The sequence below is a fragment of the Carassius carassius genome, chromosome 45 (genome assembly GCF_963082965.1).
Source record: "Carassius carassius chromosome 45, fCarCar2.1, whole genome shotgun sequence".
Classification (NCBI taxonomy): Eukaryota; Metazoa; Chordata; class Actinopteri; order Cypriniformes; family Cyprinidae; genus Carassius; species Carassius carassius.
The window spans coordinates 8,338,415-8,470,197 of record NC_081799.1 but is presented as its reverse complement, the minus strand read 5'-3'; the positions used below and the strand labels follow the sequence as shown (position 1 = coordinate 8,470,197).

The window sequence follows — 131,783 nt, the reverse complement described above, 5'->3', positions numbered from 1 at the left end:
AATGTAAGGCTTCACTGAACACGTGTCATAAATTACATGGATGATATTTCATTTTGGCCTTCGCTCTGAACCCATAGACTACATATATCTTTGTCAATGTAAAATTAATCTCTTTTAGATGAGCCATTTTATATTCATCATCCACGAGTGCAACGAAATTAAGCAAACTCTGTTGCGGACACTAGAAGGCACATTTTCACTTAACAATAGTATGGTATTCTTCTTTTCTTTGCAGACGAAGGTTTGCTAATTGCAGCAAATTTAATTTTTTTAGAACAACTTGCCTGACTTTCAAAGTTAATGAAAATGGCAATCCAAAATATAGATGTGTTTGGAGAAATTTAGCGTTACACAGAGTCCAAACAGCTGATAAAAACATCACAATAATTCATAAGAAATGTTAGTTATATGAGTTCTTATTCATAATATTGTTTTCTCCTGTGAAAAAAAAGGTATATTCTAAATCATGAGAGAAATGTGTACAGATCATGAGTTTTCAAGTGAAAACAGTCCAAACAGTTCTAAACAAATATATTGATGGATTTTGATGTGAGAGCACAACCGGGGATGGACTCTTTTAGTCGAGGAGGTGTTATTATGGATTATGGACTTATTTTGGCCAGCAGTGATGATTTTATATATATACACACTAAAAAATGTTGGGTTAAAAATAACCCAACTATGGGTTGGTATAGCACCTTCCCATATGGGTTATTTCAACCAACCCATTGGGTTAAAATCCTGTGGGGTTAAAAGTTACCCAACAGTTGAGTTAATTATTTATATTAATTAACATCAGTATTTTTATAAAAAATTGCTTAATACAACCATATTTTGAAACTACTTTGTTGTAAATTACAGATTTTATTTTAATATGCAAGTAACACATTTACAAATATATTTTAAAACATTTTGTTTAAATGTAGCCTACAAGAATGTGTAAAAATACAACTGACATTTTCAAGATGTACAAATGTGTCAATTCATATTTGTCATGATCCTGGCTCTTTTCTTTCTTCCTCCCTTTTCACTCAGATTCATTCCCTCTTCCCCTCCTATTTCGCACTCACCTTTCCTCTGCTCTGTTAATCTCTTTCAGCTGCTCCTCATTGCGCTACTCTTTGCGCTTGGCTTCCCGCACCTGTTTCCCCTTCTCCTTTGATTAGCACTCCTACTTCTTTTTCCCTCTCCTCCCTACCTGCCTTGCCAGATTATTCCTCTATGCTCGCTAACATTGTATGTCTTATCCCCTGTCGTATCTTAGTCCAAATCCTAGTCCTGTCTGGTTGGGGATTGCTGCATCGCTGGTTGTCTGTCCTGGATTTACCATTGTGTCTGCCTGTGTCCAGTGCGCTTACCTCTTGAGGCTGTCTGTGCCCGTGTCCCTTCGGCATGGTCAAGAGAGGAGTGAGAGCCTAGAAGTATTGCCGCTGCTCGTCAACAGATCTGTCAGTCTCTCTCTACAGTGCTGCTGCGGAGCTGTCCACCGTACTGATACCGCCTGGGCGGTCGGTGGTTTTTTGCTTTTCCATTTTTGAACAAGTGAAAGTTTTTGGTTCCAGTTTTTTCCCTTTAGGAGGTTTTTTTTTGTTTCTACTAGAACTGTCAAGCTCCTGTGTTTTTTTATTAAAGATTGTATCTGCTCCGCGAATTGCTCTCTCTGGTCCTCTTTCCGCACAACAGAATAATCTGGCCAACTATGGACCCAGCAAGAGAGAATCCGATCCAGATGGCCGTCGAGATCCAGGGGGCTATGCTGGGCAAGCACGAGGAGGAATTATCGGCCGCGAGACAGGCCGTGGAGTCCCTGGCCGCACAGGTGACGGATCTTGCCAAGCAGCTACACCAGTGTTGTCTCAATCCGCCAGCCTTGTCTGGATCTATTCACTCCACGGAGCCTCGAATTAATAACCCGCCGTGCTATTCTGGTGAGCCCATCCAGTGCCATTCCTTTTTAACCCAATGCGAGGTTGTGTTTTCCCTCCAGCCGTCAACCTATTCAGGAGACCGGGCAAGGATCGCCTAAATTATCTCTCTTCTCTCCGGACGAGCTCGCCAGTGAGGGACGGCAGTCTGGGAGGCCAAGGCCGTGTGCACCGAGAACTTTTCCCTCTTCAAGGAGGAGACGATCTGTGTCTTCAATCGGTCTGTCTACGGGGAGGAGGCCTCCCGCCTCTTGTCTTCTCTTCGTCAGGGTAAGCGCTCTGTTACAGACTTTTCTATCGAGTCCCGCACATTGGCAACCTCCTGTGGCTGGAATGAGCCGGCGCTGCTCACTCGCTTTCTGGAGGGGCTCAACAGCGAAGTAAGGGATGAGATATTGTCCAGGGAGGTCCCTACTCTGGATTCACTGATTGACCTTGCATTACGCATCGAGAAGCGTTTCGACCTCCGCCGCCGCGCTCGAAGTCTGGAGTCTGCTCTACTGGCTTCACCACCCGCTGATCCCCTTCCACTCTCCTCCTCAGAACCCGAGGCCATGTGTGATATGGTGATTTTTATGTTTATTAATTTCTTCAAATGCATTATAAAATTGTTCATTGCTATTTTCTTGATATTGCTAAAATTTTTTGAATGGTTATTTGTGCTTTAAGTAAACGAAACGAGTAAGAGCGTTATGTGCATTAATCCATTTAATTATTTTCATTTGGCATACCAGCGTGATGACGTCATCGCACACTTCGGTATGTGGCGCGCGCCCGTGATACGCTCCATTCAGATTCAATAAGCTGTTAAAGAAGCAATCACTGCAGCACTCTCTTTTATTTTATTCTTTATTCTTCTTTAACCTTTTTGTACTTCTTCTTCAGGTAACTTAAACACTTCGATCTTGAGTAGTAACACTGTTTAATGCAATACTAATGAGTTGTACGGATTGAAAGCAGGTTATTTTAGTGTAGTGATAGAGTGTCATGTGTTAGCATTTCTGAGCACATGGTTATCATGGATGCCCTGCGATTAGCACGTTAGCCCGCTATATACGAGAGAGAGAGAGTCATTTATGTCAACATTGTTTGAATATAAGAGTTTATTAAGTTGTTTGTTTTATGAGTTATCTGAAACTTGCATTTGGGTAATTAACTCCATGTCTGTGAATTAAGTTAGGCTATGCATTTCAATAGTTTTTTCATCAATCTTGTAAGTGACGTTATTGTAGAAAATACATTGGACAATGGAGTGAACATTGGTCAGACATGAGCATGTAATATATCTCAGCTGCATTATTGTCATCAATTTCATACTGTCATTTCTGAAAATGTGTTTTCTCTTTCTCTTTATAACAAGTGTCACTATGTCAGTTGTGTCTCTAGTGTGATGAGACATGCAGTTACTTATGTTTACAGCTAGTCATTACTTTGTAAGAAAAGTGTTAATATGCACTGATAATGTAATGTACTGAGCATCTGTTATACATGTATGTTTTATTATTTGCCATTCAGATTCAATAAACTGTTAAAGAAGCAATCACTGCAGCGCTCTCTTTTATTTTATTCTTTATTCTTCTTTAACCTTTTTGTACTTCTTCTTTAGAGGTACTACAATTTTGGAGGCACCGCTGGGATAGATGTCAGAAAGTTTATCCACCTTGATCGGCAGGGAACCGCCTAGTGACATTCATCCCTTAACTACCCAGATGTTTATCAGTTGAGTAAAGTGACAAGGCAGAACTGATTGAACAGAGTGTGCACTTGAGGTACAGAGGCAGCTGAGTTAAATCAGATAAGTCAAAGTTCACATACAACACTGAAACACTGCGAAAAACTGCAGCAATGGATGACTTGCAAAGTATCCAGGAAGAAATCGGTGAGAGACTGTGTACATTGCCCAGAGGAAAATTAATTGAACTGAGTTCCTTGAGATTCATTTAGAAGCAAATGTCACACGCCTTTCTCTAGTTAGTCGTCTCAGTAATCATCTGTTACGAAGTGAGTTGGAGGAACTTGAGGATGGAGGTATGGCTGAACTATTAAGCATAAATGATAAATTGAGTGAAATAATGCTAACTGATGTAAACGTGAGTGAACCAAGCCCAGAGCCGGGACAGGTAGAGGAAAGAGAAAATGTAGTACAAAGACAACCAGGAGAAATTACACATACAACTGATCTGCTTCCTGCTGTGCAAACACATCCAACCGTTTCACAGAGCACGAGGCTGAGGCCAGCATCAGCAGACAGTGTAGCAGTTAACTCTTCGCTGCCTCCACAGGGACAAATGATACCGACTGTATGGCACAGGGAGTTTAAAATCTCAGGTTTTATTGGAGAACCTGGCCAAAGAGACAGATTAACCTTTTCGAGTCTGGCACGCCAAATTGAAAGTGGACTGAACAAAGGTTACCCAGAACAAGAGATAGTTGATTCAGTGATTCGAGCCATTACACCAGGCCTTCAATTACGTAGCTACTTAGAAGGGAAAACTGACTTGAACTTACCAATGTTGAGACGAATTCTTCGGTCCCATTACCAAGAGAAAAATGCCACCGAATTGTACAAGCAACTTACTGCAGAATCACAACGTGCAAAAGAAACACCCCAAAGTTTCCTCATACGTGTGCTTGACTTGAGGCAGAAAATTCTCTTTGCGTCACAAGAAGACGAGTCGGGGTTGAAATATGACCCAGCACTCGTGCAGAATATGTTTCTTCACACTGTGTTAACAGGTCTACAAAACGACCGTATCCAGAGTGATCTCCAACCGTACCTGACAGACACCACAGTCACAGATGAGACACTGCTGGAAAAGTTGAATGTGGCATGCTCCCACGAGGCTGAGAGACAGAGTAAACGGAAAAGTGAACGCAGCGCCACTGTGAATGTTACTCAGTTAAGTGAACCAACTCTGCATTTAAAAAGCAAACAAAAACAGCCAAAATCTGATTTGATGTCACAGTTGAAAAGTTTAAGTGAAGAAGTTAAGCAGATCAAGGAATCGATGCAGCAACCCTCACCTCTGCCGCAACAGTGCTGCACTGTCAACAATGATGTCTCAACTTTAAGAACAGCCCATCAATCCATCGCAGAGGAGAATCAGGTGCCGCAGAGCCAGGCCTGGAGGCAGAGTCAAAATGGAGGTGAGCAACAATAACAGTACCCATTTCAAGTTTCTCATTTCACACCACAACCATATCAACGGCGGATGAGTCCGATGCCAGTGCAGTATTTCCAGCCAACTCATTCATCTCAGTATGCAGCTCAAGGGTTCAATCCGCAGCAGTTTCACGCAGAGTCACAGTCATATGTCGCAACGCCACAATCACAGTCTTTCCAGCCATACCGACAGTCACACCCCCCGAGGCCAAGGCAGTGTTTTCATTGTCAGCAAGCGAGATCGATGGAACTGTGCACCCATTGTTACCGCTGTGGCAGCAATGAACATTTCCTGGTGGGTTGCAAAGAGAGAGGTACCCGAACACAGCGTAGGGTTCAGTTAAACGAGGACGGGTTACCACCGCGGGACAGGGAGTGACCCATCAAGTGAAATTGTCCCCTTCGTATCCAAAGCAGCAAGTGGAAAGAGTGGGATTGGAGCCAAACATCATCCCTTATGAGTGCAATCTAATTTCTGAGTGTCAAGTCAACAAACATTCGCCTGTGACTTCCCTGGTTGCTAAACAATGCTTAGTGACATGTTGGACACAAAACAGAGGCATTGTGGGACACAGGATCCCAAGTGTGCATTGTGGATCGACAGTGGAAGGATCAGTACATACCTGGAGTAAAGATACGAGAAGTTTCCGAAGCGACAGAGGCCACAGACAACTTGCATCTTGTCGCAGCCAATGGTTCCATCATGCCCTATGAAGGATGGGTAGAAATTACGTTCAACTTGGCTCCCCCTGCAAACAAAATGAAAGAATTAGTCATTCCTGTACTTGTCTTAAGAGGCCAGCAGTTGTCCAAGCCAATCATTGGTTACAATGTAATTGAGCAGGTCATGAAACAGAGTGAAGCGAGTGGGCAATGTGATGTGAGCAAAGGACTGTTGAATAAGACTGTTAGATGTGCCTTTCCAAGTTTGAGGAGAAGTAAAGTCCAAACATTCAGTTTGAACCATCTGTCAATCTACAGTACCCCGATGGACTGGAACCCATTGAAACACTCTTGACTCTGAAAAAGGGGAGCCGACCTGTGATCCAAATCAGTGTCCAGAATGTGACGGAACACGATATCCTTCTGGTAGGAAAGACTGAACTTGGGACGGTACAAACAATAAAGTCAGTGTTACCAGCGACAGCGTCATCTGGTGTAACAACAGCCAGTGTTAATGAAAGTGCGAAGCCAACACACAAGTGAGTGTGAGACTAATGGTGAAGGTGTGTGGGACCCACCTGTGGACCTCAGTTATTTGTCTCTGGAGCAGCAACAGAAAGTCAGGCAAATGCTGCGAGAGGAGTGTCATTCCTTCTCAAAATCAGATGAGGACATCGGGTGTGTCAAAGACCTACAATTGAGCATCAGTGTAACAGATCAGACACCTGTTGTGCGAATGTATACATCTGTTCCAAAACCACTGTACCAAGAAATGAAAGACTATCTTCATGATTTGATCGCCCAGGGCGATCGCCCAGGATCGCCCAGGATTGAAAAATCTCATTGCTTTATTCATCTCCAATTGTATGTGTCAGGAAAAAAGATGGCAGCCTGAGGTTGTGTATTGATTACAGGGACCTCAACCGGAAAACAGTGCCTGACCGACAACCGATTCCCAGAGTACAGGACATACTGGATGGCTTGGGAGGAAATAGGTGTTTCTCTTTACTGGACCAAGGAAAGGCGTACCATCAAGGTTTTATGACACCAGCAAGTAGACCGTTGACGGCCTTTTGTACACCGTGGGGGTTATATGAATGGGTCCGTATTCCCTTCGGGCTCATGAATGCTCAGGCTGCATTCCAGCAGTTCATGGAAGGATGTCTGGAAGGGCTACAAGATGACATTTGTGTACCTTACCTCGACGACATCTTAGTCTTCACTAAATCCTTTGACGAGCACGTTGAGGCGGTAAGAAAAGTCTTACAGCGGCTGCGGTTGTTCAAAGATGAGGTCCGCTACTTGGGAAGGATAGTTTCAAAAGAAGGGAGCAGGATGGATCCAGCAGATACTGTAGCAGTGACAGCCCTGAAGGAAAAGAGACCCACCACAGTTGGAGAATTGAGGAAGGTTTTAGGCTTGTTAAGTTACTACCGGCCTTACATTAAAGACTTCTCGAGGATTGCTTGCCCCCTGTATGGCCTGCTGAAAAGTGATAATAACAAGGTACAAACGAAAGGTAAAGGGAAAAGAGGGACTTACCTCAAAAGTCATGTGTTTCCATCAAGTCAGTTGGTTGAATGGATGGAGGAACATCAGGAAACACTCGAAAAACTGATTGATTGTCTAGTTAAGCCGCCTGTGCTGGGGTTCCCAGACTTTACAAAGCCGTTTGTACTGCACACCTATGCGTCAAATCAGGGACTGGGAGCTGTCCTGTATCAACACCAGGAAGAGAAATTAAGAGTGATTGCCTATGGATCGAGGACATTAACGACAGCAGAACAGAATTACCATTTGCACAGTGGTAAATTGGAGTTCTTGGCTCTCAAATGGGCCATCACTGAAAAATTCAGAGATTATCTTTACTATGCGCCCACATTTACAGCGTACAGTGACAATAATCCCCTCACCTACGTTTTGACATCTGCCAAGTTGAACGCAACGGGATGCCGATGGGTCGCAGAGCTTGCTGATTTCCACTTCACTATCCGGTATCGGCCTGGAAAGGAAAACATTGATGCTGATGCATTATCCAGGTTGACAACACTCTCAGAAAAAAATGTCCCAGAATACACAGAGGAGCTTTCATCTGATTCAATAGGAGCCATGATACAGGCGGTGGAAGTCCAGTCTGAATCAGGGATACCATGGTCCTTTGCTATAGCTTGCCAGAGTTCACCAACATCTGCAGAGACCAGTACAACATCAGCAGGACCCCTATCAAAAGAAGAGATCAGAAGAGCTCAGAGGGAAGACAACGACATAGAGTTGGTAAATCATCACTTACAATCAAGAGTAAAGCCTTCTTCTAAGCAGTGGATGTCTGCGGGTTCAGCAGCGAAAAGTTTGATGAGAGGGTGGGATAAGTTGATGCTGGATGATGATGGCATTCTGCAAAGAAAAACAGCACAGAGAACTCAGCTTGTATTGCCAACGGGATTCAGGAAAATTGCACTGGAGGAATTGCATGACAAAATGGGACACCAAGGCGTCGATCGGACCACAAGTTTAATAAGAGACCGCTTCTTTTGGCCCCACATGCAGCGTGACATTGAGCATTATGTGTTGAGGACCTGCTCCTGCATTAAGCAAAAGAAACCGTGCAGAGAAATAAGAGCACCCCTGAAACCCATCACGACGACTTGCCCATTCGAACTTGTGTCAGTGGACTTCCTTCACTTAGAAAAATGCAGAGGAGGATATGAATATATACTTGTCATCGTCGATCATTTCACACGATTCGCACAGGCATATGCGACAACGTCAAAATCTGGCAAGACTGTGGCAGACAGACTCTTTAACGATTTCGCCCTCAAGTTTGGATTTCCGTTGAGAATACACCATGATCAGCGGGGAGAATTTGAAAATCAGCTGTTTGGACAATTGCAAAAGTATAGTGGGATCACTGGTTCAAGAACTACTCCCTATCACCCCCAAGGAAACGGGCAAGTTGAGAGATTTAATCGGACATTGTTGCAAATGTTGAAAACTCTCACTGAAAAACAGAAATCAAGTTTGAAAGACTCATTGAACAAGTTGATCTATGCCTACAATTGCACAAAAAGTGAAGTGACTGGTTTCTCCCCGTTTCACCTCTTGTTTGGTCGTTCCCCAAAACTGCCCATTGATGTTCTCTTCGGGCTTAATGCAGACAGCCTGCCCACAAACAAAAGTGAGTACCTGGAGAGTTGGAAACAAGGGATGCAAGAAGCACAAGAGATCGCTAGAAAACATGCAAAAAAGGCAAGCGAGCGTAATGAAAAAAATTATGATCTAAAAGTGAGATACACAGACCTTGACTCAGGAAGTCGAGTCCTTGTAAGAAATCTGACTCCGAGGGGAGGACCAGGAAAACTTTGGAACTATTGGGAAGAGCAAGTTCATGTTGTTGTACGCCGAGTTGCTGAGGATGTGCCGATTTATGAGATAAAGCCTGAGCGAGGAAAGGGGAGGTCACGAGTATTACACCGAAACTTGTTGATGCCATGCGATTACTTACCTCTTGAAAACGATCCAACGCCGAAACCCAAATCACAGCGGAGACTGCCACTGGGAAACTCCAGCATACCTGTAAACCGAATGGAAGAAAGTGTGTTGGAAAGTGAAAGTGACTCTGAGTATTATATACCAGTTGAGCCTTGCCAAGTGAGAAAGCAACCTAGTGGTTATGATCAGAGACGAGAGGAAGCACTAATACAGTTTTCACCTCCTGAGTTACCTGCTCATCAGAGTGCATCACATAGTTCTCCACTGAATCGGCTTGAACTAGAACCGTTACCTACAGTTGAAGTGGAACAAGATGTTCCCACACCTGTTCATGTACCTGTGAAAGAGAACAGATTTGAACTGCTTGGAAGACAAATAAAAAAAAAATGAGTCAGCGAGTGCACATGAAAACTTACCTGCGAAAGAACCAGAGGAAATTGATTCAAGTGACAGACCTGTTGAGGTGCAAAGAGAATACCAGTACTTAGGGAGGCAACGACGTCCACCAAAGAAGTTTACCTATGATAGTTTAGGGTCTCTTACCTGTTACAAAGTGCAAGTAACTGGTTCTGGACATGATCCACACTTTCCTAACATGTGGACACCTACATTTACGCCTTGGGTGCCAACAGTGTTTCCCTACCCAAGACCACCATCTGTGTATTAAACGTGGACTGAAACTGAAACAGAGATTGAGAGCACACACTAATTGTTCTTATCAACTAGTACACACACTAATTGTTCATATGGACTGTGAAAGAACTTCTAAAAAAAACAAAGAACTGTTGCACACATATGCACGTACACATAAACAGGACTGTTTCTAGGCCAAAGGGACATGGACTGTTTTGCAAGGCCTATATAAACAGTGAGTGAACACTTTGGAAAAAAAATGTTGAAACATTTTTGCACAGACTTTGAATCATTATTTTTGCAATTTTCTACAGGGCATTCGGCCTGGGACTTCAAAGTATTTTTGTGCACTGAAATGGACTTTTGTGTTTTGTTTTCCTTTTGGACACTGGATGAAATCCCTGAACTTGAAATTATTTTGAGATGGGGTACGATCTATTACATTTGAGTACAAAAAGACTTAATCGGTTGACAAGGATTATTTACAAATGTGAACTAAAAGTGTCATTATAGAGGAAACGTGATGTGAAAAAAAAAAAGATGTTATATGTGATGGGTATGAATAGAAATAGGAATTTATTAGGGCATTGGTAGATGTCGGGACGACATCTTATCCTGTGGGAGAGTGTGTGATATGGTGATTTTTATGTTTATTAATTTCTTCAAATGCATTATAAAATTGTTCATTGTTATTTTCTTGATATTGCTAATATTTTTTGAATGGTTATTTGTGCTTTAGGTAAACGAAACGAGTAAGAGCGTTATGTGCATTAATCCATTTAATTATTTTCATTTGGCATACCAGCGTGATGACGTCATCGCACACTTCGGTATGTGGCGCGCGCCCGTGATACGCTCCATTCAGATTCAATAAACTGTTAAAGAAGCAATCACTGCAGCGCTCTCTTTTATTTTATTCTTTATTCTTATTTAACCTTTTTGTACTTCTTCTTCAGGTAACTTAAACACTTCGATCTTGAGTAGTAACACTGTTTAATGCAATACTGATGAGTTGTACGGATTGAAAGCAGGTTATTTTAGTGTAGTGATAGTGTGTCATGTGTTAGCATTTCTGAGCACATGGTTATCATGGATGCCCTGCGATTAGCGCGTTAGCCCGCTATATACGAGAGAGAGAGAGTCATTTATGTCAACATTGTTTGAATATAAGAGTTTATTAAGTTGTTTGTTTTATGAGTTATCTGAAACTTGCATTTGGGTAATTAACTCCTTCATGTCTGTGAATTGAGTTAGGCTATGCATTTCAATAGTTTTTTCATCAATCTTGTAAGTGACGTTATTGTAGAAAATACATTGGACAATGGAGTGAACATTGGTCAGACATGAGCATGTAATATATCTCAGCTGCATTATTGTAAATTGAGTTAGGCTATGCATTTCAATAGTTTTTTCATCAATCTTGTAAGTGACGTTATTGTAGAAAATACATTGGACAATGGAGTGAACATTGGTCAGACATGAGCATGTAATCTCAGCTGCATTATTGTCATCAATTTCATACTGTCATTTCTGAAAATGTGTTTTCTCTTTCTCTTTATAACAAGTGTCACTATGTCAGTTGTGTCTCTAGTGTGAGGAGACATGCAGTTACTTATGTTTACAGCTAGTCATTACTTTGTAAGAAAAGTGTTAATATGCAATGATAATGTAATGTACTGAGCATCTGTTATACATGTATGTTTTATTATTTGCCATTCAGATTCAATAAACTGTTAAAGAAGCAATCACTGTAGCGCTCTCTTTTATTTTATTCTTTATTCTTCTTTAACCTTTTTGTAATTCTTCTTCAGAGGTACTACACATGCAGCTGGGTGGCGTCCGCATATCCACGACAGAGCGAGAGCGGAGAGTTGTCAATCGTCTCTGCATGTATTGCGCTTTACCTGTGCATTATGTCTCCGCATGTCCGTTAAAAGCCAGAGCTCGTCAGTAAGGGGAGGGCTACTGGCGAGCTCAACCACTCTGGTCTCTCTCTCCTCCTTCACTATACATCTTCACTGGCCTGGTTCCTCTACCTCCTGCAGGGCCCTGATTGACTCTGGGGCCGAGGGCAATTTCATAGATGAGTCTTGGGCTCGCGCACAAGGTATTCCCCTGAAGGAGTTAGATGCACCCTCTCCCCTCTTTGCTCTAGACGGAAGCTCTCTCCCGAGGGTTAGCCGTGAGACTCCACCCTTAACTCTCATAATCTCCGGTAACCACCTTGAGATCATTTCATTTTTAATTTTTCATTGCCAATATTTCCCGGTAGTTTTAGGGCATCCCTGGCTAATACAGCACAACCCTCAGATAAACTGGATTAAGGGTACCATTCTGTCTTGGAACGTTTCTTGTCATGTTGACTGTTTAACCTCTGCTATCCCTCCTGTATCCTCTGTCTCTGTTTTTCAGGAGGAACCAGGTGATTTGTCTGGGGTGCCGGAGGAGTAACACGATCTGCGGATGGTGTTCAGCCAATCTCGGGCCGCTTCTCTCCCTCCTCACCGTCCCTATGACTGTAGCATCGACCTTCTCCCGGGCACTACGCCACCTTGTGGTAGACTGTATTCCCTGTCGAGTCCCAAACACGAAGCTCTTCAGAGATATCTGTCTGTGTCCCAGAACGCAGGTACCATAGTTCCTTCATCCTCTCCAGCGAGCGCTGGGTTCTTCTTCGTGATGAAGAAGGATGGTTCTTTGCGTCCCTGCATAGACTATCGGAGCCTTAATGACATAACTATTAAGAACCGTTATCCATTACCCCTCATGTCATCAGCCTTTGAGGTCTTGCAGGGAGCAAAATTCTTCATGAAATTGGACCTTCGCAACGCCTATCATTTGATTCGCATAAGGGAGGGTGATGAATGGAAGACCGCGATTAACATGCCCCTTGGGCACTTTGAGTATCGCGTTCTTCCGTTCGGTCTTTTAAACGCCCCCGCCGTCTTTCAGGCGTTGGTCAATGATGTCCTTAGAGACATGCTCAATATTTGTGTTTTCGTTTACCTCGATGATATTCTTATTTTCTCACCCTCCCTCCAGGTGCACGTCCAGCATGTTCGCCGTGTTCTTCAAAGGCTTCTCGAGAATAGACTGTTCGTCAAGGCTGAGAAATGCTCCTTCCACGTGCGTTCGGTCACTTTTTTGGGTTCTGTCATTTCAAGGGAGGGCATTAGCATGGACCCCGCTAAGGTTAAGGCGGTTATTAATTGGCCAGTCCTGACTCTCGTGTCGCCTTGCAGTGTTTCTTGGGGTTCGCTAATTTTTACCGACGCTTTATTTGTAACTTCAGTCAGGTCGCCGCGCCTCTAACCGCCCTTACTTCTGTCAAGTCCAGTTTTGAGTGGACCGAGTCTGCCCAGAGGGCTTTCGGTCGTCTTAAGACCCTTTTCACGTCCACTCTCATCCTTATGACCCCCGACCTCTCCAGACAGTTCATCGTCGAGGTTGACGCATCCGAGGTAGGCGTTGGGGCCATACTCTCCCAGCGATCTTCCTCCGATGGTCAGATCCATCCCTGCGCTTATTTCTCACATCGGTTATCTCCCTCTGAGCGTAATTACAACGTGGGCAATCGTGAACTACTCGCCATTCGCCTGGCGCTGGGCGAATGGCGTCAGTGGTTGGAAGGTTCCTGTGTTCCTTTCATAGTGTGGACGGATCACAGGAATCTCGAATGTATTCGTTCCGCCAGGAGGATGAGTGCCCGTCAGGCTCGTTGGGCATTGTTTTTTACCCATTTCGACTTTTCAATTTCCTACCGACCCGGCTCAAGGAACGTCAAGCCTGATGCTTTGTCTCGCCTCTTTGATTCCTCAGAGGGCTCCGAGTCACACGTTCCCATTATCCCTAAGGGGCGCATGATTGGTGCGGCTATCTGGGGAATCGAGAGGCTAGTCAAACGAGCTCTCTCTCATTCCGTCACTCCGCGTCGATGTCCCACTGATCTTCTTTTCGTCGCCGCATCCGTCCATCCGGCAGTACTCCAGTGGGCTCACTTGTCTAAATTAGCTGCCCATCCCAGCGTTAGGGGCACCCTGGCATCCATAGGCCAACGGTTCTGGTGGCCCTCCCGCGAACGGGATACTCGTCGTTTTGTAGCCGCCTGCGCGGTGTGCGCACAGTCCAAGTCCGGGAACTCCCCTCCGGCCGGTCTCCTCAGACCCCTTCCCATTCCCTCATGCCCTTGGTCCCATATCACTCTAGATTTCATTTCGGGTCTCCCCCCGTCAGCCGGTAACACCGTTATCCTCACTGTTTCTCTAAGGCGGCCCATTGTATTCCGTTATCCAAACCCACCTCCGCCAAAGAGAACGCCCAGATTGTCGTTGAAAATGTTTTGAGTTCATTGTATTCAATTTTCATTGATACACTCACTTTATAAATGAGTGAATTTAAATGAGTTAAAAGCTATAGCGAATTTAAATTGGTTAAAGTGATAATTCACCCCAAAAAATTTTTTTTCAAAATATCTTGGAACGATTTGTATTGTACAAGGTGTGTCTTATACAAAAGAAATAAAGGTGACTTGATTACACAGGGCACTGTAATTTTAAGTTTTGCTTTTACTTACAGGTTGAATGTCAATGAAGGACCACTTCATTTCCGTGTATGATGTGCACACCATTTTTCCATTTGTGTGGTATGCTGCAGATGGCAGGAAGGGTTTTAAAGACAATTTCTGCATGAAGGCCTTTAAATGGCAAAAGTACAGAGATTTTACAGACAAGTAAAAAAAAAGCTAAGCTTACAGTTTACATTTTTACAGTCTTTTTGGGGATACTATCATTTGCACTTAGAGACAGACTAAACCAGTTTTCACTCCCTCCAGGAAATTTGGCTATATTTGCGGCTAATGTGAGTAAATTTTACCAGCCTTTACCCTTTGACTGATTTGGACTTGTAGGGAGGAACAAAAGTACACTGTAAATGAAAGGAAGCTTTTTTGGATGGAATGCGGCAATACACTTATTTCACCTCATTTGTCCTTTTTCATAATTTTTGGAAGTCATAGGCCTAAGTAAAATTTAAAACGTATGTATCATTAATTTAAATAGGTTACTTACCTTGAAATGTTTCAGTTAACAGACAGAAATTCAATTGTTGCAATTTTTCCTTCACATAAAGTCCATTGTCTAAAACATAAGTATGAACACATTTAGTACAACACATTTAAAAAACATGTCAATCAATCTAGCTTCATAAGAGAAATTGCTGTAATTATAGGGTATTCTAACAGATGCATAATAACAATATTCAATATGAATAAACCATAAAAACACTTTTACTGTACAATTAATTAGTGCTGGTGCACTGAGACGAATATGGCTTCTGTTTTACGCTCCCCTCTTAAAGGTTTGTTGTAGGAGTAACGTTAACGTTATGTAAATGTCGGGCACTGGTATAAATTTCCGCTGAAAGAGCGGATTGCCTCACAACTGCGCGCTTTTCTTTCGTCTGGGTTTTGAACTTTTATAACAGAAAACTGCAGGTTCATTCAAACGATTCTCACGGAGTCTGTTGTCTGTCGCATGACTGATGTGTGAGCTCAGCTCGAGGAGCTTCTTTCACTGGTCCGATCCGATAGGTCCATGCGGCTTTTCTAACATTTTTATTAACTTTAAGTAATACTTGTCTAAACATTTTTGCAGCTAATCTTTTAATGTATTAATGCTGGCGAACAAACAGGAATAGCATTCATTTACAATCAATCTGATTATCTGGGCGAAACAAACGGACTAAAGGGAATTAAAACTGTTTTAACTTATAAAAAAACAATAACGTATCAGACACATTACTTAATGTTATGACAGTTATATACATCATACGATTATATTAACAGTTACTTACCTTCATAATCAGGCAGACTGCCACTGATGTCCGCGCTGAGTCGCTGACTGGACCGTTAAAATTTAAACGGAGTGAAGCGGGAAACATATTTAACCCAACAGTTGGGTCTATGGTTATAACTAAAAATAACCCAACGACGAAAAAAAAATGACCCAACAAATTTTAAGATAACCCAACACACTGACCCAATATGTGTAACCCAACGGTTGGGTTAAAAAAACAACCTAACGTGTTTTACTGTGTGTGTATATATATATATATATATATATATATATATATATATATATATATATATAAATCCATTAAAATCCCAAAAAAATTATCAGAACTCTCATTCTGACGGCACCCATTCACTGAACAGCATCCATGGTGAACAAGTGATGTAATGCTACATTTCTCAAAATTCGTTCCGATTAAGAAACAAACTCATCTGAGCAAGGGTAATTTTTCAATAAACAACAACAAAAACAAAGACAAAAAAGAATTGTAAGAATTAAGTCCATGCCTTGAGTGCCTTATTGCTTTTATAATTACACTATAAAAATAAAGAATCATAATATTTTTAAACATTCAAATGTTTAATTTATTACAATATGTATTAATTTAAATATATATATTTTGCACAAACTGATTTCTGCTATAAAATATAGCGACTGACATGCAAGTTGAACAGTTATGTACTAGTTGAACAGGTGATTCATGTCACAGCTGGAATGTTGCATCAACCAATCAGCATCCGGTAAATCTGTTTTTTAGTCTGCAGCACGTTGTGCTAAAGTCATGCCATGCAATATGTTCTCCAGTTGTATCATCAAAGTACCCATCAATCAGTGAAGTGTTAAGAACTGTATCAGTTAAAGCTTTGATTTATTCTACTGATCAGAGATCAGTAACACTCACACAAGACTTAACTCAAAATGGGCCATACGAACATTACATGACCTCTGAACCGCCTTCGTAATGCTGAAGCATGCCAGTGGGGCTAATTTTGCACAAAAATGGACGTCAGCCCAAACTTTCTTGGAGGTATGCGGGTCTTAGATTTTTTTTAACAATGTGAAAACATTGCAGTTGGCTCAGGCGATGTCAATAATTAAATGAATGTAAAGTAAGCTAGGCTACATTGCAACAACACTTTGAAATGGCAACACATTATAAAATATAAATCCATAAATCCCTATCCTCCTCCACGTTCTGCTGGCGCATTCAAAGAGATAAATAAAAGTGTTTTTCTTCACAAGGACTCCGATATTCAGAGAATGAAGCGCATATCTGCTCATATTGCACAAGGCCAGATTCAAACGTTTTAATAAAGTCTTGCATTCCATTGTAGCTGTCTGACATTTTAACTGAAGTCGGTCTGCGTGAAAGAAAAAAACGAAAACAGTCTGTGCTCGTCGTCTGAGAGCCACCTGAAAAGAACCAGCTGTAACGGGTCGCTGTTGTTTTTCTTACATCACTCAGTTCAGCGCCGGGCTTCCCTCTTCTCTGGCAGGTTTCCTCAGGCACTAGAAACACATGTGAAAGTAATTAACCTAGTTCCTTTGTCCACGTTGCTTGCTTCCCTTACGAAAAATAACTATGGTTTTATTATAGTAAAACTATGGTTTTTTTGGCGTGTTGACTACCATTTGTATAACCACAGATTTACTACAAATACCATGGTTAAACTATGGTTAATTTAGCAAAACCATGGTTAATTTGTGGTTACCATGGTTTAACTATAGTAACCATGGTTTTTTGGTTTTATTTGTAGTAAAACCATGGTTAATTTTCATAAGGGTTTCTCTTCAGTTGATAGGCAATGCAGTAAAAGTCGTCTGCTGAAAACACAGACGGCCTAAAAGTGGAAGTGAAAATGAGGTAAAGCTGCGAGGAATCATCAGTCAGACACATAATTGGAACGCGTTGTGTTTCACAGAAAAAATATATCAAATTGCCAATTATCATTATTATAGCGACGCATAATGCACCGCTCATTCTTAGGCCTAAGTCACTTTCTATTGGTCAACACAGCGAATTCGCGCGTCCAACTGGAACAGGAGCGAAATCTGTGCGGGGAGCGTTTTTCATGCTCGAGTGAAACTCCAAATGCAGCTTCCGATTGAAACTGACTGGATTTTGCTTGCGAAATTTTTACTTTTAAAACTTACACAGGCAACATAAAAACATGAATGCTCTCCTGAACTTCAGAGGAAAGGGAAGACCTAAATGTTGACAATGTTGCTTTTTGTTCCCAGAATGTTCTAAGAATGTTATTTTACTATATAGGCTACTGAACGCCATTAGTTGGTTCCCAAAAATAACCAAATGAGAACCAAATACTAACGTTAATGGAATGTTCTGTATTTGGGAAATAGCACTGGACTTCATGAACTTAACTTAAGAAAAAAATACAAATACAGCTTTCATATTTTATTTTATGATTTACTTTTTAAATGTCCTATCTAACACTCACTGCCCATCAATTCATAATAAAACATTTTTAAGCAACTTAAATTGGAAATTAACTTAGGCTTAGTATCAAAATAAACTAGTAGCCTAACTCGGCACAGCTTGTTTCGGATGATTTGCTCTGAAAATACAGCAGGTTTCCATTACTCAGAGGCAAGGAGCGAAGCCTTAACTGGTATTGTGCACATCCACACAGGCCTACGTGGCACTCGGCACGTGTAGGCTGGACTGGGAGAGTATTCACAGAGAGTGAACAAGGGGAGGAGTCCCTCTCTTTTCACAGAACACCAAGCAGTAACGTCTTTCCATATTCCCTTCTAAACATTTCTGTCATTCCCTTTAGGTCATTTCATTTCCCTCATTATAAATCCCATGGAATAGGGGCTGTTTATAGGTAGGACTAAACCTCAGTGTTATCATTGGTGGTGACAAAAGAAGAATTCAAAGTTAACTCAGACTTTTGGCTAAACATTAGATTTCCAGAGAAATTCTACTGAACATCAGTGGCTTTGTAGTTTGGCCTTTTTTGTTTTCTCTGTCTCTCTCTCTCTCATAATAGGGTGATATTGTAAGCTGTTATTTAAAAGTAGCAGAAGTAAATAGGTTTAGTCTGAATGGCTGGTAAAAATACAAATATATACAACAGGGACAAAAATAAGAATATTGTGAAAGAAGAATTAGCTAAATAATATAGACAACATATATACAATTATTTCCAAAGCAAAATTAAACTGTATTGTCTAGATAAGGACCACATACAGGCCCAATATAAATATAACATTTTTTCTGAAATGGACTCATACCTTTTATTGGGTATAGAAATATTAATTAATATATATGTTCTTGTCAGATGACCTCATCATGATGCATGTGCAATTTAGCAAATGTTGAGTTGGAAATATTTTTAATGCAATTTTATATAAGAATGTTGTAATTTATGAGTATAATGCAAAAAAATGCTGTTTTTTTTTTACATTTCTCTTCCATCACACTATAAAAGACACTGTTTGCAGTATACATGCTATAGTGAAAGTAATATTCTATAAGGAATATGCTATTCCAAACACTCCCAGTTTCTTTTCTCTATGGTAAAGTACTAGCGCCAACTGTTGTAACTATCAGCATCTAGCATCTGGTTCATGTTCACTTTTCAAATCACTGACTTTTAAAAACATTTTATATTTGAAAAAATCTTAAATCCCCTACTTTGTTCTTTACTTCTGTGAACTAAAACGAATTTCAACAGATTTAGTCTCCTTACGTTATTTGAAGGATCCTGAATTTGGACAGGAGCATTCAGAAACACAAACTACAAAACAGACCAATTGTATGGCAGGTAAAATAAGGGATACAACAATGGCAAAAAGTATATATTTTTGATACAGTAGTGTACCTTTTTAGTACAACTGGGCCACTTAAGTAATTTTTATGGAGGTGGAATAAATTATATTTGGAGATAGGCTACTCCTAAAAATGCAGCATTTACCCTAAATCTGCAGTTAATTTATTCCAACTTGCTCTTAGGATAGCTTGTTAGATTAGTTATACTGACCTATTCACCGTAATAATGATATAACACTAAAATAAAGAGAAGAACATGCGGCCAGACCAGCAGCCACAGAAGAGGTTAAAACACTGGACAGTAATATTGCCAATGAGATAAAAATATAGTGGTTGTTGTAGAGCTTACTTTTGCTGGAAATGCCTGAAAAACTGATTTGTGATCGAAGTGTGCTTTAATCTAATTATTTTAAATCTTACTTAGCACTGGAGATCTTTGGTTGACATTAAAACACCCATATGCGAATAAGCCTTCCCATTTCAAAACGTTTATTTCCAACAATATAAAAGTTAAAAATTCTTGCTCAAGAAGGATTGCACAGACCCTAAAGACAAAATATATCTATCAATAAGTGCAGAAAAGCAGAGCGTTGAGACCATGTCAAGTAAAACACTGAAGCAGGAAGAACTGCACGGTGTGTTTGTATGACAAAAAAAAAAAAAAAAAACAGGGCTGAAGATGTAATAAATGTTCGTGCATCATTCAGTCCGAGGTTAACAAAAGTGCAGTGAACTACATAGCTACGCCGACCTCATCTTCTTCTTCTTTAGAGAGCTCCAACAACTTCGCATATCTCTTTTTGTCCTGGAGTCCAGGAAGATGATGTAATGTGATCTTATTTGACTGATTAAGTAAAGCATCATGCCCTGCCAAAGTCAGGACCTCTGCCACGAGGAACTCCAGCACACCTGTGAGAAACACCGCCGCTTTCTTGTCGACTGTCCGAGGGAGCTTTCCGACGGTGACAGTCTGCCGAAAGTGCTTGACGGGAAACACGAGACCAGCTCTTGAAGATAGATCCGCGACAGGCTTCGTCTTCTTCTTCTTCTTCTTCTTCTTCATAGTCAGCGAAAAACATTCTCTAACCAAAACACGAGTTGTGTAAGTCATTTGGGCCTTTTTGCACACTTTTGCTTCTACAAAAAAAACAATGTTCGCTCTCGAAGGGATGTGTTGCCCTCCACTGGAGCGGAATATGAAGTGCTTTTAAGTCTTGTAATTGCCATAATTAGTAGCCTTCTACTAATTACTAGGCTACTCATTCCCTGCATCCCAATGTGCATACTATGCTCCCTATCTGCACTAAATAGTATTGAAAATTACTAATAGAATTTAGGTAGGGATGGCTGACGAGAAACTGACGTTTCGAGCAGTGTTAAAGGGTTAGTTCACCCAAAAAGGAAAATTATGTAATTAATAACTCACCCTCATGTCGTTCCAAACCCGTAAGACCTCCGTTTATCTTTGGAACACAGTTTAAGATATTTTAGATTTAATCCGAGAGCTCTCAGTCCCTCCATTGAAACGGTGTGTACGGTATACTGTCCATGTCCAGAAATGTAAGAAAAACATCATCAAAGTAGTCCATGTGACATCAGAGGGTCAGTTCGAATATTTTGAAGCATCGAAAATACATTTTGGTCCAAAAATAGCAAAAACTGACTTTATTCAGCATTGTCTTCTCTTCCGGGTCTGTTGTGAGCGCGTTCACTGCAGTGTAGTGATACTGTATCTGGTTCTCGAATGAATTACTCAATGTAATTCAAATATGACTAAGACTATTAAGCATTTTCGTCTCAAGATAAAGACTAAGACTAAATCAAAAATGCCTACCAAAATTAACACTGGAATTAATGCACATTCACATTTAGTCTAGAACTACATCATGTTCACACAGCACACACAATGCCTCTGTACTTCCAAAATCTCCCAATATGGGGACAGAAGACTTGTCAGTCAATAAATGGAAAAACAAAGTAACTGGCGTTACTTTTTTGAAAAAGTAAGTCAGATATTTTCTTTTAAAATAAAAAGTAATGCATTACTTATCTAGTTACTTGAAAGAATTAAACTGATTACGTAACTCTCGTTACTTTAATGCTTTACTCCCAAAACTGCTCATCACTGAAGAAGTAGAACGAGTCTAATAATGAATTGATGATACAGAAAGTTCATTTATTTTTTTGTTTTTCACTTTGCTAAAAGCATACACAAAAAAATAACTGTCACACCATGGACTACAGAATATTTTTGTTGCAATCTACAACAAAACCAAAACCAAAAACAACAAATACCACCATACAGTACATGAAAAAAAGAATTGTCATTGCATGAGCACTGCTTTGTGCTTTAAACAATGCATAATTCAAAGACTAAAGTATAAATGCTCTCTTAATTTTGCATAGCTAACAGTCAGTCATCTTATTAATAAAACAAAACACCACCAAGAACAGGAAAGGACAACGGCTTAAGATACAGTAAGAATTTTTTTTTTTAAAGAAAATGGAAAAATAGCAAATTTACAGTTTGCATTTCATAGGCTTTTTTAGCTGTCATATTATATATGCATTTGTATGCAACTGCATTCATAATTAAAAACAACAGCTTTATGAAAGGGGAAAAAATAATACATCATAAGCAATAGTCTCAAACAGGGAAAAGAATATGTCCAGAGAAATAGCTTGATCTGCCTATACCATTAGCACCTCGAGAAGCCTCTATCCACACACTGTCGCCTCTCTGCAGGTTTAGAACCACACTCCTTTCCGCTAATGATCGTGTAGTAAGGTTGATAGTTTCAGCAGTTACCTGTACAACATTATTTTTCTTTAAAGTAACAATACCCAAAGTCCGAGTTCCTAGGCAAGAGAACTGGAATTCATATACACCGGGTATATGGCAGATGAATTGACCTGATTTTTGGTTATAATGGTTCTGTCCATTGTAAAGGACCTGATTAAACACAACAACCTTAGCAGTGACCGGGAGGATGGTACCAACAGAAGCAAAGAAGGCAGACTGTTGTCCTGTGGTATTAATTGGAGGTCCTGGAGGTCCAGGGGGGCCTGCTACACCTCGTGGACCTGAGACAATTAAAAATTAGAATTAAAGATAAATTATCTTTAAGTGATATTTAAGTAATATTTAGAGGGCATGTTTGAGGTATAACTGGCTTACCAGGTTCTCCTGGGGGTCCTCTGGGTCCGGGAGGCCCTCGGACGGAATCTGTATCTGAAGGGTAATAAATAGATGTTTTATATTTAAACTATAAGCCTAACTGTTTGCAATCACAGTTTTAAATGTAAAATATCCCCCAAACCCATGCAAAACCACTTGAAGCAAGCTAAAGGCTGAAGTAAGGTCTGAACAGCTTGCAAAGATTTGGTGCCGTTTGAATGCTGTCATGAAACAATGCATGATATTTGTGACATATAAATGAATATATGTCAGTGTATCAAGCTAGTGTACAGCAAAACAGATCAAATAAGATATACAAGCTGTGTCAAGTTAAGAGATTTTGCAATGAAATCTTCAGGAGAAAACAAACACTTGTCTAACCTCATTTCCAAAGTCAATGCCACCATCACCTGAAAGGTCAAACACTGAATTACCAAATTGTGGTGTGGACAGACTGTAATTTTTCTTCAATACATGATGTATGATTATAGTAACAAAATACAAAATTAAGTACAATTAAGTCCAATCACATGTAAAACTAGTAAGAAGCTTAAACAGAAATGTGCAGTCAGAAGAAGTTTTATGAATGATTATATCACATATACACATTTAAGAGCTCTTTTGCACTGGCACCTTACCAGTTTCAAACCAAGGGGTGAGGTCAAAGGCTGACATATCCCTACAGTTAATAAAACTAGTAGAACTGGTGAAGCGGAAAGGATCATAGGGAACTCTGAGGATTCCAGTGTTGTCACAGATGATGCGGGCTAGTGACACAGAGGCCAGTGATGATTTTTGTCTTGTGGTGAACACTCCATCGTTCTCAAACCATAACCTGAACACACCGTTACACTTGACGTTAATACCTCTCAAACACATACTAGACTCAGATTAAATCAGAGGTGTCCTGTCCTGCTTCTGGACCATTGTCCTGCAGAGTTTAGTTCCAACCTGCCCCAACACATCTGCCTGGAAGTTTCCTGAAGACTTGATTAGCTGGTTCAGATGTGGTTAATTAGGGTAGTGGGGTTGGAGCTGAACTCTGCAGGGTAGTGGCCCTCCAGGGGAAGGATTGGACTAAATACACAGAGATATTTACCTATCCCCCTGGCGGATGCGCTGGAACTGTGTAGAGATGAGGCAGGCAAAAAGAGGACCAACACGAGCACCAGGAGCAAAAGGCTCAGCAACGCCTCCCAACCAAATGTCAATGTTCTCAGGGGTGCCATAAAGCTCAAGCAACCTGCGAGCCAATTCAGTGTTGTTCATCACCACAGCCAATTCTTGCTCATTCCGAGGGGCAGACAGTCCACAGAACCGACGCCATGAATTATAGCCTTTTAAGGAAGAACAACAGATGGATACTCAGTAAGTCTTCTTCCAAAATAACATGGAGTGATAATGCAGCATTAAGTTGGGTTGGCTTCACAATGTTGGGTTTAAAACAGGGGTGTCCAAACTTGGTCCTGGAGAACCAGATTTAAGCTCCAACTTGCCATAACACACCTGCATAGAAGTTTCTAGTATGCCTAGCAAGAACTTTATAGCTGGTTTAGGTGTGTTTAATTGGGGTTGGAGCTAAACACTACATGACAGTGGCCCTCCAGGAACAAGATTGGACACCCCTGGTCTAAAGAGTTCTGAAAGTCCAGAATCAGGAGTCCAGAATATTTACCTGGTATACCATGGTCACGGCTTCTTTGCATGTTAAGGGCAGCCAAATCCAAAGCAATGTGTGATGTAAAGGCAAACAGCCTCTCCCTAAGAGCATCCACCAACATGTGGTCCTGTGTATTCAGTTTTGCTGGTCGACCAATCAGTCCACGAAGCAGAGGATCGATACCACCTATGCAAGATGAAAAGCAAAAGTAAAATAAGATTGAAAAAGAACAATTGTAGCAGATGCAAGACTCCTTAGTTATTCTGAAGCATCACAAACTTACCCTCAAAGATCACCCTCCAAGGAGAAAAGAAGGCCTCGTAAAGGGGCACGCTTGGAAATTGTGGATGGTTCTGGTAATTTTCATCAAGACGAAATATCATGGGTTGGATGGCCAGGTGGGCAAAACGGAAAGCTGCAGTGGCAAAGACATTTGCAATGGTTGGGTCCACATTCTCATCATAACCTGGATATTGTCCGAGGTATCTATTGTAAGCATCAGGTCCCACAATATGTGGCAAGTATTCCTTAAACACCAAGATCTAAAAGAGAAAGGAGAGGTTGATCATAAATATATATGTTGTACTCCAAATGTTACTGCTTATGTTTGATGCAGTTTCCACTAGGTGTCTTTACCTGGTTGTAGGCACCCACAATTTTTCTTGCCTCTTGATAGAGGGTTTCACTACTCCAGGTAGGGTTAAGCACATGGAGAGCACGAGCCAATCTATTGTGCTCCCTCACAAAAAGTGTGTGTATTGAGGTGAGTGCAGTGTTTTCATCAACACGGACATCCCCTACACACATTGAGAGTTCATTAGCATTTGCCACACGGAGTTGTGCAAATAATAGGCATATACCATACATATTAGATCCGCAATCTCTAACACTGCTTCTGAAGGGTACCATCCTGCAGACTTCAGTTCAACCCTGGTTGATAAGCTGGTTCAGATGTGTTTGATTGGGATTGGAGCTGAAATCGGCAGAACGGTGGCTCTCCAGGAGAAGGGTTGGAGACCCCAGTTCTAGACTAGGAATATGCCTGATAATTGCATTATAAAGGCACAAGTTACTGACCTGCAATGAAACAAGGCACCTCTGTAAGGGTGGTGTCATTGAGGGTTTTCCTGCGCGTGGCACACATGTTGCTTTCTACACTGGTAAAAGGCAAAAGCTCTCGACCATTGTCAATGAACTGATCATTGACACGTAGAAGACCACCATCATTGGTCAGGTCTCGAAGTTCCTTTGCTAGCCCATCCTCGGACCCATAAACCTGTCCACCATCTAGGAAAGCTGTGAGAGCATTGATCTGTTCCCGAACTTTGGGATTCCCACCAAACATATAGGCAGTGCTCCCGGAGCCACAGGCAGGTGAAGAACGGAAGACAGGGAGACAGGTGCCAGGCCTCAGGCGTTGATCTCCTGGAGGGGCCTGTGTTCAGACATTAAATATAGCATGAAAGACTGCTATTATACAAGAACAAGAGTGGGACAATCATTGACAGAAGGACAATCCTCGACTGACCGGAATTGGGAAGCAAGGTTCAGAGCGCTCACAACTCTCATCGCAGTTAAGGCCATTGCTGAAGGATCTGATGCTTGGTGAGAAGGGCGTTAAAGTCAGATCATGGTCAACCCATTGCCCAAAGATGGTGAGCATGAAGGTAAACTCGCGATCACTCTCTATGTCAGCATCAGCAGTGCTTAGAATACGATTTGAAACCAATCTGACCTGGAATCAATGAGGAAGACAGAATTCAGACATTGTTAATCAATTGATGGCCTCACTGATTGCCAAGTAAACTATTCATAATTATCTCCATCATACCAGGGGCAGCACTGCACCATTGTGCAATCTGTTGGGATCCCACCCATTGGGCTGGGAGATGCCATCTTCATAGTGAGCAGGCAACCAGCGGGTAAAAGCGGTATTGGATGCACCAAGGAGTGGATTCCTCCTGGGAATTGTTAAGTTCGATGTTTAACACCGCAAACAAAAAAGTATTTGAAAAAAGACTGCCATGAATATGGAAGGATAGACTGACCGGTTGTTGCAGACACTGGTGATAGTTCGATATTTGTTTATGAGGGGTGTGGTCCTACAAGATGGGGGCCGGGTTTGAGCTGTACAGCCGGTCAGACGTTCAATGGTGTTCAACTCATCTGGAGTCAGCAGGTCTAGGAGAAAACACATATTGACAGTCTTGAGCATGGAACATCAGACAGTGATAGATCTGATCTGAGTTTGGCCAGATTTTCAACATGCTGTCTTTATACCTGTAGCATTGATGGACCTCTTGTGTACATGATGGGCTTTCTCACTGATCAGCCTTAGTGTCTGCACCATGTAGTCTGCAGCTCTCACGGCTTCTCGTGTCTTTCGAGCTGGCTGTTTCAGTAGACGTAGCTTGTCGGACGGCTTGATGACATCTCTGCGCACCCTTGCTAAACTCCTAGAAGTTATGAGATTTATAAAAATAAGTAGATCAATAACTGGGATGAAAGAACAGGAATATTGAGCAACATTCTTATAAACGTTACTCACTCATCACGAGAATACTTGTAAGCAGCATCCACGATTTTCTTTGCTTCCTCAATCGAATCTAGAATGAAACGTCTCCCAGGACTTTCTCCTTCTGCTAAAAAAGAAAGAGAAAACCGTATATCTAATTATCTAAGTACATCTAATAATGACTAATTTAGTAAAGCCTGTAATCCCCCTCTTCCTTTTTGAAATATAAATTAATGAAATTCCTCCATTCTAATATATTTATGCCTTTTCTTGATTAACAAAATGCAGCAAAGCTCTAATGTAATAAGTGATATGTAGCAATGAAATTGTATCAAGAAAGATGTTACACCAGATGAACAGCTTAAATGATTGAAAGAACAAATATCTTGCACCAGATTTTTTTTCCATGTTTTTATGTAATAGATCAGCAGTTTAATTTATGATTGCACATTTACTGGTAAACTTACCACCAAATGAAAGAGCAAAACAACATCCCACCACAAAAACAAAAGTGTGAAGATTCATCTCTGAAAAACATATTGAGACATTTAGAGAATGAGCACATAAAATACATTATGTTCATGACAAATGTCACTGTTATATACATTTCAACAATTTTATAGGCAAATAGTAAAAAAAAATATATGATGAAATAATTGTGTAAAATAAATTTGATTTAATTAAAATAATTACAAATAATGAACATTTTAAATAAAATGCAGCAGTATAAAATAGCATTTAACCTAACGTAGCAGTTTTTAAACAAGGCTATTTTACATTTTAAAGGGCACAGAAAAAAATAATACCAATAGAATTTATTCTAAAATGACCTGAAAAAAATATGTTGAGTAAAAATTGTCAAATAAATATAAGAATGAATTACTCTAAATACAATATTTGCATTAGCAATCAGATTCACAGAGTTTAACAATAAGTGCAATTAAACTTAGAGAAAAACACATAATTTAAAGAGAAGATTCAGATATTGCATTTCTCACCAGGTCTCTAATAGGTCTCTCTGTCTCTCTGGTTCTGGAGTCAAGGCTCTGAGTGTGTTGTAGTGAGTGGATGGAGTGGCTGTGCTTTTAAACCATCCCTCATCCTCACTCCACTAAGCATCACTGGTGGAGTCTCAGGCGGAGCAACATATTTACTTCCTTCTTCCTTTTCACAAGTGCATTTACTATATGTTGTATTTGTTTTATTGATTTATTTGAGGTGACAATCTGACACTGATTTACTCTTCATTAATCTACATTACAGGAATGCAAGGACAAAAGTTGAATGTCATTCCAAAACTTTTTGTTTTTCTTTACTTCATGGAACATTAAAGAAGATATTTAGGGACATGTCTCAGTGTTCAATTTCTCAAGTGAAGACAATGGGCACCCATATGTAGTTTGGTTCCCAATGATCTTTAAAATATCTTCTTTTTTTAATCAGCAGAAGAAAGAAATACAGGTTTGGACTGATATGTAAATGATGACCGAATTATTTTATTATTTGGTGAACTGGTTAATACTTATAGCACTGCATATTTACTGCAGTATATTTTATAAGCTAAATAATTAATATTATATTAATTAAACATTTGAAAAAAAAATGAATGCATTATGGTGTTGGTATAATAGCTGACAATGCATGATATAAAAAAAAATAGAAATGGTTTATAAATATATATATGTAATATTCAAGTTCATAAAATTCACCATGAGATAAAATGTTTGAAAACAAGTGTCCTGCGTAAAAAAGTGTAGACACACTGACTCATTCTTTATTACAACTATTTTCTATATTTTAAAATAAAGGTCTTTCACGAAAAATGGAAGATGGAAATATGGGAATTATGTAGTGACCAAAAGTGCTAAACATATCAAAACTTCAGATTTCAGCTCTCAACATTCTCTCAAACAATAAAACAAAATGAAATAATATGTTGTGTTAAAGTTGTATTTAAAAACTCATATTCATACATACAGTACACACACAATCATTTCCACAAAGCTAGTTCAAAATATTTAAATGAGACTTTTACAGAAAAGTTTTTAAGATCATGAGTAACGAGTTTAGTTGCATGGCTAACTTTTGTAAGTTAACTTCTGACATATCAGAAATCATTAAATGTCTTCTGGGAGACAGCCAAACAATAGATGAAAAAGTTGAACAGCCTAGTGACCTATAATCTCTGACTAAGATACCAGTAAACGCTCATGGAAACATTTCCTCCTCTAACTCTATTTATCAGCATTGGGACTGTAGGTTTTTTTTTTTTTTTACCAGCTCTGCACCCTTCATAGAGTTTATGGCATCACATCATGACGAGTTCATTCTGATTATGATTCTGTTTCAAACCATATCTAAATTTTTCCCTGTTAGCAAAGAAAACATGCTTGCGCACAAACACAAGGGCTCTACTAGTAACAAGATATTTAATGTATCTAATATTCTTCATTAATCAAAATGATTACTATCAATTGTATAGTATTGTCTGTGTTATCATGGGGTTTGTTTTTCAGTCCCGTGCCTCACTTTTTATTGGGCACAAAGTCTGGGTGATTTTTTAAAAATCTTTTTGTTTATGTTTTTTGAAAATTCTACTTCCATAATACTCTTTCACGATTCAGGTCATATCAAATTCAGTTTCAAGTTGTTTTAATTGAATTTTAACCACAAAAAAATAAATAAAAAATAAAATAAAATAATAATAATAATATATATATATAGAGAGAGAGAGAGAGGAAGTTTCTTCATTTTGTTGGCAAGTGAAGGCAAACCTCAATTTTCTTAACATTATAATTAGAAAAACTTATAAATGTCATGTAATCGCTCTAATCTGAGGCTAGGTGTTGTGATTTACAAGAGCTTTTTTTATTGCTCAAGGTATATGAAAGTATACGAACAAGGATCATATTTTACTAATAGAAATTTGTTCACTAGTGATCACATATGTTGTATATCACATTGCAGAACTAAGATGAACGTGACTGAACACTTATGGCTGAAATTCTGTCAGCATTTTCTCACTTAGTATGACTTACTTTCGTGGAACACCACTGGAGTTATTTTAAGCAGAATGTGCAAGCTGCTCTTTGCCATGACGCGAGTAAATGATGACCACAGCTTGCCAGTAAAGATCATGTTCCATGAAAATATTTTGTAAATTTCCTACCATAAATATATCAAAACTTAATTTTTGATTAGTAATATGCATGGCATTTGGACAACTTTTTTGCACCCTCGGAATCCAGATTTTCAAAGACTTAGTTGTGTCTCGGCCAAATATTGTCCGATCCTATCAATGGAAAGCTTATTTATTCAGCTTTCAGATGATGTATAAACCTCAATTTCAAAAAAATGTACACTTTAGACTGGTTTTGTGGTCCAGTGTCACATAAGGTTTAACTGGCTGCCATCACAAAATGAGCTTTTAGCAAATTCTTAAGCATTGACAGATTTAGCAGACGTAATATATATCGGCAGCTCATTCTTGGCACCATAAACGCAAAAACTTGATCTACACACATAGTCCATGCTTATATTGCAATATACTGAAAAATAATCACTAGTTTACCAAATATGGAAATGTATTATTTAATATATTGCATTATCAGTATCTAGTATATTCCCATATGTTTCTGTTTCATTTCAACCTTGCATGACATGATAAAGTCTCTATAGGGAAATGCCAGTGTTTGTCAGAATGCTCTCTTCTCACAAATAAGGCTATTTTGGCATTATGTGGGTGTTTGTGGGCTGTTTGTCAGTTATTGAACGAATCCATTAGACATCAGGTGACAACCCAAAACAGACTGTAGAAAAAAAGATTTATTGTAAAATGGAAGACCGTGACCAAGCATTTGAGCTTGAGAGATGTACTGGGTTCACAGAACGAACCGGGTAATTTATTGAAGTCGTAGCATTGGATTGCATCAGTCCAGCCAGTGATGAATGTGGTTATATAGTTTGCTGTCTCAAGCACTTCTCTTTCTGTGATTTTTCTATTTTGGTAGCAGGGGAAAGTGTGGTAAGATGATCGGATGGGTGTCAAACCAAATTTTCCCAGGCTTCCATTAAAAATATAACCAGCATTGCTTCTTTTTTAATGCTTAACAGATTATAATTTAGTTGAAAATGACTTGAAAATACAAAAATGAACTGTTAGTGACCTAACGCAGGAAATACCATTACAATAGGATTGAGAAATTTTGACGACAAAGTACAGGCTGGATTTCTATGAAAAGTCAAGGAACAAACCATTGTACACCATAAAACAAACAATTCAGGATTTGACCTTGAACTTCTGGGTTTTAGAATTGAAGATTACACAGCCTTCGCGCTGGGAAACACAAGGAAGGAGGAACACTACATATTACTCAACAACCTCATGTTGAAATGTTGGATGTTCATATGTTTTACTAAGAAAATCATTGTCTTGGTTTAATGTAAGACCAGGAATAGATCCGGTTAGGTTTTAAAATGAATCTAGATTAGTGGTCACTTATCAATTTAAATGATTATCTTCATTTAACTGAAGCAACAAACTTTCTTCAAAATCTTTCAAATATATGGCTTATGGATATCTTTTAGTCTGGCATTAATGTGTCAAATTGTGCAGATGGGATTATAAATAAATAAATTCAATGCAGTACTGTCTCAGATTGCTGCTAAAATTTCAAAAATACATTTATAATCTCAGATTAGATTATGTTTTTCTTTCATTTTTATTCATTTAATTTTCTTTCTTTCTTTCTTTTTTGTTGAAGTTTTACTCAAATCAGCCATTTCAAGTTTATTTGTATAGTGCTTTTAACAATACATATTGTTTCAAAGAAGCTTTACAGAAAATAGTTGTTTGAATGTTACAACCAGGAAGTGTTCAGTTATTGGTAAGAGATGAATGTGTCATCCATTTAAGTTTTATTCAAATCCATCAATCAAAATGTATTTGTATAGTGCTTTTAATAATAGATATTGTTTCAAAGAAGCTTTACAGAAAATAGTTGTTTGAATGTTACAACCAGGAAGTATTCAGTTATCGGTCAGAGATGAATGTGTCCCTGTCATGCATTAAAGTGCTCCTATTATTGGTAATGAAAGGTTCATATTTTGGTTTGGGAGTCCCCAACAACAGGTTGACATGCATGCAGTGTCAAAAAAACTCTTTTATTGTCTTATAATATGCATTTATTTTTACCTTACTTGCTCAACACCTACTAAACGATTTGGTCAACCAGTAATTTTTCCAAACCCCTCCATTGCGTGATGCAAATCTGCGGTGATTGGTCGGATTGGATCATGTCTGTAATGCCTGATAAAGCTGTTTGTGAGTGCAGTGCTGCTTTGTTTACAGCGTTACCGGGGAAACAGATATTTTTAGCGCTCCAAAAGCTGCACCTAGTGGAAAAAAAATCTATATATTTTTGCATTTTCATTCAGACCAACTCGAAAAGTCCAACGAGTGGGTGGGCAATATACTAATGTTTCGTGTTGACGCCAACATGAAATGGATTCATTTTAAAAACTACTATTTTCAATGATTCAGAATCAACCCTTTTTATTTTGAGAGACCATAGGCCTATAACTTTATACACGGTACGCTTTCAGATTTAAAACTTTGCAGGATGTTTTCATTCACTTAGAGCTGTATTACGTTACAACATTTGAGAGATTTGTGTGTTCATCCAAAGAATACTTTTTTATCTCCTTTAGTTAGTGATTTTAAATGTTCTTAAATAATAATTCAATAATAATATATAATCAATAATAATATCCTTCATCTTAAAATAAAAAAAAACACTATTTAGCTGCAGCCTGTTATTATTAGTTCTTGTAGCAGTTATGTAAAGACACATCTGGAGTCCCTATTTGAAAGCTTTAATAGCAAAAGAAAAAAATTCACCTCAGCATGTCTTTGACTTTCTGAAAGAGGAAAAAGAAAACCGAGACTGATTACATTGGTAAGTAGACTATAGTGTTATATTCAGTCTCCAGGACTGAACACCTGCTTCAGGTGACAGTAACTCATAATAGTAAAATAAAACTATGACCATTTTATTTCAGAATCAGAAACAGAAAGAGCTTTATTGCCAACTATGCTTGCGCACACAAGGAATTTGTTTTAGTGACATAAGCTTCAAGTACACAGAGACAAGACAGAGAGACACAGACACAGAGACTGTGTACTTCAAGTACACACAGACCAAAAAAAAAAATTATAATAATATTTGCAAATAAGTAAGTTGTATATACAATTGTGCTATAAATGATAAGAATAGAGTGAGATGCAGGGATGTACTAGGATGGAGGGGTAACAAATAAATATAAGGATATTACAAATTTTTATTGCATAAGTGGGGAACATTTAACTGTTCCTGAGGTAGATTGCGTGTGGGAAGAAACTGTTCTTGTGCCTTGCTGTTCTGGTATTTGCGGCTCTGAGGCGCCGGCCAGATGGCAAAAGTTCAAAGATGGGGTGACTTGGATGTGAGGGATCCAGAGTGATTTTCTGAGCCCTTTTCCTGACTCTGGATGTATACAGTCCTTGAAGGGTGGGCAGGGGAGCACCAATAATCCTTTCAGCAGTCCGAACAGTTCTCTGTAGTCTTCTGATGTCTGATTTTGTTGCTGAACCAATGACAGCTGAGTAGAACTGTTTCACCAGGTCCTGGGGCAGGTTAAACTTCCTCAGCTGGCGAAGGAAGTACAACCTTTGTTGGGCCTTTATAACCATTAATAACTAACCACTAATTAGGTGACTGGAAATGTTTACTGCAGGACACTTAATTATTCCGGGCAGTACTGCAAAAGGTGTAGCATGTTTTCTCACTTTCCTTTAGCCATAAACCGTCTATTGTGCAAAACATCCATAAAAGATGTAAGAAGAAAGCTTCTCATGTAGGCCAGTGCTGCCACGGTCAAAGTGTGATTTTACTCAGCTTATCGTTTCATGTGTGTAAATACAAATGACTCAATAGAGGGCAAAAGAAACATTTACAGCCTGTTGTATTTATGAGCAGCTTAACTCTGTACTGTGCCACATGCTTTATCTATAAAGGCTGTATGTAGTAAAAAAAAAAAATACTATGCCATAATTTATTTAAAATACATATATTTCATAATATATTTATTGAGATATTACTGATATAAAATAATAAATCACATTGATTTAGAGTATTTCTTTGTTGCACAATGCACATTTATTAATATTATGCCTAAAATGTGTAGTAATATCAGTATTGATGAGGATTGTATATTCTCTATAATATCAGTCTTTAAATGCAAAATATTTCAAGTGTACCTGAAGTGTACTTGCAGCAATAGTTTCACTTTAGCAAAATCACATGTTTCATTATAGCTTTAGTTGTACCTCAGCACTACTTCCACACAAAGTGCATTAAATACAGAATTAGTTGCTCCAATTTAGCAGACTTTATGTATGCCAGTTTAGTATACTAAACGTACAATGGCAGGGGATTTTAGTCAAGCACATCGATATGTAAACAGAATACTAGGAGTTCAGATTTTACTGCTTTGAGAATAAACGTGCACCAAGTTCAATAAGGAAATATAATCTCAGCCACGTTTTATATTGCTATGTTTAATGATGTAAGCACTGTGAAAGTTGGCCAACAGCATACACAAACAATGCATTTTATATATGTCCAATATGACACAATGTGTTTCTTAAGAAATGCAGTTCATTCAGTATTCAGTGCAGTGTACACAACCGTAACTGTGCTGTTATAAACGTGATACAGTATAATGCAGCAATCTGATATATGGCCAACAAATCTGTGTAACTACACTGAAACTATTACTATCACATTTTAAAAACAATTACAAAGAAAAAGCAAGAACACATTGAATTAAATTAAATTAAATTTAGGCAATAAAACTGACATGGTAATTTTTAATAAAGTAATTTAAAATAAAGTGGGCTGTTTAAGCTTGATTGTACTGTGTTTAATGCGTTTACACTTTTAGAGGATAACAACAGTCTTAATTAATGGGACATTCATTTAATTTCTTTCAATTATGCTATAGTTTTGGCTCATGCAGTGTGACCACGGTGATTGTGGCCACACCACAAAAGAGGACTTTCTCATCATGAAAAATAAGGGCTTTTACATTCAGATTTTCATTACTAACTTTAATTCCTAACAGATTTTGATTACAGCACTTGTATTATTTGTTGCTGCTGTTGCAGCTGCAAAAACTACTGAAGTTTTTCTTGCAAGGTGTTTAAATGTTTCTGGCCTACTTCGGTTGAATGTGATAAAGTGAGACACCTTGAACCTACTCACATTCCTAATTCAACTTTTATCATTTACATATATGATTGTCTTTTTAGAAAACAGACATTCAGGTCAGAGATAGAGGAAGGGAAAGAGAAAGCAGAAATGAAGATGAGGCATGAGGTTAAATCTGGAGTGAAAAAAGAATGAGAGAAGCATGCATACAGCTTTAAACATGTTTAGAGAAAACAGACAGAAATAAGGTATTACAATATTACATTGTATATGTTTCTCTTATTGAGTTTTTTTGTTAGCATTATTTTAAATGTCACATTTCAATTTTTTTATGTTGTAGTGTTAATTCAAATTAATATTCTGTATTTAATGTGAATACAACATGTTCTATCAAGTTATATATATATATATATATATATATATATACAGTACAGACCAAAAGTTTGGAAACATTCCTATTTTTAATGTTTTTAAAAGTTTCTTCTGCTCATCATGCATGCATTTATTTGATCAAAAATACAGAAAAAAAATGTAATAGTGTGATATATTATTACAATTTAAAATAATTGTTTTTAAATGTATTATACTTTAAATTATCATTTATTTCTGTGATGCAAAGCTGAATTTTTAGGATCATTATCACATGATCCTTTAGAAATTATTCTAATATGATGATTCATTATCAAAGTTGGAAACAGTTCTGCTGCTTAATATTTTTTCAGAACATGTGATACTTTTTTAGGATACTTTGATGAATAAAAAGTAAAAAAAAAAAAAATGAAGCTATGTTTTTAAAATATAAATATTTTGTAATAACAATATACACTATTGGTCAGTAATTTGGGGTCAGTAAATTTTTTTTTTTTTTTTTTTAATAAAATCAATACTTTTATTCAGCAAGGATGTGTTAAATTGATAAAAAGTGATAGTAAAGAAAATATATTATTAGAATATATATTATTAGAATTATTTTTTTATTTTGAATAAATGCAGTTCTTTTTAACTTTTTATTCATCAAATATATGAGACAGCAGAACTGTTTCCAACACTCATAATAAATCAGAATATTAGACTGATTTCTAAATGATCATGTAATAGACTGATGTTACATGTGACACTGAAGGCTGGAGTAATGATGCTGAAAATTCAGCTTTGCATCACAGGAATACATTTTTTTTAAGTATATTCAAATAGAAAACTATTATTTTAAGTTGTAATAATATTTCACAATATTTCTGTTTTTTTCTGTATTTTTTATCAAATACATGCAGGCTTGATGAGCAGAAGAAACTTCTTTCAAAAACATTAAAAATAGTAATGTTTCCAAATTTTTGGTCTGTACTCTATATATATATATATATATATATATATATATATATATATATATATATATATATATATATATATCTTACACATGAATTGAGTAAACTTATGAATATTATTCATAGTCTCGGCTATGATTTTGGGGGTTGTAATATATGTTGCCATACAAGTTTGTTTGATCAAATTTGTAAATAAACGTTATAAACGTGTTTTCAGAATTTCTCATAAAATATCATTTTTAAATAAGTCTGAATCTAAGTATTTTTATATTTATTGGTATACCTTCCAAAAAACATGAACTGAACTGAATTTAAATGATATAAATGCAGCTGGACCTTAAAGTAAATAATAATAATAATAAAAGAAATAACAAAGTATTTATAAACTAAATTCCAAGTTTAACAAAAAATTGCTCCAATTTTTAGAGCTCATAATCTTTGTTTTATTTACAAAATATATATTTTACTGTGTACCCCTCAAAATACATGACAAGATCTTTGATCATCTATACTGTACACTAATAAGTTGGTGGCTGTCCAAATTTCCTATTTCCTATATACATCACAGGCATCCAATCCTGCTCCTGAAAGGCCATCGTCCTGCAGCTTCAGCCAGCTCCAACACACTTGCCTGGAAATTTCTAGTGAGTCTGAAGACCTTCATTAGCTGGTTCAGGGGTGCTTTATTAGGGTTGGAGCTAAACGACAGGACAGTGGCTCTCCAGGAGCAGGTTTGGGCATCCTGCTGTATGTGCATGTGAGGATTGACATTAAGATCATGTCAGGATCCGCTAGGTGGTGTTTTGCAGTAACTTTCAAGCTTGCATTTTTCTTAGAAACATATAGTGAGCCTGTTACTCCCCCTGTTGGTCACATGAGTTCCCTCCTGGAGTCTGAGGCACTGAGGGGAAGTAGAGAGGTGCAGTTTACAAAAAGTACAAAAATAATACAAATTCTGCCATCACTTACTCATCCTCAGGTTGTTCCAAACCTGTGTGTTTATTTCTTCTATTGAACACAAAAGAAGATATTTTGAAGAATTTAATCTAACAGTTGATGGTCGCCATTAACTTCTATACTATTTTCTCCATAATAAGTCAATGCCTCCCATCAACTGCTTGGTTCAATATTTTATTTTGTGATAGTATCATTATCAAAAACTGATGTGCCAACATTTAATGTAATATTAAAATGAGTATGATAAAAATCCTTCAATCAGTGACAATATGCCCTGAGAACATCCCATTGTTCTCATAATGGGATCAATTTATGTACTTAATTAATTAAACATAAAATATTTAAACCCATCAGCCATGCGGAAGAGTATTTTTTTTAAGTTCCTTATTCACTTTATTACAAAAGCTGTTTTGTTATAAGGTATTTTGTTTAGCAAGAAAATGTGTGTGGTGCTTGTGCAAGATTTAACATCATGTTACTAGGGAGTTGTGGGTAGTTGCCAAGGCAAATCTATAGTTTCTAATATATTCTGAATAGTTTTAATATGTTGGTGTGCATTTGCTAAGCTGTCTTTGGGTGGTTGCTAGTTAGATGCTCAGGGCAAAGAGCAGATCCAGGTCTAATGACTCCGGTCCCTCCAAGTCTGAGATATTTTCACCTGTTTTATTGTCAACCGTGTTTGAATGAATCTCTAACCCGACTATAAGCTTTTCAACTGGAGTTGCATGCCTAAGATAGACTTACAAATCTGGAAACATGACAAATATTGGTTTTACTTGGCTTTATTGGTCGAATAATGTGATTAAGCAACATTATTTGTTCAGTAGGCCTACAGCTTTCTCATCTGCACTGTAAAGGCTCTATGTTATCATGCCTGGCTTGTGTTTTTGGGGCGTCATATATAAAGGGTAGTTCCTCTTTGAGCTGCACCTTCCTGTCGCTGTATACAGGGGCAAATTAGAGAATTTTACATTGGTTCTGCAACCTTCAGTGATTGAAGACATGACTGCCTTTAGACTGGAGTTTCTGTTTTTCACTGCTCTTCTGGGCTCAGGTAAATGAAATGTTCTGTCTGAATATATATATATATATGTGTGTGTGTGTGTGTGTGTTTTAATGTAGAATGATAGTTTGATACTGAATTATCAATATAGATGTTATGTGATCAGATATTATTGCTACACTAAGAAGTTTTACCCAAACAGGCAATTTACAAATCATTTTACATTTTTTCTACAAATATTTCAAAAAAAATTAATCTATACAAATTTCTCTTTTTTTTCAACTTTCTTGTAAGTTCAGTGAGTTTCTTTAAAACATGATTTTATTTTTAACAGTCAAAACACGAACTGTTGATACAGCTGGCTTGACGAATGTCCTGATGGGTGCGGATGACAACCTGGTGAGTTTTAGGAATGTTAAATGCTTGGTATGTTGTTTGGTTTTGTATGTTACATACACCTGTCTAGGAAACCCATCCTGCAAGTCTGCATTTCAAACAAACATTTAGTTTTGTTTCTTAAAAAATGACCTCCTGGGTGAGCAAAATGAGAATGCTAAAATGTCACTTACACATATTTGCAAATTGAGAATTATTCTTAATTCTAAACAGATGCAGTAGATAGTTAAAGAAACCAGAAGTTGTAATTTTCATATCCTCAAAGCACTTCCCACAACACCTGAAATACACCATCCGCAAACGTATCAGTTTCACTTCTCTTTATTTCCACTTCTTTAAGATTCGACTTTTGATAAGACAAAATTTACACATAAACTAATGGAAACTGGCTATTCTATAATATACAATATTCTGTAGACAGGTGACATGTGTCAGGACTGCACTCAGATTTTTGAGCTTCTGAAGGAACTCTTTTCCAATGGGGACTTTCAGGTATGATCTCTCTCTCCCTCTTTCTCACACACTCACACACACACACACACACACACACACACACACACACACACACACACACACACACACACACACACAGATGGTATAGTGAATAATATTGCATGATTCATGACGACAGTGTTTCACCTTTAACTAAGCAGATTGAGGTGAAAGTGCTGGTTTTTAACAATGCACTGAAAAGCACCATTCATTAGTGAATTTACACCACCAGAGCTTTTGAGGAACTTGATTTGCATGATTTGTAGCATGTCTTAAAGAAGATTTCAAAGATGTAAGGAAGTTGTGTTGAAAAGCAGAAGTGTGTTGTTTCGAATCTCTTCATGGTGACACTTTTTGAACTTCTCACTCATGAACCTGATGAATTTGGTGTGTGTTTCTCACCTGTCCACTTTATACCATTCACAGATATGGTCCTGCACAGACTCTGTACTAACACATCTACCTTAACTACAGTGAGACTTATGTGCAGTGTACAATCACTAAACATGATGCTTTATCTTCTTAAAGGAATATTCTGTTTTAAACTCTAGGACAACAGTGGAATAATGTTGATTACCACAATATACTGACTTAAAATTTTTTTTTTTTTTTAATTTAACTTAAACTTAAAATTTAATTAAAAATAAAGTGAATGGAAGTGTTTAAATACAGTTTATTATATATATATATATATATATATATATATTGTAAAATACATTTTTAAAATAAAAAACCACTAATTCCTCTGTTAAACTTCTGTGTCTTAAACTTAAGTTGTCCTCGTCATTTTTATGGTCATTGTGTTATCAGTTCATGGCCTGAAGTTGTAAAATTAGATATAACCACTCCAATCTCAAGAGGAAACTGTTTTACTGATATGTGATTTTATAAGAGTAAGAGTCATTTTTTCAACATTTATTTTTTAAAACATTTATTTTGTATCATATGCATGTGAAAACTGCATATCATATGCACGCCAACAAATTGTGTATTATATGCACGCCAAACACGTGCATATCATATGCATGCCAAAGTCCATTTTTGCATATGAAGACCACAAATTTCTGTTTTTATTTGGCATACTATTTATATGCATTTTCATGAGACCAGCCTCCACATAATCTGTTTATGTTAAACAACTAGACTCTGTTTAAATTATTCGTTTTATGTTTTTTATTAAATGTTTTGCATGAAAATTGCTCTTGTACAAACTTTCAGTAATAGCATACATACTCAAGAACATGTCCAAATCATTTTTGGAGCCACTTTAAATCAATTGTGTTATGTGATACCAATGCACTCTTTTTAGGCCAAATTAACTTCCTCTCTTGAGAAAGTGTGTGATCAGCTGCCTGCCCAGATCAGTAAAATCTGCCACACTGAGGTGGAAAAGATGCTTCCTTTGGCCATCACCTTCATTACCAGCATGATGGTACAGTATATACAGTTAGATTAAAACATGCACATGATTTATAAGACATTGTATTATTTTGATTCGTATTTGGTTGAGAACCACTGCTGTTTATTTAGCTGCTAATCCTTTCGATCTTTCACTTCAGAAGCCCAGTGAGATCTGTACAACTCTTGGATTGTGTGGAGGACGTGACAGTGCCAAGATGAGAGAGCTGTTCCTTAATCACATGTCAAAAACTCTACCAGTGCCAACTATGAAGGTAACATTTGAGGAAGTGATTTTGAATTTTTTATTTGCATGTTTTGCACAGCTGACTAGGTTTCTCTGCTCTCTAATACAGATGGAGACGTCCATTCAGTGCTCTGTTTGCACATACATTGTGAGCACACTTGAGTATCTGTTTCCCAGAGAAAGGACTCAGGTGAAAAACCACAATACATGCAGGCTGAGTTCAGAAAAACAAGTCTACTTAACTGTATTGATTGTGTACTTAATTGATTGTGTCCTACTTAAAATCTAAAAGTTAATATAGTACCAATAAAATAAAAGGCAACTTAAGTGTACTTAGAGTACACTTTCATGACACACTTAAGTACATTTTTTACAAAAGTGCACTTTTTAGTAATACCAGATTAAATGTTTAACTTTAAAGTAAATTTTAAACCATTATTTTAACAATCTTTTGTCATACTTTGAAGTACACTTATTTTTATGTTTTATTTTGATATTACATTTAAAGTTTACATATGTGTATGTGTGTGTGTGTGTGTGTGTGTGTGTGTGTGTGTGTGTGTGTGTGTGTGTGTGTGTGTGTAATTGCAACTTAATCATGATGAATGTGAAATTACAATAAATTTAAAAACTGTACATGACATACAAGTTTGTAGCAAAGACAGTTAGTATATTTTAGTTTACTGTGCTTGTCAGTACATTCAGCAATACATTTTAACCATATTTCAATGCAATAGAAGTAATTATGCAATTACATATAGGCCTGGTTTCATAGACAGGGTTTAGCCTAAACCAGGATTAGGCCATAGTTCAATTAGGACATTTAAGTAATTTTTATAAACATGCCTTAGAAAAAAACATTACTGGTGTGCATCTTGAGACAAAACAAAGGCACTGATATATTTTAAGATCAATCAGTACAAGTTTCTTTCATTTGAAACAACTCAGACTTGCATTTTAGTCTAGGACTAGGCTTAAGCCTTGTCTGTGAAACCGGGGGCTAAAGATATACTTAAGTCCTACTTAAGTGGATCAAAAAAGCATTTTATAGTTCAGCTAATTGCATTTAATATGAATTTAAACTATAGGCTAATACATTTTCCTGTAATTGCAATTAACATTCAGTTAAGTGCCCAAAATCATTACATTCAGCTCACACACTTAAAAAAATACAAAAATATGATCAATAAGTCATGCACATGTTTTTACATGAACTCATCAAAACTCATAACTCAACACTTTTGAATAAGATTCGGATCAATTTTTTGAAGTTGAAATGACTCATACAACCAAGTTTAATCATACTTGATTTAAGGCAGCAACTGCACTTAAGTTGAAATAGGTGAACATTTTCAACACTGCACTTAAGTATATTCTTTCAAAGGATATTATTTCCATAATAACTACTCTTTTTAAAAGTATGTTAAAGTGTAATTTTTCACCAAGGATTTCATTTAACTATTAACCTAAAAGTGTTAATAAATGTTTCAAAGTATGCTGTTGTCACACAAATCATCTTCTAAATAAATTAAATTATTTTTTATTAATTCAATTCTGTTTAAAAATCTTATATATTTTGGTAGTCTGATCAAATGATGAGTCAAAACAGATGCTATAATTAGGTCCAGTTTTCTCCAGAATGGAAATAAAAGGTCAAATAAAGCACACTGTATTGTGGGATACTGTACTTTGCATCCCCCCACACTGTGCTTCTTATACACTACTACACTTTTCATCATCATACTGTAAACAATCATACTGTATTGCAAGAAGAGTATGTTAGTATGCTATTCAAAACATACACAGAGTTCGAGTCCTAAACATCTCATATTTAATTAGACAATGTTGGCATTTTTGTACTTGACAGAGCATCATAACTGTCCTGCTGGAGAGTTTGTGCAGAGAGTTTCCTCCTCTGGTTCAGCCACAGTGCAATAAGATAGTTGAAAAATATGTCCAGCTGTTGGTTGACATGCTACTGAACAATACTTCACCGAACTTCATATGCACTCTGCTTCGTATTTGTGAAATACGGGAGCTTCCCGTCAACGGTAAGAGTCCAGACTTAACACTAATTAACACTACTGTTATATTTTTGTTTTGTCAGTGTACACAATTTACCTCCCATCCTGTTTCTTCATCCCTTTCTCTTTATTTAACAGCGGCCGAGGTGCTTTCTGACTGTGATTCCTGCCTTACATTGGCAGTTTTGACTCATATGCATCTGGGCTCCAATGCCACCGAGCTCCAGGCTGCTTTATTCCTGGACACCGTCTGCCAGCTGCACCCCAGTGCCATGCCGAAGGTTAGACATCAGTCTACTCCTTTAGATCAAGGACTTTTAAATGCACTTCATTTGTAAGTTTACTGTCATTTCTTCTTTATCTCATAGTGTGAGACTTTTGTGCAGCGTCATGGGAACAGGCTCAGTGTGTTTCTGAGCAAACAGCAGGGGGCGCTGGACATTTGTAAGGTACAAACCACTCGATTTTTACTGTGCGGTCACATTTACCAGTGTTCAGTGATGTTTTTGCAGGTGAATAGATACGTAAAAAAAGGTCTGTTTTTCATTTTCAATTGTGTAGCAGTTTATGAAGCACATCTCAACCTGAAGCCACTTTCAAACCGAGCAGGTTTTCAGGCATTGAACAGCTAGCCATGTAGCACATCAACCCGGAGAGAGCTGGAGAAAGCTTTATAATGTTGGTCGAGATTTTGAAGCCCATAAAAGCGCATCCATCCATCATAAGAAAAGTACTTCACAAGGCTCCGGGGGGTTCTGAAGTGAATCGATGTGTTTGTAGGTTGCAGACGTAGCGTGTAAGCTCCAGTGAGAAGTGATAAACGTGGAGGTGCAGAGTAAAGAGCCACGACTACTTCATCCGCTGGAACGCCACTCTCGTATGACAGTTAGCGGAAGCTTGAGATTACACCTGACAAAGGTTTAAATATCTATATTTTCTTACACAAACACATTGATTCTCTTCAGAAGGCATTTATTAAGGCCCAGAGCTGTGTGGAGCATTTTTTATGAAGAATGAATGCACTTTTGGGGCTTCAAAATCTCAACCACCATTCAGTGCCATTATAAAACTTTGATTGTATTCGTCTGAAAGAAGAAAGTCATACACCTATAGGATGGATTGAGGGAGAGTAAATCAAGGGATAATTTTAATTTTGGGTTTTTTATCTGTTTTCCGGACTCTATAGAAGGCAGATTTGTGTGTTTCTGGTGAGAAAGAGACTGTCATTGCTGCTGACCCCTGTAGTCTCGGACCAAGCTACAGCTGCAGAGACCTCCAGACTGCTGTTGACTGTGGGGTAAGTGCACCAAACACCAAATATATATATATATATATATGGCTTATGTTCTGGATGTTGTATGTGAAATTGTATGCATAAATTTATTTCATTCTTACAGGTAGTTTACTTCTGTCAGAAGAACGTGTGGGAATAATGTGTTTCAGCTGTCTGTACTACTTGGTAATGTCGATGTATAGTTTGCCAAATGTCAATCAATTGCTAATCAATGTATAAATTCCTTTATTTACTGAATATAATTCTGACCCATTGGAAACGTACTGTTCCTTCCTTGAGTAATTACACCTGGTATGTTCAGTGCACCTTATCATATTAAATATAAATGAACTTCAGCATTACCATTTGAACACAAAAACGTAGTGTGTATTGACTTTTTTGATTGAAGTTTTTGTCTTTTCTTCCAACAGCAGAGTCAAAGGTTATTTGTGTGAGTTTGAGCAGTGTCTCAACATTAATGTAGCCTATATGAAAGGCTGAAGGACCTACTGGACCAACGCCACAGCATTTTTCCTCCTTTCCTGGATTTTCATGGTTATATTTGCTTTTTGAGTTGAAATTGAGGCTAACAAATTCATAGGCTTGGATAATATCTTCAGCAAACAAGATAACTCGTATAAAAACATGTTTTCTATCGCAGACAAAAATAAATAGTTGCTTAAGCAACATCATTGATCTCACGATACTTTATCAGTGGTTTGCACAAGCCATCAGTGAGATCAATTCAAAGTTCACATTAACAATATTATCTTGCATACAAATCATTACATTGGGGGTGCATAAACATTTGATCAGTGATAATGTACATTTTTAAACCAAAAAGACACTTTTTGTGTTTATAAGAGGTTGTATTATGCAAATATTTTCTGTAGTAACCATAGTTTTGGTTAAAAGGACTAGTTATTGGTCCTACATTTTGTACAAGACAAAAAACTATGAATGTCACTATAGTACTTGATATTAAACTATTACTATGGTAAATTATTGTAGGGCATATTAAATGTTTAGTTTACTTGACACTGTCAAGGATGGGGAAGTCGTTGATGGGGAAGTCATGGCCTAATGGTTAGAGTCGGACTCCCAATCAAAAGGTTGTGAGTTCGAGTCCCGGGCTGGCAGGAATTGTGGGTGGGGGGAGTGCATGTACAGTTCTCTCTCCACCTTCAATACCACGACTGAGGTGCCCTTGAGCAAGGCATCGAACCCCCAACTGCTCCCCGGGCGCCGAAGCGTAAATGGCTGCCCACTGCTCCGGGTGTGTGCTCACAGTGTGTGTGTGTGTGTGTTCACTGCTCTGTGTGTGGGCACTTCGGATGGGTTAAATGCAGAGATTTTTTTCACTCACTTTAAACTGCAAAATATCTTCTGGTTGACTCAGTATTTCTTGACCCTTCATATGAGTCACTAGTAAAGAGACGAGTATTTTTCTTCATGTTGCTGTTATATCCTGAATTTTTTAATAATACATCAACAAAGATACAAAATAACCTTTTGTTCTAGACTGCAATGAATCTGTTTTGGCTCTGGCTTCTGAATCTTGAAAATCACATGAAGCTTTGTTCTCACACTTTATGCACACACATTGATTTAACCATTTTATGGCATTGTGTCACTATATACTTCCCAATCTTATTATTTCATTTTAAAACATTTGCTTTATGTTTGAATGAATAAACGAACTGCTTTCAGCTGTGAAGGTGTGTATACAGGCAGGGCATTTATTGTCTTCTAACCGATGGTATTTTGCCTTTAGCAAAAGTTCACTGTCAAATAGTGGTTTCCTTACCTGAACATTTGTGACACCACTGGGAGACCGGAATGATGGGATCACCTTTGAAAATTACTCCGGCTTTTCCATCAGAACAGTATATCATATAAAGTTCAGTTTTCTCACGATCAAAACTCTGAGTACAAACAAAGTGGTGAGGTTTGCATATTTCTGTGACTTTTTGATATTTAATGAGTGATGTAGAATGGCACTGGCTTTGTGGTTTGTCACTGACTGACTGTCTCTTCAGATTTGCCTTAATGTCTGGTGAAAGTTGGTTTAACCTTTGTTTTTTTTGAAGGTTTTATTTTTAAGCATTAGTTCTCCAAGGAATGAGGCTGCACTGCTTAATCCACTCATGCTAAAATACACATATAGATAGACGAAGGGTCACCAAATATGGAACTCCAGTTTGTTCACTCTTACACTGGATTTCCAGAGTTCGGTCAATGATTTGCAATGGTTTGACACTTGCAAGACAAATTTCACCTCATATTTCCAAGCATTTATGTTAATTTTAATCCGTTTTAGGTTAAAATGCTTAGTCCAAATAAAACTTCATCCCCAAAAAAATAAAATAGTACTTGTGACGAGTGGGGCGGGGCCGAGGGACATGGGGGCGAGGCCGGGGGAGTGATTGGAGATGAACTACACCTGTTCGTCCCACCGGTCTCGAGGCCCATGGAGGAGATGGAAGGATATAAAACTGGAGCGACGACAGTGAAGGACAAGAGAGGACCAGGCCTGGGCTTTTAGTTGTGTTTTGGTTTTTATTTTATGCGCACCAGTCGTCCGTGAGGGGCTGGTGCGCTGTTTTGTGTTTATTTTGTTATTAAAATGTTTTTGATTGTCCGCCGGTTCCCGCCTCCTTCTTCCGGATGAATATGAAGGTTGATATCGTTACAGTGGTGCCGAAGCCCGGGAGAAGGAGGGACGCGCTGCTGAAGATCCCTCGCCGCTGTGGTGAATCCGCGGTGCCATCGAGCTGGCGAGGAGTGTGCCGCCATGGACGCTCGAGGCGGTGGACTGGAGCGAGTTGCCGGGGACGGGCGAGCTCGCTACCGGCCGCCCACGATGTGGAGAGACGGCTGCCGTCCGTGAGGGAGCGGAGGAGTCGGCGCCGTTCGCCAGGTGGCCGGAGCCTGCTGCCTCCGCCGGAACGGGGAGGAGCAGGGAACGGGGGACTCCTGCCGGCTGCCCAAAACCGGAGGAGCCGTCGCCGTCCACCGGGCGGCGGAGGAGTGTCGTGCCGTCCGCCGAGGGCCGTCCAGTGCCACCGCGGAGGAGATCACCCAGCTGGTGGAGGGCCGAGCAGCGGTGCGTCTGGGAACCGGATTTTTTTTTTTTTTTTTTTCCCCTCTCTCGTCTCTGTCGCTCCTCCTTCCATCTCCTTTTCTCTCGCCTCGCCTGTCCTACCCCCAGGTTCCCGCAGGTCCCCGGGAGCGGCCCCCCCGGAGGGAGGGGGGGGGGGGGGGAGTAGAGCGCAGTCTCGGGAGTACCCCCCGGCCTGCGAGGGGCGATGGGGGTATGTGACGAGTGGGGCGGGGCCGAGGGACATGGGGGCGAGGCCGGGGGAGTGATTGGAGATGAACTACACCTGTTCGTCCCACCGGTCTCGAGGCCCATGGAGGAGATGGAAGGATATAAAACTGGAGCGACGACAGTGAAGGACGAGAGAGGACCAGGCCTGGGCTTTTAGTTGTGTTTTGGTTTTTATTTTATGCGCACCAGTCGTCCGTGAGGGGCTGGTGCGCTGTTTTGTGTTTATTTTGTTATTAAAATGTTTTTGATTGTCCGCCGGTTCCCGCCTCCTTCTTCCGGATGAATATGAAGGTTGATATCGTTACAGTACTATAGTAAATAGGTCCTGAATAGTAAATTATTTTTTACTAACCTTTCAGAAGGGGAAAAAAAGGCATGAGAATATTGATGTAAATGTATATATGAAATAATGAAGTGAACCCCCTTAAGTATCCAATAACATGCTATTTTTAAGACCTGTGACCTTTGGGTGTCAAGACTACATGTATGGACTTACAGAAACCCCTGCTGAGGTGCTCCACAAATTTCAATGATCAATCTTCATGATTGTTACTGTTCAAAGGTTTGGGGTTAGTTAATTTCTACATTTTGTGTAAGAGCTTTTATTCAGCAAGAAGGCATTAATCAAAATTAACAGTAAATATGTTACAAAAGACTTTCTATTCCAAGAATCCAGGAAAATAACATTTACACAAAAATATTAAGCAGCAAAAACCGCTTTCAGCGAAGTTTTCAACATTGATAATGTTAAAAGCATCAAATCAGCGTAATGTAATGATGCTGAAAATTCAGCTTTGAATCACAGGAATAAAAAAAAAAATAAATAAATAAAAAAAAAATAATGAATATATATATATATTCAAAGTTTTTAAAATTGTAGTATTTCACAAGATTACTGTGATATATACAAACCCTACCAATCCCAAACATTTGAATAGCAGTGTAGTTTTACAGGAAAAAAATAATTTACTCAATTTGAATTAGCATTTTAGTTTTTTCAAAGCATTAAAAGGTTTAAACACCTTTAAAAACTATGCATACCGGACACTGAAGGTCAATTTTGTACCTCACCCACTGAAAGCTGTAAATGTTTCAAGAAGAAAAAGAGGAAAAAGAAAAAAAAAAATACAGATGAATCTGACAGAACAGTAAAATACCATAAAACGAGTTTTAAGAGTCAGTATTTTTATTCATTTCACTGATATAGGGGACAGAACCATCACGGAGGATAGAAAAAGGAAATTTAGGAGTTGGCTGTGGATTCACACACATCACGAGAGGAAACTCGGGGAAGAAGAGCAGGGGAACAAAGGGGGAAGGAGAGAAGAGGAAGAGGACTGACAAAGGAAGAGAAACCATAGAAAAAGGCACTTCTACTCATTCAGTAACCAGTCTGGTGCACCAAATCTCTGGAATTAAAATAAAATATATTGTACGAAATAAAAACAGAAGAGGAGAATTATATTAAAGACCACAACCCAAATGCATCCAACAGAGAGAGCATGTAAACGAAGCCGGTTTCTCTGTACAACACCGACCAGACTTGCTTCTGTCTGCTGGAGCGCCGGGAGTCCTCAACGTAAAACGTGTGCGTATGGACAGTCTCATCTACCTGCCTTCACTCGCATAAAAAAAAAAAAAAAAAAAAAAGTAACAATGGTCACAGCTACCAGCGCCAGCCTGTGGCAAGAGCCCAAAGCTTTCTGTAGGACACCAAGGGAAGACCACAGAGCCGGCACGCGGGACATACACCACGACTACGGTGTTCAAAACAAGTATTCATTGTCTTTAAAAAGATTCCTTTCATGTACAAAAAGTAATAAAGGCAATGACACCTTGAGATCCCAGGCTTTTCTGTACGGACACCGAGGCTCAAGAGGATCACCGAGCAAATATTAGGTTGAGTTTTCAAGTATGGAGCGATTCAAGAGGCAGAGGCAGCCCCTCTGCGCGGGTGAGGGAGCAGGGCTTCTCTGTAGCTACGCCCGCTGTCACCGCACACAGAGAGGGAGTGCTTTGCCTCCACCGTGGTCTAGTAGAACATCACATAACAGCTACCAGAAGGTTTCATCTGGAATCACCATTGAGACCGAAGGGGGACGGTTGCGTCGCCAGCCCCGCAGAACCACCACAGTTGGTAGCAGCTTCTGACTTCTCTGTAACACGTCAGAAATAAAAACAACGTGGCCTGCGGCGACTGGGACAGAACAGTGGCGACAGAATGCGCGTGTAAAAAGTCTATTAAAATTTCACAACCCGATCCCTGCACTATGTAACTTAAACACATTCTTGTTGAATCCAACTAAAGACAGGTTTTCGACATTTCATGAGAGGTTTTGATCCCATTCGCGATGGCACGCATAAAGTGGTGGACCTGGAAAATGGTAAGCATTGGTTCTCTTAGTTGGTAAAACAAAGTCGAGGGGTTAGTGCTTCAGCCAGCAATGCATAGCATCACAGAACAACCTTTGACCCCCATTTGTGCCGTCACTTGATCTTTCAAGCAAGTAGGTAAGGAAGGAAGGGCCGAAGAGAAATGGGTGGAGAAGAGGGTGCATAAAGTCACAGAAAAAAAAAAAAAACACTAACAGCCACCATCCACAGATATTTCGAAAACAATACAGCAAAGCACAGGGTTGAAGGTACAGTTGTCGGGGGAGAACGCCATTGGAGGGGAATTACCTTTGGGAACGGGTGTGAGGTTAGGAGTGAGGGGTTTTGGTACACCTCCCCCCTCCGACGGGTTGAGTAGGTTTCTCTGTAATGTACACCTACCGCCCAAGGAAAGGAGGGGGGGTTACAGATTTAGTATTTAAGCTTTTTGGGAACTTCCCAGGGGAAAGCCTCGCGGCCAAAGTGGCCATAGGCAGCGGTGCGCTGGTAGATGGGCTTCTTCAGGTCCAGCTCTCTGGAATTGCACAGGAGACATAGTAAGACAATTGAACGCACAAAGAAGGACGTTCAGATAACTCAATCAACCTCTCTAACATTAACTGTGGGGTAACTCAGGAAACGCGGGAGCAAAAGAGGACTGGGAAACCATCAAACCGAGAGGTGGTGGTTGGGCCACCCTCAAGGAGCACACTTTACCTGACGATGACGCCCGGGCGGAGGTCAAAGTTCTTCTTCACGATCTCCAGCAGCTCCTTCTCGCTCCTCTGGGAGGTTCCATAGTGGAAGATGGAGATGGACAAGGGGTGGGCGACTCCAATGGCATAGGACACCTAAGAAAACCGGTTTACTGGTAAGAGTTTACTTATCCCTTCAAGTGTTGGGACGACAGACTGTGCCATCACCAATGGCTGATAGAAATCACAATGTTCAGCTGGTGTGGTGATGCACTCAATCCCACCCACCCAATCCTGCCACATCCCAATAGTTTTCGGAAAGAAAATTATGTGTACTACAGAACTCCTAAAGGGCATAAATTTATAAAGAAAATAATAAAGAAAGATTTCAATAGCCTACTTTCTCTCACAGTTATATCACCGGGTAACTGTACTGTATATAAATTGCGGGCATCAGGGAGTCGCTATTATGCCTGGCATTGAAACTGCTTTTGAATGCATGATCGCCTATTAGTTTCACTTTCAAGATTTATACTACGGAGCAGCAGTACTTGCCACATTTTTCAAGATCAGATGTTTGTCAGTGGTGCTCAGGATCTGTAAATCATTCACCATCATCCTTAGTCATCTCTCCTTACTCTGTTTATGTTGCAAGGAATATTTTACATACTGTAATGTAACAAGCAACAGTTAATTGTTTTCTGTGCCTTTCCGAATACAGTTCATGCTTCGGGCGCCCCTCCCCCTGATGTCATCGCCCATTGCGATGTTTCACTTTAGACAATGTCCGATGCCAATTTTGTAGACATCGCCCAACCCTAATCTCTTTACAATTGCACGGTGAAAGACTGCTAAATATTCACCTGGACCAGGACACGCTTGCACAGATCAGCCTTCACCAGAGACTTGGCTACCCAGCGGGCCGCATAGGCAGCTGAACGATCAACTTTAGTGTAATCCTTCCCAGAGAAAGCACCACCTCCATGAGCACCCCAGCCTCCATATGTGTCCACGATAATCTTGCGGCCAGTCAAACCAGCATCTCCCTGTAAAAACAGCATGAAGAATTCAGAATCTTACCCTCTGAACCACCACAACATCTAGGAAAAAAAAGTGCCCATAATACATGCACAAAAAAAGCCAATACATACACTTCAGTTCCCACACCTATTACTTTGATTAGAATCTAAATCAGTTTATAATTGGATATAAATAACTTATTAATAAGAACCCAAAAAAAACTGCACTGAAAGTGTTATGGTTTAAACCTGTGGGCCTCCGATGACAAAGCGTCCGCTGGGCTGCAGGTGATAGATGGTGTCATCATCGAGGTAGATGCTGGGCACCACAGCCTTCACCACCTTCTCCTTCAGAGCATCACGCATCTCATCCAGACACACTACTTCATCATGCTGAACAGACACTACAATGGTGTGTACACGCACAGGAATCATGGCCCCACGGTCCTGTCTGTACTGGACCGTCACCTACAGAACAGCATAACAATCTCAGTCAAATCTCTACAAGACATGGGCATAAACTCTCAGTCCTATAGTAGTAATAAACTACCCTTCAAAGGTTTGGAATAATCAAGATTTAAATATTTTTGAAAGGTCTCTGATATTCATCCAAGGCTACATTTATTTGATCATCAACAGAGTAAAAATAATATTGTGAAATATTACCGTTTAAAACAACAGTTTTCTATGTGGATATATTTTAAATTTATCCCTGTGATGCAAAGCTGAATTTTCAGCATCTTTATACTGGTCTTCAGTGTCACATGATCCTTCAGAAATCATTCGAGTAGGTTGATATGCTGTTCAAGAAACATATCAATTATCAATATTTTGTGAAAGATTTTAAAATTTTGTGGTTCATTTTTAGAAAACTAGAAACAGCAAAGTAAACAATTTCAAATGGTAATCTTTTGTAACATTGTCCTTCCGCTCATTTTTGATTTTACTGCATTCTTTTGTTCAAAAAACAAAACACAGTTTATCCTTCTCTTACTGACCCCAAACCTTTTGTAGGATAAGAGTATTTTCCTACGGTTTTCCAACGACATTCTCACCTGGGTCTTGGAATCGGGTCGCAGCCAGGACAGGGTGCCGTCGCGACGTAGTTCGGCCATTTTAGCATTCAGCTTGTGGGCCAGGACAATAGTGAGAGGCATACACTCCTCGGTCTCATCAGTGGCATAACCAAACATCAAACCCTAAGAAGCAAAATACTCCGTCAATCCAGCGAAGATATGATCTAGATTCTCCTTATAATCCAATTCACATCCTGGCATATGAACAAAAAAAGTGGTTATCTAGCTCTTACTTGGTCTCCAGCTCCAACATCCTCCTCATTTCGATCAAGGTGAACCCCTTGAGCAATATCAGGTGACTGCTGCTCAAGAGCCACGAGCACATTGCAGGTCTTATAGTCAAACCCTAAAAGAACAATTAAATGCGGATTAATTCTACCCTAAATCCAACTGGAAGCCAATATAAAAATCATTATATGGGTCACAGATTATGCAGTGTTGTAAGTTCTGCAAGTATTATGGCAGCATAGCAGCACTCTTTCCCCTGACATTTAGTGCCGTTATACCTTTGGAGGAGTCATCGTATCCAATGTGCTTGATTGTGTCCCTGACAACCTTCTGATAGTCCACGTCAGCATGAGAGGTGATCTCACCGGCCAGTAAGATCATTCCAGTCTTGGCAACCGTCTCTGCCAGGACAGATTGATAGGGGTTAGGGCACACAGTAAAAAGATTCAAGTTGCAAGCATGGAGAAAAGCGTGCAGGGAAGCATAATTTGACACTCACCACATGCTACTTTGGCATCAGGATCCTGTTTGAGGTGGGCGTCCAACACAGCGTCACTGATCTGGTCACAAATCTTATCTGGAAAAGAGGAATGAGAGGTGTAACATTGAATTAGCCAATGAGAGCATAGAATTCAGGTTAAACAAAACTCAAGATAAATGCAACCGCCTCCATGGGCCTAACTGGAATTTGGATTTGCTCAACTCAGACATGTTAAAACAGCAAGCTTGGAATACATTGTAAAAATAAAAAAAACAGCTGTATACACACCTGTGGGTGTGCATTTACAACAATTTTTATATACCGTATATGTTTTCATACATGACATAATTTACATGACTACCCTCTTTATATTAGTGTTGTTTTATTATCACTGAGACACCATTATAGTTCAGTCATTTTAAAATTAGTTATTTTTATTTTTTCTGCTTTTATTTTAAAAGTTTAAATGTGTTTGTTTTTGGCATCTTAGTTTTTAAAAAAATTTTTTTTTTTACTCATTTTAGAACAAGTTAAAACAATTGTACAAAATGCTAGATTTTCGTAAAAAAAAAATTTTAGTTGATATTTCCAAGTACAAAAATGGCATTAATTATGGTTTTAGTTTACTATAATAAACCTTTATATCTCCAGCGAATGTAAAAAACACTGAAAGCGCTTCAATGACAACAGTGCCATTACACGATTGAGCCTCATGAAAGCTGAGAAATTGCTTAAATTATAGACTAGGACGTTGCCCATGCTTCAGTTGCCTCCATAAAATATTTCCATACAACAGGTGAGGTACATTTGCTCACTCTCCAGCGGAGGCGGGAATGGCCAAACTGCCACCCCACTGCAGCCCCTGGAGTAAGCATCTATATTTAGGGCAGAAGTAACCCAAGCTGATCAGCTAACCCTCCTCCACACCGCCAGCGCTGAGCTCATTAGAAAGCACACTGATGCAGTAGTGAGGGCAGTGGAGCGAGAGGGGAAAGGTCACACCACGTGTCCAGGTGTCAGTCCACGGATGACAAACATGATACAGCAGACCGGTCCACAAACACACTTTACGATTGTACACAAATGCTTGGCCAACTCACTGCAAACATGTGATCTCAAGGAACAAAGTGCACCCTTGTGATGTTGTGACTGTAACGTCCCTCAGTTTCCCAAACATTTGCGGTCTCTGAACTTGCTTTACAAGATTCTTTGACGGTCACCCCATGATTGTGTGGCTGATCGGTTATAAAATGCTGATGAAATCACGTTTTTGCAACTTTTAGTACACGCACACTAGATTTGATGCCATCTTTATGTTAGTTTACTGCTGGATGTAAATATTGATGACTCGTCCTGTGCTAGATAACAGATTTGTCCCTCGAAAACACCTGATGCTCGATCAAAAGTTATTTTTTCAATAACGTTTGCTTTCACATGTCAGAAGCCCCACAATTACAAGCATCAGACTTGTAACTAAGATTTCTACAAGGAAGTGAGTGCTTTTTACAACCTTGAAAAATTGAGCCCTGACTATCTCATAATAGTGAAACCTAAAAGTCATGTACATTTTCTCCATATGAAAATTTATTCTAACATAAATTCATAGACCTATTGTGAGCTACAAGGTAGTTTTTTTACATTTAATAGTGGAATTTCTTGTGGAAAAAACTACACTACCCATGATTCACATAGAAACTTTCACTAATCAGAGAATCATAACCTTTGCCAAAAAAGCACATCAGTACCCGCCCACTCCCATGAAGCACTGTGATTCAGTTAGTTTCCTTGCGTTCTCGAATGACTTCAATATTTAGGTTTGAGTGAAAATAAACATAATACACTAATGTAAATTCTTTTAGTCTTTTATTTTCCTATCCTTTTTGTTTCAATTATGTCTCTTGAAACACTTTATGGGCCTGGAGTTAATCTCGCACCTTTGTCTTTTTGTCCAAAATCCACATTCTTTTCTTTAACTCAAAGATTGTCATATTGTGATTCAGCTAGTATCTATTTGGTTTTATGGCTTATAAATCCTAAAGAAAAACAATTAGGGAAAAATACTACCGGAACCAAGGGCACTTTTGGTAAATCTGATCTGATGTGCTTGACATCTTAAATCAGAGCACATACTGAACTGGATAAAGAAGCAACTTCTCATCCGTAGGTAAAGTATGGAGGTATAGCAAACATATTCCTGAAAAAAAAAAAAAAAAAAAACACATCACGCCATGTCTGCAATCACCAGTGTGTTCTTTGACCTGTGAGGTAATAACTATTGACAAGATACTGATTCATTCATGTTATTTTAGACATCTACAACACTATCTGCACGTTTCACAGGTCTTTGCCATTCTCTAAAGTTTTCCAATCTGAAAACTCAATTTTACGAAGTCCTATAATAACTGAATTACAATTCATCAATGCATACTTGTGAATCTGTGCGAATCCAGTAATGTTGTGTCGTGTAGATAATGTTCGCAACCGGTTTTCTGAATACTGCGTACTCATGTGACGTACTGCGTCAGACGCAGAGACCGCGAGGCGCGCCGCAGTGCTCAAGGATGTACTGTTACAAGCACCACAAACTATCAATAAATATGCAAACTGCACTAAATCCCGCGTGCGGTGTGAACGCCCCTAAAATGTAGGAACGCGGTGACGCTTAAAATCGCTAGCTAGAGGGTTTTGCGCTTGTGTATTGTATATTTTGGGCCTAAAGAGGTGCGCTGACGCAATAGTCGACTCGCGGCCGCTTGAGCGAGATGGAAAGTTAACAGCACGTGTAGGGGTGTAACAGCCCAGGGACGACCTCAAAATGTCAAACTAACACCAGCTTATAGAGAGAACAAAACACATAGACAGACATTAAGCGACGCTTTCACGCGCAGGCGGTGATGACGCGCTCGTACAGACACGCGCAGGCATTAATATTCGCTGATCTCATAGGCCAGTGAATAAAGACTACCAATAAAAGTAATGAGGGGAATTATGATTTATAATTCTTGGACTGCAACAAGTTAGAGGCTCGTCTTGACGTGTAAAACACGCAACCGGTCAAACCGGCAGAACAACAACACGCGCGGCGTATCCGCATTACATGAACAACACATGTTCCGCGAGCAACACGCAACACGCGCGCGCACGGCCTTCAAATTAAAATAAGCAGAATTATTAAAAGCCAATTTTTTCTGACAATTAATTCCATTTTTACGTATGTATATTTATATTTAGTTCTTTAAACTAAAATACAATGATGAATAAGCCCTTAAAGTGTTCACGGCCTACATTCGCGAGATTAGCTTTGGGCCTCAAATCCGGTTACTCCGCCGCGCGTGGCCGAGCAGACAAATAACGTTACCTCCCACTTCACCAAGTCAGAGTACGTTAAAGAATAACGCATTTTCCTGTCCTTGACATGACTGGAGTATAATAAAATGTTATAATTGTACGTGTTTTATGTATAGAAATGTAAAATATTTATCAGCTATTAGCACGTGTTAGCTGAGGAATCTTGTGACCGATCGTGTTTGCCTTCCCGTGCCACCTTGTGACACTAAAATCTTATTTATAACGTGACATTAATCGTGTTTTGATACATACCAGGGTGTCCTTCACCGACAGACTCCGACGTGAACAGAAAGCATTCTTCATCGATCAGGGAGTTGTGGAAACCGTTCATCTGCCCGTTCATGTTGGATTGACTGTTTGGCGTTTCTCTCTCTCTCGCTGGTTATAGCGTGGTGTTTTCAGAGTTTCTCTGCTTTTGAAACGTCGTTCTTAGAGGTGTTTCTGGTGATGCTGTGTAGACTTGACCTCAAATGATCAGGAGAGCCGGTCAGTCTTCAAGTTTATATCCCTCCCTCTTCACACCAAACTGGAACGTCACTCGGGCGCGCCCCCGCCCTTCTTCGCGGCAGCCAATCAGAAACGGCGTTACGACGTGACGCGATGTGGAGACAAGGCCCTGCTTTGTATACAATATTTTACATGTACACGTTTAGTATTAAAACTGACAAGTTGCCAAATTAAAAACCCATTATAAAATCATAAATACTCACTTTTCCCTCTCTATAGGTTTGTGATTTAAATCCAAATTTCTATAGAGATACTCCATAGTTTCTTTAAAGTATAATATCTGTTTTATATGTTTTCTTCATAGCTTTACGTTCACTGCAGAACAATATGAATGTGCATCATGTCAGTGTGTTTCCAAATGCAAAAAGTTGTGATGTAAGATGATTATGTAATGACGTTTTGCTGGGGAGAATTTATGTAAAATGCACTTTGTTCCTCCATCAGGAAGGTCTATCAGTCTTGGAGGTGAACTTTAGACTCGGTTAAGCAAAGCATTAATTGTTTTACGGTAGCGTATTAAATGTTAGTAAATTAAAGCTTGTGGGCAGAGCTGTTAAGCCTGTCTCACCACTTTGCTAATTACTGTATTGTCTGTGTGTTTCTGATTGTGTTGCATTAGATTATGAAGTTGCTAGGTAGCATGAGGAATACATATATACATACATTTATATATATACATAGTGTGTGTGTGTGTATTATTTTGCATAATCTGCCAGCATGATTGTAATCTATTACATTCACTCAGTGCTTCTATTGCACTGTCAGCACGGGGCCTCTTTTATCCCGTCTAATCTGTAGGCAGTAATTTCTTAGAGTGCCAGGAGGTACAGGGGACGTGGGCTTTTCAGGGAAACTCAGAGGTCATTGAGTTTGTCGATTCATATCTAGATATGCACTGGGGTCCAAAAGTTGGAGACCACATGCGAAAAAGCTGTTGTTTGCATTTTTCTCATTTAGTATTTTTGAGCACTCGAGTGAAATGTTGAACTGAAAAATTATGAATTTTGCAACGTCTTTTTGTTTTAATGACAGCAGCGCTTGAGCTCAACATTTTCTAGGAAGATTTGTGAATGTTATTAAATGTATGCAAAAACATCTGACTTTCTGAGTTCACATTTTCAGTGTCACAAAATGATTTATGAACATTATTGTCTTAAATATTTGTATAGATTAAATATATTAGATATTTTTATTTGTAATTATTAAATTATTTCTTAAATAACTTTTAAGAATATATATTCTACATCAGGTTTAAATGAAATAAAAAAAATCCCATATTTTTAGTTTGTTTGTTTTTTGGTCTCCCCTCCAATTAATTATAATTCTAAATAATTTGTAACAATTAAAATCCGTGATGAAGAAGAATTAGATACAATGCCATTTGGTATTTGCTATCAGGAAGCAGTGCTTACAACACTGTGTTGTTAATGCCTTTTGTGTTGTAAATTGGTATGTTATGATACAAAGAGTGAATATGTTCCGTGATAGTGAGCACTCATTTTGTGTGTGTGAACAAAAGAAGCCCTGGCTTGTTTTAGCATTATTATATATAAGTAATATATTTATATATGTAATAGATAACCACAAAAACTTATTTAAATTCAGATGAAATAATATAGTGCAGGCCTGGCACTTAAAGGTATGAAAATGATTTTTCTTATAAAGACTGTTTTTGTCACTTTATCAAATTTTTCTCTAAGTGAATGCAGTCTGTTTAATTTTGGTGTATTTATTAACAGGAATGACATGAACTTGCACCTGGCAAAGTTTTGGATACATAACTCTTATGTATGATCACGCTGCAGCCAGGTGACGGTTTTTGCTTTAGGGAGATGCTTTCAAAATGAACTTCAAATTGCGCAACGTTTCCTGTCAATCATGAATGAGTCAAACACCTCACAATATATTACCAAACACTTTTTCTCTCTGGTTCTGGCTTTTGAACTTCCAAAACGATCACACTGGTTTCACAATGTGTCTATTCGCCTCCAGGTCTGGACGAGTTTCTAAAGTCTCATTCCAATCTCTGACTAAGAGCTTAGATCTCATAACAGACTAATGGATTATTAATGGAGTGTTCAGAGAAAGATTAAACTGAAAAGTCAGTAACATCTTTTTTGTTAAAACTCTGATAATGATCCTGAGTAGCAACCTTTTCAAAGTTTCCTGAGAGCCTATGCATTTATATATATATAAAGACTTTGTGGGTCACTTTACAGGACTCAAAAATGGGTGAAAATTAGATTTTTTTTTATTTGTATTTGTAGGTTTTAGCATTGTGTCCTCATTATTCATTTCGACACATTTCTGTACTTCACAGTTCAATATGAGGACAATCATGCCACAGGATAACATTTTACTTTGAAAAAAAAAAAAAAAAATACAATATAAGTCAATAAATCAATGATTATAGACAAACTCAAGTGTTCTTTGCTCTCCAGTCAAATGATTTTTGTTGAAAACATGAACAGAATACAGAAAGCTGAGATAAGCAAAAGTGAGAATTTTTTGCAATGATATGCTGATGATATTAAGTCTATGTACTGTCAGGCTAAGTTCAATTTTATTGTCTTTTGTTATTTAAAGGGAATTAATCCTAACATGCATTTGTTCGACTTTTGCTATTCTCACCCTACATGTTTTTAAGGTGTTTATTTTTGCAGTCTATAAGTGTTTGCCCACACGCACCTCACGCTAGCTTCACTCAGCTCCAAAAGATTTGTTTAGAATTTTGAATAAAATCATGTTCATCTTTTATTTGCTGTCAGAAAACAGGCTATGGTTTGACTAGCAAACTATGTTTATTAAACAATGGTGTCTTTTACTTCATACACTGACCATTCCAAGATTTGTGGTCAATCTTCAGTGTCACACGATCTTTCAGAAATCATTCTGATATGCTGATTTGGTTCTCAAGAAACATTTCGGATTATTAACCGTGTGAAAGATGTGGAAACTGTGATACATTTTCTCAGGATTCTTTGATGAATAGTTCAAAAGAGCAGCATTTTTTAAACAGAAATCTTTTGTAACAAAATTGTCTTTAGCATCGCTTTCATTAATTTTATGCATCCTTGCTAAATAAAAGTATTCATTTCTTTTGAAAACGACAACAAAAAATCTTACTACTAATCTACACACATACAAATACAGAGTCCACCAGTAAAAGTGCTTCTATTTTCTTATATATAGTTCAAGTTTTAAGTTAGATTTGAATCCAGATTTTAAATATGGTCTCAGACTACTGGACCTCACTGTTCTCAATTGGTAGTTTTCTAAATTCAAATAATTAAATACACCATAGTTCAATAAATAAATAGGATTATCAACTTTAAAAAGGAAAGGAGAAAACTTCCTATAATTTTCTTTTAGATAACAAAGTACAGTACTTAAGTATAATTTTGTTTAACAATAAACCTCTTGACATTGGCTATTAAAGCCTCTGTTCAATGACTAGTTAAGAGTAAAGGCGGAGATGAATGCTGACATCACTGTTTGCTTTGATTCTACGGTAAAAGGACAGTTTTACCTTGGGTCAGGTTGTCCTGGACTATAAGGCTGATGTATTGTCACCATTTACAATCTATCACTGAGAACTGAGAATAAGTTTTTGAAGCGATTAAGCACAACAAGGCATGAGAGCACAAACAGCTGTAGGTCTGAAAGGCGCCAGAGGACAATCTGAAACAGGCCGTTTCTCTCAAGTTGTTGCATTACGATATCTGCTAAAGTCTAGTAATGAAGCGAAAAGGAAGGGGGGATTGGTCAGAGAATCACATCGCCTGCTTTTCCTATCTGAGGAGGCATGGGCTCTCCTAAAATGGCTGCTATAAGAGCCTCCGGAGCGCTGACAGGGGACACTGGGCTCCGTGGACTGAGAGGACTGAGGGAGGGAGAAGTTAATGTGTCTGGAGAAACCAGACGCTCTTTCTTGGCATTGGCTGAAGGGCGCGGGGAGGAGCTCTGTGATGGGCCATCGCGGGGACGTGGGCACAGACTCAGAGACTGCAGGGAGGGAAGAGGCGTCCCAGAGAGTGCTGGTACGGCAGGGCTGCGGCTGCGCTGGCGCTTCTGGTGATGCCGCTTGCTGCTGTGGTTTCCAGGGCTGGGGCTACGAGAGCTGGGGACCAGCAGCACCAGTGTACTGTCATCTTCAGAGCTGACGTCTGAACTGTCAGAGCACGAGCGACACGCTGGTGCAGGCGGTGTGGACATGGGCAGCTGCACCTGTGAGAAAAAACAAAGAGGAAGAATATACATATAAGTCATATACTGAAGATTTCAGTGTTATGTAAAAGTTAAAATCCCTTATATGTTTCTAAATCCTCATGACCTTTTTACACAGAACACAAATGGAGATTTTTCAAAGCATGTTTCCATTCTCAATTACAATGAACGAAGAGATTTTAAAGAATAATAAAAGGGGTCGATATCATTTATGTGCAGTAAGTCTTCCAAAGAAATAATGGCTTTATGTTAGGAAAAGTGCTCAAACATTTGAGCATGGCACTAGCAATGCCAAGGTCATGGGTTTGATTCCCAGGGAAAGCAAGAACTGATTAAAAAAAAAAGTGTACTTTGAGTGAAATGTAAAGTATAAGTGATTCATGAGGTAATCATGTAAATAAACAGATAGCAAAAAAATCAGAATTCACTAAAAATGGGTTAAGTCCTAGTACATAAGTTCAGGACAAGACCTCAACCATTTTTTTATATTTTCTTGTTCAAGTTGGCCCTGTCATGAACCTGTATCCATGTAGATTCTGACTTGTTTTGGTCTCAGTCTCTCTTTTGGTCTCAGTCTAGATTTAGACTCATCTTACTTCTAGCCTCGATCTTGACTCTAGCTCAACCTTCTTGTGGTCTCAGTCCAGACTCAGACTCATCCCTTTACAGGTCTATGTGACCAAGACATAACAATAAAGGCTTTTTTACTTTTGTAATTGAGAGTGCCTTGGAGTTCCTTTTTGATTTTTGGCATCTAGTTTCCCATCCAAAGAGCACCTCTATTTTAACCAATTTTGGAGTCCAGGAAGCGCTCCTCTACCATTCCTTTTTTCATTAAACCTTCTTCTGGTTTTAGCCTGGACTCAAACTTTACCTCCTTCTGGTCTCAGTCTAGACTCAGACATATCTTTCTTCAAATCAAGTCAAGTCAAGTCTGCTTTATGGTCAATTCTTCCACATGTACAGTACATATATACAGAGAATTGGAATTGCGTTACTCTCAGACCCTTGGTGCGTACAGATAACACTTAAACACTAAACATTAAATTTGGATAATAAAATATAAAGTACACCTATAAAAAAATCTGTGGGGGAACTGTGTGTGTGTGTGGGGGTGGGGGGTGGGGGCTTGAACTGAGGTTCAGAGTTCAGTGGTGTATGGGAAAAAAGAGGGGAGGGGGGCAAGTTCTGGAGGGAGTTCATCTTCCTGACAGCCTGATGGATGAAACTGCCCTTCAGTCTGCTGGTCCTGGCCTGGAGACTCCGCAGTCTCCTCCCTGATGGCAGCAGACTGAAGAAGCTGTGTGACGGGTGAGTGGGACCACCTGTGATACAGAGGGCTTTACAGGTGAGATGGGTTCCATAAATGTCCTGGAGGGAGGGGAGAGAGACACCAACGATCTTATCAGCTGCTCTCACTATGCTCTGAAGGGTCTTACGCTTACGAGCAAACAATGAACAACCTCAAGTGTGATACAAATAAGACTTTATAAACTACCTAAACAATTAAACTAGTCTTACATAAACATACACACACATGCATACAGTGGACATAGGAAAAAGGGTTCAAGCTTAAGCAGTAAAGAGAGGAGAAATAAAACGTGAAGCTATCATACAATTTGATATTCAGCAGATCTACAGCCTGAAGGAAACATCAGTTTCTTAGTTTAAACACACCTTTGTAAAAGGTGCATATGATACTTAATGATCAATTAATTACTTGCACGTCTTGACTGTTTGAAAAAGAGTTCTGATGCACTTTGGGGCTCCAGTTGGTCTCTGCTGAAGTGAGCTGATAAGAAAGACCAGTTTGAATCAGAGGATCTTGATGAATGGAAGGTCAAGGCTGAAGGCCTGGCGCAAGCATGGTTTTTAAGGCTCTTAGCTCAGCATCTTCTCCTGGAATTCCTGAATCTAAAAGAACGGCCCTGATTTGGTGATCAGTGATCTATACAGGGGGATGATGTCACACCCTCAGAATTTGAGTAAGCCAATGAGGAATGGTATCTTTTGGAGGGAAGTTTTACAACTCTTTGTTTTTAGTCTGGTGTCTTTCATATGAAATTAGATTGGGGGGGGGGGGGGGGGGGTTCTAGAGAAGAATCTTTAAGATTCTTATAAAAGAAATGTGTTGCATAGGTATCAACATATAATATACACTCTCATTTAGATCATGCAAATATGAACTCATAGATACCAAACATCATATAGATTAGGCTACTAGAGATCAATAATAAGCAATGCATAAAATATATACAATACACAAAAGACAATTTACAAGAACAGTAACAGCATACACAATGCCCTAAAGTATATGTGAATTAATTAAGAAAAGTTTTTTCTATGAATTAATTAGAGAAGAGTCCCTTTTTATGTCCATCATGTGTCTGTTTTTGAAACACTTGAGTTGAGAGTTGCTTAGCCACATTCCTGGGCACCATAAACCTTTTTGCTTTCTTGGCCAGTGCTGGGGTGTTGTCAGTCCAGGAGAGGTCCACTGTGATGTGCACACCCAGGAACTTGGTGCTGCTCACTCTCTCCACAGTTGATGGTCAGAGGAACATGTTGAGTGTGCACTCTCCTGAAGTCAACAACAATCTCCTTCGTCTTCTTCACATTCAGAGATAGATTATTGTTACTGCACCAGCTGGCTAGGTGCCTCACCTCGCTCCTGTAGTTAATCTCATCTCTGTTCCTAATGAAACCCACTTCAGTTGTGTCATCTATAAACCTAATGAAGAGGCTGGAGTTGTGTGACGGTGTGCAGTCGTGGGTCAGCAGAGTGAGGAGGAGGGGGCTCAGCACACATCCTTGGGGGGCCCCAGGGTTCAGTGTGATGGTGCTGAATGTGATACTGCCGACCCGTACTGTCTGAGGTCTTCTGGTCTGGTCTTGACTCAAACTCAAACCTCCTCTGGTCTCAGTCCAAATTCAGACTCATCTCTCTTCTGGTCTCAGTCCAGATTCAGACTCATTTCTCCTCTGGTCTTGGTCTTGACTCAGACTCAACCTCTGCCTAAACCTTCTTCTGGTCTTGAGACTGAACTCAGCCCTCTTCTAGTCTGGCACAGATGAGCTTATGTTGCTGCTATAGACGATGTTGACAGTTTTACCAGTGTGAAGCCGCAACACCGGATATGTCATTTGCACTCAGCGGCACAGCCCCCACTGTCGTTTAGTAATAAAAAATCATTTAGTTCAGTTAGAGATTGGATAGTACAGTTAAAACTGAATGTGGCTACTCAATGCAGCGTGTCGACAGTCACATGAGGAGAAGCTGACAATAAGGGCCCTATTTTTTAACGATCTAAACGCAAAGTGTAAAGCGCACGGCGCAGGTGAACTCAGGGGGAGTCCAAAATCCCCTTTTGCTATTTTAATGATAGAAAAACGGTCTGTGTGCTGGGAAGCATTTTTGGAATGGGTTGTCCCTATTGAAGGGAAAGTTCAATAAAGCAATCAGAGTGTCATCTTCCATTCCCTTTAAGAGCGAGATGCGTTCGCGCCAGGGCGGATCCCTATTTACATGGCGGAATTTGTTGGTGGAAAAGCTGAATGCTTCTCAAGCGAAAAAAAAACTATTTGCTTGTGCGAAGTTAAAGTGCTCAAGCAGATCTTCTACATCTACAGCTCCGTGCGATGAGTCAGTTAATATATATGTGTTTGTGTTGGCACTATTGTTCAATTAATTATCCAATTTAATTTATCATTATAAGTAGTAATAGGCTGAATTGCAAATAGGTTTGAGTTGGTCTATTTTCAGCTTTTTAAAATAGCAATGTGTCAGCAATGGGCCTGAACACACCTCTTTTTTTAGACCAGCACGCCCATGGGCGCACAAATGGGCACAAATGCATTTGCTAATTAAATGACGTGGCACTGGACGGGAAAATGCGAACGGTGCCAGACTGAAACACTTGCGCTGCGCCGTGCGTCGCATTGCGCCTGGTGTATTATAGGGACCTAAGAGTGAGGTGAGACAGACAAGACGATGACAGAAGAGTTTCAAAACAACATGTGCCTGTTTTAAAAATAATTTGGATTTTGAAAAGCCTGTTGATTTCAGCCATTTATCTAAGGTGATATTAGGAGTTTTTTAGACATGCATTTCTTATTTATTTGTGTGACGAGTGGGGCGGGGCCGAGAGCCGTGGGAGCGGAGCGAGGCCAGCGGAGTGATTAGAAATGAATGACACCTGCGACACTCACCGGTCTCGAGTCCCACGGAGGAGATTGGAAGGATACAAAAGAGGAGCGACGACAGTGAAGGACGAGAGAGGACCAGGCCTGGGCTTTATTTTGTGTTTGGTTTTTATTTGTGAGCGACAGTCATCCACGAGGGGCTGTCACGCTGTTTTGTTTATTTTGTAATTATTTGAATGTCCGCTGGTTCCCAGCTCCTTCTTCCCATGACTGTGAAGTTTGTAAAGTGTTACAATTAGGTTCCACAGGGTTTGCTGATTTTTATTTAAACTGTGCATTTATTTTTTTACATCATGTATAATATGTCTTCCAGCTTTCTTATTTGTTTGCTAATAACATACATTTATTTCGTTATTAATTTCTTTCACAATGTTTACTAAACCTTTTTGTATACCTACACTCTGTGTAAGTTATTTCTTATTTTATATTAGGCATATAGCATGGTGTATTTTTTTCATTTTGTTAATAATAAAAGTGTTCTACATTGTATTTAGCAAATGATGCCAAATTGCAGCTAATTTAAAAGTTAAAGTAAAATGTACACCATGCATTTAAAAGTGAAGTAAAGTGAGAAAAAGAAGGAAAACCCAAACTAAAAACAACTGTTTGATGCCACATTTGTCGCTAATTTGAAAGTGAAAGTAAAATTTTACAAGCTTTTACAAGCTATTAAAAAACAGAAGGAAAAGAGGGAAAACTGATTATGTAACCAAATCTTGGATATAGCAAGTACACTCTTCTCAATTTTTTTTCTCTGTGAAAAAATGAGTCCCTAGTACTTTTGGAAAGTCTACACATTTTCATTTCAGTTTTTGTGTTTTCTGTTCAACTATTTATGGACCACTGCAGTATTATTTGAATAAGGGTTTAGTGTCAACTGAGGTTTTTGAGTCTATTATTGTGGTCTAATTTATTTCTGATTTAACAGTCCATAATCAGCATGTTACACATCAGTCAGTTTCTTTCTGTCTAAATGGGCATTTTTCTTACCAGAAGAATCTTTGCGAGACTTATCTTATGTACATATGGAATGTTGCATGTAAACATTTTGGTTTTGGTTTCATTCTGATACCAGTTATACTGCTAAAACCAGTTTAAAAAAATGGCAGAACATTGTGTTTCAAACCGCAGTACTTTTTGTCTTATTTCCATTGTGTGGCATCTAACATCTACTTTGATATTCAAGTGAAAAAAACAGAGTCTTTATGTTTGTAATTTGTGAATGTCCAGACACAAATCAGACTGCAATCAATTCTTCAAATGTTGACAATGGCAATGCCAGAGCACAATGACCTAGTCATCTTGCCCTACAACATGCTCGGAGCTACCGAGATGTGCATGTAAACTAATATTAGCATTTGATATGAGATGAGAGCAGTGTGAACCTGAAATGGTTCTGTCACTCCTACGATGCTGTTGGTGTTGTTACTGTAATATCCCAGAATATATTCCCCCGGGTCTCTTGGCAGATCCTCCTCAGAAAACGTCACCTGAAGGTCATGAATAACACAAAAAATTAAGGATAATGCTACTCAGCACTGGCTACTCAATAAATCTTCTTTGTTAGTAATAATACTGTTTGGTCAGCTTTCAATCCAAGATTATCCTGGAATGATTTGATTTTGGGATTAAAGCATTAGATCTCATCACAACTCACGCACACGACTAAAAAAAGCCACGTCATACCTGTGTCGACTGCTCAGATTTGGCCCATACATATGCAGCATAATCCTTGTGGTGTCTAAATCCCACCTAAAACAAAGTAAAATGAGTATTGAGTATTTAAATAATTGAATTATTTAAGGTGCAGATTTTGTGGATGGCTGGAGGTGTATTTAATTAACATTTAAAGGAATTTAATCAGAGAGTGAAATTTGCTCATTAAATCACAAACAGCAGATACAAATACTTTGAAATAAAAATGAAAAACAATATAAATTAATTCAAAAGAAGAAAATATCTGCAGTGTATCACAGGACGTGAATATACATTGCTCTGAATATTTCTGTTTAGATAACAAACAAGTACATCCTGGTCACGTTGCAAGCTAAACAACAGAGACTTTTGTATTCATACAATCTATCAGCAGTTGTGAAAGCAAGCATAAAGCAACTGATCAGTTCACATAGTTAAGTGTGACAAAAAAGTAACATTTATGAGATACACTGCAAAAAAGATGCTTTTACTTGAGAAGTGAAAGTTAAAGTGACATGCATATTTAGAATTCGTGCTCTGCATTTAACCCATCCAAAGTGCACACACAAATCAGTGAACACACACACACCCACCCCTGGAGCAGTGGGCAAGACTGCGCACAAACGCACACACACACACACACACACACACACACACACACACACACACACACACACACACACACACACACACACACACACCCGGAGCAGTGGGCAGCCATTTATGCTGCAGTTGGGGGTTCAGTGCCTTGCTCAAGGGCACCTCAGTGGTGGTATTGCCGGCCTGAGCCTCAAACCCACAACCTTAGGGTTAGGAGTCAAACTCTCTAACCACTAATCCGCGACTTCCCCTGCGATATGCAATATGAAGCAATATGATTTAAGATATTAAGATAAAAAATGAACAACATTTTGTTGTGTTTGCTAAAAAAAAACCATATCTGCCAATGGTTTAAAAAAATTACTTTTAATTCAAAGGCAAAACAAGATTTTTTTTTTCTTGTTTAAAGCAAAAGAAAAACAAAACAAAATGTAGATAATGAAGTCATTTTGCTTCCCAGTGCATGAGAATTTCTTGTAATTGACCTCTTTTTGACTTTTGACTTTTCTTCTCAGAGTTGTGAGTTTATATCTCGCAATACTGAAACAAGACAGGATTATGAGATATAAACGCTAAACTGTGGGAAAAGGTTACAAATACCTTTTATTATTATTACTGTTATTATTATTTGTATCCTGTGGTGGAAACAAGCTTCCATAATAATTACACCATGGGCACTTCACATTTATCAAAAACAATTAATAACATATTTAGTGATTTTTTTTGCGCTGTTAAATTTATATATTTTTTCCATGATAAAAATATGCAACAATAACTACAAGTAATGTATAGATTAATCTCTTGAAAAGAAAAGGCTAAGCTTAATTGGTTCTTTCTCAACATTGCTCTGTTTGTTAAATGTCTGTTAAATTTTCCTGACTTGCTCAACATAGTAACACTGGCTCAACCAATTGCGTGAGTTTGGGGGCGGGACTATCTTTTCATTGACCAATAGTAGGTAGGGAGAATGTTTGGGAAAAATGTCTATAAAATTATTATTGTTGAAGAATTTGAGCACACAAGTTCACACTTTACCTTTAATTAGATTAATAGAGTTTATTACACCTATTATAATGCCACTGTGGTTGTTAATGTCTGTAATTTGTGAAAGTAGTTTTATGTGAAAATGCCTTTCATTTATTACCTTGTACAGTCCCACCCAGTCCCATGAACTCCTCTGAAAGCCATGGGCCATTGTGAGTTTAACTGTGGCATCAGAGAACTTGGTCCATTCCTTCTCCACTTCCAGTGTCACTAATGGTAGGTTCACCTTAAAGGGAAACTGAGCAGGACAGAGGAAGATTGGACAGAATCCTAGAATCAACCGTAGGGATTATGAATATAAAAATGAAATAAATATTATATATCATAACATATATTTTATATCAACAAACAAAAAAATAATTTGACTGTATTAGCAGTTTGTCTGAGGCCACAAGGAACTTTCTTTAACTCGTAAATGCTGATAACAGATACCTCACATGACAGGCCTGAAATACATAAAGCACTGCTCACAGACTATATCCAGTGTCTTTCCCGCCAGTTTTAGACTCACATGCAATGAGAAGAGGGCGGACACCGGCTTGTGATCACTAATAGTGAAGCCCATATGACTGCGGTAAAAGTGCTGGGAAACTCTGGTGGCGCCGCCCAGCCATGAGGTCAAACCCCGCTGGAGTGCAGAATAATGGGATGGCACGGGGGAGCCCGTCCTGCGCAGACGCCACAAGATGCGGTCCGTCCATGCAGGCTTCCTCTTTTTTGCACTAGGAAACGAAGCCAGGTTTAAACGAGAGTCCAGAGAAACATAAAAAATCATTAAAAAAAGCATAACAGACCTTGTGTCATAAGTATGTGTCCCCACATCAAACTTGTAAGTTGGTGGGAAATCGAGGGGGCCTTCTATAAACCCCTCCAGAACGTATTCGCTTTTTTTCGCCATGTTGAGCTGTGACAAAGACGAAACAAAAAGATAAAATGTTCTTTCACTTTATCTATTTAACAACAACCCAATCTAGCAGACATCACAACATATAGTGTGTGCACATGCCCCGAAGAGCTGAATCTGGCCGGTTCGTTTATAGATGTAGTACAATGACCTCTAGTGGTAACAGAATGAACAAAAAAAGGATCTGTACAGAGACATCTGGTGTTATGTGATTGGGACGAGCTTATCTGATATGTTCAACATTGCATCACCAGTTAGATCTGTACATACCCTTGAAATCACATGCACCTGCGCAATCAGTTTCCTTTATGGCCCTGTCCCAAATGGCGCACTTAAATGTAGACCTTGTTTTATGTTAATTTTATGATTCAAACGGGTGTTCCTAAACTCTGTATAACCACATCCATGAACATTTCTAAATTAGGGCCTCTCTTGTTTAAAAGAACCATTAAAAGAGTACTTATTATGGAAATAATTTAATTTTTTTAAGAGTATAGTTAAGTGGGAACTAAATGTAATGTTTTTAGACACATTTTGCATGTTGATTAAAATGGAAATTTATTACAGTTTAAATGTGCACTAAAAGCAATTTTCTTTGCTCCACTTAGTAGGACTTCAGCACATCTTAATATGCAACTTTTGTTCTATATTTCTATTCTACTACAAGTGCACATTTAATACAATTAATTGCACTCCTTTTTCTCAAGGGCTGTGATGGTCTCCAAGCAACCTGTGACTCTATAGCTCTTTTACCTGATCTTTCTCCCACAGTAGAGGCAGTCTGTCATTCTCAATCGCACTTTTCACCACGTGAATGTCATAACCTTCGATTCGGAAGTTCAGATCACCGAACCAGAACACCACACTGTGGAGGATGCAATCATTTCCAGTGAACTCAACAGGTCAAAGTACAAAGTGTAATCTGTATAAAGCTTCTCAGATTAATGCTCAAATACAGATCAAAAGACTCTATTAAAAGAACATTATAGTTTAAATGCCTAAACCTAAACAATGTTGTTCTGCAACACATTATAAAAACTGCCATTTCTTACATATTGTAGTTTATTCATACAAAAGTAAGCCTAGGCATCAAAGATATGTTTTTTTTTCCAGGTACCCACTCGTGATCCAGCACACCCACAGCCGTGCCGCCCTCGAACTGCTGCTGCTGCAGGATGCTTTCAAAGTCCTCCATCCTCTGCTCCAGATTACGCATATGAGCCGGCAGGTGGCAGTTGAGGAAGCACACAGGGTGTCCGAAAACCATCATGCGTGCACTTACGCCCCCTTTATTCCCCTGAGACATACATATAGAGGCAGAGGATAATGGGAAGACATTAATAATACAGCAGCTCTGGACTCCATAGTAAGGTTTTTTTTTTTTTTGGTGCCTGACCTACCGGTGAAAGAAAAAACAACATTATTATAGAGATAATTTACTCACCCCTATGTTGTTCCACACTATTATGCTCTTTATATTTTTCCATGGAATCAAACGGAACATTTTCCATATTTTCTTTTCCATATAATAACAGTGTATAGCAACCACAGCTGTCAAACTCCAATGAAGAACAAACATTCAATTGATTGGAAAGGTTGGTATTGGTTGAATTAATTCACAGCTTTCACAGAATGACTCGGTTAAGTCTGAACCAGACATCTTGTTTATGAATGAACTTGGATGAAAGGACTGAAATAAATTGAAATCCTACAATTACTAAAGTCAAATAAAATAAAATTAAATTAAAGCTATTTAAAAATACATAAAAAATAAAAATGACAAAAACACATCAAAATTACTAAGAATAACACTAAAATGAAAACTGAAAAACAAAGCTAATTCAAAATATTAATTAATATTATTAGCTACTTCACTGCTGACTGAGTGATGCGGGACATGTTGTTAATAAAATTTTCCATGTAATTCAATTTAACATTTAAAATAATGTAAAAAACCTAATACTTCATATTTATATCAAGGTATTATTGTTGTCTTTTTTTCTATAGCAACTTGATAAAAGATATCTCATGCAGTTTAAAAAAGGGAGGATAAATTATAGATATGCTTTGTTGTAACTTCAAAAAAAATAAAGACTGACAAAAATAAAAACAAAAACATAACGATGATGCTCAGACATATTTTCTGAAGCCATTTAGACATGTAGGCCTACATTTTAATAAATGAAAATTAAACTCATTTCACTCATGAAAGATTTGGTGTTACTTGAGTAAATGATTCAATGACTCGCTTGCTTGTTGCCCCCTACTGGGTAACAAGGCATGCATGTCCTTTTTGGACCTTGACAGACATTGCCACTCTGAATTATTGTTGGAACAACATGAGTAAATGACAGAATAATGTCCAAATTTTCATTTGTGAGTGAACTATCCCTTTAAACACTGCTGAGAATGACGGGTGTGCTGTGCAGTCAAGGGTGAAATGGGCTGTGCAGAGACCTGTAGTTTATTAGCAGCGCTGCTGCTGCAGTTCCCACGGGTTGTGCTGTCTTTCTGGGTAACGCGCTGGGGAGAACTGAGAGCTGCTGTGTGTGTGTGTGTTCAGTCTGCATGAGATCAAACAGAGATAAACTTGATGTTTGTGTGTGTGTGTTTGTGCACTGGAAGACAGATCAGAAACAGAGCTGCTGCATGTCCTACTGTGCCCTACTCAAAGGAGACTGCAGAATGAGCCTGGAGCCATGCTGACAACAACACACACGGGGTCAAACACACTCGCTGTCACATACACAAAAACATGCTCGCAGTCTCATTTCCACGCTCTCCCCTTGACTCCGCTTTTCCTGTAATCTTCAAAGACATCACACGGTGGGAGTCATGACATTATGCAGATATCTGATGTTTGACATTAAAGTACTAATGCAGCACAACAATCACTGATCACATAAGCGTTCAGAAAGAAGACATTCTTTCCCAGAGGTCTTTGCTCGTGCGACTCACCCAGTAGCCTCCCAGCCCAGTGCGAGTGCTTTGGGTTTGTACTCCTCTGAGGAAGGGAAGGTGGCAGAATTTGGAAAACACCAGTAAGAAAACCCCCTGCATCCTCTGAGATGCCACCTAGACAGAAATGAACACATTTCAAGTTGAACTCCTCATCAGTGCAGTTAATCATTATTAAGATTTAAACGAACCAAGTTCAAAAGTATACTTCAGTTTTTATGCATACGCTAGTTTCTGTATACAGTGCATGTGATGTAAATTTTGCCATCAGCATATTACGAGCGTAGTTTGTCCACAAAGTGGCAACACTGACACCGCCTGTTTTTAACATTAAATATTTTAGTGTGTTTAAGTCAGAAAAGAAACTGAAACAGAACAACAAACAACTCCTGGAGATGCAGCAACAGATGTTCAGGTTGACTCATGTAGGTAAGGCTGTTAAAAAAAATAGTTCACCCAAAAATGTAAATTGACACCCTCAGACCATCTAAGATGTAGATGAATGAGTTTGTTTCTTCATCTGAACAGATTTGAAAATATTTAGCATTGTACATCATTTGCTTACCAATGGATCCTCTGCAGTGAATGGGTGCCGTCAGAATGAAAGTCCAAACAGCTAATAAAAACATCACAATAATCCACAAGTAATCCACGCAGCTCCAGTCATTAAGTGAAAAGCTGTGTGCTTATAAGAAATAAATCCATCCTTAAGGCATTTTAAATTTAAACCGTTACTTCTGGACAAAAGTTCAGTTCATAATTCATAATAAGTGAAAAAGTCGGTCCCCTGTTGTCCTCTTTTTTTGCTTCTAAATATTGCTTGATCTGCACATATTCCTCTCCTGATTCAGATGAGATGTTTTTTTTTCACTGGAGAAAGCAATAATATAGATCAAGGACTCATATTTTGGCTGAAAGCAATGGTTTGAAGTTTAAAACAAGAATGTTGTAAATTACTGTGATGTTTTCATCAGCTGTTTGGACTCTAATCCTGACGGCACCCATTCACTGCAGAGGACCCACTGGTAAACAAGTGATGTAATGCTATATTTTTCCATATCTTAGATGACCTGAGGTGTGAGTACATTTTAATTTTGGGGTGAGTATAATTCTGAGATACACACAACTCCAGTTTAAGCAAGTACAAGTGCCCCAGGGATGGTAACATTCCCCAATTCGGTGCATCAGCATAAAAGTTAACTATGCAATGCATTGATTTGTACTACATTGATGCATCATTTCGAACATGTTTGCATTGGTAAAACACTATTTTATATATGATTATTAGTAAATTTTCTATACTTAATAATTTGTGACCAATATTTTACATGTAGATTGATTTATCCTCTCTAAACTGTTTCTCAAGCGCGTTCTCTCATCACCGATCCCGCTACATGAACATGACGTATCAAAACACTACAGAGACGTTAGAAGTCAGTAGGCACTGGTGTTAATTTATGATTTGCTGACTGTCTGAACCAAAAAAATAAAAGTAAAATATCTGTACCATATTGAATTACATAGCATCATTTTTTTCATTGCATCGAATTGTACAGTGTTGAATCGAATAGAAATTGGATCACACTGCATCGTAAAATGGGTGAATAATATCGTATTGTACAACATCGGTAGCTGCTTCATATGTATATTTAATGTATCATATCATTGGCTACATACATCGAGATTTGTATCGCATTAGCCTCAGTTATGGAGACGCAAACCCCTAATGTGCGCTAGAAAATATCATCCAGTGTCTGTGCTATTTCTCTCCAGAAGTGCTGAGCAATTTTTTTGTTGTTGTTAATTAAGAGTTGCATGGATATCTTAACTTCTTCACATGAGGGCCTGTCAGGGGGGGTGTTTATTTTTGTTGCATCTTCAAAAGCTTGTCATGGTTCACTCTCATCGGTTTCTTTGAGGGTCAGTGGATAAACCTTGTGGATAGACCACAGAAACCTTATGTAACAGCCATACAAAACACACCAGCAAATGCACAGCAGCAAGCTAAGAACTTATCAGAACATTTTAATGGCCACATAGCAATATGATTTATTTCTTTTGTGCAATAAAGATTTTTTTTGAAGAATTTTGGTAACCAAACAGTTTTGGTGACCATTAATATCTTCTTGTGTGTTTAGAACATCATGAGGATGTGTAAATGATGAGAGCATTTTTATTTGGTCAACTGTGCCTTTAAGCCAGCTATGCCTGTGATTTACTGACCAACACATATCCAAAACGACTGAGTGTGTCCATGCAGAGCTCACTCCACTGGTCTATGAAGAGAGCATCTTTGAGCCACTTGTTTATCATAGAGTTTACTTCCTGCAGTCTAAAAAGAGATAAGCAGGAAAGAGAAAGACATGGGAGAAAAAAAAACAATAAAACAAGGACAAACAGGAGAAGATGGCAAAAAGGACATGGAAATCAGAAAACGCAGACAGAGCACACAGAGAATGTAGTGGAAGGAAAAATTAATTCGGCAACAATAATGGAAGGTATCAAACTGAACAATGCTACACATTCTTACCCGACAACCACCATGTCAGTGCTCCCATTTTCAACACCAGGTCCAAACAAGGAAGTGATGTCATCAGGAGGTATACCAGAGCCTACATTCCATGTGACAATAAGAACTCTAAAAGGAATAAATCATACTGTGCACTTAATGTAAATTTTGTAATAGATTCCATGAAACATTTGTTATATATTCCTTAGATAGGCAGCTATTATACATATATTATGTATGATTGGCATTTCGCTCACAGTTACTCTTATTTATGGTGGATATATGTGGTGCTACACTTGGTTTTGGATCAGGGCTGTAGTTTTAAATCCATGGTCATATTCTCCTTTGCATTACGTCATGGTAATATGAGTCATCAAAATTGCTCAAATCAAAAAGCCTGGGATAAATGTCACCTGCTGTATTTAATAGCTTCCAAAACATGCTGAACGCTTTTAACTAATTAGAGCACATGCACGATGAGTAAACAACATCAAACATTATAAGGGTTCTGTCTATGTTGTCAAAGATGACAAGCTAAAGGATCCAGGAGCACATTCGTGTGTCTAGGAATGCTGCCAGCTCAATGCTCCCGTGTCCATTCTGTCACCAGGCTCTGAGAGCTTGAAAGGATGAGAAAATCTCAGCTCTGCTGGTATGGGTTCTTTAGGTTTATTATGTCTGCACACCACTAGCTGATTTATCAGAATGTGCTCTCAACTCCATGATGAGCTAAAGACCCCAGAACCTCGGAGCACATCAAGCAAGTTTAAAATCTGAGGCTGTCACTAGGGCGGACTTTCATGCAGGGGCGTAGATAACGCGGGGGACGCGGGGACGTGTCTTAAACCGACAGATTCTCTGCCCTCAGGCCAGCGGTTATAAGCAAACCCAGCAGAAACCAAATGACTGAGTGACTGCAGTCACATCATGTTATATCACTGGGACTGAGAAATGTTAAAACAGCACACTTCGGTAGCGGCTCCCGACCGTAAATTTAGGTTGGGCAGATTCTAGATCGTAGCACTAATATATGAAAAACATTTTGTAAGAATTACATTCTAAATCTCTAAACACATGAAGACAGAATTCTGGACGAGATGTCCTTGCGTAAAGGGGCAGTCACACTAGACTTTGAACCAGCAAAAAAACGCTGTGGACGCCGCTGTGAATATGGGCGGGAGCAGGATATAACATCAGGCCCCAAGGTTTCCCCTCAGTTATCACAACATGGATTCCTATGTGCTTGTATGGTGTCTTTTGCGATGCTCGCTCTCTTTCTCTCTCTCTCTCTCTCTCTCTCTCTCTCTCTCTCTCTCTCTCTCTCTCTCTATATATATATACTGTATATATACACATTCTGCAATAAAAAAAATGATAAAATCTGTCCGCATTCAAACTGTCCTGTTTCCACTGACTCCGTGGACCATGATTATTATAATATTTTAAAGATAGGATAATATTTTATAAGATTAGATAGATAGGATAATATTTTATAGATCTTGCTCTATGGGTAAAATTAGCGCTTCATCCATTTTTGTATACAGAGGTCACACAGTGACGTATCAATCATCTACTGGTCACACGTCTTCACGTGATGTGACTTCACAAGTCAGGGCCGCCCCCTGCCACACTTGCTAGAGTGAACAAATGAATGAAAAATTATTTTTAATAAATCACTTGACTCACTCATTTTGTTGGTGAATGATCAGTGTTTTAGAGCAATTTGCTTGTGTGAATAATTCAATGACTCATTCATTTTGTTCATGGATGATCAGTGTTTTAAAGCGAATTGGTTGTGTGTATAATTCAGTGATTTGCTCATCAAGACAGCCCCTTCTTTTGTTAATGAATTAGTTAGCATTTTAGCTGACTTGGGGAATTACAATGGTCACGGCATTCACTTGTCCATTAAGTTCAGAAGATCCCATAGTCATTTTAGGTTTCAGAAGGGTGCTCACAAGTGTCCCTTTGAGGTCACCATGCACCATTGATGTTTTGCAGCAGACCTCTACCTGACAATCAAAGCAACATTATGTCACTAAATTCTGGACTTAGAGGAAGACCAAAAGGTCTAAGGGTTCCATCTGGAACGAGGTTAAAGACAATAACTTGTTTTGTTTTTGAATAAAAAAATCTGTGTTTAGTATGAATCACTGGAATGAATGACTCAATGACTCAGTCATGAAGACAGTCATTGTCGCCATCTACTGGCATAACAATGCAACCTACAGAAAGATCAATTAAACAAATTCTCAGCAGTCTACAAACAAACTCCCACTTTTACATTAGCATTTTTTAATAGATGCTCAACCAGATTCAAGGTACCAAAACTAACTGTTGTACAATTATTGACAATGTATATGTGGCGGGGGAGGCGTGGTTTAGCGAAGTCTGCAACGGGAGAGCGAGTGAAGAGACGAGCGGCGGTAAGTGGTTCAGGTGAGAAACAAGTAACAGCTGGATCTCGTTGCACTGATTGGCGTGGGGAACCAACATTTAAGGAGCGCGACAGCTGGCGAAGGACGAGAGAGACGGGGACTCGTGAGCGAGTGAAGCTGGTGAGCTGCCAAGGACAGAAGGCTGCAGTACCAAAGCAGAGGAGACTTCATTGAACTGCGCTCACCTGCCGCGTTTGTTTGTTTTAATTTTGAAACTGTTAAATAAAGTCTCATGAGCCCCGTACACCGACCCTGGTCTCCTTCCTGCCACTCTAGACAGAACCTTTCACTACACTGGTGCCGAAACCCGGGACAGGAAGGAGAGTGATCCGCCATGCAGACTCCATCGGGATCATCATCATCGCCATTTGCGGACATCATCACATCGCTCGCGGGTCTTCATCAAGAACACCACCAGGCCCTGCTGGATCTGCGGGCCGACCAGGACTACCGGTTCCAGGCCATGATGCGGGTCCAGCAGGAGGACCGCGAGCTGTTCCGGAGCCTGCTGGACCGGGAGGGTCGGATGGGGACGGCCTCCCCCAGCGCCCCGCCCGCCCACATGCCGCTCACCAAGATGGGACCCGCTGATGACCCAGAGGCGTTCCTCGACCTGTTCGAGCGGACTGCAGAGTCATGTGGGTGGCCGATGGACGGCTGGCCCGTCCGGGTGATCCCTCTGCTGTCCGGGGAGGCCCAGAAGGCGGCCCAACAACTGCCCGTCCCGAACCTCCTGGTCTACGCCGACCTGAGACGAGCCATCGTCCAGAGGGTCGGCCTCAGCCCCGAACAACATCGCCAGTGCTTCCGGTCGCTGGAGCTGGCCGAAGCGGGCCGACCCTTTGTGTTGGCGCAGCAGCTCCGGGACTCGTGCAGCAAATGGCTGCTGGCCGGGGACGGCGACGCGGTGGTGCTGGAGCAGTTAATCTCCCGCCTCCCAAAGAAGACCGCCCAGTGGGTCCAGTGCACCGGCCGGCGTCACTGGATCTGGCCATCCAACTGGCGGAGGATCAGCTGGCGGCGTGCTCCGGGGTCGGCGAGCCCCTCCTGGCTGTCTCTCTCTCTCTCTCTTCCCCTGTCTCCCCCTTCCCCCAGGCTCCAAAATCTCTCCCTCTCCCTAGGTCCCGTTGGGTGGGGCCACCGAGGGCTGCACCCCGCTGGAGGGTGGCGATGGAGCCTGCGGCCGGGGCACGAGGTCCCGCACGAGGGATGGCCACACCCCGGCAACGGGGGAGTGAAAACCCTCCGGCTGCTTCCCCACGTCAACCCCCTGAACCACTTACCGCCGCTCATCTCTTCACTCGCTCTCCCGTTGCAGACTTCGCTAAACCACGCCTCCCCCGCCACAGTATATAATGAGACTCACCTGAAATCCCCCTCTTCGCTGATGGTCTTGTTCAACTTCTCAGTAGTGTCTCCTGTGTTTGGTACATGTGCTTCGGGACTTGGAAACGGTTGAGGAACGGGGCTAGACAGGGGGCTGGGGTTTGGGTTGAGGATTGTTCTGGCGATTAGGTTATTGTGTGTGTTAGCACGGACAGGCTGTGATGGAGGGCTTGGAAGTGTTGGGGGAATGGTTGGGGGGTTGAAACCAAGTTGAGAAGTTGGGCTCAGCGGATTTTGGGGTCTGCAATAAGGCAATGTTGACTCGGTTGGGGAGTGAGACAGGAAATTGGACATTCCCGTAGCTTTAACCTGCAATGGAGGCTCAGTGGGTCTAGAGACTTTGATTGAAGTCTTGGTGGCCAGTGCCGTAGGCCTGGGTCTACTGATGCTGATGCATTTTGTGGATTGTGCAGTGGAGTCTGATCGGGTTCTCTCCTGAATGGCTGGGTTTGTCTGCAGTGCCGGGGTCTGTCCCAACACTGGTGGGTTTCCAGCCATGACCGTCTGGCAGTGTGAGGATGTTTCCATTTTGCAAGGGTTTCCAAGCAGTGCTGGGACTGGTGGTTTGTGGAGTCCTAGAGCTCCAGTATGTTCTTCGGGCATTGGGCAGCTCTGAATGGGCTGCATTGGATCCATTTACCTGCGAAGACAATAAAGGCAGCCATTGAGGTGTTTAACGAATGTTCCAGGTTCAATGCAAGTTTTTTGCTGGTAGTCAACATTAAATTGGTCAAAGACAAATAGTGCCCACAATACAGTAAAATATACATATTTTTAAAAAAAATAAAAAAAATAAAATAAAATAAAAAACGTGCCAAGGCTTGAAGTTGGATCTTTCTCAAGCACATTTTTAATTTAATGACTGAAAAAGTATAAACAAATTTTATTTACATCTTGAATAAATGACATTAAGTATTATTAAAGGGGTCATATGACGTTGCTAAAAAGAACATTATTTTGTGTATTTGGTGTAATGCAACATGTTTATACGGTTAAAGGTAAAAAAAACAACAACAACTTAGCGTAAGGTTAAAAACATTATTTTCAACATAATGTACATTATTGTTTCTCCTCTATGACCCGAAACACATATTTTTACAAAGCTCATCGTTATGAAGAGCAAGGTGTGCTCTGATTGGCCAGCTATCCAGTGTGTTGTGATTGGCCGAATACCTCAAGCATGTGAAGTTACGCCCCTTAACACTGTGATGCCAAGTCCAGGCGCAATGAGACAAAACATATAAAACCCATTACAAAAGAGGCATTTGTTGCATCCAGTATGAACATAATTACTGATTATAATGATTTATACTGTCTTTTTACGCATTGTGTTGCATATCGCGCTTTGTAAACATAAAACCAATGTCTGCATTTGTGATCGGAGAAACTACAAACAAAAAGTGCTACTCTACACTGTTCAATTCTCACGTTTGAATCATCAGTGGTAAATCCTTTAAATATTTAAACATACGTACAGGCTGTGAGTCAGAATCTAGGCTGTCCTTGCAAAGTTGGAACTGTCCCACTTTATATAAACAGCCTTTTTGCACAGAAGGATTGTATGCTACTGGTTCAGGAAACAGCCTCGTCCTCCTTAAAATGCGCTGCATACATCTGAATATATTGGTTGAACTTTTCTGGAACAGTTTTGTTAATACAACTTAACTTTTGATTTCTAGTTGTGTGCCCTTTTCAGCACCATCTCCACGACATGGCGTCGGCGGCAACAGTGAGAGTAAAAGTTACACCTTCTTTCCTTGTGTGAACATTTGGGTGGTGGTATGTAAATCTTCCCACATAGTGATGTATACATGTGGGGGCGTGTTAGCATGAGATGTTTTAGGTAGGAGTGGATGACTCTTATAAAGAATATCTCTTTGGATTTGAGACTTCAGTCTTTGCAACTTTACAGATCTTCTTTAAGCACCAAAAGCTTGTAACACTCTAAATATATCAGATAATACCACAGTAAAAGTTGATTTACTCAACTTTTTACTCATTTGTAAATATTCTTATGCGCATGTTTTTGAGTCACTCACTAAAATTCTGAACTAACCTGCTTTGTAAAAATTAAAACTATCTGACATTTTAAAAGACTTACTGACCTTCGAACAGACATGAGGTTCTCCAATGGTCCTCTTATTTCCTGTTTTATGTGGGTACATTGGTTTTTCAAATATAAGTACGTAGTGAAGCTTTATTTTTTTCCCCTTAAGATTAAGAAATAATAATGAAGTTACATATCAAACACCATTCATTTAACACATTTAATTCTTTTAAACAGACGTCTCTAAAATCATTATCAGGAGTTGTATCATCTTAATTTATGCATTTTTAATGTATTGTTGATTGAATTAGTACATTAAAAAGAGCATCATATCATTGACCTAAACCGCAAATGCTGTTCATTGAGCTGAACTAATACTAAACCCAGAACATTCCTTTGATAAATGGTGGCAAAAGCATGAAAGACAATGCAAAGGGTGACTAAACCAGGAAATAGATGCTGTGAATGCAGAGTAAGATTAGAGACCTGGGCTTGTGTGTCCTTCACACTCCTCTGCCTTCTCCCACGGTCAAAGACAGAGACTGTTGCTGTCTGCAGTGGACGATTGAATGTGTGAAGAGCTTTGGACAGTAACCAGGGCTGAACATCCCTGCTATGTACCTGTCCCCTCTGGCTTTCTTCCTTTCCTGAGACGTCACTGCTGACATCAGTGAACTACAATCAGCTAAGATCAATCCTTTTCTTCAAATGACAACTATGTACCCTCCCCTCTGTCCTGATCTACTTTACTGTTGCTTGGCAACAACTTCCAGTCCCAACACCCCCCTTCCAAACACTTCCATTCTTTCCTTTTAACATTCCGGAATATTTCTTTTAAGAAGCAGGGTTCTGATCGATAAGGCAATCTTTAAAGAAAATGCTAGGGATAATGGTCTTCACATTGCATTAGCAATGATGCCTCTTTCTCCATCTGTTGCAGAATAATAGCTCAGAGCTTTTACACATTGGTGTCTTGGGACAGATCTTTGGTGAGAAAACAGAATGCTTTCTCAAGTACTTAGAATCTTAGAAAACGTTATAAACATTCCTAACAGAGTTTAGCAAACATGGCCAGTTTAAACATGCATATATATATATATATATATATATATATATATATATATATATATATATATATATACATATACACACACACACACGTTTGTTTTTGGGGGGACATCCCATAGGCGTAATGGTTTTATACCGTACAAACTGTATATTCTATGGCCCTACACCAACCCTACACCTAAACCTAACCCTCACAGGAAACTTTATGCATTTTTACTTTCTCAAAAAAACTCATTCTGTATGATTTATAAGAGTTTTGAAAAATAGGGACATGGGTTATGTCCTCATAAGTCACCCTCTCCTTGTAATACCTGTGTCATACCCATGTCATAATACAAAGTTATGTCCTGATATGTCACAAAAACATGCCCACACACACACACGCTACATGGGGCAATTCATAACAAAATCACAAATTGACAGAACTGAGAACTGTTTTGTTTATGGCTGATATATATTTTATGCAAATCATAAATCTAATGTTTTTAACACAGTCATTTGCAACACAAACGTCACATATATATATAAATATATTACCGGTAATCTATGTTTGATATTTATTTTCATGGCAATTATCTGAATGTACATTAATGTACATTATAGTAATTACGTGTCATGTATAAAAAATATGTTTATTAAAGTTAATCAATGAAAAGATAAATGGAAAATATTATTTTTTCCATGCAGTGAGGTAAGATAAGAGCTCATCTGCTCACACAGTATTTAGTGCACTGTAATAGGGTGGCATAGTGAAAACAGGTCATCATTAAAAATGTATAATGATGACAAATTATAACAATGGCTGAACAGAGCCAAGTGAAAAAATATATTCACAAAATATAACAATATTTATTTGTTGATGGTATTTATGTTACCTTTTACGCTTCTGCTGTTTAATTAATTACTTTGTGCTTAATTGTTTCAAATGTAACATGTCATTGGGGCATGTTGTCATGAAAGGTCATTAAAAGACTAATGCCTATAAAATGTTTTAATTATAATAAAAAATGATACCTGCCATATTTCTCATGAGTTAAACAAGGTCACAGGTTCTGGTGGGGTTTATATATATATATACATATGCTCACAATCATGATATTTCAACATTTCCCTCAATTGTTTGTGAGTATTACATCCTATTAGTCACTAGTAATAGAAAATAAAATAAAAAATCTGCAGTATATGCAAAATTGGTTTCTCAAGACAATAAAAATGTTTGTCTGATGGCACAGACAATTTAGTTTCAAACCATCCTAACTTTCCATTCATTCGTTTTAATGAATCCTGGGTTTGTCATTATTAATAACAGGCTAAATATTGGACATGGCCTATTATTTTGACTGATGAATGATTACACATATATTGTGAGAAAACTGAAAAAGCAGGATATTTCACTCAAAGAAGTCAACGATTATGAAACCTGAACACATTAATAAAAAAATATATGTTATTAGGCTACATATAATAATTTATAAACTTTTAAATTCATTTGGTTTTGTTTTAAGAATCATTGAGTCTGTCGCAAGAAAAATATTATTTAAATATCTCACAGATCCCGCTGGACATCAAATAATATCTCGAGTAGTCTATATAATAATCGTCATTTCCACAAGCCAGTCGCGCGCCTAATGAACCGTTATCACGAACAAGGTCATCTGTCCTCGCTGGTCAATTAAGAGTCAGCAGATAATTCACCGTTTCACAAGCTGATGGAATGGACTACGTTATGGAAATGGCGAGAAATGAACGCGAGTCTTTTTGACAGACAAGCTAGGTCTTTTTCAAAGTTGTTTGTCCGACGACACTTGTTTATACGCTGCAGTGCCTCGAGGTGAAGGATGTCACGCGCATCTCACGCGCTTCAAACAGAGAAGCGTCACGGTAAGAGACTATCTCCTGTCATATCTGACTGAGTCGTCGACCCACGTCTCGTTTAAAAAGCACAATAAAATTGATATCGAAAGAATTCTTACCTGTCCTGTTTCTCTGCACCGGCGCAAGTGTGTGTGTGTGTGATGTGAGCGTCTCTACAGGACTCACACACACACACACACACACACACACACTTCCACCGGTGTAATAATGAGTGATGGAGAGCGGATAACTTACGTCAGTCCCAACAGGACACGAGGAAAGGCAGCGAAAACTGTGAGTGAAACATCCTCAACACACACTTGACTAGTGATGACGCAAGGCGCCGGAAGCCCAGCCGCATCAGCGTGCGCGGAATGGAGAGGTCCACGCACACGTGGATGTTATTAACATGACAGGACAGCACAACTCACGAGGACCATTCACACAATCAGTCAATAATGATCCTGATGATGAAGGTCCAATCAATCCACCTACATATCTGTAGGCCTTTCATCATCATCCAGACCTATATTAGATAAACTTATTAAAAATGCAAATCATATTAGTCTAGTTTTCTTTTAACAACACTATTATTTGAGAATAGAAATGGATTTTAAGTAATTTTTCATGATTTTTATTGCCATTTTTGTCATTCGACTGGGTAATTTTTTTTAAAGTGAAAATGTATTAGGAAATACTCCAGGTGTTTCTTAATTTTTTTTCTCTCTCTCTCAGGTTTTTGACATGTTTCGAACAGAGCATTATCCTGTAAATATTGTGTTAATTGGCAGTCAGTTTATACTTTTATTTTACTGTGACCTCAATATAATTTATACAACACAGGAATTATATTAGGCTATTGTTTTTTTGTTGTTGTTTTTTACAATGTCAATAGTTACGGTAAACAGAAATTTAATTATTAAGAAATATTGCAGGTATTTCTTATTTATTTTTTATTTTTTGTCATTTATTAAATCATATAGGCTAGTTAGTGTTCCTATATCACAACAGCACTATTATTTGATTTAAAGTCAATTCATGACTTTTATTTGAATTGCTATTGCCTATTAAGTCATTTCGCTAGTTGCTGCACCTATTGAAAAACGGACAGTTTATTAAGAAATATTGCAGGTATTTTTTTCGAAACAGAACATATTTTTGTGAGAATATTGTTTTAATTGGTAATCAATTTATATTTTAACGTTACTATGCCCTCAATATCACTTTTCATCCTGTTATTTTTTCTTAATATTCCTTTAACAAAATACAATTACATAATCCTTCAGGAAGTGAAGTCATTTAATTGGGAAAATAACAGGACCACCATCAGTGAAGTAATAGCAGATGATTTGATGAATTTTGTGATAGTTGGTTTGTCACTAAAATCCAGTAATAAATTATGTGTGTGTGTGCATCAGCAAATACAAATAAAAACCACAGAGAAGATTATCACATTTTATAATACTTGGCAAACACTTGGTGAGGCATTGTGGGAGGAAAATAACACCCATAATTTAATCAAACCAGATACAGATTGACAGAAATTGTACTTGTATGACTTGAAGCACTAGATAATAACACTTGCAATATCATTTTTATCATGTTATTAGCTACAACAGAAGTGTCAATATCTGTGCTCAAAATACACATCTAAAGTACACTGAGCCATGCAGCAAATAAAGTGTCGAGAACATTTTAAAAGCACTTGAAAATTACCATCGGCCTTCTGAAACAAGACTTACAGGCGTCTTACAGGCCTCAAGGGCCCGTCTGTCCCTGAGTGAGAGGTTTGATTGGACCTAATCTCTCTTAGTGCAGTTCTAGGGTCATTACTGTATTACCAAGCAAAAACTTAGTACGATGGACTTCAGATCCTGAACAAAATGAGAGAAACCAAAAACTATTTAAGCTGGTATATTTCAACCCATACAAGCAAAAGCAGATACATTTTCAATGCTTTGTTTTTCTTTCTGAACTCTTATATAATAGTAAAAGTGCCCTCGTCTATATTTTTAAACAAATGATAAATCTGGGTTAAGTATAATTCCGCATTAGATCTCATGCCCTTATAAGCCTGGTGTCTCAGTGCTGGAGCGCATTCAAAACAGGGAGTAGCAGTACCATAAAAAGCCATCTGCATGTACGCACACACACTTTCACACAAGCAGAGACTGAGATTAATGCATGTGTAATCTCAGTGGAATGCACTGTTTCAGAGCCCCAGCTGTACCCGAGCACAAAACACAGGTTATAATCCTCATCCGCTGCATGCGTGCATGAAACAGAGAAGAGCAGAAGTACATAATAGACTGTTGTTTGGTAGAAGCTTCAGGTCACATGTGTGCTATGTTTGTGTGCCTTTTTTCAGGTCACATGTGTGCTATGTTTGTGTGCCTTTTTTCAGGTCACATGTGTGCTATGTTTGTGTACCTTTTGTCGTTTTTTGGTAATTTACAGTGAAAATGCTCAAAATGTGAAAGTTTCTACGGCGTCTTTTTAGTCTTGACGAGGCCTTTCTCTGCGAGGCAGCGGTAAAACTCCTGGATATACGTGTACACACACTTCCAGTCTGGCTCACGCATCCGCATCAAGTCATCAACGTCCAGCAGGGGAGGACAGTCAGCTAGTGTCCTACACGTATAAAGAAAATTAAGCCTATTTTTAGGATCATTAAGGTTTTTTTTTTTTTTGCATTGTGAAATTATTTTTTATGACCAAAGCACATTTTTGTTGCAACATACCTAAAGCACATTTCCTCTGCTAACCTAACACACATTTCTCATTACAATAGTGATGTCTTCATTTAAAAGATTTATGCGGCTTTAAAAACAAAATGTGCCTGGATAAAAAAAAGGTTAATAATTTAAATTAAGTTCATTTGAAAAATTTTCAAACAATTAAAAATGATTAAACATACTTATTTAAATACATTATAAATTGAGTTATAATTGAAAATCAATTATAAATACAATTAATTAAATTAAATATTAATATTTGAACAATTAAATATATTGCATTTAGTACTATTGTAATATGAAATTATAATAAATTATATAATTATTGTTATATTTCTTTTATTATTATATTATTTTATTTGATAATATTAAATATAAAAATTTTTACTATTTCTTTCTTTTTGGGGGTGGGGGTATGGGGGGCAAGTATGTCTCGAAAGTTTCTTTATGAGACATAAAGTTGGATGCAGTAAATAGTGTCTTACTCTGCAGTCTTGAATGCCTTCTCAAAGTTGGCCCTGCGATCATAGGGGTCGAGAGTGCAATATTCAAAGCCCTCTGGGAAGAACCTGTGCACCAGGGCACAAAACGCCAGACCGTCTGCCCAGCTAGACGAGAAATTCTGGATGTTCACGCCCTAAACATAGAAACAAGTATAAGAGGGAGAATCACAACAAAACAGGTTTGTTTTTCTCCTTAGATTTTGTTGTCAAATGTGACCTGGACATTTCCATTAGACTCACACAGGGAGACTAGGAGAGCCCGAGACGTGTAGCAAAACAGAAACTGTTTGATTTGATCTTCTTTTGTCTCTTCAGACCCACCTCATATGGTTCAGTCTTGACCCGGCACCAGTCCAGCAGCATCTGTTTGACATCTTTGGTATTTGGGCCCCTGACCGCCGAGCTGCCCGGCACTTTAACCCTGGCCACATGGGACTGAGCCGGGCTTCAAGAGGAAAACATCACAATCAGTCAACGGGATACATCCCATGCTGTCATCCTGTCAGGACTCTAAGAATGACCCACCTGCCCACAGCTTTCGGAGAGGAAGAAGAGGTTGGTGGAGAAAATGATTTTGCCTGAGCTGTCCCTGTACCGAAGTGAAGTAAAAAGGGAAAGGTTATCAAAGCCTTGCAGACAGAAGTAAGTACATAGTATTGCAGTAAAAGTACATAGTATTCAGAGCCACATGAGTGAGGGTCACTCACTGTGTGCATTGTACTGAGCGCCACTCGGACCATTAGCAGGTTTCTGGTCTTTATTGAGTCCAGCAGCTGTCTTTCCTCCACCAGCCTGCTGACGCAGGTTCTCCATTCGGGCCGCCCGCTCTCTATCACGCCGCTCTGACAGAAACAGAGAAAACAAAAACAAACTAAATAATAGTTTTCTGAATAGGAAAGTTAACAAATAACAGCAGAAGTTTTTTTTCCACTATGTTTATTTCCTTTGGTTGTTTGTGTAATAGTAAGGAGTCGTAAAGGCAGAATCTCTTATTTTCTTATTTTCACACACTACTGTTCAAATGTTAGATGTAAAATGTAATCCAGATTCCTGACAAGTTTTGTGAGATTCACGTAAAATAATGTCAGGAAGCACATTAGACCCAGCAGATCATGTCTGAGCCATATATACTCAATATGTGACATTGACCCGGTCCTCACCCCTCTTTCTCTTCAGAAGTTCTCTCATGGCAGCACGGATCATTTTCCTCTCCTCAAAATCCACAGCCTTATCTAGCTGGTACATGCATAAACAGAAGGGAAACACTTTTCTAAATATGGTTAAGAAGACAAACCATGATAACAAACCCACTGTGCCTGTAGTGCCATTAGTTGCCTCTTACCATATTATTGAGGATCTCTTCATCCTCTATAGCTGCCAGCTGTTCTGCTGTCAGGGGACCCGTCATCTCAGGTTGCTCTTTGGTACCTGGCTCTAATGTTCCCTTCTCACCCTCCATCTTCAGTGACAGCTGGGACAGAAGGAGGAACAGGAGGTGTTGATGGAGCCAGGTTACGAGATGTGTGTATCTCCATGTGTGCGTGGGAACGAGGGAGTATGTTTAGGGAAAATTGAGAGAAAGAGATTCTATCTGAATGCTTTGTGCGAGAGCTACTAGTACAGAGATGTTTTGAGAAACCCCAAGATGCATGTTTGTAGCTGCAAATTGCTAGTCTAATTAACTGCAGCCAAATTATTGGTTTGAGCGGCTTCTGAACAAACAGATTACATAAAAAAATTTGTGTAGTTGTTTTTTTCACATATTAATTGTCAAGCTGCTTCAGGCCATACATAATGATGACTGTTTGTATCCATTCATGTCCAAATATTCATCTCAGCTTGTAGAGAAACTATGCTGGTTGGCATTGACATAAGCCAGTGCTTAAGGATGTGTTTCACACCTTCTGCCCATAGTCCTGTAAACAGCTCAAAGACAAAGACATCTGTGAAATAACATGCTTTATGAGTGGAGAATATTTCCCATAGTTCTTTGCAGTGAGTACAGTGTCCCCCAAAAATATTTAGACAATTAAAGGGAGGAAAATTCTGTTATAACTCTTACGTCGTTCCAAACATGTATGACTTTCTTTTCTCTTTGGAAAGAAGATCCCAAACAACATTGGACCCCTTTGATTTCTACTGAATGGGGGGATCTTTCCTAATTTTTTTTACGTTTGGCATGACATGAGCATGAGTAGGTAAATGAAGACATTTTTTTTTTTTTTTTTGTGATTTATCCATTTGATAATTTAGAAATGTAATAATACCACTGCAGACAGAAAGTATCAATCCAGACATTAACTTTTTTATATAAAAGAGTGTTTCGTAGGTTTTAAATTATATATATATATATATATATATATATATATATATATATATATATATATATATATATATATATTGTTGGTGATGTAAAAATGTTAGATTGGAGGAAAACTTTTTTTTGTGTTTACTCAGGCTACATTGTGGCCACAATTTAAGAATTTATTCCCATAATTTATTAATAAGATCCATTGCTGTAGTCAAATAACGGCTACATTGTACTGATTTGTTCCCATTATTTTTTTATCAGCTCCCTCATTTTAGTTAAATTGTGGTGACGGCGTAACTTGATTAAAATGAGGGAACATTTTACCAATTTGGCCACTAAACGAGGGAATAGATTAATGCGCTTTGGGAATGAAGTTCCCCCTAGAAACTCTGTGTTCACTCACAAAAGCATTGAAAAATAATTATTTCTCTCCCCCCATCCCATCACCATATCCCAGAACATATCCCATTTCTCCATAGTTGTCAAACATTAGTGGATCATGTTCATAGCTAATGCCTTAAACTACTCTGAAAACTGTGTAGACCAAAAGTCAATTCAAAAGTGGCTCAGAAAATTGAATTAAGTTCTGAGAAAAGCTCTGTCAGCATTTTGAGTACCATCATCTAGATATACTTCAGTACTGTTGTATGTTAGTATGTGTGGGCTGAAGCTAGCAGAATAGATAATATTGTTTTCTGAATGCCATAATACAGTTTTACCCTAATAACACATAATAATGTCTGCGGAATTTATATACCTGCTCAAAAACAATTAGCACAATTTACTGCACACTGGTCTAATAGCTGTTATGTAATCACACAATCACTACACTGAGAGATGGATGGAAATACATTAGAAAAACAACAAGAAACAGAAAGATGAAGCTCACCGATCTCACTGCAGCTGTCCGAGAGGAAAGGATCACATACACTCAACTCAACTCAGATGCTGGAGTGACTGAGTTTTTCAGAGTCTCTGTAAGAGCCCTCCCACCCCGACCCTCATCACCCTCTTCTGAAGGGACCAGGGAAAAAAAAGTGGAAAGAGCAGAACGGGACTTTTTGTATTAGTGACGTATTTGGCACTGCTTGCCCTGATCTTTCCTTTCTGTCAGTTTTTACCCAGATTATAACACTGTCACTTTCAAAAGTGGTAATGGAGTATTTATATGTTTGAAAACCAGAGGAAAGAAAACGTTGAGATAAACCGTGCTCCTCCAGCATGCTGTGTTGACACTGATTGTATAAGCAGGTGGCCTGGCTCTGAGCAGAACTAAACAGTGAATGAGTGGACAGATGGAGAACACGGCCTTATTAAGGCATAAGAATGATGTTGCGTAGCAGCACACCTCCATGTTTACACAGATCCTTATTTCCTACGCAGACATAAACATGCTCGTCGCAGCATTTATCTGCAAAAGCAGGGGCCAGAAATGTCATTGGCACAAGTGCGTTTTCACATTCACACCATTAGAGTATGATGGAGGCGTTGTAATGAAAAAGGAGTGTTTGGCTCCACCTCGTGGTGGCTAATTGTGGTCATTAGCTGGCAGAGACAGCTAGCATGACACATGGAAACAGTGAGGGTGAAGGAAACCTTGACTTAGACTTGATGTTCAGCGAGTCATTGTGACTAATGCGGCATATTAGGCTAATTATACAGTAGTGGTGCTGTTATAGTGACGGAGTTATGCAAAGGCACTTACAATGTAATGTTTCATAACTTTCAACATGGAGGAAAAACTAGTTTTGCTAAACTGGCTGCTGTCATCTCAATGAAAATATAAGGTTCAGTATAAGTTAAGCTCAGTCGACAGTCCATGATAGCACACGTACAGTCATCTATTTGACAGAGTCATCTATTTACATCTGCAAGATGTTTTTTTTAAACGTCTATAGGACGTTTCCTATCAGTTGTCAAATCGACATCTATTATATGATTTTTAAGATGTTTATGTATGTAAAACTGACATGTCACAGACGTCTGTCAGATGTTTGTACACAGCAGATGCTTTCCAGATCAAGGGACGAAGTACATTTTCTTGAGTACTGTACTTTACTTTATTGCATAACTACTGTATTATTTATTATTTTTTCTGGAAACTCATGACTTTAACTTCACTACATTTGAAAGATAAATATTGTACTTTTATTGTACTCCAAAACATTTCTATTAAATCCTTGAAGTAGAAAGTCATTACTATGTAGCAGCTTTGAAAGTCAGTGGGTGATTTATTTTTCTTTCTCTAACATGTGCCTTTTTTTGACAGTCTATAAGTAATCACTCTTGTAGGGTTATGTGAAGTGATTTCACAGCTTTTTTGAATACTGATCAGTTGCAAATGTGATATTTATTGACAACAATTCAATAATAAGAAGTTAATATTGTGGTATATATTAGATACATTATTGTCTGATTTTGCTAAATTGTGTAAACGAAAATATTATATATAAAGCCACAGAAAAACTGTTGTGCATCTCCAAAACACAGTAGGTGTTTGACTTGAAGCAGCACTGTACAGACTGTTCTGTGTATGTCATCAAAGTACAGCGAGAGCTATTAGAGAGCATCTGTGACATTTTTGTTTTAATGTTAAATCTTGCTGTTTTGCTTTTTTGGTTAAAGCAGTGTTGCTGTTGTTAAGTTATACAACTAGAGTTGTATTGCTGGGTTTTAAAACAGGCTTGATAACTTTTTTCTTATTGGTCTGTATTTACAGCGGTTCAGGGCCGTATTAAAGGGTTAGTTCACCCAGATAGCAAATTTATGTAATTAATAACTTACCCTGATGTTGTTTCAAACCCGTAAGACCTCCGTTTATCTTTGGAACACAGTTTAAGATATTTTAGATTTAGTCCGAGAGCTCTCAGTCCCTCCATTGAAGCTGTGTGTACGGTATACTGTCCATGTCCAGAAAGGTAAGAAAAACATCATTAAAGTCTATGTGACATCAGAGGCTCAGTTAGAATTTTTTGAAACATCGAAAATACATTTTGGTCCAAAAATATTAAAAACGACCACTTTATTCAGCATTGTCTTCTCTTCCGTGTCTGTTGTGAGAGAGAGTTCAAAACAAAGCAGTCTGGATATCCGGTTCGCGAACGAATCATTCAGTTCACCAAATCGAACTGAATCGTTTTAAACGGTTCGCATCTCTAATACGCATTAATCCACAAATGACTTAAGCTGTTAACTTTTTTCATGTGGCTGACACTCCCTCTGAGTTCAAACAAACCAATATCCCGGAGTAATTCATTTACTCAAACAGTACACTGACTGAACTGCTGTGAAGAGAGAACTGAAGATGAACACCGAGCCGAGCCAGATAACGAACGAAAGATTGACTCGTTCACGAGTGACAAACCGGTTGCATCGGTTTTCGGATCACCAGTAGTTCTTTCGGGCAGTTCGATTCAATAAACTGGTTGAAGAAAACGGTTCACTGGTTCTTTTGCGCTCGACGTATAATGGCGTCATTTGCGATGATTGCCCTTGATTCAAGCCTTCTGTTTACCCGCGCTCATAACATTAGCACAGAATCAGTTCAGAATCAATCACCAAAAGAATCAGTTTGGTTCAGACGCTCTGTGTGTCGGTCTGCTTCACTCTGAATCACGCATGAGCAGTATCATCAGCTCCTCGGTTCACGAATCGGACACGTCTGACAGAAACGGTTCTTGACTCGTGAACGAGTCAATGTTTTGTTCGTTATCTGGCACGGCTCGGTGTTCATCTTCAGTTCTCTCTTCACAGCAGTTCAGTCAGTGTACTGTTTGAGTACATGAATTACTCCGGGATATTGGTTTGTTTGAACTCAAAGGGAGTGTCAGCCACATTAAAAAAGTTAACAGCTTAAGTCATTTGTGGATTAATGCGTATTGGAGACGCGAACAGTTTAAAACGATTCAGTTTGATTTGGTGAACTGAATGATTCGTTCGCGAACCGGATATCCAGACTGCTTTGTTTTGAACTCTCTCTCACAACAGACACGGAAGAGAAGACAATGCTGAATAAAGTCGTCGTTTTTGCTATTTTTGGACCAAAATGTATTTTCGATGCTTCAAAAAATTCTAACTGAGCCTCTGATGTCACATAGACTACTTTGATGATGTTTTTCTTACCTTTCTGGACATGGACAGTATACCGTACACATAGCTTCAATGGAGGGACTGAGAGCTCTTGGACTAAATCTAAAATATCTTAAACTGTGTTCCAAAGATAAACGGAGGTCTTACGGGTTTGAAACAACATGAGGGTAAGTTATTAATTACATAAATTTGCTATCTGGGTGAACTAACCCTTTAAGACAGTAAAGTACCCCCCCCCCCCCCCCCCCCCCCCCCCCCAAAAAAATACGTCATGACAAGGAAAAAAGACATAAGCCGCACTGGACTATAAGTCGCATTTATTTAGAACCAAGAACCAAGAGAAAGCATTACCGTCTACAGCCACGAGAGGGCGCTCTATGTTTTCATTGTAGGCTACAGGAGCACTTTTGAGCAGCATAGAGCGCCCTCTCGCGGCTGTAGATGGTAATGTTTTAACTTTAACTTCAATGGTAAACAGGGAGAGTGCAGTCAATCGCTTCTTTGTCATTGTTGTCCTGAGCTCATTCTTCAGTCGTTAAAAAAAAAACTTTCGACCCATGGAATATTCTGAATTGTAGCTAAACGTCTAGCGTCCTTGTCTTTCTTTAACCTTCTTTTTGCAAAACCACTCAATTGACGTCTATCCATTTTGATTCATTTTCTGTAGCCGTTAAAAAAATGACACATTTGCGCGTACTTGTTGTGGACCAACTCAACTCTGACAGATTGGGGACGGAAGGGGGGGGGACTGATAGTGGTCATGTAATCTTTATTTATTTATAATTTATTATTATTATTATTGTTAAGTTAGTGTTCATAAACGAGTTATGTATGGTCTTTCAAGAATTTCAAGTTAATAATAAAACAATTTACGAAAAATATTTTTAAAGCTTGTGTCATGTGGTGCCCCCCTGGTTGTTGTGAATGGTTGGTGCCCCTGGGCACTGGCCCAAGTGCCCTTATGGATAATCCGGCTCTGCAGCCGTTTCACTATCCACTTGGTTCAAATGTGGATGAATGGCTTCACATAGATGTGTGTAGACAGAGCTGTGTGAGATACATACAACAATAATAAAAGAGCATTGCCATAACAAAGGAAATTTACTTTTGGTACTTAAGTACTTTTAAATGCAAGTACTTCTTTACTTTTTCTTAAGTAAAAATCTGCCTTTAAACTTTCACTTGTAATGGAGTAATATTTGACCAGCAGTATCTTTCACTCAAATAATAGAGTTGGGTACTTTGTCCGTCTTTTGTTGGTTTTGACACCAAACAATTTTTACATTTTTATATAGCTTTACACAAAAAAGGTTGGTAAGTGACATTTTTCATGCTAAAGCTATGTTAACATGCATGTTGTTTATATCTTGTGGGTAAGCTAAGCTATGAAAACAGTCAACAATGTTAAGTTTCTCATGGTAGTTTTTATCAAAAAAATTTAAACAGGAAAACAATTCAGGCTATACAAGACCACTGTCATGCTAGCATATTTTAACACATTCCTAACATGTTTTAACATGTTTCTAGTATGATTTAATATGTTGCTAACATGTTTTGAGCAGGTTTTAACACCTTCATAACATGTTTTTTGCATATTTCTAATGTTTTAACATGCTTTTTTAGCATGTTTTAACATATTTCCAATATTTCAACACATTGCTAACATTATTACATGTTGCTATTATGATTTATGTTGCCAGCATGTTTCTATCATGTTTTAAAACATTAAACATTTTTAAGCATTTTCCTAATGTTTTAACATGCTGTTTTAACATATTGCTACCATGTTTTAACATTTCTAGCATTTCAACAGATTGCTAACATTTTAACATGTTTCTGTAGCATGTTTTAGCATATTTCTAATGTTTTAACATGCTACTGTTTTAACACAGTTAACATGTTTTACCATTTTTAACATGTTTTGACATATTTCTAACATTTCAACACTTTGATAAGATGTTTCTAGTATGATTGCTAACATGTCTAAGCATGTTTTTAGTATATTTTAACACATTCCTAACATGTTTTAGCTGTTGCTAGCATGTTTCTAACAGACTTGAGCATACTGCTAGCTAATACTCAAATAGCACGCTGCTACTATATTGACATGTGACAGCAGACGGCATGAGACTGTTTATTGTACCAGTATATTAACAACTTTTCATGATTGTAAAATACATAAATATAATAAAATAAGCATTTACATCTGATATTTTGCAGAGATAAAAAAAAACATTTATGCAAATCGTCAGTGCAACTTTGCGCTGCAACCAATAAAAGACCCATTATCCAGTACATTAGTGACCCAGTAAAATGTCAACAAATGTCATCACAGGAATAAACAATAACATCTGAGGTATTTTTCTTACAACTCTCACATCATGTGTGATGGCGAAGAGTAAACAGACAGAAACTTTGCTTTCATTCTGTTGATAATCATTTTATACTTATTGCAGTTAACCGATGTGCTTGTGGTACAGAGATACTGGATGAACATTACACAGTATGAATACGCAGTGTCGCGTAACATGCGTTCAGTGATAAGATGCAGTCACTTTAGCGAAATTTCAGAGAAAAAGCGATGCACGAAGCAGTTTACACTCAAGTCACCTTTAAACAAATCAACTTTCTGTTGGTCAGTGAGGTGCATTTTCATGAATAATTTCCCAACCAGTACATGCTGAAATAACTTTTCGATGAGCAACAGTAAATGTGACCGGACAGCTAGGCTGTGTTTAAGGTGTCATTTTTTAAATGATGACCATAGGCCATCAACCATACCTGTACAGCCGATTACAGTTTTTCTCGGTCGCTTTAGTACATTTCTCGAATCATCCTTGACATTTGCAAAACAGTAAGTGTATTTCTAATAGCAAAACACCATGGATTAACTGCAAAAGCCTTGCTCAAGGATAAGACAGTCAATATAACTGTACTCTGAAGGGATGTTCTGATGTAAACCATGGCAACATTTTGGATGACAGTTACTGTATTGAACAGTATGCCATATGCTTACGTATGAGAAATGGTTTATCATTGGTTGATATACATTCTCTTCATTAGTCAAGATTCACTTGCACAATTCATGCCAAATTTACAAAAAGTCTAATAATAACATGTAAAAATACAAATAAAAAGTGTGCTTGGCAGTTTATGACAACTAGATTAACCATTTCGTATTTTATGACTTATACGATGAACTAAAGACTAGATGTTTTGAGGGGTAAGACTATTTCACAGAAAACTGTATAATACATTTTGAGCAACGTGACATTAGCAGCTGATAATGTAGGAAACCGCAGATAAATGTGCGTAATCAATTGCATGAATGTACAAAAGCAATCGCTACTTGTTCAGAAGAATGAGAAACGTGTATATTTTATGATGTGTATAAATGACTAGATGATGTGGAGGTTGTACAAGTAGTTTTGAGAATTTCATTTCTGATTTGAGAAATGCACCAAAGTGACTGAGAAAAACTAATAGAAGTGTTATCGTCCCCTGGAGTCAATTTTAAATATACCACCCTTAACAATGGATAAGACCAAACAAATCAGTCATAGATCGATCCTGTACATACAGTATATGATCTTGTATGATGCTTTTCCTGATGCTGCTCACTAGAAGTGAAGTAATGAGTGCAAACACAGAAGCATGAATTGGTTGACAGTTGAGACATAAGTGTTTCCTGATGAAATCAGTCCTCAGGTAAGCAGACTTAAGTCAGTGTAGGCTTTTATTATGACTCCATAAGACTGCCAAAACTTCAACACCCACTGAGATACATTCACATCCTCATTCATTTCCAGTTAGCCAAATCTAAGAACCCAAAAATCTGTGAGTGTGTTGTTATGTCACACTAAACCCCAGTTATGAATTCCCAACATGCTGGGAAAAAAGGCAAACTGTCTGATATTTTTTTAATCTAATGCACTTCAATTCGGATATAAACGAAGTCATAATAATAAATGCAAATCCGCTTTCTATCCAGCAGATGGCAACAAAACTCTTTGAGGGAATGACCTTGCCATGTACCTGGGTCTATAACCTTTTTTAGTGTCAGGTTTTTTATTTTATTTTTATAACAGCATCAAAACACATAAATCAAAGTGGAGGGAAAATAATACTGTCCAGCAGGCATCAATAAAACAAATCCATCAAGAAACTAATGAAAAAAAGATGAACACCCACTCAGAGGAGACGAGCAAGGCCTTTAGTGGAGGATTTAAAGAGGACAATGAGAGAGACAATATCATTTTGATTTCTCCTAAGAGATAATAGTGTGCTAAAGATGTCTGAGACTCCTTAGAGAAAGCTATTCTTAATTACCCGCACTGGGAATTACATAAGAGTCACCAGTTTAAACCTGCCTGCCTTTTCATAATGTTACATACTTAAAAAATGTTCTCAGCTGTTACTTGGGGTGAATCTCGATCAAGCTTGTCAGGAACATGCCTTGAAAAAAACAAACAAACAAACAAAAAAACAATCAATCTTGGAAAGAACGTTTCTGAATAGTGCACCAAGCTGAATAAAAGTGAACCCAAGTAAGGAGCCAGTAATCTTCCTCGTCTTCATTATGTAAACTTAACGAAGACGAAAAGTGATAATGCTGTAACAAACACAGCATATTTGTTTAAACATGGCATCCTACAGAAAGCTGCCTCAAAAGTACCGTCCATATCACCAAATCAAGACGGCTGAGTTACAGTATCTAAAAATACATTATTCCTATGTATCTTTTTTGTGACTATCTCTAGTATTCAAAAAGTGCCAACTAGTCCAGTAACAGCTAAAGAGGACCAGAGCAAACGGAGCAGTTGTATTTCACAGTGCATTAGATAGACACACAGTCACAGAATGAATATGGCAGGATATTGGAGATCTTCCCGGGGCTCATGCAGGAGTTTTCACGCACTTATAAGCGTGTGTTGGCAAAACAGAGGTAATAAAATCAAACAAACTGTTGCCGTCGGCATCTGCTAAAAAAAGGCATGTGCTGAGTCAGTCAATCAGTCTCAGAGCTCTGGTAGATGGTGCTTCTCCATTGAAAGGATGACTGAAATTAAATATACTGGCACAGTGAGGAGGTACTGGGGAAAACTACACCTCCAATATCATCATCATCATCATCCTCATCATCCCCGCCATCCAGGAGACCTCGTATCTGATCAGACTCCATATTAAACCAGTTAACACTGGATGATGCTCAGTCTTCTGTTCCAAAACCTAGTGAACTGCCTATGTAAGACTGCATTTATTTGGCATCATAGATGGCAAACATTGAATGTAAATATACTTAATTTATTCAAAACTGAAAAATGTATCAATAAAAATAGTTCAATTTAATTTAAAATAGACTATTTTATCCTGTATTGGTGTGCTTTGTATTTTGCATATTACAGTATCACAGTGTTAGCTTTGCAACATGCTAATGCCAAACTCTACACCCAAAGTATACTTTGGTTTGTATGTGCAGATAGATTTTACTAATTGAACATGCTCTGTTTGCTTAACTCACATGTGCGTCTTGAATTTTTTTTGCACTAAATAATTTGTCCACAAGGTGGCAACCTTAAAATAGAAAAACAGACAACAAGCACAGGACAAAAACCATAGATGGCCATGTTGACGAGTGCTTGTGTGAAGGGGAAGTGAGAGAGAGAGAGGGGTGCGGAAAGATCCTCCAGCAGGGATTCGAACTCGGGACACCGTAGCGCAATGGCTCTTTTTGTTGTGCTTTTTATATATATATATATATATATATATATATATATTTTAGTACATTTTAGTAAATATTTCAGTTTTGGCAACCACCTAACATTTGCAAAACAAAATAAATAACTTTAGTTAACATTTATTTTATTTCAATGAGCACTTTTTTGTATTGTTTTAGTGAACTACAATAACTCTGGCTATAAGCTTCTCTTTTCCATCTAATGAAAGTGGTTGTGGACCAAAGAGAGCCATGACCCCTTTTCACTTTCCTTGTACTTGTAAAGTCAGGAGTTTGGCTATAGACAGCAGCACTGCAGTTCACTAGGTTTTGGAACACAGCCTTTAAGTCCCTTCAGTCCATTTTCTCATGAACCTGATTCTCTGTCCTCTCGTTAGGTTCTTGCGCTGCTTCTGCAGATGATTCTTCTTCTGGATTCTCTGATATGCTCGACTCATTCTTCTTAACACAAACCACATCCTCTCCACTGCCACCGGTTGGTGTTCTGGCTCTCCGTGTGTCGATGTAAGCTACGATGATCTCTGAGTTCTGGTAGATGATCACGCCTGAGAGGGTGAGCACAGCTCCTGCACAGCTAAGAGCCGTCAGCTCGTGCCCAAACAGCAGCTGGGACAGCAGCAGGTTCCCCACCACATTCAGGTTCCCCAGGATGTGCAGCGTGACAGCGGAGGTCAGGGTGATGACACAGCAGCTGGCCAGGTTGTAAAGCACTGAGCCCAGGCAGCTGAGCAAGATGAAACCCCAGAGGTGGTGGTCATACTGGAAAGGGGACTCCAGCGTGGCCCAGTTCTCCAGAGCCAGGGCGGCTACAGCCAGGATGCAGAAGCTGGGGATGGACATCAGATACAGCAGGAAGACAGAGTTGATCTTCTCCTCCTGGAGCAAGATGCCTGATAATTATTCATTTACAAAAGAAAAAGTGTGTTAGTTTAGCTATTACACCTCTGTATGTAGTTGCTCAGCACTGACACACATTTTTTGGCCATCTGGATTGTTATTTACCGAAGCACATGCTAAGATATAGTGTGACGCATATAGTAAACAACCTTAACCTCTGTGATGCAACGGTCACAACTAAAATAGTCCACTGAAATCTAAAACCAACAGATGACCCAGATAAACCACATGGAGTATCTCTCCTGGACCAAGAATACAAAGTGGGCAAGTACATTAATTACAATCGAAATTAATTACAAAAAATGTAGTATATATATATATATATTCTTTTTATTATTTATTTATTTTTAATAAAGGCCAATAAAAAGTTTTGGTTATAATTATTAATATTAGTAGTAGCCGATTAGTATGATCTGGCCTCAATGACATGCACTTGGTTGCTTCTAATATTGACCCATCATAGCTTTAGTTGTGGAGAACAACAAACAACGGTGACTTTGTTAAAAACAAGGCACTGCTCATTTAGCTTACATGCAAACTGTAGGTTATGTTGTGTAATTCTACAGTGACTAAGAATTTTCTTTGACACACATAGCATTGAATAACATCAACATATACAGCTGCAGCTGTCTGTGACAAGATATGTAGTCATAAAAAGTGTACAAAACAGGTTCTGCCAGTAAACCGCAGACTCGCCCTCAGTTCTGCCACAGACTCCCTAATGTTCTCAGGGCCAGGCACCTACAGAATTACTCTAGTGAGGAGATCACTTACACTAATGGAGCTCAGCTGACTCTCATTTTAAGAAATCAAAAACAGTCAAGTATCTGATCCCTATCCAGTACTGTAAGGTCATTGCTACTTGGATAAAACAACAGAAGCAGCAGCAGCTGTTCACAGGATAGTGTCTGGAACAGGATGTGCCAGCTGTTGGCAGACAGGACATTCTCCTCCCTGACTCAGACACACACTAGGAACTTACACAAATGATGAGCATGAGAATGTGAACTAGGGACAAAAAATAGGCTCTGCTCTCAGGAACATTTAGTTACAATATTTTCATTTGTCAATAAAAAAACAAACAAACAGCTGGTGGCTTTTTTTAAATTATGATTAAGTTAGATACAGCTTCAAATACCTTTCTAAAAAAATGAATAGGCTTTATTGTCAAACTGATTAGAAAAACGCTCTGCAGTTCAACTGCGGGTTATGGGGAATCGAACTAGTCATCCGACTCCCGAACAAATCGCTTTTGTGAACCGATTCATTTGGGTGATTCAATAAAAACGATTCGGACGGTGTTATGAATCACTTGACTCCTTTAGGAATCTGAAGGTTTCCACACCTTACTTTGACCTATTCATTTTTATGACATTTTCCAGTTCGTGTTCACTGCATGTGGATTATATCTTTAAAAAAAATATGTTTATAGCCAATGAAATACTTTAAAGCTGAACATGAGACAAATGCCACTTTATAAGTTTAAACTTTAAAAACTAGTGTATTGTTGTTACACATTTGAGTTAACAATTCATTAAATCGAATCATTCAAACGAATCGGTTCGCTCATATGAATCGAACATTCTCAAAGCTTTATTACTTTATTGACGCACACTTTTCCTCTTGTATATTATTTATTTTATTTTACTGTATATTATTGTTGTGTTGTACTGTTTTATTGTATTTTGGCTTTCCTCTGTTTTCAATTTGAATATTTTTCTTAATAATAATAATAATAATAATAATAATAGAACGTACTTTGTTGAATGGATTTCACGCCTCTCAACATAGTGGCGGCGAACACGCACAGGCAGCCGGTCTGGTCGAACTGGACCTCTCCCATGATGCTGAACGACGCCCCGAGGCAGATGGGCATCATCGCGGTGTACTTCAGGAAGTGGTGCTGCTTCCCCAGAATCAGCGTGGAAATGGCCAGCGTGAACAGCGGCGTTGTGGTGTAGATCATCTGCGCGAACGAGAGCTGCACATAAGTGAGTCCCACGTTGCCAAACGCGATGCTGGCACAGAAGGTCAAGCTCAGCAGGAACACCTTGCATTTGGCGCTGGTGGTTAAATCCTGCTCTCCGAAGCCTCTGTGCCGGATCACCCTGCACTTGATCAGTCCGTAGTCCACCACGATCGCCGTCAGCATGTGGAGGGCTGACAGAAGCAGCGGGTATCTGAAATTGTACACGGCAAATATCCATTTGTTGAGGCTGGATATAGTGGTGCCCGTCACCAGCCACACGGACACAGCGAACATGAGGTGCAGCATTTCTGGGGGTTGCCTCGTCCTGCTCCCCGCGTCCCGGGGCTCCTCGCTCTTGATGGAGGGGCCATCGGCTCTGATCATGTTCGTTTCATATCTGCAGGGTAAACACATTAAGATCGTAACGTAAATACATCACTCATCTCCGCGAATCAAAAAACGCAGTGGCGTTAGACAAGTCGGAAGTATTCATTCAGTCTCTGGCGATGTGATGTCCTTCCTGCCTGACTCAAGCCTCTGTAGCAACCGTGTGTTTTGGAAGCGGACAGAAACAACATCCCGGCTTGTCTACACGTGTTATTATTGTGTGTCGTGGGTCTGGTTTGTGACGTAAGACGTGGGAGCTTATTTTGGGCGTGAGCAGTAGTGGTGATTCATTCGCGAACGAATCGGTTCGTTTGAACGAATCTTTTATAATGCTTTGGAATGACATTACTGCTTTACCATTTCTGCCTATATTTCATGCTTAATATGGTATAAATGGCGTATAATATGTTATGACGAATTCATTCACTTGCGCAAGGATTTCAGGTGCTACAAAAAGCAGACCGGTTTGCTTAGGTATAATGAATCTAACATTCCCAACGCTTATATTTTCCTCTTGAATACCATTTTGTTCTTGTGTTTTTAAATATAATATTTACTGTACTGTATATTATTATTGAAATGATATTTTATATTATTATTAAATCAAATTAGACTAAATGAAAGAAGGTTAGAGCACAACAACTAAAACAAATAAATATATATATAAATAAAAACTAGATTTAAAAGTGTAAATAAAAGCATAAATAAACAATACATGCAGTACTAAAACAGTATTAAAATGTGTTGATAAACCTAATAATGTAACAATAGAAAATAAATGTTTCCAAATGATGTTTTACACACAATTATAATATTATTTTTTCTAAATAAAAACTGTTTCTTTATATATTACATTACATATATATACCCAAGCTTAAAGTGATAGTTCACCCTAATGAAAATTGTGTCATAATTTACTCGCCTTCGTGTCGTTGCTAACCTATATGACAATAGTAATCAAAACAGTATGGTTACCAACATTCTTCAAAATATCTTCTTTTATACTCTGCAAAAGTAAGAACGTTTTAAAAAGACATGAGGGTGAGTAAATTACAACAGAACTCTCATTTGTGGGTGAACTGCCCCTTCACCCACATTTCGCATCATTTGCGAATGAATTATTTGATTCAAAAGATTCGAGTCACTGCAATGAATCCCCACCACCGTACAGACTGTAGGAAAATGTAATACTCCAGTCGACCAATCAGAAATGGGCTCATGTTCCGCTACCGGTTGTTGATTGGTTACTCCTAGTTTATTCAAAATACTGTATTAAAATGGTTCGTTGTAAGCAAATGCTAAACAAATTACGGCTGTGTTGGATAAACAGTCGGGATATCGAGTCCCTCAAGGATTTTGTCGCTGACTTCACTGATCGGTGGCTTTTAGATTGACAGCGCTTAAATGCTCTCCCTGTGGTCCATTATAGCGGCTTGTTTCCTCCAGGATCCCGTGATGGGGTGCCCAGTTAAATTAACCAGTAGTCAATTTGTTTCTCAGTCTCTCTACAAGCTATACTAAAGCAACATTAATCTGCATGAACTGAGGTCGTTCATGTGTACAGACGGCGCTGGTCGATGACGTCTAGTCATCGCAGCATATTTTCTGTCCCGTTTGTAAATGTTATTTTCATGGAGGCTGTTCAAGCCAAAACGTGTGTGTATTCTGTACGTTATATTCCCTATCAACTCGGTAATACGACTGTCAGTTAGAGTCGGAGCATATGAAGGATGCAGTTGTCTTGATCAGCACAGCAACGCTAATAGTCACGTCCAGTAATCATGAGCAAAACGCTTCCTTCCAACATTAAAGCTCATGAATGACTCTAGTAGACCTCACACCGGCGTTTAGCGGTCTAACAGAGGATATAAACACATCGCTCCGCGTCAACACAGTATAATACCATACTAAACAGAGCCAAATTAATCAGTGCCATGTCCGACAAGATCAAACGTATGTCCCTGGTCTCTTACCTTATTCCCGCACTGCTGAAGCTAGATGCGTTTAGTTGTATCCTGCTCTCAGAGACCATCGGCCCTTTCGCTGAGCGGCCAGGTTGTCGCCAGATCAGCTGTGCAACACGTCACCACCGCGCTGCTGAGCACAGTGACCGAGGCGTCGCGTGCTGCTGCTGGCGCGTTTACAAAATATGCTTCAACATCTCAAAGAATGATTGTTTGTTTCGTTAAGAACAGTTGCATCGTTTTCTATATCCTATGGCTATATTTCTGAATAACCATATCCTTTTATTTTCCCTCATTAAATTCAGCTTCTTTGGATGGTTATTAAAGGAATAGTTCACTCAAAAATAATAATTTGCTGAAAATCCACACACCCTCAGACAATTCAAGAAGTAGGTTAAGTTTCTTCCTAGGAATAGATTTGGAAAAATTTTGCTTTACATCACTTGCTCTCCAATTGCTTCTCTGCAGTGAATGGGTGCCGTCAGAATGAGAGTCCAAACAGCTGATAAAAACTGTACACAGTACAGAGTCTACAATCCATAATATTGCTTTTTCACGCAAAAATAAAATAAAGACTTATCACATTAAGACTTATTATCAGGAGAGACATATGTACAGCTCAAGGAATCAAAAACAGTTCTGAACAAAAATGTTACTGGAGAAAGCAATTTATGGATTCATATTTTGATTGTTTCTTAGAATTGTTCATTTGTTTCTTACAAACACACAGCTTTTAATTTCAAAAAACATTAACTGATGGACAGGAGAGGTGTGGGATGTGGATCACTTGTGGATTATTGTGATGTTTTTATCAGCTGTTTGGACTCTCATTCTGATGGCACCCATTCACTGCAGAGGATCCTGAATCTCATCTACATCTTGGAAGGCCTGAGAGAAGTGGTGTAGTGTAATGAAGTAAAAATACTTTATTACAGTACATAAGTATTTTTTGGGAGTATCTGTACTTTTTTCACTCAAGTTCCAACTTTCACTTTTACTCCACTACATTTCCTAAATAGAATATCACTTTTACTCCGATACATTTCCCCGAAGCATATTGATTTCTAAATACAAAATAAAGTCTGAAGAACACAGACCAGACTGCAGGAAAGCAGGTTTGACGAATCAGTGGTCTGATGCTTGCAAGTGAGACTCCTAAAAACACCTTTGGTCATGTGAAAACCAAGTGCTGGCATAACCGCAGTCGGTTTCATTTTCCACTCAAGTCGAGGGTGTGTGATATACAGTTATATTGTCTGTAATAATATGGTAAAGTGTTGTTGTAATGATGTTCCATCTGACATTTTTGACCCGAGTAGCTTTATCACACACACAGAGATGGATCGCATTTGATTTATTAAGTCTATTAAAACTCAAAATTCAAGGCAGTTTAAATTGTAGATGGCAAAAACGTCTCTATATTTTTCCAACGAAAATAGTTCCAAACAAAAATCACAGCAATGTTTTGCATCTCTGAGCAATGGATGGTGTTTACTTACTGAATGAATTAGCTTTTTGAACAAACTGGTTAAATGGATGATTTAGTGACCCACTCGTTAACACAATCAAATATTTTTGTTCCTGAATGAATCAGATGCAGATTCTAGAAATGTTTTCTTATGTTGGAATGAAAGAGACTAAGTACCAGATGAAGTGCTTCTTATGCTTAAGTTACCCAAAGATACAAAATGGAAGAAAGAGTTCAAACTAAACAAAATCTTGCTACTCAAAACGTGATTTAACTATTTTTAATGTATTTGCTCCTTTTCCATTTTGTATTTACTTGTACTTTTACTTTCAGTACTTAAGTATGTCTAATATTGAAAAAATGTATAATTATTCATAATAAATAAGTATAATAAATAGTATAACTATCACATGACTTTTACTCAAGTAATATTCGAAACGGTGACTTCATCTTCTACCAAAGTCATTTTCTGGTAAGATATCTGTACCTTTACTCAAGTGTGGCTTTCAGGTACTTTATCCACCACTGCATGAGTGTGAGTACATTTTCAGTGAATTTTCATTTTGGAGTGCCTTTCTGAACCAGTGGATCAGGATCTTCCACTAGTGGGAGTGTTCGGTGTGCAACAGTACTGTGACTATAAAGAGGATTAACTGAGAATATCCTCACATTTATTTTATAGTATTGATGTGGAACAAAACATCGAGACATTTTATCAATGTTAAATGAAAAATTATTTGAGAGCAACTACAGCTTAAAAGTGTCTGGAATGACCTCCCAATCTCAATTCGTACAGCTGAGTCTTTACTCATTTTCAAGAAACATCTAAAGACTCATCTTTTTCGCCTGCACTTAACCAACTAACACTAACACTTTTCCTTTTCTTGTCTTTTAATTTTATTATAAAAAAAAAAAAAACTCTGCTCACCTCATTTGATCTCAAGCTAGTGTCTACTACAGCGACTCACAAATCAGGCAACCAACTGGACCTCATCTACGCGAGCTGTTGCTCTGTGGACAACTCTTCAGTTGCTCCACTGCACACCTCAGACCACTTCCTCATTACTGCTAACCTAGCACTTACTCCTGAAGTGCCTCACACTCCAACGCAGGTCACCTTTCGACGGAACCTACGCTCCCTCTCTCCATCTCGCCTATCTTCTGTGGTTTCATCCTCGCTTCCTGCACTCTCTCAGTTCTCTGCTCTGGACACGAACAACGCTACGGAGACTCTTTGCTCCACTTTAACATCTTGCTTGGACAACTTTTGCCCACTGTTGTCTTGACCAGCACGCACCGCCCCATCTGCCCCCTGGCTGTCTGAGGTTCTCCGTGAACATCGCTCCAAACTCAGGGCTGCAGAGAGGAAATGGCAGAAATCAAGAAACTCTACAGACCTCAGTGTGTATCAGTCTCTCCTCTCTTCCTTCTCTGCAAATGTCTTCACGGCTAAAACATCCTACTACCACAACAAAATTAACAGCTGTTGTGACGCTCGGACACTCTTCAAGACTTTCTCTTCTCTTCTTAATCTGCCGCCACCACCTCCTCCATCAACTCTTACAGCGGAAAACTTTGCAGTTTTCTTCACAAATAAGACAAGATCCATCCGTGACCAATTCTCCACACCGCAGACTGAGGACAACTTCACAATGACCGACGCACACTCTTTCTCCTCCTTCTCCCCACTCTCAGAGATGGACGTCTCCAAACTTCTCCTGTCCAATCATCCTACTACTTGTCCACTTGATCCGATCCCCACTCACCTCCTTGGCCACTCAACTGAGACTGCTCTGCTCTCGGTTACTGAAGCCCTGCGACTAGCAAGAGCAGCTCCAAAATCCTCGGTACTCATCTTACTGGACCTTTCTGCTGCTTTTGACACTGTTAATCACCAGATTCTCCTGTCCACCCTCAGAAAGATGGGCATCTCTGGAAAAGCACTCCTGTGGGTTAAGTCCTACCTCTCTGACAGATCATTCAGTGTGTCTTGGAGGGGTGATGTTTCAAAGTCACACCACCTTGCTACTGGGGTTCCTCAAGGCTCAGTACTTGGACCACTTCTCCTCTCCATCTACATGACATCATTAGGATCTGTCATTCAGAAGCATGGCTTTTCTTATCACTGCTACGCTGATGACACCCAACTCTACCTCTCATTCCAACCAGATGACCCGACGGTAGCTGCTCGCATTTCAGCCTGTCTGAGTGACCTCTCCAGCTGGATGAATGACCATCACCTTCAGCTTAACCTTACGAAGACAGAACTCCTGGTGATTCCAGCTAACCCATTGCTTAATCACAACTTCTCTATACAGCTGGGCTCATCAGTCATTACTCCTTCGAGGACAGCTAGAAACCTAGGAGTTGTGATGGATCATCAGTTAAGCTTCACAGACCACATTGCTACAACTACCCGGTCTTGCAGGTTTGTCTTATACAACATTAGGAAGATTAGACCCTTCCTGTCAGAGCAAGCAACCCAACTTATTGTCCAAGCTCTGGTTGTCTTCAGACTGGACTATTGTAATGCTCTCCTGGCGGGCCTTCCTGCATGTACTGTCAAGCCTCTGCAATTGATCCAGAATGCAGCAGCGAGGGTTGTCTTCAATGAGCCAAAAAAAGCTCACGTTACTCCTCTTCTCATCAGGTTACACTGGCTACCAGTAGCTGCTCGCATCAAATTCAAGGTACTGATGCTAGCCTACAAGACGACCACTGGCACCGCACCAACTTACTTAAACTCATTGGTTAAATCATATGTGCCCTCCAGAAGTTTGAGCTCTGCAAGTGAACGACGCCTTGTGGTACCATCCCAAAGAAGTTCAAAATCACTCTCACGGACCTTTTCCTGGACTGTGCCCAGCTGGTGGAATGACCTCCCAATCTCAATTCGTACAGCTGAGTCTTTACTCCTTTTCAAGAAACATCTAAAGACTCATCTTTTTCGCCTGCACTTAACCAACTAACACTTTTCCTTTTCTTGTCTTTTAATTTTATTATAAAAAAAAAAAAAAAAAAAAAAAAAAAACCTACCTATGCGTTCTATACTAGACTAACTGAGACTTGTCATGGCACTTGTATACGGTTGTTGTTCTCTTGTTGACCTGACTGCTTCTATTGTTCTCATTTGTAAGTTGCTTTGGATAAAAGCGTCTGCTAAATGATTAAATGTAAATGTAAATGTCTGGTTCAAAATACAAGTGCAAAACATAAAAAAATAAATGAATAAATAATTCACTTTCATATTCACCCTAGATTTCAGCATATATTTGTTGCCAGGAGACTACATTGCTCCTAAAACAATACTGTGTTGTATTTTACCATGTAGCTCAGAGCAACTCTATGCAGTTTTGTGTAAATGTTGGCGATGATAGTCTAGTGGGCAAGTGCACCGACATATAAAGCTGTTGTGTTACGAGCGTCCCGACTTCGATTCCTGGCTTGAGGACCTATTTTGACCCTGCCCCCTCCCTTTCATACTTCCTTTCTTGTCTGCTGTCCACTGTCATATCTTAATAAAGGCAAAAAAAGAAGAAAAAAAAAGGTTGTGTATTTTTTCAACTTTGGCGCCCCCTACTGTCAAGTGAGTGGAATTCGCCGTTGTAAATATACCACTGTCATAATTACAGTGAGTAGCTGTACACACACGTGTTGGTACCGGTGTCCTGACATTTGATCCTATCCATCAGATGTTCCTACCAGGGTTTACTGCGCATGCGCACATAAATACTGCGTCATTTTTCTCATGCTGAACAACAATAATTAATGTAGCCTATCTGCATTACTGTAATGGAAGGTTTAGTGTTGGGGTAGGTGTAGACTTTAATAAAACACAATCTAATAGAAAAAATATTTATTGTTTGTTTCCAGTTGCTGTATCACTTCTAGCCACAACTGCGAATATAACAAATAATTACTGTATCTGCATTACTGTAAGGGTAGGTTTAGGGTTGTGGTAGGTGTAGATGTTAATAAACCATAACTATACAGGTAGCATTTTTCGTTGTCAAATTGAACTACCCACTGCTTTAATGGAAGGTAACAAAATCTGACAGTGTAAGACAAATCGACATAACACTGTTATGGTTTTTGCCAAATTTTCACACCAAGATTACATACTCAAGGAAAAGAAACCGAAGCAATTTGCTTCATTAGAACACAGTGAAAGTTTACTCAAAATTATTTTGAAACTGATATTTCAAAATAAGAAACTGCATAGAGTTGCTTAAGTGAGAAATTATGATCCTGTTATTCCAAGTCAAGTACATTGGTACCAACTTCTGACCATGATAAGAACTGAAACGCTATAAAACAAACCAACAGACCTCAACTAATCATTAATAACCCTTTAAATATTGCACATATAATTATTGTTAACATCCTTCTTTTGTATATATGATACATTCAGATTATTTTAACCACAAAGATTACAAATTCACATCATTATCTTGTGAAAAATGTAGAGATTCATAATTAAACAGTTTACCTAGTTATAATAATCAACTTTTTAAAGTTATCAATATGTCTGGTTAACACTGTGTACATTGGAAAGTGTCATTTTTGTGGCTTTGATCTCAAGATCTCTGAAAACAACACAAACAATGATGGTAAATATCAGTCAGTCCTCTTCACTGTCCACAATGTATTTAGTTCTGACATGGTATACTCTCATAACAGTGGTTTGCTAATATTCTGAATGTTTTAATGCCCAAATATGAGTTTGCCTTCATCCTCATTATGGTTACAGTTTACGGTCAGTATTCCAGACCACTGTTCCTTGCAGCATTAATGAAGTATGTTATGTAAATATACTTTAGCAGCTAATACTGGAAACTAGAAATTATTGACACCACAAAATGCTAATTGTTGACAATAGTCAAGGCCAAAGTTTTGCAAAACACCCTAAAATGTGAACTGAAACTGTACCTTCCTGTGAGTGTTAAACAAATATATGAGCATATCTGTTAAAGTGCATGCTTAATTTGCATAATTATTTCAAAAAAAATCTGCACAGCATGCAGATGAGTCATATAATGGAACAATGTGCAAGTATTATTTATTCATCTATTTAAATAAATAAATGTGTGATAGCTTGATTTTTTTTAGCATGTTTGCAAACATTTAGCCAGGACTCTATATGGAGAATTTCCACTAAGCTGTAATTCATCACCTACACATTGACATTCACATTACACTTGTGCTAAATAACTAAACGGGTAGCTAAAACGAATTCTCGCATTAAATATCTAAGCCTTGATCATTTTTATTTTGTAGAAGCAACATCAATTCACTGATCTGGACTCTACCTAGGTTGTTTATGGAGCATGTTTGGACTATTGAAATTACACAACACCTCATCTACACTACAGGTCAATGCAGGAACACAGTCTTGAGGGCATTCGCTCTTCATACTTCAAAAGTAGCATGTGCTCTGATTCACACAATGGATAATTCATGGATATCATACAGCCGACCTGAAACAGTTAAAAACCAGTGTTTAAATTAGCTTTGAGGAAGAATCTTTTTCCTGGTGAAGTGTTACATTCCCCAGATCATTGTCTGTCACTGTCACATTTATAAAGTGCCTCCATCTATTGTGCTTAGAACGGTTTTCCATGCAATGTGAATTTTCCCTGCTACAATACAGGAGTCTCAATGCCCCCATGAATTCACATCGAATTAAGATATATATATATATATATATATATATATATATATATATATATATATATATATATATATATATATATATATATATGTACACACACACACACACGCATATGGGTGCCTTGGAATCTGCATATTCCACATCTGGGAAACATGGGTTGGCAGGATGACTTGGAATGGGAAGCTGGTCCTGGTATGGAAGAGAGGCTTCAAAAGATGGCAGGGCACTGACTCCAGTCCTGTCTGTCTTTGGCTTCCCAGTAGCCTCCTTTATACATGTAGCTGCTCTCACCTGTCTCTGTATCAGTCCTTTTATCAAACCACAAGGGCTGGTAGCTCTCGGCCTCCTTACCTGTCAAATCCAGGACAAAACATCTGCAGTGAGATACTTTCCTAATGTTTGTAATGTATTATGCTTACTAGGTATATGAAACAATGAGTGGGTGAGGCTCTGTCTTACGCTCTTCTAGAGCAAGATTTGCCTGCGCCTCTCTCTTCCTCCTCTCCAGTCTCTGACGCTCCTCCAGACACTGTTTCTCAGCGTTCGCTTCATCCCACAAGCCTGCCTCCATCAGCCGTTGGTCAGGACGTAGGCGGCTGTCAGTAGGGGCAATGCCATCCTCCGGCTCATTCAGAGTCAAAGCCAAAGAAGAGAAGTAATGCATGTTCTCTGCATTCTCACTGGAATTACAGAGGAAAGAGAGAGAGAGAGTAGAAATTTACAAAAAATATATTAAAAGATAAATAGATCAAGACACAAAATTACATTATTTACTTGGTAGCACTGGTGCTCTCATCTTCAGAAAGTTAGGAGCACAATCAAAAAATAACCCAGCCGGCACATAACCGACCTTCAACATTGAAATATGGTTGAAATAAGGTCAGTTCTTTTTTCAACATTGAAACAACATTGCTGAAATGTTTAATGCAGAACAGTTGGAGCAGATAGATAGACGGATAGAAGATTAACAGATAGATAGATAGATAGATAGATAGATAGATAGATAGATAGATAGATAGATAGATAGATAGATAGATAGATAGACAGACAGACAGACAGACAGACAGACAGACAGACAGACAGACAGACAGAAACAGACAGACAGATAGAGAGAGAGAGATAAATAGACAGACACACAGACACACAGACACACAGACAGACAGGCAGACAGACAGACAGATAGATAGATAGATAGATAGATAGATAGATAGATAGATAGATAGATAGATAGATAGATAGATAGATAGATAGATAGATAGATAGATAGATAGACAGACAGAAACAGACAGATAGAGAGAGAGAGATAAATAGACAGACAGACAGACAGACAGACAGATAGATAAATAGATAGATAGATAGATAGATAGATAGATAGATAGATAGATAGATAGATAGACAGACAGACAGACAGACAGACAGACAGACAGACAGATAGACTCTTACGGCAGAGGGTATTTCTTCCACAGTAGTTTTGGTGGTAGAGTCTGATAGACAGTTTTCTGTTTGCCCTCAGATCCTCCAGAGCCGTGGCTGCTCTCTATGATCTTTGCACTTTCCATTTTGTCATCCCACGTTCCAGAGAGAATGTATTGGGCACAACCTTCGCTGTCCATCACAACGCCTGTTACCTGTGTACATGCACACAAACATACTCCTGCGGTTACACTCATTGCCCAGCAGTGGGCAGCAGCACACAGCCTCACATTTCACATGCTAGAAAACCATCTGACTGAATGAAGGTGATTGATACACCGACCGACCTTGCGGGGAACATCCCTGGAGAAATAGCTGTATGGGGAGAATTTGAGGTGACATTTGTCCTTGTTCCTGTGGTTCATGATTATAATGTCCCCAGCCTGCATCAGGACAGAGAGTAATACGTTAATAACAATGACTGAGCTGCAGTGATGAAGAGCAGGTGTTTGGATTAGAGTTAAGTTACATGAACTGAACATTTATTAAGGAGGTTAATAAGATTTATTTCAATATCAAGCCTTGATGGTCAATTAATTTAACTGCATTTCCCACTGACTCAATCCAGAGCTGTAATAATTGTTTCCCATTTCCTCTGCAGTAGCAAAGACAGGAGCGGAAGACAGATGGAGAAGAGCAGTGTCAATGGTGACTTTTCTCTACCAGATGGAGTGCTGAAGATGAGTAATGCCTCACCACGTGGGAGGACTCGAACCATACAGTTTACTCAAAAATGAAAATCCTGTCATCATTTTATCACCCTCATGTTGCTGCAAACCCCTTAGACTTTTTTTTCCTTCAGTCAAATATGACGTAACACATCAAATGGTTTTATTTGAGCACCACAATAAAGATTTAGTAAATATGGATTTCAATTTCAACAAGTTTCTCAAAGAAATGTATCATACAGCTTGAAAAGACTTGGGCCTGGTTTCACAGACAGGGCTTATCTTAAGACAGCACTACGCTATGTTTCAATTAGGATTTTAAAGTAATTTTTATTAACATCCCTTAGAAAAAACATTACTGGTGTGCATCTTGAGACAAAACGAGGCCGCTGACATATTTCAGGATCAGTCAGTACACGTTTCTTTCAGTTGAAACAGCTCAGACTTACATTTTAGCCTGGGACTAGGTTTAAGATTTGTCTGTGAAACCCATGGGTTGGAATATAGCACTAAAACTAAACTTTTTTTTTTTTTTTTTTTGCTTTCATTAACTGAAATAAATAAATAAAAACATACATGTAAAATAGAAATATTGCCCTGGCGACTAACTGAAATAAAATAATTTTAAGTTGAAGTACTAAAACTACTGTCACGTGATGGACTTAAATCTGGTTATTTTCTGTTGGTACCTCCCAGTTCCTGTCTGCCCTTATATGTGTTTGTTCCTGTTCTCATTACTTCATCATTGGTTAATGCTCACCACCTGTCTGTCCCTCATTAGTTCCTCATTTAAGCTCTCTCCTCAGTTCTTTGAGTTGTCAGTTATTGTCTTAGTTTTACCCTGTGTGCTATTGTTCTTCATGTGGATTTAGCATCCTTTAGATTTACTATTTAGATGATCTTCATCTTCATTTAGCTTCTTCATGCATTCTCCTAGCAGCAGTGTGGCAACTACTAAAATTAAAATGGATATAAAAATAAATAGAAAAGCTAAATAGAAATATTAAAAAAGACAAAAGAACGTAATAAAATGACTGAAACTTGAAATTAAAATGAAAAAGTTAAAATAAAAGCTAATTCAAAATATTAATAAATATAAAATAACTCATGTGCATGAGCCTTTTTTTATGATACCTTGATTTTTTTAAAATAATTTTGGAGTTTGTCAGCACCTGTCCCTATTCTCTTTCATTAAAAAGAAAAAAAGAGGATATTCTTTAAAGATTCAACTACTGTCATACACTTAGAAAGACGTGTAATATGAAATGTTATGTGTAATATGAACACATAACAAATAAAAAAAAAAAGAGTATGAAACCACACACATACTTGATCTATCCACAGTTTGCCCACAATTATATTGTGCACAGTGGAGGTCACCTTACTCCACACATAATGATTTCCACTGGAGTGGAACCTCAGGTGGATGTTGCCTGCAGAGAGCAAAGAGAGGCACTATGAGCAAATAACAGCAGGAGAAAGAGGGAAATGTACATGGAAATAAACGCAAACAAGTTTGATTCACTCTAAAATATATATTGAAGCTGCAGGGAGACCTGCAATAACCATCAGTATAAAAGGCTCTATAAAAATACAAACCATTTCTCAAATGAATTTTTTTATATTATAACATTTGTTCTGTCAATCAATGTTTTAAAGTAACTCTGGATTGTATACTCAGTGTATCACTAGAAACTGGTTATTAGTCTAAAACGAGCCATGACTGATGGATTTTGTGTCTGTGTCTGTGTGTAATGATGTGATGTGCTCTAAAGGTGACTCATAGCTCATGATGGATCACCTAGCGGCATGATAGAGATGTATTTGCCACGAAATTTGCTGTCGATGGTGATCTCCTGCCACAGGGTCCAGCCTCGCTGTGATATCACATGGTGGGCCGCGGCCGGAGGGTGATGACTTATCTGAGAGAGCGCGTGAGAAAGAGCTGATCAGTGTGTCACACAATCACTGACAACATTTAATGCATTAATTATAATTAGGTAAGTAAAATATGTTTATTTATTTATTTTTTGTTAATTACACACTACGAGTATGTGGTTTCGGACCTGTTCACAGATGGAGCGGTATCCGTACTCCTCCACGCGGTCCAGCTCATAGGTCTCTCCCAGCAGGGGGTTGAAGGGCTTCCCTGTGCGGTGGATGGTAGTTGAATAGGATGAGACGGAGAAGGCGGCCACCAGACACATCTGCTCCAGAGAGGAGTCACAGCGTGCCGCCCGGTCCAGGAGCTCGCTGTATTCAAGATCCTCTGTCAAGCGCTGCAGCATCGATAACGGCTCGTTGAAGTTCACCTGGAAGTGAGGATTCAGACACACACGGATACATGTCAAGATGCTGATAATAAAGATTTTGAGAATTTGAAGGTTCACCCCAAACTGAAAATGTGCTGAATATTTACTCACCCTCAGGCAAGCCAAGATGTAAGTGAATCTGTGTCTTCATGTGAACAGATTTGGAGAAATATATCATTATATGTGACCCTAGACCACAAAACCAGTCTTAAGTGTATATTTTTCGAAACTGAGAGTTATACATCTTCTGAAAGCTAAATAAATAATTTTTCTGTTGATGTATGGTTTATTAGGATTGGACAATATTTGGCCAAGACACAATTATTTGAAAATTTTGAATCTGAGGGTGCAAAAAAATCTAAATGAGAAAATCACCTTTAAATTCTTAGCAATGCATATTACTAATAAATAAAGAATCCTACTGATTTTTGGCATAAGAGATAAATCGATAATTTTGACCCATACAAAATCTTTTGGGCTATTGCTACAAATATACTCCGGAGACTTAAGACTGGTTTTGTCGTCCAGGGTCACATATCACTTGCTCACCAATGGATGCTCTGAAGTGAATGGGTGCCGTCAGAATGAGAGTCCAAACAGCTGATAAAAACTTCACAGTAATGCACACCACTCCAGTCCATCAGTTTATGTCTTGTAAAGCAGAAAGTGTGTTTTTAATAAATGAATGAATCAATAAGCCCTTTCAGCATAAAAACTGTCCATAATCCATAATAATGCTTCCTCCAGTGAAAAAGTCCATGCCCTGTTGTTCTCTACAGTAAAATCCACCCACATATTAAAACTGTTTTGGACTGTTTTTACTTGTGAATACATGCATATTTCTCACCTGATTCAGATGAGAGAAACAGTGTTATGAATAGAGGATTTTAACCAGAAGCAACAGTCTGAAGTGAAAAATCTCCTGATGGATTTGTTCATTACACACATGCAGCTTTGACTGGAGTATGGTGGATTATTGTGATGTATTAATCCTCCTGTTTGGTCTCCTGTTAGTGCAGAGGAACCAAATCCATTCCCATGAAGAAACAAACTCGCCTACTCAGAACATTTTCAGCAAATCTTGCTTTTTTTGGTTGAACCATTTCTTTATTTATAATAATTGGGCATTATCTCCCATAGCTTATAACTCTGTTGTATATAGGCTCTTCTCACAGGCATGGGGATCTTAGAGAGCTCCTTTCCAATGCAATTCTTCATGATGCTCCACAGGTTCAGGGAGTAGTTGGGCTTATCTGGGATACGACAGCGTCTACCCCTGCGGAGGTAGCTACCAGACCTGTCCTGTGTACACAGAGAGAAAACGCTATAGTGAACAAACATCTATTTAAGATTAATGCTATTTGGCATGTGTGGTTCTCTTTTGATATGTTATGATTAAACAAAAGCTTAAACTCACATTGTCATCCTGGCTCCAATTACTGGATAAACTTCCACTGGTCACGGTCTGATTACTGCTCAAGTGTTTAAGACATACACACACAGAAACACAAGTGAGAGCGGATATATCAAATTGCTTCTTACTGTAAATATGTGTTGTACTCACAAGCCACACTATGGGAAGATCATTCATTATTCAAGCACAGAGTAGATAAACAATGTACAGATGCTGAAAAACAATTTGTCGTGTGCAATATTCACCACAATAACATTTTTCCACTTAGCATCCACTATCATACGATCTCTCATGATGTGATCTGTATATATGGACCTGTGTTGTGAGTGATCGTCTGCAGGCACTGTGATAAAGGCAGGAGAGTCTTCCATGGCATCAAAGAACTCTATATCTTCATTCTCTTCACTGGATTCTCCCTCCGGTGTTCCCTCGGCCCCTTCTGAAGAGCAACACATGGACAATCTCATTTATTGACAGGGTCAATCAGTGGCGGCTGGTGAAAATTATGTTAGGTGGGGCTGTCATATTCGGTTATTTTAAATAGCTTGGCCTTGGTAACCATGGGACACCAGGTCTTATAGCATTGTGGCTCCCAGGTTGTGGAATGCTTTTGCTCAAGACGTCTGTCAAGCATTCACCCTTTTCTCCTTCAAAACCTTTTTTTTTTGTCTGAATATTACTCTTTAGCTCAGAATCTTTAAATTTTACCTTATTATTAATGTTTATGTTACTTGCTTGAATCTTTAACCTAACTTTGTAACTGAACTCTGTATATTTATATCTGCCCTTGGTATGTCTATCTTTGATGTTGAGGTTTATTTAGTTCAATTCCTTAACCTAGGCCTATATTGTAAAGCGACTTTGTTGGAAAGGCTATATAAATAAAAAAATCCTATTATAATTAATAACCACCCAGGATACCAGTGCTCTGTGAAAAGTAATTATTTAATGCCAATATTAAAGGGTTGAGGCATTTTTGCACAAAAACAAACATATTGCACAAACTTTCTATTTGCATTTGAAATTTAACTCAAACAAAATACTTAGTCATTAATTAGCTGATTAAATACAACTATTACCTGCAACAATTTTGAGTGATTTCAAACAAATGTTCCACAAAATGTACAGTAAATAAACATAATAAACTCGATACTTTAGTAGTGGCTCGCGCCCATTGCTCGCGCCTCGCGGCCGCGCGCAGTTTGGGGCGCTAGGCGAAGCGCCCATAGCTGACTAGATTTTAGCTCGCTGATTGGCTACAGTTTATGTCAAACATTTATATCTAAAATCAGCAATTGGCTAAACTGCTCCAAAGACCCGCCTTTCTGGGGCGCTTTCTCCAGCGCCCCAGAGCTGATCACGTGTACAGATCTAGACGGGACGTGTAGAAAAACAAACATTTTGAATTTCTATAATATTTTTCAAATATACTAGCTGCATTTACTATCTCAAACACACAAATATTGATAATTTTATATATGATTTATTTATGTATTTACATGTATTTGACTGCAGTCTATGGTATATGCTCATGGGGGGGCGGCGCCCTAGCGCCCTCTATTGGCCAGCTGCCCCTGGGGTCAATATTATAATATAACATTCGTACAACATTCGCATAAAACCGAGTGTTGCATTTTAAGCCTGGCATAATAACATGCATTCAGCATCATATTTATCAATGTAAATATTATTTTTTTTAACTTACTAATATTGTGATATTAAAATATTTATTTAATTAGTACATTTTAATAACAGAGGAACATAATTTTTTTAAATGTTTATTTAAGAAGGGGGTGTCTGCGGTCTTGGGTGATGGGATGGGGGACTTATGATATTAGACTTCGTAGCCTATAATAAAAGATAATGAATTTCAAACCTTAACTAAACACATTTTTATGCAAAGATCAACAGTTTGTCATTAGTCTTTAGTCTGTCACAAAAAAACAACATCATTAAAATCATGTTTTATCAAATGTCATTGGAAAAAGAAAAAAAAAACAATGACTGTTGTAACAGTGCGTAAATCAGACCTTTCTGTAACGCTAACGCTAATAAGCTTAAACGAAAATAACGAAATAATTGTGTAGCGGAGTATTTTTTGTACACAGTGGTGCTGCGAACTGTCAATCACTCCTGTACGCGTGCATCACTGTCCTCCTCCCAGCTGCAGCAACTTGCACTCTATTCATCAAGCTTTAAAACAAAAAGGGGACAAAAAGGTCGTATTGTCTTTGTGCATATGGATTAATTAGATAAATTAATATCTAAATTCGTGTCTAGCCGCCTACGGTATTTTTTTAGAACTTAGAAAAAAGATGCTGCAGCCAACGAGCAGCCAGCGGGGGCTGGCTGCAGGACGACTCAACCTCCGCAGACAGTTTTTAATGTTTATCAGACAATAACTACTCAAGATTTTGCTTTAGTATAATTTTTGGGACAATTAGGGCCAGATTCGGGATTCGGGACAACAGTTTAGATTTCGGGACGTCTGGTCACCCTATTCAGAAATCGTTCTAATATGCTGATTTGCTGCTAAAAAAACATTTATTATCATTATCAATGTTAAAAACAGTTGTGCTGCTTATACTTTTTGTGGAAACGCAAATAGCTTTTTTTCAGGATACTGAAGATACTAAACTGTTAAATGGTGGTGTGCATTAAAACTATAAAATATAACTTCAGAATACTTAGTTCACATGAGTCAAAACAACAAATTGAAGATGTTTTATACCTTTTTGAGGCTGTTTGTTCTTCACACTCAGTGTGGAGAAAACAGCAGCTTGGACAATCTGCAAAACATCACTTATTGTGCTCTACAGGTAATAAAAATACCAGTCAAAAAGCCTCACTATTGTGTGTGCTGGGCGATTCTCTCCAGGCTCTCTCCAGACTGTTGTGTTGTTTGGCTAGCTGCTCGATAGTCTCCTCCAGGTGGTGGCGCTGTTCCCGCTCATACTGCAGCGCGCGCTGCCACCGCCGGCTGTGTGCCTCCGCTAGATCCACAAAGTCCTGGCAGGCCTGATCCAAGAACCAGCCCAATCATTCAGATTCATCACAAATGCAGCCATTTTTAAAGATAAAATGTGTATTTTTATGCTAAAACGGCAGGTTTAATATGCAGAGTCAACTATAAATAAGCCACTGAACCTCACATTGATCATAGCATTGGAAGTGATGCGGAAGAGAGTGGCTCGCTCGTTGACCGTCTTCAGTTTATCGACGCCGTCGCTGGCGGCCCGCAGGTCCTCCAGTTCACTGAGGGAGCGCTGGAGGGCCGCGCCGTGCTTCCCGATCAGCTCGTTGCAGGTGCTGAGGTCTTCAATCTTGCTAGCCAGGGTCTTGAGCGACCCCTGGATCAGAGCTCGATCCGGCTGGGCTAGTGGACCCTCGTCTCCAGAGTCATCTGCACAGCAGTTACACAGAGAGATAGATGATATAAGTCAAGCACAGCTCTGTTTTTACTCTGACAGTCAGATCATTAACAGCTGGTCTACTGTATGTGGTAATGACAGTTCATTGGTCTGGACATCCACAGGGAAATTTATTACTTTTTTCTTTTTATAAGCTATTTTAGGAAAGTGATTTATCTTATGTTTTGACTCGATGGCCCCTCAATATTCAAAGGCCCTCTAAATAATGTAAACAGAAATATAACTATGATATACATTAACTATAAATGATTATTAACAGAACGTGGTCTTTATAGAGACTTAAATGAACCCCAATTCATTTTGTGATTCAATAGTTATTGAAGTGGGAAAAGAAATAGGATTTCAGGTCATCTTATAATATATTAATATTATAGTAACAGTAAAGTCATTCTGTGGCCCCTTTTTGTTCTTAATATATTAATATTATAGTAACAGTAAAGTCATTCTGTGGCCCCTTTTTGTTCTTCTTTGCAAACTGAAGGATGATTCAGAATGTTTCCAGTGATGAACAGAAAGTATGGCATATTCGTTTGAATAAGGGAAGTTATTGTGTGTTATGATGTTCTGCAGCCAACAGAGATGGTCACTGCAGCGCTGCAGGCTGAGCTGAAATAACTTTATAAATAGCACAAACGCACACAGACGCAGTGCTGGAGGGCTCTGACGTGACAGCTGAGAACTAAAACCATCCTTTTGTGGAGGGCTTTTCAATTACAAGCATATTTTTCAGCCAAGCCTTAAATGGATGCTGAAAGATGACCACAGAGATGGAAAGAAGTCATAATGGGAGGAGATGGAGAAAGTGAGAGAGGTAACACGTTTAAACAGAAAGCAAACAATCACAGGGAGAGATCCAGATTTAGATTTCATTGTAAGCTGAAGGACATCACAGCTGAATGTTTGCAGTAAGTAGCTGACAGAGCGAGCGAGTGTGAAGAGAGGCGTCATAATAACCAGCGACCCATTCAAAACACCAGATTTCTGTGAATGAACACGGTTACCATGGAAACAAGGTCACACGCAATTGGGAGGACAGCTATTTTTAGAAGCTATAAGGAAAATGGAAAAAATACAAATAAATAAATAAATAAATAAAAAATGGCTAATGCGTTGGCTTTACCTGCTCTCTCAAACAACATGGCCATCACTGACTGGAATACAGACGAGAACAGGCTGTAAATTGCATCTTGTGTGACAAAACACATTTTTGACAGCACTTGCTTGTGTGATCCTGGGGGGTCTGCTTGAGGAGAAGAGCAGTGCACACGCTGGCACACTGTTAACTGAAACTCACTCAGTCTGAATATCAGAGACTGGAGCTGAAAGGGTAGAAGCGTGACCTTTAAATGACCTGCACCCTGATCAGATCATCAGCTGACCCTGTATATGTTATATCTGGCATCTATTCCAACAAATATATAAAGCAGCACATTGATAATGATGATAAATGTTTCTTAAGCATCAAAGCAACATATCAGAATGATTTCTGAAGGATCATGTGACGCTTAAGACTGGAGTGATGATGCTGAAAATCCAGCTTTGCTCACAGGAATAAATGACTTTTGAAAATATATTCAGATAATTTTAAACTGAAGTAATATTTCAAAATATTACTCTTTTTACTATATTTATGATCAAATAAATGCAGCCTAGATAAACATATGAAATTATTAAGAATACTTAAGCATTGTTTGCATATTTAGTAATACAAAATCATTGATAATACATGAATAATAATGTATTAATATAAGTTAGACAAAGACATAAAACTATTTGCAACCATTTACATTTTACAACTTTTGAATACAACTCACAACTACTATTTTACAACTTTTAATAATAATAATAAAAAGATGTTTTTCATTGAATTATAATTGTTTTTTTTGTGGTGAAAAGCAGAAAAAGTAAATAATATAACTAATGCAAACATTTATATCTTATGTTTTTCATTGTAATATTATTTATTTAATATGTAGCATTAGTATTTATATCATTTTAAATAAAATATGGATATAGGTGATTGGAAATATAAGCATAAAAGCAAAACAATACCTAGTTAAACTTTTGCTGGTTAGGGAAAACAAATTCATTCGTTATAATAAAATAATGCATGTCTTTGCAACATACTGTATAGGTATTTTGAACGAACTAAAGTTTGAGTATTTTTGAGTATTGTTGTTCAGTTCACACAAAAATATAAACTAACTCCTATTATTAAAACAAAAACTTTGTTCAATCTACATTTTTACATTTGTTAGAAGAACTTTTTGCAAGTACAATTTTTTTTTTACTTTTCAGTGGGGATCAACCGAACCCATCATCCGCAAAGATTACACGATCACTGGAATGCCAGCTTCAGTCATTTTACCCAAACTGTATCCAAGCCAAAGCGCCTTTAACCCAATCCACACAAAACACTGCCATTTTCTTCTTGCCAAGAAAACAATCAGGGGAAAGTGGATTAGTGTGGATCTCTCGAGAGCAGAATCAAAGAGGAGAGAATGAGAACTCCAGTCTGATGACCCACATACAGACATTGTGTGCCTGCGTCTCCTGCCGAAGGTGCTCGACTGCCTCGTCTTACATCACAGAGCCACATCTGCAGCCAGAAGGAGTCCTGAAGCTGGCATTAAAATAGAGAGAACAAGGCAGGCGTACAAGGAAAAGGGAAATCAATTAAAGATCCCCTTCCTCTGACCTGCTGGAGATACACGAGTGACTCATCTCTGAATAACCACACCTAAACTAACAGCAGAACAGGCGAGATTCAGCGTAAAAGACTGGAAGGATCTTTGAAAACAGGCGACGGTTAAGATCACTGGCTGTCTGACAATCCAATTTGTCCCATCAGCCTGCTTACTTTGTATCACAGATAATCTGCTCTGCACCGAGTCGTGTTCTAAGTTCCTCACACTTACCACAATCAACGTGGACTCGTTTAACACCAAGGATTTGCTTGAAACAACCTAGTAACACCCTGACAACTGAACACAGGCAAACACTGCTCACATTACTTCAGAAAATGTTTAGATGTAGTTCTAAATGTAGCATATTGTGCTTTTGTGCAGTCGGACATTAGCTCAATGGGTTTCTGATTCAAACGCTGAGACTAAGCGGTAAGCACTAAATGTCTTTAGCCCATAAAAGAGTGACTACATGCAAGCATTAACATGTTATATTAAATATGAATTGACTGATAGAGTAGCCACAATGTGCTTCAGAGAATCTATAAAAATACACTCATTCCTGTAACTGATCATATAAAGCCACTGCATACAGTTCTTTGAAATCAAAGCTGAAATTAAAGCTAAACTAGTATGTAACATTCCACTAAACTTACAAACTAAAACACAGGCTATAAGCATCTATCAACTCTGAATGTATTGTCCACTGAGACAAAAGGCAAATATCTTTGCATAAATGGCAATCAAACATAAGTATTTATAATTTTTCCTACCTTTTCTTGAATCACTGATAAATACCAAGCAAGCAATGCTTATTTATTGAAGATTATGTTCAAATGTAGCATCTCCTCAGTCACCTTCCCAGCTTCCCTCCCATCCCTCTCTCTCCTATTTTCCTTCTCCCCCTCCCTCTCTCCCCTCACATTCTCCAAGCTGCACGGTGGGCGGAGCTTAACTGCTCTTGTAAATGCAATCATGTAGGAGAAGCCGGACACTTCAATTATTTGTACAATTAAAATATATTTGAGTGTTTTCTCAAACTACAAGCACTAAGTTTTGTTAAGAAAAAAAATCCTCAGAACTGAAATAAAAAGTTTTTTGTTATATATCAATAGATAAACAATGAAATCTGTCTATAAAATATAAAACAAAAACATTTAATACATGATATTTACAAGCAAATAATCATGACTTTGCATAATACTGTGCATTTATAAATATTTCATATATATATATATATATATATATATATATATATAAACAATCTTCAAAATAACCATGAATAATACTACCCCCTAGTGGCATTTGTGTAAAATAAATTTATTTTGTATATTTTTTTAATGATTATAGAAAATACTCAAAAAAAAAAAGATGTTTCGCCTTAGCAATAAAGAGGCAAATTCCAGTTGTTTACTATATATTGCTTATATAACCTATAAGGTTTTTTTGTTTTTTTTTGGTTAAAAATGTACATCAGCTATTTCTTGATAGTACTTCCCACCATGGCTCTAGTCATCTCTCACGCACCTCCTCACTCTGTTTTCTCTACCTTTACCTTACCGACTACTTCAGAGATAGTGGGTCTGATAAATAAATCAAAATCTTCGACTTGTCTGTTAGACCCTCTACCAACTCCTTTAGTGAAAGCTTGTTTTCCAGCCCTGTTGCCATTGATTCATAAAATTGTTCACGCTTCACTTGTTTCTGGTTCTGTGCCTCCATCTCTTAAATCTGCTATTATTACTCCCATACTTAAGAAACCATGGGCTGATCCATTTAACTTTGATCATTTACGTCCAATTTAAATTTCACTGTTTATTTCTAAGATAGTGTAAAAGTGTATTGCAATTCAAATTCAGGAATATCTTTCTAATAATAATTTGTATGAACAATTTCAATCTGGTTTTCGTCCCCACCATAGTTCTAAGACTGCTCTTGTCAGAATAACCAATGATCTGTTGCTGGCAGCTGACTCTGTGCTTTTAACCATACTTGTCGTTCTTGATTTGAGCGCTGCCTTTGATCCTGTCTCACATAAGATACGACTTTTTGGGATTACTGGCACTCCTCTGTCTTGGTTTAGGTCTTATCTTTCTGGACGCACTCAGTGTATTCAATTAAAAAGTTTCAGATCAAGAACATCTACAGTCACCGCTGGTGTTCCCCAGGGTTCTGTTTTGGGCCCGCTTCTTTTAGTTATTTATATACTCCCTCTTGGCTATATTTTAAGGAAACATGGTATTCATTTTCATTGTTATGCGAATGACACCCAACTTGACCTGTCTGCCAAACCAACTGGTTAATTTCCTTCACCATCTTTGTCCAGCAGTTTAACTGAAATTAAATACTGGGTTTCAGCTAACTTACTGAAGTTAAATTGGAACAAAACTGAGACCCTTCTTGTTGGCACTACATCTGTTTGGTCTAATCTAATTGTTTTTCCTTGTACATTGACAATAATGCAATCTGTCCTTCTTCTCAGGTTAAAAGTTTGGGTGTTATCATGGATAGCACACTGTCTTTTGAAACTCAAATTAATAATATCACACGGATTGCTTATTTCCACTTGAGTAATATTAACCGTCTCCGTCGCTTTCTCTCAACCAATAATACAGCAGTTCTTGTTCACGCACTAGTCACTTCACGTATAGATTACTGATTACTGGTGTTCCCTCTAAATTGCTACGTAAGCTCCAGAATTCTGCAGCTCGTGTTCTTTCTAGACATATCTCCAGTCCTTCAGCAATTGCACTGGCTTCCAGTAAAGTATCGCGTTGAATTCAAGATCTTGCCATTTCATAATCTTGCACCCCAATACCTCACTCAACTTCTTCAGGTTTACACCCCTTCACATGCTCTCAGATCCTCATCTTCAATTTCTCTTGTGGTACCACAGATTTGACTAACCACCATGGATGCCAGATCTTTTAGATATGCTGCCCCCACCTATGGAACTCCCTTCCTCCTGATATACATAACACTGATTGCCTGCTGACTTTTAAAATACGTCTTAAGACATATATTTTTATACAGGCTTTCTTATAATGTTTTATTGAGTCTTTACTGCACTTTATCTGTATATGCGGAGTGTTTGATGTGTGTTTTTGTGATTTGTATTTTTTTTTATCTGTGCTTGGTTGTGAGGTGTTTTGAAAGGCGCCATTAAATAAAATGCACTAAGTTCTTTTTTTTTAATAAGGGATATTCAAGACGTAGGAACACGTTTTATGTAGGACATCATTTTACTGTGCATTATTTTCTCAGACTTTAAATGTGAGTTTAGATTAAACTGGTTGGTAAATCTGCGCTAATTAAAAAATAACATGACATGCACTGTGATTTAAGTGGTTTAAAATGGAAAGCGAAATTAAATTCTAGTTCTACAACGCTACTTAAAATAAAAGAAATGCAAAGAAGGTAAAAATGCAGACCTGTTTAAGAATAATGCATATGGTTGGGATAAATGTATTATTTAAAGCCTGAATAACAAGGCAAGTTACTTAAACAATTACATACACTTCTCATTGTTTACACATCATTTCTCATTGTTTATGATCATTTTACACATTTGAAAATAATACCAAAACTGCAAAGTATTGGAAATATATAGTATTGGAAATACCCAGATTACAGCCCTGCACACCAACTGCATTCTGGGATGCTTTTGTTTGGCACTGCGAGTGTGACCCATCACTCACCTGAATGGGGCATCATTTGTGTGGTGTTTGCTTTGGCCTGCTGCAGAGCAGAAACCCAGCGCTGACACTCGCCCTCTGAATACGCCTTCAGGTGGTAGCTCCGCCCCCCACTCGTCAGCACAAAGTGACAGGTGTCGCCCACCTCTATGTGCACCGTCGCCAAGGTAATCGTGCCTCGGCAGGTGTGTGCCATTTCAGCTTGAGTCCTAAAGACAGATTTACATATACACAAACACACATTGATGTGAGTTTAAGAGGGAGCTAGCTGAAAGTCACAGATCCACAGAATCACAAACACACTCTTATAATAGTGACAGACTGATATATCAGCCAGAATGATTAAGTGGCCAGTCAAAGATTCTCAACATAACTGTGTCAGGCCCAGAATCTACCAGCAGCCTTGCCAACAGTTAATGCAGTTTCTAAACAAATACTTCAAAATTGAGAGTAATTATTGCATATCATTATGAATGTATTAATGTGAGTAATAATTGTGAAAAAAATATTTTAATATTGTATATAATTGAGAAAATTATTATTATTATTTTATTATGAGTGAATTTATTATGAGTGGATTGATAAATCATGCTGTAAATAATATGTGAATATTTTATTGTGAGTAATTATGCTGTAAAAATAATTTACTTTTATTATACCATCATTATGAGAGAATTTATTATTGTAAGTAATTGAGTAAATATTTATTGCAATTATTTTATTATTATGAGTGTTATGCTATAGAAATTACTTTTGGATTTAGGCCTTTAAATTGTGATAAATGATGCTGTAAATAATATTTTTTATTTTATTATAATGAGTGAATTTATTCATGAGTAATTATTGTGTTAAATATTTTATTTTATTATGCGAAGCTTCATTATTGTAATTATTGGGTAAAATAATTTCTTGTTATTATTGTATTATTATGAGTGAATTTGTTATTGTGAATAATTACTAAAAAAAAAAATAATGTATTGTTTTATTAATATGAGGGATTTAAGTATAGTAAGAAATTATTGGGTATAAATTATTATTTTTGTTATTTAATTATTTTGATTAAATTTTCTATTGTAATAATTATAGAAAGTAATTTTACATAATTTTACTGTTCTAAGTGAATATATTAATATTGTGTGAGGAAAATATATATTTGATTTGCATTTGATCATATATTTGCATTTGATCATATAGCTTAATCAGAGCATCATTAATATCATATCCACAAAAACAGCAGTAAAGCAAGCTAATATGTACAGCTGCAAAGATGGCAAGGCCTCTGAAGGGTACAAAAGCAATCATCATGTGAGAGTACATTAATAATAATAATACATAATATTCAAAATAGAATATCATTTTTATTTCAGAGTGTCCCAAAGGAACACTAAATCAAGTTTTTGACACTGACTGAGCATTTTACTATTTTACTTCACTGACAGCTCAGACTTGTGTTTAAATATGTCAGAGGTACCCACAGGAGCCAACACGTTTTTAATTAGAACTTCTGAGCAACCCGTATCCCAACTAAGGTCAAATAATGTACCGCGGGTGAAAACGGTGACACAGCAAAGTCACGCGCGCCGCGATCGAGTCCCGAGCGCATCAAAGCGCGCGCAGCGTTACCTGTAGTACGACAGGAGGCCGTTGCTCAGGACGAACCACCGGCGCTGGTAACCCTTCAGGTAGTTGGTCCATTTAAAAAGCCATCCTTTATAAGCGTCCAGGCCGGGACCCTGCGCAGCTGAAGGAGACGGAAGGGTCCGAGCCACCAGCTCGGTCATGTTGAGTGCTGCTGCCTGTCTCAACGCTGCGGATCACGCGCCAGACACCTGCCTCACCGCGCGCGTCCCGCCGCATGCATGCAACGCACAGAGGGCATGATCAAGCGAGGAGTCAAATTTGCGGCCACCGCGAGGAGAGGCGGCGCTTCCCAGAGATGTGATGGGAAACTGATGCTGCTCGGGGGAAACACGGCGGATGACGCACAGATTGCTCAGAATCTGCCATATGACGCAAAGACATTAGAGAGGAGAACGGATGCACAGGCTTTAAAAAGCTCAAGCCTATGCATCCCGAGATAAGCTTTGCATGAATGCGGCAGCTAGGGCTGCATCTGATATCGATTAGATTCTTGATCCTTGCATTATGGCATTTGGTGCTGTAAAGTCACGCGCTGTTTTTCCTCTCCGGTTTATGTACATTGCATTACTGAACTGGTGTCTTGAACGCAGCTCGCTGTGCTAGCCACGAGATGGCGCCACAGTAAATAGTGACAGCATAGTGTGTTTATTATTTACTCGCACTCGTGTGGTTATGTTACAAACCGGATATTTCTGTGGAATACAAAAGGGTCATTTTCAAGCATCTTCTTCGCTCAGCTCTTAACTAAAACAGAACAAAAACATCATAAAAGTAGCTCATACATGAACGTCTGCAAGATGTCTGTTAAAGATCACTAACATCTGTCAGATGTTAGTTTTACATACGTTCCCAATCATAAACAAACATTTTCTAAACGTCTGTTTGGAACCATATTGCAGATGAACAAACACTCTTAAAAATAGGTCAATTGCAGACGTGAAACAGACGTCTCTGTTATGTACGTTCAGATCTTAATTATGAGAACAGTGAAGAACATAAAGAAAATTCACTTATTATTCAAAAGAATCTAGCTTTCTACTAAGCTCGCAATTAAGTCACCAACTCACCCTGGTGTTGTTCTAATGCTGTCCATCTTTCCTTTACAGATGTCAAAATTAGAAATCCTTTTAAAAAGAGAATTGAGAGGAACACTAGCATTCCGGTATTAGTTCAATCTCAGACTAGTTCAGTTATACCAATATCTCAGACATCCAATATTTGCAAACTTATGGAAAGAATGGTTAGAATAGAGAATAGAATAGGATTTGGGAAAGGGAGGAATACATGGATTCAGTTTTAAGTTTGGAAAATGAAATGAATGTTCAAGTTAGTGGAAAAGAAAATGCAAAAAGCCATAAAGGAGGTTGAGGATTGGGCAAGGACAATGGGGTTTCAGATTTCCTTTGGCAAAAACCCAGGTTATGTTTTTTGAATAAGAAAATGAATCCTTTTCTGAATATAAAAATGTATGGGCAGCAGCTGGAACGAGTTAATGTAGTCTGATTTCTTGGAAATTGGATGGATTCAAAATTAAACTTCAGAAAACATATTCAGAAGCTGATAGAAAAATGTAAGGGATAAACATATTAAGATGCTTATCTTGAGCTGAATGGGGGGCAAGGCCTCACACTCAATGGAAAGAATACATAAAGCAGTAATAAGAGCCAAGATTGATTATGGCTGTTTGCATGGTGTATAGTTCTGCAAATAAAACTTGGACTAAAAAAACTGAGAAGATACAAATGCAGGTCGTCACCTGTGGTATCATTAGCACTGGACTAGCATTAAGGGTCATTTGGAAAGCTACCCAGTCGAGATTATTTTAAGAGAATGTTGGGAGTATGAATCTAAAGAATTTGCATGTTTTAGTTGCTGGGAAGGAAGCATCGAGAATGAGTCTTGATGAGATTGATATTGCACCTTCAGTGGTGATTCTGGTTGTTTCCAATGCCATTCATAAAGAAATAAAAAGCAACGACATGAACATCCCAATAATTTCAGTTGTGCAACAAAAAATCAAGCACAATATTCAGTATTAGTGATACACACAGATGGATCTAAAGACCCAGGGACTGGAAGAACAGCAGCTGCAATGTATATATACCTAAATTCAATATCAAAATTGACAGAAATATGTTCCACACTCCAGACGAGTTGGTGGAGGACATGCACCTTTAACGTTCGTTTGCCAATCCGCCAAAAAACTCAAGAGAAGAAGGTAAACTGTGTGACGTTACTGCAAGGACATGCAAAATGGAATGACCTCCTAAGGGGAGGGTTTTCTGTGAATAAATAACATAGGGTGAAGTCAGCTGAAATGGGCCATGTTTGGGTAAATTACTTTACCTGTGTAAATAACATCAAATAAGCTATGCATGAGATCTAATGATATTTTTATAAAGGATACATACCTAGGCCTATAAACCTATTTTCACTCGCAATTTCTGTGTAAAAGTGTGTGTGGAGTCCATTTTAGCTGAAAATTGTGACCCAAGTCAAAACATTGTTCAT

The 131,783-nt window shown here is 38.6% G+C and overlaps 7 protein-coding genes across 9 annotated transcripts; 1 reads left to right on the top strand and 6 right to left on the bottom strand.

Moving 5' to 3' along the window:
* Nucleotides 1-21,669: 21,669 nt before the first annotated feature.
* mpx (myeloid-specific peroxidase) lies at nt 21,670-28,002 on the bottom strand. Its single transcript, XM_059539405.1, has 15 exons — nt 27,870-28,002; nt 27,339-27,398; nt 26,905-26,998; nt 26,637-26,812; nt 26,405-26,537; nt 26,188-26,317; nt 25,885-26,091; nt 25,434-25,791; nt 24,993-25,153; nt 24,640-24,898; nt 24,372-24,542; nt 23,796-24,033; nt 23,335-23,531; nt 22,697-22,750; nt 21,670-22,602 (listed from the first exon to the last, which is right to left on the bottom strand). The coding sequence occupies exons 2-15, from the start codon at nt 27,394-27,396 to the stop codon at nt 22,166-22,168; spliced, it is 2,673 nt and encodes an 890-aa protein (XP_059395388.1). The 5' UTR covers nt 27,397-27,398; nt 27,870-28,002; the 3' UTR covers nt 21,670-22,165.
* Nucleotides 28,003-38,322: 10,320 nt separating this feature from the next.
* On the top strand, nt 38,323-45,275 carry sftpba (surfactant protein Ba). Its single transcript, XM_059538707.1, has 12 exons — nt 38,323-38,453; nt 38,737-38,801; nt 39,216-39,290; nt 40,600-40,722; nt 40,850-40,963; nt 41,045-41,125; nt 42,803-42,986; nt 43,098-43,240; nt 43,328-43,408; nt 44,146-44,256; nt 44,357-44,418; nt 44,664-45,275. Exons 1-11 carry the CDS (start codon nt 38,402-38,404, stop codon nt 44,390-44,392), a joined length of 1,065 nt encoding a protein of 354 aa, XP_059394690.1. The 5' UTR covers nt 38,323-38,401; the 3' UTR covers nt 44,393-44,418; nt 44,664-45,275.
* Nucleotides 45,276-48,731: 3,456 nt separating this feature from the next.
* On the bottom strand, nt 48,732-57,287 carry LOC132127817 (S-adenosylmethionine synthase-like). 2 transcript variants are annotated; one of them, XM_059539960.1, is made up of 9 exons: nt 57,036-57,285; nt 53,454-53,531; nt 53,233-53,355; nt 52,960-53,072; nt 52,706-52,849; nt 51,900-52,118; nt 51,495-51,677; nt 50,654-50,787; nt 48,732-50,471 (listed from the first exon to the last, which is right to left on the bottom strand). In XM_059539960.1, the coding sequence occupies exons 1-9, from the start codon at nt 57,124-57,126 to the stop codon at nt 50,369-50,371; spliced, it is 1,188 nt and encodes a 395-aa protein (XP_059395943.1). In that variant the 5' UTR covers nt 57,127-57,285; the 3' UTR covers nt 48,732-50,368. The 2 variants fall into 2 exon arrangements, with proteins under 2 accessions (XP_059395943.1, XP_059395944.1); XM_059539961.1 differs by lacking the exon at nt 48,732-50,471 and having other exon boundaries at nt 50,650-50,787; nt 57,036-57,287.
* Nucleotides 57,288-60,600: 3,313 nt separating this feature from the next.
* Nucleotides 60,601-84,569, bottom strand: LOC132127308 (inositol polyphosphate 5-phosphatase K). 2 transcript variants are annotated; one of them, XM_059539106.1, is made up of 13 exons: nt 84,479-84,569; nt 79,235-79,894; nt 75,452-75,559; nt 75,145-75,253; nt 72,922-73,038; nt 71,085-71,260; nt 70,717-70,828; nt 69,854-69,963; nt 69,571-69,781; nt 69,160-69,297; nt 67,407-67,472; nt 67,106-67,210; nt 60,601-61,517 (listed from the first exon to the last, which is right to left on the bottom strand). In XM_059539106.1, the coding sequence occupies exons 2-13, from the start codon at nt 79,888-79,890 to the stop codon at nt 61,056-61,058; spliced, it is 2,370 nt and encodes a 789-aa protein (XP_059395089.1). In that variant the 5' UTR covers nt 79,891-79,894; nt 84,479-84,569; the 3' UTR covers nt 60,601-61,055. The 2 variants fall into 2 exon arrangements, with proteins under 2 accessions (XP_059395089.1, XP_059395090.1); XM_059539107.1 differs by lacking the exon at nt 84,479-84,569 and adding an exon at nt 84,343-84,461.
* Nucleotides 84,570-85,703: 1,134 nt separating this feature from the next.
* smtna (smoothelin a) lies at nt 85,704-90,756 on the bottom strand. Its single transcript, XM_059539108.1, has 9 exons — nt 90,662-90,756; nt 88,804-88,932; nt 88,622-88,697; nt 88,169-88,303; nt 87,987-88,050; nt 87,783-87,906; nt 87,444-87,595; nt 86,654-86,854; nt 85,704-86,581 (listed from the first exon to the last, which is right to left on the bottom strand). The coding sequence occupies exons 2-8, from the start codon at nt 88,918-88,920 to the stop codon at nt 86,707-86,709; spliced, it is 816 nt and encodes a 271-aa protein (XP_059395091.1). The 5' UTR covers nt 88,921-88,932; nt 90,662-90,756; the 3' UTR covers nt 85,704-86,581; nt 86,654-86,706.
* Nucleotides 90,757-99,702: 8,946 nt separating this feature from the next.
* slc35e4 (solute carrier family 35 member E4) lies at nt 99,703-103,076 on the bottom strand. Its single transcript, XM_059539483.1, has 2 exons — nt 102,254-103,076; nt 99,703-100,488 (listed from the first exon to the last, which is right to left on the bottom strand). Exons 1-2 carry the CDS (start codon nt 102,876-102,878, stop codon nt 99,932-99,934), a joined length of 1,182 nt encoding a protein of 393 aa, XP_059395466.1. The 5' UTR covers nt 102,879-103,076; the 3' UTR covers nt 99,703-99,931.
* Nucleotides 103,077-112,040: 8,964 nt separating this feature from the next.
* On the bottom strand, nt 112,041-129,844 carry LOC132127430 (oxysterol-binding protein 2-like). The gene is made up of 14 exons (XM_059539290.1): nt 129,255-129,844; nt 127,635-127,840; nt 120,974-121,224; nt 120,671-120,839; nt 118,137-118,260; nt 117,825-117,879; nt 117,581-117,709; nt 116,162-116,407; nt 115,897-116,017; nt 115,425-115,528; nt 113,715-113,810; nt 113,398-113,582; nt 112,414-112,634; nt 112,041-112,305 (listed from the first exon to the last, which is right to left on the bottom strand). The coding sequence occupies exons 1-14, from the start codon at nt 129,410-129,412 to the stop codon at nt 112,163-112,165; spliced, it is 2,208 nt and encodes a 735-aa protein (XP_059395273.1). The 5' UTR covers nt 129,413-129,844; the 3' UTR covers nt 112,041-112,162.
* Nucleotides 129,845-131,783: the final 1,939 nt, after the last annotated feature.

Excerpts from the sequence above, each read along its gene's own strand:
- LOC132127430 (XM_059539290.1), bottom strand. The coding sequence starts at position 129,412 with ATGACCGAGCTGGTGGCTCGGACCCTTCCGTCTCCTTCAGCTGCGCAG. Across the intron at positions 116,018-116,161 it reads ACCGCTCCATCTGTGAACAG|ATAAGTCATCACCCTCCGGC; the intron begins GTCCGAAACCAC and ends GCGCTCTCTCAG. Across the intron at positions 113,583-113,714 it reads CCAGGGATGTTCCCCGCAAG|GTAACAGGCGTTGTGATGGA; the intron begins GTCGGTCGGTGT and ends GCATGTACACAG.
- LOC132127308 (XM_059539106.1), bottom strand. The coding sequence starts at position 79,890 with ATGGATCCAATGCAGCCCATTCAGAGCTGCCCAATGCCCGAAGAACAT. Across the intron at positions 69,964-70,716 it reads TACTGTGGGAGAAAGATCAG|CTCAACATGGCGAAAAAAAG; the intron begins GTAAAAGAGCTA and ends TCTTTGTCACAG. Across the intron at positions 67,473-69,159 it reads ACTGGGTGGGACTGTACAAG|GTGGGATTTAGACACCACAA; the intron begins GTAATAAATGAA and ends ACTTTGTTTTAG.
- mpx (XM_059539405.1), bottom strand. The coding sequence starts at position 27,396 with ATGAATCTTCACACTTTTGTTTTTGTGGTGGGATGTTGTTTTGCTCTT. Across the intron at positions 22,751-23,334 it reads CACCCCTTGGTTTGAAACTG|ATACAGATTCCGTCCGAGGG; the intron begins GTAAGGTGCCAG and ends ATTACCCTTCAG. Across the intron at positions 22,603-22,696 it reads AGGACCCCCAGGAGAACCTG|GTCCACGAGGTGTAGCAGGC; the intron begins GTAAGCCAGTTA and ends TAATTGTCTCAG.
- smtna (XM_059539108.1), bottom strand. The coding sequence starts at position 88,920 with ATGGAGGGTGAGAAGGGAACATTAGAGCCAGGTACCAAAGAGCAACCT. Across the intron at positions 88,698-88,803 it reads AAGAGATCCTCAATAATATG|CTAGATAAGGCTGTGGATTT; the intron begins GTAAGAGGCAAC and ends TGCATGTACCAG. Across the intron at positions 87,907-87,986 it reads TCTCCGAAAGCTGTGGGCAG|CCCGGCTCAGTCCCATGTGG; the intron begins GTGGGTCATTCT and ends TTCCTCTTGAAG.
- sftpba (XM_059538707.1), top strand. The coding sequence starts at position 38,402 with ATGACTGCCTTTAGACTGGAGTTTCTGTTTTTCACTGCTCTTCTGGGC. Across the intron at positions 40,723-40,849 it reads CCTTCATTACCAGCATGATG|AAGCCCAGTGAGATCTGTAC; the intron begins GTACAGTATATA and ends CTTTCACTTCAG. Across the intron at positions 42,987-43,097 it reads ACGGGAGCTTCCCGTCAACG|CGGCCGAGGTGCTTTCTGAC; the intron begins GTAAGAGTCCAG and ends TTTATTTAACAG.
- slc35e4 (XM_059539483.1), bottom strand. The coding sequence starts at position 102,878 with ATGTGTTTACCCTGCAGATATGAAACGAACATGATCAGAGCCGATGGC. Across the intron at positions 100,489-102,253 it reads CGTGAAATCCATTCAACAAA|GCATCTTGCTCCAGGAGGAG; the intron begins GTACGTTCTATT and ends AATAATTATCAG.
- LOC132127817 (XM_059539960.1), bottom strand. The coding sequence starts at position 57,126 with ATGAACGGGCAGATGAACGGTTTCCACAACTCCCTGATCGATGAAGAA. Across the intron at positions 53,532-57,035 it reads TGTCGGTGAAGGACACCCTG|ATAAGATTTGTGACCAGATC; the intron begins GTATGTATCAAA and ends CCTCTTTTCCAG. Across the intron at positions 51,678-51,899 it reads TTGTCATCGGAGGCCCACAG|GGAGATGCTGGTTTGACTGG; the intron begins GTTTAAACCATA and ends CTGTTTTTACAG.